The sequence below is a fragment of the Uloborus diversus genome, chromosome 2, assembly GCF_026930045.1.
Source record: "Uloborus diversus isolate 005 chromosome 2, Udiv.v.3.1, whole genome shotgun sequence".
NCBI classification, from domain to species: Eukaryota; Metazoa; Arthropoda; class Arachnida; order Araneae; family Uloboridae; genus Uloborus; species Uloborus diversus.
In genome coordinates, this window is record NC_072732.1 from 63,602,199 (window position 1) to 63,746,377 (window position 144,179).

At 33.5% G+C, this 144,179-nt stretch overlaps 1 protein-coding gene across 1 annotated transcript; it reads right to left on the minus strand.

The window, feature by feature from the left end:
• Positions 1-11,080: 11,080 nt before the first annotated feature.
• LOC129217084 (FMR1-interacting protein NUFIP1-like) lies at positions 11,081-73,140 on the minus strand. The gene is made up of 11 exons (XM_054851332.1): positions 72,413-73,140; positions 56,168-56,272; positions 55,123-55,185; positions 53,622-53,704; positions 46,692-46,784; positions 43,376-43,779; positions 27,817-27,915; positions 23,931-24,038; positions 22,775-22,861; positions 19,517-19,614; positions 11,081-11,255 (listed from the first exon to the last, which is right to left on the minus strand). The coding sequence occupies exons 1-11, from the start codon at positions 73,073-73,075 to the stop codon at positions 11,133-11,135; spliced, it is 1,926 nt and encodes a 641-aa protein (XP_054707307.1). The 5' UTR covers positions 73,076-73,140; the 3' UTR covers positions 11,081-11,132.
• Between the last annotated feature and the right edge of the window lie 71,039 nt (positions 73,141-144,179).

A 144,179-nucleotide genomic window follows, 5' to 3' on the forward strand; every position in this document is an offset into this window, starting at 1 on the left:
CAAATAATTTCAACTGTTCGAGAGTCTTTGAAAATAATTTAAGTTTTGGAAATTCCTTGAAAAGTTCTTCAATTTTGTATCTCATCAAGAAAATAAAGTGTGAATAGTCCAAATGGCCAGAATATTACTCTTCCGTTCTTATTTTCTGAATGTCTACACCATTTCTTTTAAACTATTTTGTACAATTTTCATACTGTAGGGCATTTAATGAAAAAAAATGGGGTAGGGGGAGTGATCAAAAACAAACTTCACTAAAAGCCGATATGAGCAGATGAGGAAGTGCTTCTCTTTTCTCCTCTCTCGTTTTTCCTCTCTGTCCATTAAGTTCCATGATTAGTCGAGCAAGCAGTTTTTATTTTGTTTGATTTTGATTTGTAAAAGAATGTATAACTTTTAAAAGACTTTGTTTGCCTATTTTTTTTTTTTTTTTTTTTTTCATATTTTTGTAAGTCACAATTACCTAATATAAGGCCTCAAAATACAGCTTTTTTTTTTTTTTTTTTTTGAAAATTTCTCGGGGGAAAACCCCCGACCCCCTAAAATTATGGATGTTCTACATCCGACTTAAAGGGACACTCTCCTGTTATCCTTACCACTACAAGGTGAATAAGAAAAATAATAAGAAATTAAAATAACAACAGTCCAAACAGTGGAATCATTAAAAATCGAGACAAAAAGTCTTCTATGTTAACATTTTTATGCGTTTGGTGTGTCTATATATACTATATGTGTGTGTTACGGCAATGTGCTAATCCGGGCCCCTCCCGAAAAAAATTTCTGGATACGGCCTTGGGTTGCTGCAAAAAACTATATCTTCATACAACATTTAACTGTAAAACAGCATTTATGGGCAATCTCTTCATGTAAAGTCAGTTTAAATTGTTTCCTAAATATATAAATATTCAAACAATAAATTCCTTTTGCCACCCATCTGGCTCACAGATAAGCTCCAGGTTGCCGAAAACATATCCCTGTAGGAGGGAGGAATTCACCAAGAAATATTATTACACGTTATGATAATTCTCTGTAATATTTCTTAATTCCGCTTTCTACGAAGCAAATTCTTCTTTTAGAATTTAAGTGGTATGTGTACTTTTCGAATTTTGAAGCACTTAAATAATGGAATGTCGAGTCTAGAACTAAGAAAGGCAAGAACTTCTTTAAAGAAACTCTGCAGTACGATTTCAAGTGCATGATGACAGCAATACAAATGCAATATATCACCTTTCAGCTTTTGCTCTAAAAAATTACATGCATTTATACGGCCGGTATTGTAAGCCGCTGTATAAAACACTACAGCTTGAACAGTTAGCAATAAAGAGCAATAATCTAAGATATAATATACAACTGAAGAAATATCTCAGAAATTCTGAGTAACTGTTCAACATTGGAACCTGAAGCTATCATGGTAAGCCTATCGGCGTTTTTTTCCAGTTACGTCTGGAAGTAGCTTTGTATCTCAGAGAATAACTAAAAAATCCAAATTTAAATTCATGAAATCTGATTTTACCTCTCGAAGATTTTCTCTTGCTCTCTTAAGGGATGTACGATTGATCATAAGGTTATTTGGATTTAAATTTACTGCATCTACATAGGCTGTTAATAAATGAGCAGCATCTTTGTCCCTAATATGGCATTTGTCTAACATTGATGAAATGCGAGCAGATCTCAATAGTTGTCAAACTTTCTTGCGTTGTGGTAGACCAGATATAGAAAAAAAGTTCAACAGGTTAGGATAGATACCCATTTTGGTTTCTAAATCTTGTGAATTGCAAGAGGAATTTGATGATAATAAAGGACTATGCACTGAAATAGAAGACAGTTTAAAGTATAGATTTTTACATTATTCCGCTCTGGAATTTTTTTATGTTTATATTTTAGATATGGAAAATAGAGTTTATTTTTATGGTAGGGTAATTGAGGATATTTCAAAATTTAAATTATAAGAATGCATAAACATTTAATTATATAACTAAGGAACAGCGAATTAAAATATAATTGTCATTACTTATATTTATAGCATGGAAACCTAGTGACCCTATTTGCCACACCTATTACATACACAGAAAATTTTCTAAATCAACACCCCCAAAGCCTGGATTTGTTGTTGTCAAAAATCATTCATTAATGGCCTAGGCCATTCATTAATGGCCTTTAGAATCTCCTGTGTCCATCTTGGTGGAAAGAAATGTTCCCCTGCCGCTTGGTTTGAAATGAGCGCGAATAGCGGTATGTCTGTCCCAAGGCCATTAGAGTACATGTACCCTATGTAATATGTAAAATTTTACAGAATGAAAGTGAGAGAATGGTTGGTCTGGAAGTAGCAACATCTATTGAGGTTCAAAATTACTTTAAATATGAAACCTAGGAATATTTTTACATAAAAATGAGAAAATCCACAATTTTTTCTTCGAAACTCAAAAAAGGGGGCCCTAGGGGCACATGTTAATATTCATGGATTAACTTAAAATTTTGCATGGATCATTTTTTTGTATAATGGAACAAATTGAGGGGGCGTCGTGTAAAATATCTACAACTTCAAAAATAAGGACCACCCTAATCCTTTACAATAAATCAATCTGATGCACAAGGAAAATTTTCATGAAAAGCAGTTTAACTGGCAAGTGACCACTCTTTCTTTTTTTTTTTTTTTTTTTGAAGTGCTGCTTGATAAGTAAATGCTGTGAGAATACTAACCATGATCTCGCAGCATCAATCACCTTCTAGATACTTCACAGTTATTGTTATTACTGCATACTGTACGCACAATACTGTATTTTATTTTTTGCTCTGATATTGGGCTATTCCACGAAAAAGCGGTCATTTTGTACCACACAACATCACATACATTTTTGTAAAAGGCAATAATTTTTTAAAATAACAAAATTTTCCCTCTTACAAAGCACATACATTTCTAATTTTTTAAGCAACAAGATTTTGTTCATTACCCTTTTAAATTATTATTGTTAGTGAAATATAAGAGCTATCAAGAGTGGGACAAAATGTCCTTTTTCACATGGAAGGGCCCAACTGATCATTTGGAATACTGCTTTTAAAAAAGCCCTATTTATTACTTTGCGAGCAAAATGATAATAGTTACGGGAGAGTTTAAAACAGTTTGAGGGGCATTCGGGGCAATTGTGAGTTAATGGAAAAATATCTCAAAGTTTTTGAGAGAAAATTGGGGGGGGGGGGGGTAAAACTAACATTCCTATTACTTAAACTAAAGATACATTCATCCATTAGTTGCTTTTGATGAGCATATGAAGCACATTTGTTACGTTTGAATAGTTAAAGCTAACACTTAGTGTAGAGGGGAGAGTGAGGACACATGATCCCTCAGGACACTAAATCTCCCGCTCAAATCTGGACACTACCATAACGTACAACTTTAATACTGGCAATATTATTTGGCAGCCATTGTAGGTTAACATCCCCAAGTGTCAAACTACTCATTTTGCGCATGTTTTTCAGGTTACGTATTATCAGTGGCGGCTCGTGCCTTAATTTAGCGGGTGGGCTCGCTGTATAAAGTTTTATCAATAATATTTATACAGATACAATGGAGAGGACTGCAGTTAGTAATGCTGAACAATATAAGATAATCTTTATTGCAGTTGTTTCATTTCTAACTTCTCTTCTACTTCAAAGTTGAAATTGTTTTAGAAAAATATCCACTTGAGCATTTTTTGAAAATTCAAGGTAAATAACCTAAATTTAATGACAAGACACCCACCCCATGCCAACTAGTAATAAACAACACACAGCATTAATTAAACTACTACATTACACTCTTGATGCCAACACGAGCACATGATCACGCAGAAGCTTTAACTTTCGTTTTAGCATGCTTCCTTATCTCAAATTACAAAATTGGTAACTATTTTTTTTTCCAGAAACACAGTTTCCTCAATCGCTAGTGCATTCTTCATACATCAAAATTAGAATTAATTATTTAATTTAATTAATTATTTTTATTGTGTGAAACTACATCACAATATCTAGAATTCACATCACATTCATAGCATTTTTGTAAAACATTTCAATAAAATATGTAATTCTTTGGAATCTTTGTATGCGCTTACTTATTAACCAATAATTATTTTTCATGCCCTTTCATAAAATCAAAACACTGAAGAATATATCAGTTTTTTAAAAGTTTAAATTTTGAGATCTTGAATTCAAAGTATGGTTTTCACTATCGCGAATTGCGATAGGAGGAATTTCTTTTTTCTACTAATGGCTTTTATCGTAACCATATTTTGAATTCCTGACGTCAAAATTCAAATGAATGCCTGGGTCTGGTTGCTGGATATTATGTGCTGGATACTTTTTTCGCGTAAAAAGGATTGTGTAAAGTCCAGAAGGTCGTTAATAAATAATTCGATTCCGAGGCACATGGATGCCTGCATTACTGTCAGCCCCACTTAATCGGGTAAAATCTCTAGGAACCAAATTTAAAGATGTAATGTTAGAGATCCCCGCTTAATCGAATAATTTCTTCGGAAAATCGAATAATAGTAATCGGCTTTCACATATATTTTTGCTGAAAATTTTTTTGAATACGTTAAAAATAAATTAAATAGGAGCAATTACTGACGTAAAAACTTAAAATAGCATTTTTCGGCAAACGACGGGCGGGAAAAACAACATTAATTTTCCATCAAAACATTTCCATTTAGCATGTTTTGGATAGTTTCTTCTATAGTTTCTTCTATAGTTACCAATGCCATTACCAACAGACAGTCGATAAATAAATTAAAAAACACAACAAAATATTAACATTGCAGAAAATAAGAAATTGACAATTATTGATTACGTAAAACGCGGTAATTGAATTTTGAAAACTGTTCACAAAACACATTGAGCAAGGAATCCACTATTATGGACTTTCTCCAAACAATATGAACTGAAAAAAGGTGTAGATTTAGTACCTCAAGTTGTAAGTTGCATATTAATAATTTTCATATGTACTTGTATTATATATACTTAGTTATTATACTATGTTGTTGATTACTTAGCTTATTTAAAACGCTTTTTAATCAAAAACATTTTTTTTCTATTACTTAGAATTAGATTTATTATTACGTTTTAAGCAAAAGTTGTCAACCAGGGAAGATAAATAAAATTTCCCAGCTTAATCGAATATTTCTTGAAACCGACGGTATTCGTTTAAGTGGGGCCAACAGTATAAGAATAGAAAAATAAAATCAAAGGCATACGTCATTCAACGGTCAAGTGAACACAATAAGCAATTCATGATTGCTCAAAAACAGTTCGAAATCAAGAAAAAGCGCACCTAGTGTGAGTGACCTAAAGTTAATAACTTTTTAAATAATTAAACTAAGCGTTGAAACTCTCTTCTTCATAAAGTTTGAAACAATCTGAAGTTTTAAAACAAACAATAAAAAAATCGAAAAGTTTGGTCATTTTTGAGGTTATGTGGCCCTACGCCTTTAAGGATTTAAAGCGATGTACCGGATCAAATTGAAATAATTCAGGTTTGTTCCGCCTTAGAGTACTACAGAATAGAAAACACATATCGATAAGACCTATTATACGATTAATACTTATTACTTTTGCCAAATATCAGAACAAAAAAGAAAATTGAATAGATCTCGCCCAATTGAAGTTTTTTTGTAAAAGTTTCGGACCAATTCAGAATTTTTCACACTCAAAACCAACTAGTATATTCGAAAACAAACTCTTCATTCAGAAATTCCGATCATATTAGTTCCAAACAGAAAAATAAATAAAAATACGCACGCATGCGATGCGGTAGAATCGGAGGGAACCCATAAAATGGTAAATGCCAGTTCCAAATACTAACAGAAATTTAAGATTAAAGACAAATACAAAAGAAGGACGGTGGAAAACGATAAGAGCACTTTCTTTCATTCAGTGGGCTTGTCATTTTTTGCCCATTTTCGAACTGTTGTTTCGTACAAGTGACGTGTGTCAAATCCTTCCCCAACTGCTATTGCCCTTCTACTGCTGTTGGGGGTAAAGCTATTTTTCCGAGGGCTAGGGAGCGGGAGCCCACACAGCAGAAATCGGAGTGACACGGACTTGCCGTTTTGGTGTCTGATTGAATCGTCGTGATTGGTTAGGTGCGGAGGTGTGGCAAGTCAATCGAGGGGCAAACCAGTCGCAGCCCCAAGAATCATTCTCAGAGCTTGCAAGCGAAACGCTAACATTTTAGAAGCGATATGCAAAGTGTTAGAGATTTAAAATGTGTTTCATGTCCCCAATTCGTTGTTTGTTTGTTGTTTTTTTTTTATTTTATTTTTTTTTTTTTTTAGCGAAATACTAAACGTTATTTTGACATGATCTATTTAGTGGTGTACAATTTTTCTGGGTGGGCCTTGCCCACCCGGCCCATAGTGACGAGCCGCCACTGCGTATTATTGTCAGTTTACATATTAGGGGCGAGATTTTTTTTCGGATTGTGAATTAAAAAGGTTGCTAGCTTTTTTTTTTTTTGAAGAAGTTAAGCTTTGTTTTTATGACCTGGTAGAATAATCAAAAAGGTGTTAAACATGTGAGAAATACCAATTTGTGAATCTTTTGCTGCACTTTTGAAATATATTTGAAAACTCTACTTGATCTTTTCGAGTCAAGGAGACTCAATATGGGATCAGCAGTCCTTGATTCTTATGTGTTTAGTTATATTAAAGGACATAGTCCTTTAATATGACTATGCACATAAGCATATGCTATTTATTGCACTTATTGTTTAACAGAAATGCCATTTCTTCACAAAAGAATGCCAACAGTTTAAGTAAACCTCTTATTATTGGCAAAAGCTTGAAAAAAAAAAACTGAATCGGGGGAAAAGTGTAACTTTATAAAAAAATTCCTACACCTTCTTTTAAGTCTACAATTAAGCTTGTCATTGCGGGATGCTTTACTTTTTTCAAACCATTCTTGAAATTTGAAATTAATATTTTTTTCTTTACTTGCAAAACAATAATTTCAGCTGACTATTGGTGTATATTAAAGTATTTTTTATAGTTTATGACGTTAAAACAATAATTATCATCATAATAAATAGTATAGACCTTAACGTTTAAATATCTTTTTTAATATTTATTTCTTAGTTTTCACTGAATACTTGAACAAGACTGAGGAAACAGCATCAGTTTCTTAAGTGATGTCATTTCGTTCTTATTACAGAGTTGGTATTATTTGTTCAATATTAGTTTAAATAGCTATTGTTCTTTGTTTTACTTCATTTTTTAAAATTTGACATGAACTTTTTTTTAAATGAGTAAATTATAACCAAGTCACAACAATTAATGTTTGACTTGTATTTAAAACACTTGTAACACAATTTCTCAAAAAAAGATTTTTTTGGTAGGAAATTTATTGAAAAGTGTTTTGGAAGCTAATTACCTTGTATTACCTTAACAGCAATATTATCCCAAATAAACACCAGTTTTCTCTTTTCAATGAGCTCCCAAAAAGAAATAGTTTCAAAATCAGTCACAAAGTTACTAAAGCTGTTACTTTGTGACTGATAACATAGCAGTAATGCATCAATAAGTTTAGGAATAGAAGCAGACTGTCCGCTAATCCTTTTTTCAAAATTTCTTTTCTTTTTTGGTTTAATATTAATATTTTCTGTTTTGGAAGAGTGAGCAGTTGCCTTCCTTCCACCCCCTGTATATACCCATGCTCCTCCCTAATTTTGTATTTCAGATGTCTAGACTAATTATCACATACACGCACATCAATGTCACTACAACAACACAGGCAGTAGCGGACTTGAAGGGAGGGGGGGCATCCTTTAAAAGGATAAATTAAGTATTTTGTTGATTACTTTCATTTGACTTCTCTATAACATAAAACTTTTTTTAGTTTTTTTAAAAGAACACAAAACACGCACAGCATATATTTTTAATAAAAGCATTTTTGTTTTCTAAAGAAGTAATACTGGAGTCAAAGGCAAGAGCTGAAAATACATTTAACTCACTGGTTTCAAATTCAAAGGAACGTAATATCGTGATCCGTCCATTAATTCTTAAATCAATTTATGGATCAATTTGTTTTAATCAATAATTAAAAGTAAAAAAAAAAAAATTTTTTTATGTGCAGACGTGCCTAAAAGAATCATTTTGATCCGAAACGCTATTTGCGAAATAATGCATTTCTTCTTCAGCTTATAAAAAATGCAAATTGAAAGAAATCACATGGTAGTTTTTTTTTGCAAAACCATGATATAAATGAAAACGTCATGTAGTATCAAAATCTCACCTCAACTGTATCATGACTTTAAAAACAAATCAGTAACTGCTTTGAAATTCGCAAAGAAATAATTTCTGAGTTCTTTAATAAAAGTTATGTGTTATGAACCTGTGATTTTCTTAATAACATAATATTTTATAGTTAAAATATAAATTATTTTTTAAAAACTTAAATGGGGTATGGGTTTATTCAATACCCTTGCCCTAGTGTCATTATGACAATGTTCCTAGTTAAAATCGCTCATTTTATAGCATTTCGGTGATATTATATTAGGTTTAGTATTTAATTCACTTGAAATGTTATATTATTTTACTTCCACATCCAAAGCATATTAATGCATGATATTTATGTACGGAAAAGTGGATTAATTGGCCTTAAGTGATCTTTAAAAAAACATTTAAGAACAAAAACATGAAAACTTTGGTATGAAGCATTGTATGCGGGGAGGGGGGGAGGAGCACTATTCAATCTCTGGGGTCCCTCCAAAAGTTATTTCTTTATCCGTCCCTGAACACAGGTTTGTCAAACAGTTCATAGCAAACCTAAAAAGCATTTCTCCAAATGTATCAGAGGTGCTGCTTGGAGACAGAAAAAAAATGGATGATGAAATTTGACAAGATGTCTTTTCACAATGATTTTGAATTTTGACAATTGTAGGAGGGCAATGCCATGGGTAACCGACTGACATTTTTGAAGCAAACCAATACGTATTTTGTTATTCAACGCAAAACATACATTGTAAAAACAATCTGTTCCTGTGGCATACTGTATTTTTTATGTTGGAACTCAGTGGTATAATTAACTTCTCTATTTTGGGAATTCAATTATACCATTAAATTTAACTTAAAAAATACAATATTTCAGGCCAAAAGATTGTTTACAGAACATATAAATTTGTGTTGAATGTAAACAAAATACATATCAACATTTTATTCCATTCTGTTAATATGATCATGTTTGAATGTAATTTTACAACATCAGCAAATGGGCAGTTCTCAAAAGGTGGGAACAAAAAGTTAACTTTGAGCAATTTCAAAAATTTTCAAGTTTGACATCAATTTTGCTTTTATTCTATAGTATGCATACCTAGAATACAATATATGAACATGAAAAGACAGCAAGTATTTGTAAAAATTGTTAATTAACAAAATAAATCAGCAATCTGCAGGTAGCAGATTTTGGACATTGTTGTCCTGTAGGTAACGGATTTTGGACATCATCATACTGTAAGTTTCACCATTTTTGACAATTGTTAATCTGATTTTTAACTTTTCCAATGAAAATTTTATTTACTACTTTTTGAATTTTACAATTTAATAATAAAGAGGATATTAATGAAGTACTTGAATGGCTATATATACTGCTCTTTACATATTATAAAGTTTTGGAATGATTTTGAAGAAGTTGATGAAAGGTAGAAAAAAGCTTCATGGAAATAACTATACAAACTCGTAGTTTGATTTATTGGGACAAATAAGGAATAAAAATGGAAACAAATAAATACGACATATACATTTTTAAAGGAAAAATAAACAAAATATGCTTTAAGAAAGAATGTAAAAAGTGACATCAGTTTTAATAATGAATATTTACTCTAATGTCATAAGAATTAAAACGATGTCTAAGAAAAATTATTGAAAAAAGAAATTCGTACTTCTATTTGGAGATGGTTAAATTATGTTTCCAAAAGAAAGAAGAGAAAAAAAAAATTCTAAAATAATTAAAGCGGGGGGGGGGGGGGGGGGGGGTGGAATGCTAGCGCAGGTGATAAAGCCGCCAAAACTGGTGCAGCTGAGGATTAACTACATTTGTCAAACTGGAATTCCCCTCTGGTAACCTTTAGCTTATCCTATACTGTGTTGTCGTCAACGAAGGTTTGCTTGGCGATTTTAGCGCAAAATGGCTTTCGTTACGATCAAAACCAGCCATGTTTCTACTGTAATTTATGTATTGTTCAATGTGTAACGTATTAATTATGCAAAATACCAATGACTTAAAGAAGATAACATCATAATAAACTATTTTTTTTTGAGGTTAGAAGACAGTGGAATATCAAAAATTATAAATAAACGGACAGAATTATCGGCGTCAAAATCGTAACGCCATTTGGACATGTCACATGCATGTTTAAGAAAAATTATTTTTCTTCTAAGATACTGCATAAAAGCTTATGAAAACACTTTTAAACAACTAAAAATTGATTCTGAGGATCGATAAATACCTTTAAAATGAAAACATCACATACTTAGTTCTCAAATAATAGCATTGTAAAGATCGTAATTTTTGGACATGCATCAAATTTCAAACTTACTTTTTTCTAAAATCGTTTACAAAGTAAATAATCTGTCTTTACTTTTGTTATTTGTGCAAAATATTAACAAAAAATTATTCAGTGTAAGATTCATACCTTTAATTTTTTTTTGAAACGTATGGAAATAATTAAAAAAAAATTTTTTTTTAATGGTACATTTGCTCAGTTAACGTTTTGGTATGTCCAAAATTGTGCCTTTTAGCAAAGAAAATATTTTTTAAGGGCATTTGAAGAGCATTTTTTCCATAATTTATGTCAAATCTTGTCTCTATACAGTATTATAATTTAACTCAAAAATTTTAGAGTTAATTAAAATGAAAGTTATTTGGTGTTGAAGCTTCAAAGTTGAGGTCTGTCTTTGCTCCCACCTTTTGAGAACTGCCCAAATATGTTAAACCAGGAGTTTTCCAGCTGTTATTTGCTATTGTCTTTAAAGTCTTTAGTTACTTAAGTCTTAGTTACTTAAAGAGTAAAAAGCATATGATTGAAAACATGATGCACAAACTTAGTTTTATACTGAAATTTATTGATAATATAAAAAAGGGAATTACAAAAAAATATGCATTGCACTTAACTATGACAATAAAAAATCAGATTTTATTTTCTGATTACCAATGCCAAAATAGTTTTTTCTAACAATATAATGAACACATTGCAAGATCACATTTCTTTCATGTCTGATCTCATCAGCCAGAAGCTAAAAGGAAGAAACGAAAATGTTAAACAATTGACACTTCATTAGCAGCAACATAAATAAATATACATACTGTTTTGAAATTTCATTAAGCAAAAACTTTTATAAAAAAGAAAGCATTCAAACTAGCTAAACTGCTGACATTTAAGAGACAAAGCTGCATTAAAATAAAGCAAACAGTATTTCAGCAATTTATATATTTTTATTTGCTTACTTTCTAGTAAAAGTTAAAGATACTTTAAAAATTGGGTATTCTTATTATAATTGCACTTCAAAGACATACAGTCAATTCGTAACAACTCGAAGTCTGATAACTCAAATATTACTATAACTCGAAGCTTTTATAAAGGACGGATCACTTTGTCTTTAATTCCAAGCAAATTATTCTCGAATTTAGCTTTCTTTAACTCAAAGGTTTCTCAAAGATGACTTGAAATTCATTTCAAAAGAATGAAAAAAAAAATTCAAGTGACTATATGAGAGAAAAATTCATTCATCTTTGCTAGCAATTTCTGCACAATAGACCACTAAAGCAAGGGGAACACCTATTGAGCCAACGATGATAAAGGAATTACATGTGGGGAAACGAGTATAGCTTGTTTTCTTTGGTTGTGTATTGTACTGTTTACACTTAGACATGTTGCTGGACTATCAGGGCCGTCCCAAGGGGGAGGCGAGCAGAGCAATCGCCCCGGGCGCCACGAAATGAGGGGGCACAGTACGGCGCCAATCGTTTCGACGAAACACGACAACATTCACACAAAAACGACAATTTTACAAGGGGCGCCTTGCGGCGCCCCTCATTGTATAAAATGCCCTGATAGCATAAAATTAGGGACGTCTTGCGGCGCCCCCTCATTTTGTGTATCATTGATAAACAATCATAGACACACAAAATAGAGAATCATTGCAATGATTCTCTATTTTTTCCTACGGCCCGGAAATATTCCTCTCTCTAAGTCTGCAAGGCATTCGTTTCCTTTGTATCATTGAAGCAGATACAATTGCTGAGAATTTAACTGTTTAGAATCAATCAAAAGGCACTTCTTTGTCTAGCTCTCACGAAATTTCCTTGAATTCTGCTCCTGCATGCAATGACGTAGCTATAAAAAAGTTTTAAGGGATGCAAGAAACAAAAAGAATTTTCTTTTTGATCGGATAGGAAAAAAGGTCAAAAGCTGACCGGTAAAAAGTGTGAAACTTTTAGTTTTAAAAACGCAATTTTAGCCATAAAAACATGATTATGGGTCATGTTTATTGATGTTACGGTAAGGGAGGGAGCTCAGAGGCTCTTTCCGATCGATTCTTTCTTTAAATACTCGTTCTTTCCTTCTCTCCCTGCGAGTTTTCGAAATTGTAGCTTCATAAATGCAATTTTAGACAAACTTTGAAGATTTTATGGATAAGATTATCTTTAGCATGTCCTAGGAAAATTGTTCAAAATTTGGTTCAAAAAAATTAAGCAATGTTTTACATTCAAGGGCTATTCAACTTAATTTTTTTGTAAGTGTCGTTTAAAAACCCCATTGCTTGTGATATTAAAGAAAGGCGACATGAGGACCCTTGCACAAATATTATCTTTAACTCAAGTCTTAAATTGCAATTTGTAAGGCCATGTTTTGTAATATTAGGGCCAGTAGATTTTTCGAAATTAGAGCTCCAGAAACGCTATCCTGAGCGATTTTTGATGTTATTGAGTATTTGTGGGCTTCTCCCTAAAACTTATAAGTATTTGATGCAAAAGAATAACATTTTTGTTTATAACATATATAAAAGCTGGTATTAGGTTGGAACAAGTAAAACCAAAGGAGGGGGGGGGGGATGAAACTTTCGCCCTGGGCGCCGTCAGCTCTTTGGACGGCCCTGTGGACTATTAATCTGCTTTTAAGCTGTCAAGTACCTTTATTCAAAGACCTAAGTTGAGATGCGTTCCCCTTCACTCTTGAGTTTTATCATTTGCAGATAAGTTTCTGAGAGAGAGAGACAGAGAGGTTTTCTTGACTATTAAAGGTGTCTAAGCGAAAGCTAAAAGTCTTGGATATAAAAAGTAAAGTATACCTTATTTATGACTTTGAAAGGAATCTAACAATCTAGTCCAGTCAATGAGTGCTCAAAACAGGGGTGTAGCGTGCATGGAATATGCGAAAATTTTTGACTTCAGAATATTGTTAGGGGTAGTTAGTAGGTAAACATACTGAAAGTCCCCGCCCCTAGGGGGTGAGCTAAAGGTGGGAGGGAGGGGGGGAAGAAAATTTTGGGTTTTTCGCAAAAATGTATGAAACATTGGAAAAAATGCGTTAAAAATAAAAATTCAAGCTAAACAAATTTACTATGAAGCTGTTTCTACACATGTGTCAAATTTCCAATAATTTTCCAGGTATACGTTATGAAAAATCGATTATTTTCGGAAAAATTCTCTCTTTTTGTCAAACATTTGCTCCTGGGGCTTCCCAGGATCAGTATATATGGAAATTGTCAATGACAAAGTTGTAGAACTTTACGTTTCCTTCAGTTTGATATGCTACTTTGCTATATTTTATTCAACCAATGAAAAGTTATAGAGCTTCAAACACGTACTTTCATGGCAAAAAATAGAACACTTGCCATTCACAAATTTCAAACTGACTCGAAAGGATCGCGCACTTCCTCTTTCTTCAATGAATTCGACAATCATGATGGACAATAAAGAAGTATTTATTGGATTACTACAAGACAAATGATGTTTAAGGTGTGTGTGGGGGGAGGGGAGGTCGTGAAATTGCCACTTTGTGTCAAGGGGAAGGAAAGAGTAAGAAGTGTAACATCAAGCATTTTTTAATACGAATATGTTTATAAAAATTAGTTTATGAAAAGTACTTTGTGACAAATGGGGAGCGGGTCAAGATGTTGAGAAAAAGTGTAACATCATTTATGGACAGCCCCTTACCAAGAAATCGGACGAAGATTTGCAGAACAACGTTTATGCAGTATGAATTAGCTCCATACCCATGGCATTATTTAACGAAAGTGAACTGAGGAAGTGCAGAAAGCCAGCACTTCCTCAATAATAAATTTGTTAGAAGCAATTAATAAGTAAATGTACTGAAAGTCCTTAACCCTAATGGGGAGGGAGTTAAAAGTGGGAAGGGGGAGCCAAATTTTGTGGTTTTCGATTCTATCTCGGAAACGGCAATAAAAATGTGTTCCAAATAAAAGTGAAAGTTAACTAAATTTATTGTGAAATTGTTTTCACACATATATGTCACACTTCCATTGGTTTTTTAGGTATGGCATTCTTGAAAACCAATACTTTTCGAAAAAAAAATCTTGTTCTTTTTTTCTCAGAGTGTCTGTGCCAAGCAGGCGCTCAAGGGATCTTGTGCAGCAATCATGTGACAAGGACCCTGACGGTTTTCTGTGTCTTGAAAATCCACCGGCTGAACTCTTGAACTGCAGATTCAAACCTGATGCCAAAAAAATACGAAGCCTATGCCCAATCAGAGTGACACCTAGCTGACAAGCAATCAAAAACAATGAAGTTCTAGCATGTACTCAATTTCGTTACTCTTATTGAAATGAATATGTGACGCTATAGCAGGATAATGAAAATTTTAATAATAGAAATAAGGTAAATGTAACTGCCCGGCAGCACCTTTTGTAATTACTTTCTATTACATTATTATTAATCATATTTTGAAAGTATTTATATGGAATATGGACTGACAGTAATTAGAAAATGAAAATATCATCTTTAAGGTGACATCTTGGTTCTATTCTGTGGCGGAAGGATCATGTCACCAGCAGTGGAAAAGTTATCCTTAGAAGTTGGTAATTATTGATGTCATCGTTGTCCTCTTCGTCCTGGATAAATATTTTGATTCCGTTGTTGCAACTGCCCTTGCAATGCAAGCTTACGACAGGGTAGTCTAACGATGATTTTCTACAAGTGACCTCCAGGTCACTTGTAGAAAAGCAATCTGTCAAAATCATCTTCCAGATTCCGTCAGGAGCAACATCCGATTCCGACAGTTTCAGCACGAATTAGTCATTCCTCCTTTCCCAAAACCCTAATCCGGTACTTCATCCTCCTTTCCCAAACCCCTAATCCGGTACTTCATCATTAAGTTCCTAGCTACAGGTTAACTTGGTGGTACGGAAGAGTTAGAGATCAGTCTTGATGTTTGATGCAGCTACTTTGATAAATGATCTGTAACGGGCCTCAATGGATTCAAGGGAAGAAGAACTGTTGATTAACCTTAGATACTTGTTGTACGATTTTAGATTTCTGGCAGAATGTTGTGATCAGTTGAGGATTTGGCTATCAAGAGGGCAACCAGGAGGACTTCCTCTCAAATGATAGCTGCCGAAGAATTTTGCCATCTGATGATAGCCGTCTTCGCAATATCAGCGTCAACTAAAGTTAGGAGTGTATTTGTCTCGTTTCTCAGCAGCTTCATCATTAGCGGATTTGTCAGCTGACTGTTATTATGAAACTTGGACAGAAACCTTCTTGTTTGACCGTCGTTTCAATTTTCTAACTGACCTTGATGTCCATATAGTTTATAGTCGTCTCTTTTTGCCTAACAGTTTTGTAGACTAGGTATACTCAATAACAACAAATTCAAATTTAATTAAATCAATGTCATTATCAATTTCCTTAAACAGTGTTTATAGTGCTGACTTTCTGCACGTCCTCAGTCCACCAATTCATACTGCATATAGGTAATTTTGCAAATCTTCGTCCGGTAAAGGGCTGTCCATAAATAATGTCGCACTTTTTTTTCAACATTTTTAACCCTCTACCCCCTCCCCCTTCCCTTTGTCACAAAGTTCGTTTTACAAGCTGATTTTCATAAACATATTCGTATTAAAAAGTGCTTGATGTCACACTTCTTACTCTTTCCTTCCCCAGTGTCACAAAGTCGCAATTTTACGATCCCACCCCCCAAACACACCTTAAACATCATTTGTGTTGTAGTAATCCACAAATGCTTCTTTATTGTCCATCAGGATTGTCGAATCCATTGAAGAAACAGGAAGTGCACGATCATTTCGAGTCCGTTTGAAATTTGTGAATGGCAAGTGTTCCCTTTTTTTGCCATGAAAGTGCATGTTTGGAATTCTGTAACTTTTCATTGGTTGAATAAAATATAGCAAAACAGCATATCAAATTGAAGGAAAGGTAAAGCTCTACAACTTTGTCATTAACAATTTCCATGTATACTGATCCTGGGAAGCCCCAGGAGCAAATGTTTGACAAAAAGAGAGAATTTTTCCGAAAATAATCGATTTTTCATAACGTATACCCGGAAAATTATTGGAAATTTGACACATATGTGTAGAAACAGCTTCCTAGTAAATTTATTTAGCTTGAATTTTTATTTTTAACGCATTTTTTCCACCGTTTCATTTTCTCGAAAAACCCAACATTTTCTTAACCCCTCCCTCCCACCTTTAGCTCACTCCCCAGGGTCGGGACTTTTAGTATTTTACTTACTTACTACCCCTAACAATATTCTGAAGTCAAAAATTATCGCATATTCCATGCACGCTACAATGTGGTCATTGACTGGAATAATCAGAAAGAAAGATATATTATATTGAAATGTGGAATGCCTCCAAATACTCTTTTAACAATATTAGAAGAAAAACAGAAACTTCAAAAACGATATGAACCCATGAATCTGAATTTGAAACGAATGAAGATGTGCACCTTTCCTGAAGTAGAATCAGCTCTATTCAAGTGGTTACAGCAGTATTGAAATCAAGACCATGCCATTCCTATAAGTGGGTCTTTGCTGCGTGAGAAAGCAACAAATTTTGTCATATTACTCAGCATAGAAAATTTCCACGCTATTGCTGGATGGCTGGAGAAGTTCAAGGCTAGACATAACTTTGTCTTCAGAACTCTTCACGGAGAAACTCTGCATATTCTGCTTAAAAACTTTTAAGTTCTGTAATTTTGTCTGTTATATGTGCAGAGTAATTAAAATATTCGGTGGTTTTTAGTATTCAAATGTCGAAAACCGAAACTAGCGGTAAGTCAAACTTATGATAAGTCAAAGTTTTTCGTAGGTCCTTTTAGATTCAAGTTATTGCAAATTGACTGCATATATTTAGAGTAATAACTGTTTGATGACAAACATTCATGAAATCTTAAAGATTGAATTCAAACTCGAATAAACCAGAAAATCAAACAGAAATTTGTGGGTTACAAACTTTTATGTATTAAATAATTCAAGTTATTTTTATTTAATTTTATTTATTTAATACTGTTCGTTCAATATTTCTTTTAAGAGATATATTTTGGACAAATTAGCTTTCATTCCTTTTGTTTCAATCCATTCCTCTTTTATAGCATTTTTTGGCAAATTAGACTATGAAAGTAAGCGACATATAAAAATCAAAGTAGAGATTTTTACTAGAAGACCTTTTGCGGGAAAAGTGACTTTCAGTGAGGGAATCCTACAATTATCGAAGACTCACGATTTGGAGCATACTGTGAAGCAGGCAACCACCTTTAGAAGAGCACATTTAAGTTAAATATAGCATAAATAAACAAGAAAAAAAGAAGAAGCTAAGGAAATCGAAGTTGCTACAGGGACTGTATTCTATGGAGCTGGAATTGATGCTTTTTAGCTTCTAAAACTTTAAAGGCATTTTTCTCAAAACCACTTTTTTGAAGTCTGTATTCACTCCCATTTTAAAACCAATTGACCGATTCATTTCAAATTTAGCACACACTTTCTGCATATAAAAAACCTCCTCCCCCCACATTGAGTTCAAGTTATTTTTTAAATGAGTTTTCTTACTAACAAAATAGCGGAATTATTTGTGCAAAATAGCAGTTTTAACTTCAAATGGTCTCCAAAATTTTAAAAGTAAAACGAAAAAAGATCTGAGTGAGAACTTAGAGGGGAGGATTAATTAATTCAAATGGAATTTGATTTCAGATAAAAGTCAGCTGAGATACAGTAAATACGGCAAATCATCTTTCTCCAAATGTGCTCTGGGAAAACTCTGTAACTGGCTTGTTCTGTGGATATTTATTGACCAAAAATTTATAGAATATTCTTAAAACCATACACAATAGTGTACAAAAGGTTTTAATAAATTTAATCAAACCATTTTCGAAAAAAAATCATAAGTGAATTTTTGAAGCTTAACAAGCCCCTCTCCCTACAAAACCCGAAACATCAGGAAATAATTAGGACTTCTTATTCGAGCAGATCAGAGAAAAATTAAAAAAAAAGCAACATTTTGATTTCTTCTAATCAACTTCTTCTAGCTACTGGTTAAAACAAACAAACAAAGCATGAGACGGTTACCAGCAATTTCATCACCAAAAAACCAACTTAGTGACCTAACAAGACAAAAGACTTCCAACCCTCTTCAGAAAACCCGAACAAACATGATACGCCTTTCAATATTTAATACATTTTTGCTTCACTATGAAAGAATTCCATTCCATCACAATATGCTGTAGCACATTTCATTATTTATATCACAATTCTTGAGCAGCAAACAATTGAATTATGTGATAATAAATTTCAAAACATACAGTTGGCTCTCTGTTTAACGACTTTCAAGGGGCCACAAAAAATCGTCCGTAATTAGAATGCTTTTAACACTATAGTGGACCAACTGGGACCGTGAAAAGCCGTCCTTAAATAGAGAAAGTCGTTAAACAGAGCGTCATTAAACAGAGAGCCAACTGTATGTAATGTGGTGAAATAGATACATATCGAAAATCGACCAAACCTATTAATTATTGTTTTATTGATAAATTCTTCAAAAGTGGCAGAGAGAAGCAAAGGGATGTAAGTGGACTTTTTAAAGTTTTGAGTAAAAATACATTTGAAGTTCAGATTCTATGCAGGCTTTCATTGATTTTTTTTCTTCTAAATCTTGCTGTATAGCAGCACCTACCAGTGGTACTATTAGTACCATCTCTTTTGTGTCATAACAGAGAAGAGGTTCTCCTAACATTTGCACTAGTTACCTCAAAATTTTTAGTTTTGGCACTTACATCCCTTTACTTCTCAATGTAAGAATTGCATTCCAATTTAATTGAACTTTTCGTATACTGCACAAAAACAGGTTTGAGTGTATAGAGCTAATGAAATTTATAATTTTGAGAACATTAATATTTTTAAAAACATATATCATGACATTTCAAAAAATATTCGAAGTTTTAAGCATTTCTTATTTCAACCTTTTGTTATTAAGTGATGCATATAAGAGCTTCAGGAAAAACTTATAAAGGGACTGAAAAAGAAGCATACCTTTTCTAATAAAGAACTTTTTCTGTGAAAGTTGTTCCTTTCATTATTAGGATCATCATATTGTTTCTCATATGATTTGCGGACTCTTTGATTGTTAACTATAAAGCGTAGAAAAGAAGCAAATTATTAAGCTTAAGGTTAGAACACAATTTGTAAAACAGCACATATAAAATGATCATTAATGTATTTGATAATCTTACAACATAGTAGTTTTATTCATAAATCATTGATTTATAATAAAACAAGATCTTTTATGAGATCAGCAGAAGACAATATGTTTTAGGGGTCATCCATGAATTACATGAGGATGATTTTGGTAATTTTTGACCCCCCCTCCCCCCATGTAAGGGTAAGTAAAATTTTTCAAACCCTTCCCTCTCCCTATTTTACGTAAGATTTCATTTCGTTTTTCAAAATACAGTCAAACCTTGATATCTCGAACCTTCTTATCTCGAAACCCTTGATGTCTCGAAACAAAAACTTTCCCCAGCATTTCCCATAAAAATCCCTATGTATTTTCCATAGTTATCTCGAAATTTATTTTTTGAAACCCTTGATATGGCGAAATTTTTGCACAGAAGCAAGTTTCAATCGTCGCTATGCTTTGGCAATTTTTGTAGTAAAACCAGTTCAGAGACAATTGCTTAACGTTTTTCATCCCTTTTATCGGAAATTTTGTGAATAGGGGATTGGGGCAAGATAATAGGGGAGTGTTGGTATGAAGGTTTGCTGTTTTTTCCCCAGAGTTTAGAGTCTTTGTTCATTTCTCCCGAATATGTTGTCCACTTTGAGGAAAGGGGTTAGTTTTTTCGTCCGTCAGTTTTCAAGCGAAAAAGGAAAATGCGTTCCTCATATTCATCATTCAGCTTTTTTCACTCCTACAAAATGGCTGCTGAGAACTTTTTGAATGTGAGGTTACTGGTTAAAGATAAAATTAGGATTTTTAAATTTTTAGGTGAAAAAACCAAGTTGAAATTGTTGTTCATATCAAAATCTCATCCTGTGCTCTTTGGACAATTATAAAAATATCAAATCTAATGAAATATTGAAGACTACTTTATTGATCGTAATTCGAAGTGGTCCCATAGTACATATATAAATGCATATAGCGTACGTGTGTGTAAATGTGAGAGTTACTAGCGCAATTTTTTAAAAACCTTGATAACTCAAAAACTCGATATCTCGAAATATTTTCCTGTCCCGAGAGATTCGAGATATCGAGGTTGTACTGTAATAAAATAACGAATCTTACATTACTGGAATTGTTATTAAAGTCACTATTATTAAACCTTTTTGTGTAAAGAAATATTTGCTAAAAAAAAGACTGAATTTTTTTTCAACATTTTTTTGCATATGATGCGATAGTACTAATTAAAAATATAACATACCATACATAGTGATATTCTTTTATTATATTTTACACTATTCATTCTTTGTAAAACAAGCAAAAAAAAAAGCTCATCCTAATATGTATTTTACCTTCCAGATGCAAATGAAATATGATCCCTGCCAACCCACTTTACCACAGGATTTCTAATGTAAAATATCGACTCGGAAAATATTATCTAAGAATGGGTTGGATCCCCCCCCCCTCGGGACCCTTACGTAATTAATGAATGGTCCGTTACAACAGTTTCAGAAATTATATTCATGAATAATATAGCTGGTAAAAGAAAGATCTTTACAATTCTAAACATTAATGATAAGAATACTAGCAGTTGAAATGAAACTCAGTGTGTTGTAAAAGAATTAAAAACACTGAAAGCTTTTTTGGTATTGATTGTCTGATATAGGTTATTTTAGTTGCTAGCCAATCAAGCTAAGAAAAGAAAATGGCAACTGCACAGGAGAAACCTTGGTGTGTATTGCGGTTAGCTGAAGCAAAATCACATTATCACATACCCAACTTGAAAAAATCTGAATGAGTGAAAAACTATTTTTTTTCACTGTTACAAACTGTCATCATTTTGACAAAAAATACTATAAAAGCACTTATTTTTGCGAGCTGCAATTTTTGCAGAAATGAAGAGATGGGAGACTTTGCAAATTTTATATGAACAAAAATAATTCAATAAATAAATAAATAAATAATATAAAAAAATATTTTGCGAGTCTTACATTTTCGCTATTTTTATGCGCTTGCCAAAAATGCTTTCACAGCATGCAGGTGACATATTTGCATGCTCACTTCATAAAAAACTTCTTTTTTCAAGTTTTATTGCAGTATTTGTTTAATTAATATTCCCATTTTTTTACAATTGCTAAAAAACATGTTGCCCAAAAAAGATTTAAAAACATTTTAGACTTACTATTAATAATAAAGTGATCAATATTTCATGATTTCAATAACTCATGTGGTTTTCAAAACTTTTAGAAATGCCAAAAATAATCCTTCTGTTTGGTTGCTCAAGTTTTCATGAGTTCTGTTAATTTTTTCTAGAAGAAAGGCTTCAGACATACATCTATTGCCTAGTTAGTTAGATAAAATTAATTTTATTAAAATCTTCATTAAATGTATCGTTGGTAAGCATTAAGCAAAATTTTAGGAATGGCCTTGACTTGAATTCACTTATGTGTAACTGGATAGAAATTTCTGAATAGGGTATCTAGCAAAAAGATGAAAGTGAAAGTCTCGGCAAAAAATAAATATATGATGGGTTGAAAATAATGGTCAAAACAAAGTTATTAATGTCTAAGCAGCACAATTACATAGTAGCATAGTGCACAAAAATGAATATAAAAATGTTACAGGAGTGGATGCAGTTGGATTTTGAACTGTGTAAAAAATCAGGACTAGCACAGAAAAGCGTAAAAGACTAAAACACGAAAATTTTACGCCAAACAAGTAAAAGTTGGCAGGTATATAACCATGCAAAGAAATTTTCAACTACAAAATTCACCATGTGTGACACTTGGTGGATCTTGATGGTACATCGGATGAAAATTTGAATTTCATCAAAGTACATTTATTTTAATGAAATGTTTATTTTTTTAAAATTCTTTATATATATATATATATATATATATATATATATATATATATATATATATATATATATATATATATATATATATAATCTTTTAATCTCTATCAATTTTTTACGATGATCATTTCTGAAATTGCATTTTTAATACCAAATGCAGGTAATCAGTATTAACATGTCATCACAATGCAGATTTTTTAATGTCTTAAACAAGCACATATTTTGTGATAATGGCAAAATAAAAACAAAACTAATGAAGAGGAAAAAAAATTACCTTTTCCAAGAGAATTTTTAGAACTATTGCATGAACTTTGTTTTAATGCCATATCTTCCATATTTTGTGGCTGCTCATTATGTGCATCTAAAAAAGTAACATATGTTGCATGAAGATAATAATTTGCTACTACTTATAAGAGCAAATACTTGTGTAAAACAAATAGAAAACTCAAATATAAAACAACTAAGTTTTAGCACAGTTATTTTTTCAATGTTGATGAATACAGACTTTTTTTTTTAAATCGGATTTTGCCAGGCAGAATTGTTTCAAAGGTGGGTGCAAGAAAAGTAAGGAGTGCCTTACTGAGTTTTTAACTGCAAACATGGATGGATAAGAGAAAATGAAAAATTAATATCTGCCAATCTTCTACGGTGCAAATTCTGAAGCATGGATGATTAAGGAAATGAGAGAAGACACTTAGGCGGCAGGTTTGAAATTTTTCCAAACAGAACAGGAACGCTGCATTGATAGGAGACAACTGTGCTCCTCACTGCACAGTTGATGGTAACATATTTGCATAAGAATTGGACTTATGCAATGTATGTAAAATATTAACATTACCAAAAATTATCTAGTTTAAAAAAAAGGAAAAATGGATCCTTTCCTTCGGGAATCAAAAATTTCCTTGACTATTCCAACTTTATCTAGGTTTTCTGGTGGATAGACACTATGTAGGAGTGATAGGTATTCATTATTTTTATATTTTTAAGTTTTTGAAGGAATTAAGGTAAATAACAAAGGCAAAAACTTAGATCCATTAACAAAGAGTTGTCTATGAGGAGGAGTTCACGGGGGAGGTTGCACCATAGTAGAAATTTTTAGGGATTATTTACAGAAGATTTTGATCTCATTTTGCGGCTCTTGTTCTGGATGGGTACCCTGTAGCATTTGAGGTAGTGTGCCATCACCTTTGGAGGGATGGGCACCTCTTATTAACATGTGCAAAAATGTAATGCAAAAAAATAGTAGTGTACATTAGTACTGTGTAAGTTGACCACTTTTGGTGCACTACTTTAGTGGTCACAGTTCTTTACTGTGTCATTCTTATATTGAGTGCAAGAAGCAATGAAGTTTCTGCTACAAGCACTGATTAATAATAAATAATATTTTGCTATTAATCTTTAATGTTAAAACCAATCTTTGTTTTGCTTACCATTTTCAGGCAAATAAGATTCTCCATTTAAAGATCCAGTAGAAACTACAATACCATTAGCCTTCTCTTTTATAATAGGAATTTCTATTGGCGAGTCATCATCAGAACCTATTAAATAACAAAACACAAGTAAAAATAAAATTAAAAATGCAGATCATATTAAAAAAAATATCCAAACATTTTTCCATAGTCATATTTCTTTCAATCACATCTTCATTGCTGTTCCATGAATGAATCGGATATTGTTTTAGTAAAAGTTTTACATTCAAATACTGACATAGTCGAAGGTTGTAATAGGCAGTAAAAGACGTTCTAATGCACACTTTATTCTAATGTTGTTTCTATTGTCTATTTGGAAAATACTGATTAAAAATGTCACTCAAATCTTATCTTTTTCATTTTTAAGTGACTAATTTGAGTAAAAAGAAAGAATGCAAGTTTAGTGGAACCCTTAAGTGAACTCCATGGAACCCTGGGATTCAGCAGAACACAATTTAAGAAATGCTGCTCTAGTTCAAAGATCGTAATGAGACTTTTCTCAAAAGTCTAAAAAAGACAAAACATCTTAAAATTAAAATAAGAAAAAACAACGGCATTACAGGGAATGCCTTTTTCAATGTAAAAAGGAATGAGCTCATGGATGATGAAAAGACATCCGACAAAAGCTTTTGTCATTTGCGCAGGTTATCGCGATGTTTTTAATTTTGCCACTTAAATCCTTTTTCTTTTCACTGCCTCATACATCACATGACAGAAGTAGTTATCTTTTGGGAACAAATAGGATATTATTTGCATTAGAATTTAAATTTAGAAAACCAGTAATATTACAATGTGGTTATGAGTTCATGAAAAATCACCTGAAAGTTTCAAAAAGCAAAACGGGGGGGGGGGGGGGGGGAGCGTAATTTTTGAAACTAAGACCATTGTTACTTAAATATACATATGTACAACAAGTACTTTTGATATCATACAATGCATTTCTTGTGTTATTAGTCAAAATATGTGCATATAAACACAAATAGGATGACCAAGCAACAGGCACTGGGCCTAGCTAGGATGGTCCTAGTCAATTTATTAGACCCTAAGGAAAATAAATGACCCTCCTTAAGCTATCTATCCCCTTGCTGATTACAGCCTCTTCCGGTAAGCTCTTCCAAGTGCCCACAACCCAAATAAAGTAGTAATTTTGAACATTTGAGATAAAGGGGGAAAATCTGAGGTAGGGAAGTAAAAGCATAACAAACACTACTGGATTTCTAGTGAACAACCAAAACAGTCACCCCTGTTACATACCTTAATTATTTTAGCAGACATAAAGAAAATGATGCACTTAAAATTCATCTTTATAAAACTATATAATTCAACTTTATATTTAAAACAAACTTTTAAGTTTTAATGTTAGGTGCTCAATTGTTTAAAAAATCTGCAATAACCGAAAATTAGCAAATCATAATTAAAATCAAAATTGCCAAAATAAATTATTTTAATTAAACAAAACAAAAGTAATTGTAGCAAGTGTTAAAATCATTTCTAATTGCCAAAAATATAAAAATATTTAGAAGATGAAAGAGGACTGAAATCTCAAATAAGGGAAGCAAATTTTTGCTAACAAAGTACAATGTCAGGGTGTTTTTCATAGGATAAAATTTATTTATTGCTACAATTAAACATAAAATATGCTAATCTAAGATAGCAGGTGTAGAAATAACATCCAATCTGTCAAAATATTTAATTATTTGCAGGATGCAAAAAGATTGAAATTTCAAACACAACAGCAATTTTCCGCGAAATCCGAGTAAGTTCAATGTTGTGATGATTTCAAAAATAATTCCTTTGTTAATTATTGAGATTAAACAAAATTTAAGCTAATCTAAGGTAACATATGACAGAAAAAACTTCCGATTGTAAAAAACATCAAAACATTTACAAGATACAAAAAGATAGAAATTTCAAAAGAGCAGCAATTTTTCGCGATGTTGTATACCGAACATATGTTCAGAAAATTGTATTGGTGAACTATTTTCCAAAATTTTTTAAGCACACAATCGGATGATTTTTGAAAGAATTCAAGTTCTAAGAAACACTTTCAAGGTTATCAAGCACTTGAAAATGAACTTTTTTTTCCAAGCACATTTGAAGGTTTTTTAAGGGCGTACAAACCTTGGTTTTACATCATGATGGTTATCAAAACAATTCGAAACACACCAGAACTGTGTTGTCAGATTGGAGGAAATTTTGGGGAAATCTGGTGCTCTCTGGGGAAATTTTGGGGAAATGAGTTTTGAGGGGCATTCTTTGGGGAATTTTTTTTTCCTTGGGGAAAACCTGGGGAAGAAAAGAATTTTTTTTCGTATTTAGATTCTCGTCAAGAAGTAGTAGTTACATTGTTTGTATCAGACATTAATGTTCTACGTGAGTAACTAGTTGATACGTGAAACAGGTAAAAATAAGTGTGATGAAGAATGTTCTTGGATAAATATATACAAAAATCATAGTCTAAATGTACATATAGAAGCAGAGTAGTAAATGCAAGTAGAAAAAAAAACATTTGGTTATTTCTTATCTTTTGGTCAGGCGCTTGTATTTATGACTAGTGGCACTTGCAAGGCTTTGCCCGTAGTAGAAAATTAAAAGGTCTTTTGGCTTCCCTGTATATTTACAAATAATGCATGATGAATTTCTCGCCAATTGGCTTTATTGTCCACGTTATGATAGCTTGGAAGTTTACTCGTCCATCTTATGATAATTTTGCTCGGGAAAATGTTCTTAAAATTGGATTAGAAAAAGAACAAAATCGAATTTTCCAAATATCGCTTAAAGGTGCATACCTCCATGCTACAAACTAATTCTTTGCCAAATTTCATGAAAATAGGCCGAACGGTCTAGGCGCTATGCGCGTCACAGAGATCCTGACAGACAGAGAGACTTTCAGCTTTATTATTATTAAAGATAAAGATAAAGACAAAAAAAAAAAAGCGAAAATGGAAAAAATAAAGTTGGGGAATTTTATAAGAAAATTTGGCTATTTGGGGGAAATTTTTTTTTTTCAAGAGACGAAAATATTAGAGGATGTCGATTTATTTTATGAAAATATTAGTGGAAAAATAATTTTTGAATTTGGGGAATTTTGATAGAAAACATCGCTTTTTGGGGAAAAGTTGGAAGGGAATTGGGGAAATCTGGATTTGATCATCTGGCAACACTGCACCAGAATTGTGGATGGTAGCATTGCTATCTTAAAACATAGTTGTTCATTAAGGAACAAAAGTTTAGATGAAAGGAAAAACCTAATCTACCTGAAAACTTCTCAATAGTGATCAACGTTTCTTTATACATGCCCACAAGTGAACCTAAACGCACCACGATAAGTCAATCCAGTCTGCCAAAAAGGAACTTTTCCAATGATTCCAAGCATACCACACAATTTGCTTGAAGCAATCAGAATAAAATGCTTTCATGGGAATTTGCTAAATACAGCTGTTGTCTAAAATATTGTGAACACACATTAGATCAAATAACTCATTGACATTGCTGTCTTATCAAACTTTACGGTGTAAACTCTGTAACACAGATATCACTTGAAAAACTTGAATGAAACAAAAAATAATAAAAGAATGTTTTAATTTCATGTTTTAGCTTCAAAACATTTTAGTTTAAAAACGCTTATATTTTTCCAAATCTTTTGTATCAAATTTGTAAGATAAGTTTTGTTGATGTGATAATAAAATAAAAAGCTAATTTTGTACAAAAACTTCTTTGATTGTTGAATGTTAAAAAGTCATTAATCTTGCATTAACAATGTAAAGAACAAAAACATAAGCACAAAATTACAAAAATTAAAAGTTGGGGGGGAGGGGAGAGAAAATAGCTTTTAAAAGCAACTGACCTTCAATTTGAATAGGATCACTCTCAAAACCAGAGCTCAATCTTTTTATTGAAGTAATACATATTTCTGGCTCGTTGTCTGTATCGATAATCTGGATTTCTAAAAGGAAAACAAAAATAATAACAAACAAGGAAAATAAAAATAAATATGCAGGATCATCATGGTAAAAGAGCAACTTTACAAACCTTTACTTGGCAAACTTAAGGAATCACCTGTAAGTGTTGACTGTTTCATAGGGGTGACCACAGGGGGGAGGGGTATCACGGTGCCATAAAAAAATTTTTTTTTTTGGGGGGGGGGGGATTTTTTTCCCAGAAGTTTTTTTTTTCTTAGAACATGAAATTTTTGATTTTTGGGAAGGAAAATAATTTTTAACTCATTTAACATTAAATACATGCATAAATAATACCTTTTTGAGGTACTAATTCCAAAATTTATAAGCCATGTATTTTTTTTAATAAAGGGATCAAAGACGGGATTCGTACAATTCAGGATCAGTGGATTCAATTTTTAAAATTAATTTTAAAAAAGCTACATTACCCGGCTTTGCACGATTTACCTCGAAAATAAAAGTTATATCAAGTGATGTGTATTTAACAATCCGGCGTGAACAAAAAAAAAAAAAGAAAGTATCTAAAATTTACCGACAGGTCCCAGAAAAAAAACTAGAAAGGAAAAATTTTGAATCTCCCGATTACAGGAAAACCTCAAAACAAAAGCAAGAATTTTATTTGTTCACAGTCGAGAAAAAAAAAAAAACGGCAACAGATCTTTCTTCTCAATGATTTTATTGACAATAATTAAAACTGAGCTCGCAGTAGACGATAAATTTTCGATTTGATATTAATGTTCCTTTACTTGCATATAACTTTTCTCCTGTTGATTTTACAGCCTTGTTGATGGTTTTGAAATCCAAGGAAAATAAATCTACTTCAGGGGTATTTTTGTGGACTTTCTAATGAGACTAAAATTAAACCAATTGGATGATTATTTCGGGTAGAAAGAGCCTTTTAATGCCATTACGGTCCTAAAACTAAAATTCAAATAGTTCAGTACTTCGCCGCTTGAAACTCCCATTATGTTCCTTCTCGGGTGCCCAAGTATCTCCCTGTCAAATTTGGTCGAGATCCGACATAAACTAGATTTGTGTAGGGAACATGCATGCATATATGCACATATATTCTTTGTTTTACTTATACAGATTTTCTGGAAGTAGTACAGTTCTGTATGAGGAATACGTGTAACAGTGATGGAGAGAGAAATCAAAATTGGCTACAATAAAAAGTTTTTTAATTTTTTATTTTCCCCTGCTATTTATTTATTGTTTGTAAGAATTTTGACCACTATGATCTAGCCTCTCATGGATTCATTTGCCCATCACTTGAAAATTAATATATTTTCTTTATAAATTAGCTTAAGTTTATGTAAAATTTTTCATTTCATATTACTCTTGTTTTTTCTACCATTTTTAAATGCCTGTTCTTTCAATTTATCATTAGATGATTTGTATAAAACTTTGAATGATGTTAGGTTCTACTCTTGGAAGTAGAAGAATTTGTTCTTAAAGTATTTTAATTATTTTTCTTAAGTCATTTTTATTTTCTTCTGTATCTGATACATTTGTATAGAGAAAGAAGAATTAAATTTGTGAAAATTTTCCAAGTTCTGAATTTTGATGTGTGCTGAATAGCTGAATCAATTTTGGGGATTTCCGAAAAATATCCGTCATAGTGAACTTGTGTGTGACCTATCTTTTTTGGATATGCAACTTCAATTTCGGTTAACTTCCAGGAGAGCTCCTCTACTGTAACGTCCTCTTTGTCATCTAAAACTGAGTTTCCAAGACCGTAATTTCGAAAAACTTATGAGAGCTCCTGAATCTTCCCTCTTCTTAACACAATCAAAGACTATCTGCAACTGCCTTTTTAGAGTTTCAACCAGAAAGGTGAATCCACTCTCTGTATTTTTTCATATATACCTTTGAACAAAAAAAATCTCTAAACTTTTTTACTCAAGGGCTATATTGTAAGTTTTGAAAGGTGATATGTGTCAACAACCTAACAATATTTCCATGGGCGGATTTATGGGGGGTCAGAGGGGGGCAATGCCCCCCCCCCAGTTTTGGGCGGACTTTATGTAGCAACAACACATCTTCCAAAAATTTTTTTAAAAAAATCATTATTTTTTTGCTTTTGAGTAGTTTAGAAGAGCATGGGTGGATTTATAGGGGGGGGGGGACGAAGGGGACAATGCCTCCCAATTTTGCGAGGAGTTTATATAGTAACAACTTATCTTCCAAAATCTGTATAACAAAAAAAAATCATGATTTTTTCTTTTTTGAATAGGAAATTAAAGTTTATTTTTTCTTTTAAACTTAAAATAGCCGTTTCTTACAAAGTTTGAACAATACTGTACAACTGTATAATCTACTACTCAATTTCAGAGACTGGAAAGTGCAAATTATTGATAGGTTCTAAAATCCCTGATAAGAATTGGCTCTTAAGCCAAAACCCCAATCTAACCAACCAAACCTTGAAAATTATTAGACAAGTCTTTGAAACTCCTAAGCAGAGTGCTTCAATTTTATTTCTTATCAAGTGTATAAATTAAGAATTATTCAAATGGGTAGTATGTTACTCTCTTGATACCTATTCTCTTAATCTGTGCACCATTTCTTTAAAGTATTAACTTGCATCACAAAGCACTTTTAAAGCGTAATACTTAAAAAAAAAAAATTATTTGCCTATTATTTCCAATTAACCCTTATAAGACTTCAAAATGCAGAATTTTATATCCATTTTAGATAATTTCCTCCGGGGGAGTAACCCCCGGGCCCCCCTAAAACTGGAGATATTCTATATCCCACTTAAAAGAGAGCACTATGTCACTCTCTTAATACCAGCCCCCTCTCTTTTAAGGTCAATTTAAAAAGGACAGCATGGTTACACACAGTAATGAAAACGACACATAAAAAAGTAAAGAATGGCCTTACGCATCACAGAAAACAGGCAAAAACATCGGAGGGGGAGGGCAATTAAAAATCTTGTTCAAAAAAAAAAAAAAAAAAAAAAAATCCTGCCCCCCCCAGGAATTCAGTCCTAAATCCGCCTATGAATATTTCGGATCAGATGGCAGTAGTTAGCGTTACCCCCCTCCCCGTTAATTTGTTTAGGAATTAGAAACTCTAAAAAGTGTTACCTTTAATCTTATTTGAAAGCAAGAAAATTTAAGGGGGGGGGGGGATTTGCGCCATTGAGCTTGGGGGGGATGGGCACCCCTGCTGCTTTATGACATGAAAGGGTTAAACGTTGTAAGTAACTAATGTCTCAATCAATGAAAACCAAAAGTAGAGGGAATGAAATTATATAACGATTGCCAGGTAAAGTTTTTAAGGCATAGAGTAATAATTTGGCAAGAATGGCATATATAACGGGAGCAAGAGAAGTAACACTTTGGGTTACAAGTTCTACTAGTAGAAAGCTTCATTGTACCCAAATTCAATAAAGGATCATCACACAGCCAAATTGTAGTAGTGATGATGAGAGAGTAAAAAAACTTTGCACCACCAAGTTTGGCACAATAACATTAAATGATTGAAATGAATAAATTTATGAGATTTCAGAAATCTTGACTTTTAGCATGAAATGATGATCAACAAAAAATTCCTAAGAAATAGGGTGAAGATAACCATTTATCCCGCATACATGTACATCAACTGATAGCAAGAAGACTGTGAGGAAAAGCAATATTAAAGCAAAGAAATACAACTAAGGCAACATACTTCTTTTCTCTTGGATAGTTTCCCTTTATCTAGAAAATGTTAAGGTTAGATTGATAACTGTTAAGTAATATTTTTGCAGTTCTTTTGAACATGAGCTGCAAAGTATCATTCCAAAAATATTTCATGATGTGTTCTGTTAAGTTCTGTTTTATTGATTTTTACAGCACATATTTAGTTAGTTTTTATTTTTATTTTTTTAATTAATTTCTTGCAAAATGGTTGGTACAGTACTCCAAAATGCTATTATAAGCCTTGTTCAATTCACAATATATCACTATAGTGACTCGTGATTGATACAGAAAATCAATAATCAATCAAAATCTTATAGATGAAAGATTAATTTTAAAATGTCAATAATCCTATTTCTAACTCAAATGATAAAATTTATTTAAAGGTAAGATGGACAGGGAAAATATTACCTTTTTTAGGTGATGATGATCTGACAAATGAGGAACACAACAGCAGTACAGTGGAATAATAGCAGATTAAAAAATAAAGGTAAATAAAAAAGTATTTAGGATATTTTAATGAAAATGCATGATCAACAATAACCCTTTAAGGACCGTTATAAATCAAATATGTTCCTTAAATTCAAAATTTATTTCATAATTTTTGAATGCAAATAATTTATAAATTATATTTCTTTCATGTTGAGACAGCACAATTTTAATATTATCAAAAACAGTTAGAAACTTTTGTTACATATTTCCTCACTGCAAACCTATATACTCTACCTGCAAAGCTTATGGTCCTCAAAGGGTTAAAAAAGCATTTTAAACTTGAAAGGCGCTACAATTAAATTTACTACTATCAGGGTTGGCTTTCTGCCCGCAGAAACTAGTTTTTGCCGTGCCAGTGGCAGAAACTGGTTATAACCGGTTAAAACCGGCAGAAACTGGCAAAAACTTAAAATCGTCTTAAAAAACTAAAGAAATTACTAAATGATATTTGTTTAGGTAAACAAAAAAAATTTAATTTCATTTCAAAAATAAAAAATAAAATGTTATGCTAGTGCCCTTGATTTAGTTCAGAAAGGGGACTTTTCAATTGCTGATGCTCGTAATATTTGGATTAATCTAACATAGGACAAAAATCCTATGGGTTCTTAGGATAGAGGAGTGACATACAAAATTAAACTGGCATTACTGTTTGTAATTTGCTCGACTGTTTGTAATTTGCACACAAATAAGCTTCATCTAAATTGCTTGTGATTGAAATTATCATGTGCTTCCAGAAGAAAGTGTCAAATTTTACTTGCCAATATTAATCTAGATTTTGTACCTAATATCACAGCTTTGCAAGACAAATTGGCCCCACTTCTCAAAACTCATTTTTCCAGTCGAATTTTTACCACTACCCTAGTTACTACATGATGGACCAGTTTAATAAAATATATACAGTTTGAAAGTTTTATGAATATTGCTTGTTCCTTGATGCATTGCCTGCTAGCTCTTTTGTTGCAAGAATATTCTAAAGTTTCTCATTCGCGCACATTAAATTGAGAAACTATTTAGATTTTTGGAACCACCTTTTCCATGAAGCAATTGAAGGGTCCAAACAATGTAACATTTCATTCAGAATTGTGATAATATTGTAAATTAAACTGCGCTTCGGTTAACAATTATTTTTTCCATGCATTTTCTACTGTCTGTCAATATTTTTTTTTTTTTTTTTTTGTCATTTTGAGAGTTTTTGCCAGTCTCTGCCGAAAATGTATCAAAAAGTGGTTTTTGCCATGCCGGTTTTAACCGGTTTCTACCAGTGGTTTTAACCGCCCCGGCAGAAACTTGCCAGCCCTGACTACTATGCATGCAAGGTTAAAAAAATTCATTAAAAAAATTATATTAATAAGAAAAAACAAAAAATATATTTACAGGGCTAAAAGCATTAACAAATAATATTCTTGTTTAAAAAATATTTTGGAGTAATTAGACATATTTTAAGATTAAAATAAAATTCTCTTTCAGTTTAAAAAAAATCAATTTATGTTTCCCAACCATTGCATCTCAAAAATCCAAAGTCATAAATTTGATAAGTAATAAATATCTTGACAAATGTTTTGACTTAAATGTCAAGCATGAGTGGAACATACAACTAGCAGCTATTAGTGTTTAATTTTCAGTCCCAAGCAAGATGAGAAGAAATAATAAAATAATAATAATTAAAACAAAAATGAATGTTTTAAGTTTAAAATGAATTTTAGAACTCATTGCTTTTAAGGAGGCATAATTATGATAAAAATAATGACAAAAGAAGAGGAAGGAAGAATTAACAAGAAGGCAATCAAAAAAAAAAAAAAAATCATTGAAATGTTTTTTTTTCAAAGCTTACTGCCAAGAGAGCAAACTTTGTGCCAAAAAGTTCTGTAAGTCTCTAGGGCTGTGTAGCAGCAGTCAAAGTCTAAATACAGCTTTAGAAAAATTTTACAGTGGAAGATCATGAGCCTTTCAGCCACACACAGAACAATAAATGAAAAGTACTATTACCACTCAAGACCTGAAAGTTGGCAAATTTTTGAATGGAAATTATATAACCATGTAAATTAATATAATTTCATAACATTTCTGTACTTCAAGCGTAGAGTTTAAAATGCTACAGATTCTCAGAAACATAAGAGAATCATTTTACAAAATGTCTAATAATACAGTAAACATAATACAGTCAAACCTCTCTTAATGGAAACTCCCAGATAGGGGACACTCCCCGTTAGCGGATAGTTTCTGATTCCCCAGACCCTCGAGATAGGCGTATAATGTATTTTACTCCTTCTTAGCGGACAGTAAATCAGCCGAGTTTCGTTTTATTTTTCTGTGTCTGGTAAGCTTTTGCTCAGCACTGCTTTTGTGGCAAGCATTTTTTCTACTCCTTTAAGATGTTCTGGGGTTAACCAGTATCGATATAAGAGGGTTAACACCCCCTTTTTCTCCGAAAACAGGAGCCATTCAAGTCAAACTTTTTAGCCGAAGCTTCTGGAAGTTTTGTTTTCATTTCATGCACGAAATTACAGTAAAAAACAGAAGAAAAAAAATCTTTCTCCTTTTACACAGTACTTTGCTTTATTAGTTTGCATGAGAGAGAAAACATATTTTCGTGCAGCTTAACGTCCCCCCCCCCCCCTCCTACTAGATTTTGGGAGATGAGCGTTGGCACTGCATCCTTTCCCTCCAGACACTGATGAGGAATCGGCACAGTATTGCCAGGTTACGTGAAAAGTAGCCGATTGCTCTACATTTTGCTACGATCTAAAACAAAAAAAGTGCTGAAAATCAGTGACATTGATTCCATTTGCTTGATTGGTTTTGTTCAGCTAGAGGAAGCAATTTACAAATGAATTCCCATTTTATTTTCCTGAAAGATTCAGCGGATTATTTACTTATTAGTTAAGTTCACTTATAAAAGCAATACTCATTAATTTAATTTAGAACTGTGCACTGTATGTGTAGGTTTAAAATACAAAATTAAAATGCCATTGTAAATTCAGACTGCCCAATAGCGGACACGCCCCGTTAACAGACAAAATCTTTGGTCATGATGGTGTCTGCTATTGAGAGGTTTGACTGTATCTCCAAAGATTGGGTAAACACGGCTTAATATTAAGATATTATGTAAAAATTCAAAATTAATAAAATAAAATTAAAACATTTAAGTGTAAAAAAAGTTATATACAATAAGTTTATAAAAGACTTACATTATGACGTTGAAATATGAGCGACTTCACCAGGTATGGTAAAATCCTTCAATTCCAGCCATGTCACAAAATTATAGACACCTGCCCCTTTTGTTTACTTACAGGAAATACTAAGTGAGTTTGTGTTTATATGATGAAGATATTATAAGAAAGAATAGTTGCTGTGAGTACTAAAAACTATAGTTATTAATAAAAAGGAGAGATACACATTATTTTTTGTTTGAAGGGATGGGATGAATAAAATTACCGTATTTTCGGGAATAAGCGCCACGCCGCATACAAGAAAAGAAGTTAAAAAACTGCCGGTGCGGCGGATATAGTGTTTTTTTATATTTAAGTTAAAAAATAAAAAAAAAGTTTAAAATGCTACTAATTCTTTTCACTTTGTGAAATTCTTCAACCTTGGGCAACAAGGGAGGAAAGGGAAGAGGAGTCAGCGATTGTACATGGTGTTTCATTGAGAGGAGAAACGCTGTTCTACGTGGGCGAGCAAGCCTTATCGCTTCAGAGCGAAGGGGTCATGAAATCCTTCGACCAAAGCAAAGAGGGGGGGGAGGGAAGGTGAGTCAGGGACTGCACGTGTTTCACTGAGGAGAGAAACGCTGATCCACGTGGGCAAGCAAGCCTTATCGCCTCGGAGTAAAGGGGTCAGGGAGAGGAAGCAGCAACAATACTAGTAAGAGGGGGATAGATGTTTAGTTTTGTAAAGGGAATTTACCAAGTCCTCACTAGGGACGTGCCGAGTACTCAATAAATACTCCGTACTCAGCCAAATTTTGATCAGATACTTGGCCAATACCAAGTAGTTGTAAAAAATTCAATACTGTTCAAGGCAGATTTTACAATTAACTAAACAGTGCGAGCATGTAATATACTGCAATCATTTACAATTCAAATTTACAAATCAAATTTAAATTTTAAGAATAATGAATTTTGTTATGCTTCAATGGAGTAAATCTTTATTTTAATGCTCCAAAGTAAATGAAAATTATTTATTAAAAATGGGACAAAAAGGTAAGTACAGAAAATATGAAATTTCTATATTATTAAATAGATTTTTGCTACAAACAAAATTTATAAGAAACATAAAAATGCCTTTGCTTAAAAAATGAAAGTAAATAAAACAACGTTAAAAGCAGAAAAATGTACAGGAACACTGCAGACGCATATTTTGATGTTACAAGGTTTTTTTCAATGCACATAATGTGAGCTAATGGATTTTAAGTCATCCGACAAAAGTCGGATTTTTTTACATTCATTAGTTCACATTTTATGCACTGAAAAAGACGTTCCTTGTTACACAGAAACACATGTCTGCAGTGTTCCTGCACATTTGTGCTTTTAACATTGTTTTATATGCTTTTAAAAATTATTTACATTAGGCGGACTACAAGTAATTGATATAATTTGTTTTAATTCCAACTTGATTAATCATACCTTTTATTTGTTTGTTTATAATTTTAAAAGTAACTTTTTTGTAAAATTTTTGACAAATTTTTTTAAATAATGCGTAATTAAATTTCAGCTGGAAAATTAAAAAGTGTTGAAACACTATTGTATGGTTATGGACATGGAGGTCTGTACTACTATTTGAATGAGTTCAAAATTCATCATGTGTGTGTCAGTGGTTCTTCTTAAAACATAATTGGTACTCGGCTAAAGTGCTCCTCGGTATATCTCTACCAGTCACAAAAGTATGTTGCTCGGTCAAGCAACCTAATTGGAAACTTGTCTCTTAGCTCTAATTTTATTATTCACTCACATCGTCGCGTTGCATACTTTTGCTGTCGTTCAAGCATTCTTGGCTTATCTTTTTTTACGGAATTTTTTCAGAGTTGCTTTTGAAATGGCTCCTAAGCGATTGAAAAGTTATACTGCAGCCTTTAAGTTTAAGGTAATGAAAGCCGAAGCAATTGAAAATCGTCTGGCTGCCAGAAAGTTTGGCATTGACGAGAGATGCGTTTGCCGTTGGAAATCGGATAAATTAACCATCGAAAGTGATAGTCTATCGAGTGATGCTGAAGGCAAAAAGTGCAAAATGGGGATTCTTAAAAATATTTCATTATTGTTAATTAAAAATACTAATGAGAAATAAAAAAAAATTTTCATTTACATTTAATCCAGCTTTCTTTACTACTGATTGTGCTTTTAAGTTGTTTTCTGTTGAGTGAATGCTTATGGAAGGTGCGACGCATACATTAAAACTTTTTTCTTTGAGAATATATTACGATGCGGCACTTACACTGGGTGCAGCGCTTATTCCCGAAAATACGGTAATCACAAGATGAAGAATTTCAAATATTAACTTTAAAAAAAAAAGCTTATTATGATCCGTTTAAGTCATTAGCAATATTTTCTGCATAAGGCCAGCAGCAACAGATTTTGAAACATTTCACGAGCAGTGGAAAAGTTGTAATCGAGTAGAATTTATAAACCAGTGCATTTGATGGAAGCACTCACTAATCAGAAAGTCATTAAGGATAACATTTATTAAAAAATAATAAATTTCCAACTATCGAATTTCACTGTGGAGAAATTGTGAGGTTGAGAAACCCTTTTTATAAAAAAAGGAAGTGCTTTTGACAAATTGTTATTACATTTATTTGTATTTTTTAATATGAAAATAGTTGAGTAACATAAGGTCAGAATATTAGTTATTTTCATGGGTGCCACTCTAAAAATTGGCCAGGACTGAAAAGCGCGTGGCTCCATTCCGCGACACCAAAATGTTAGCGCTTAGTTTGTTTGATGTTTTAGACATATATAATGCTAATTTTTGATTCTGTAACTATATAGTAAAACCAAATTGTAAGATTAAGTAAACATTAAAACCTAAATAAAAAATAACATAACATTGTCCCAGATTTTTAATAAAATACAATAAAAAAACTTACTATTTGCTACTGCAGAAAAAAAGCTTCAGATTTTATAGTTCATGTTATATAAATAGTTCATATTTCATACAAAAAAATAGTAATTAAAAAAAAATTCACGTATGAGATTCTTGGCTATAAGATGCATTGTGATAAAAACTTCAATAAAATTTTCCAGATTAAGATAAGAATGGTTGAAATCAACAGATTGAGTGACTTAATTCTTTTTTGGGGAAAAAAATAGCTCATCATTTTAACTTTAGCAGATGGGGCAGTTTTTTGTCCTCAGAAGAATAAGACCTTTTTTGAGAGTGAGAGATTCAAAAGTAAAGATTTGTTTCATCTATAAAAATCATTTTGAACATGGAAAAAAAAAATTTGATGGCCGAAATTTTTGAAAAGATGGAATTCTGTCCCTTGGACGGAAGTGTGGCAACCATGGTTATTTTTAAAACACTTTAAGTGGCAAAACTTGGTTGTTTACAAATAAGGAATTTTTACAATTAATGTATGTTTGAATTTCTCAATGTTTGTTTAAAAAAATTATGTTTTTGCTATATTAGTTGTTGTCGTTTTACTTCATCGATGTCATAATATGCAACGCTTAAATTCTGTAGTAAGTGTCCCTTTTAGTTTATTGCCACCTTATATAGGGCAGTTGGCATTTTAAAAGAATCGTGGAATGAATTCTTGTTTAACGGATACTCCATGCCTTGATTAAGAATTAGTAAGGAATGTTCACAATCAATGTTCATTTGTAATTTGCATTGTTTGTTTATAATCTTTTTTTTTTATGTTAGTTCTTGTTCTACTTTGGAACACTTTAGTTCTTCATTCAATTTAACTTTAGTTTATTATCCCCTTATAGTAAGTAAGGACAATGCAAAAAGTTCTTCACATACGAAGTTTATTGATCTCAATGCTTTAAAATTTGCTCTCACATTTAAATTTAATATCAACAATAATAAATGATGGAGTAAAATTTCATAGAAACTATAATTATTCAAATAAGTAGTTATTATTAATGTACTAAAAGAGAAAACAGACAAATAATAGTCTAAAAAATTTACAAAACTAATTTTAAACCATTCATTTTAAGAATGTAAAATCAAATCCAACAAATTTCCTTATTTGCTGCTATTATCACCACAGTTAAGAAATGAAATATGATTTTTTTTTAATTTTTAGGGATAACCAAAACAAAATATTTTTACTTGAACCCCTTACCTGCCAAGGTAAAAATAGAAGATTCACTCCTTGGTGCCACCATTTTTTTTTTTTTTTTTTTTTTAAACACAGGCAGTAATAGTTACAGGTATGTGCAAGAAGGGAAAGATTGCAAGTTTTGCTATCTGAAAACCATTTGCTTTTACAAAATAAAGAATTAGATAAAAAATTTCAGTTCCAAGAAAAATTATATACTAAAAAAAAATCAAAACATATTTGCCATGATATATGGCTGGAAACATGGTTGTACACATAAAGCCAAAATTACATACAGTGCACTAATTGCTCCAAAGCTTTGGAAATAATTTTACTGGCAGCAGTGCAATGAAAATGATAGCATTTTGGATGAGTGTATAACATGGTGGCAGCAGTTAACGCATTGGCCAAGCAAGGCGAATACATATATATGCCCAACAGCAGTTAAAGGGTTTATAGAGTTTTTAATCAAGAAACCAAAAAATTTTATTGATAAAAAACATGCAAGATTTGAAATAAAATATCGAAATTACTTAAAATATAAATAGAACAAAACTAGCATATAAGATAATCTATAGAATAGAAAAAGAAAAAATCATATAAAAATGTATTGTGAATGCAAAACACACAATTTAGTACCCTTTTCATTCATAACTAATTACATCTATGAAACAAAATATAATATTTCAATCCGTAATGGGATGTGCGGCGTCACACACCACTCAAAAAAGTTTGGCCCACCACCCCAATTTCATATTTAGTTCAACTGAATGGTTTTACAGGGTTCATACTCAATTTGGATGAAAAAATTCCATGACTTTTCCAAGATTTTTTCATGACTTCATAAAAATTTTCATGACCTCGATAAATGAAGAGAATGGTACTACTTAATGTCAAACCTACCAATTTTCGTAAGTAGGCATTAGAAAAACTTTTATATGAATGTTACTACCTCATCAAAGCACTTACTTGACTAAAAAAATATCAGTGCACAAGGAAGAGACTAATAAACTATAATTTGTCTGTCATATAAACTTAAGTTACGTAAAAATATAGTGAATGCAATATACTGATGTTTAAATGTCTAATAATTATTTAATAAATAGGGCAAAATAGTAATGAATGGGACAAAAGTTGAATGAGCTACTACTAAGTTTCCGATCGCAAATTTACTTTTTAAAAAAATATTGCCATTTGGTGTCAACAGTGCTTCTAATCACCCATGTAACTTGACAGTATTTTCATTCATTGAAGTAAAGTCATGTTTGTCAGTAAATTCATTTTTCTAAACCAGCGGCCACATGGTTCAATTTTGCAAGCGGCATGAAGGGCACTACTGTTTGACGATTAGAATTCCCTCATTTATATGTTCTATTGCCTGGCTAAAGTCTTCATTTTCTAAAGCTTTCACAAATTAAGATAAACTGACAATTACAAGTGGTTGAAGTAAACACAGATGCAATTAAATTACACTTTTTTAGTGGGCGGTAAAATCAAGAACATGCTAAGCAGACTACTACAGAATATAACATAAAACAAGTTCTTAAAATAACGGTGAATTCAAAATTAGGGATATCCTTCCTAGCAGTAAAATCACATTACAAATAAAGGCTGGCGAGTGTTACAGAAGCGGATGCAATAGGATTCTTAAACTCAGATTTGTATTTGAGATCTTTCAATTTTCGAGTATTATTAGTTTTTAAATGCAATAATACGGTTAAATCATTCTAAATTTTAATTCTCTACTGCTCTTTACTACTGCCCAAGACATTTTCCCATGACTTTAAATAAATTTCCATGACTTTTAATGAAAATATTAATTTTCCATGACTTTTCCAGGTCTGAAATTTGTTATTTTTTTCCCCATGACTTTCCAGGATTTCCATAACCCGTACGAACCCTGGTTTTACCCAATAGCTTTTTTGTTTTGTGACCTTAACACCCCCCTTTCTTATCAGTACCTTTTGGCAAGTGCATTTGGTTCAAATTTCAATGCATTCTTTAGGAGCAGTTTGTGAGACCTCACCTCCTCCCCTTCAGTGTTACAATTTTTGTCAGTAGTACATATGAGCTAGTGAGAAGCAAAGGGATGCAAGTGGCAAAATTAAAAATTTAGAGATAACCAGTACCAATGGTAGGTGAACCCTTCCTCTGTCTTGGGGCAAGAGATAGTAGTAGTAGCCCTGGTAGGTGCTGCTGTATAGTATGATTTAGAAAAAAAATTCAATGAAAACCTACCTAGGACGTAATCTTTATATGCGTTTTACTCTAAACTTGAAAATGTCCACTTACATCATTTTGCTTCTCACTGCCTCGTATGGCATACGTTAGGAACACAGAGATGCAAAATATTCTAGATGAGGTTGAGAGTTAGTTGTTTGAAATGTTTAAAAAGTTATGCAAATAATGTTCCGGGGACAATGAGGGCTGAATTATTTCTGGAAATACGACGTGTTATACTAATAGTAAAGGTGTTGTCAATATTTTTCTGTGATGTATTATAATCAATTTTCTTGTATTAGAATTTTCTATATATATTAAATAACTAGAATAAAATCTCTAATAAATGATAAATGCATTTTTATTACGAGCAGTAAATTATTGACGGCAGTATGTGATTTTTCCAAAAAATCTATAGGTTCTAGTAAAATTTCCTCAGTAAAGATATATTTCAATAAATTCTCAAAAATATTTTTTTTTCCTGAGCAAATAAAAGTGCATAGAATATCTAAGGGAAATCGCGGGAATGTATCTTTATAACAAGATGAAAAAAAAAAACAGGTCTTTTTAGATCCCTTGTTACGGGTTAAGGAAACTTCACAAAATATTTTTTTAAACCTTTGTTGTAAAAAAGCACATTTTCAATTAAAAGAGCAATTTTTGTTGACAAAAAAAAAAAAAAAACATGCAATGATCGAGATAGCCTTTTATGTGATATACACAGCGAACAAAACCATAATTGATGAACTTCTGATATGTGGCACCAAATTTAGCACAATTAACAAATAACATTTAATGAATGAAAGAAATCACCAATAATAAATGAACATTAAAAAAAATGCATCAGAGGTATTCGCAGCTAAAATTTGTAGGGGCATTAGGCTGCTATACAATAAAGCGTTCATCAATAGAATTCCAAACGCCTGGTGCAAAACATACCAGAATTTTAAGGTTTTGACAAAGCCAACATTCCTGCATGATGTGCAAAAAATTATAAAATTTTAATACGCTTGATTAAATGAAGAGATATTATTGAAAATTGGACAAACTAATTTTAAATGAATAAATCAGTTTGAAACATTAGAGTGAGCAAAAAAAAAAAAAGTTTCATTTTCTCATAAAATTGCATATTGGCAAAAACAAGAGAATGGAGAGAAATGTACACCAGAATATTTTGATTTAAAAAGGAACAATTTTCTGATTTCTCTTTGACCAGGCATATACTATGATAATGTTTATTAATTATTATTATTAAGTTCCCAAAAAACATTTCATAGCTTGTCAAATCAATCAATAACATTACTTTTCTAGATTAAATATAGGGGGAAATCTTCTGACAAATTCAATGTGCTGCTTTTTCAAGGCTTTATATTTTATGACTTGCACCAATACAATTCTTAGATACAGTATAACTTCGATTTAATGTTATCCTCAATTTAATGATACATTTCACTGGTCCGGATTTGACTACATCGAATGTTTGTGTTCCTGGATTTAACGATTAGTTTTTCCAGTCTCTTGACAATTGTTTAATCGGGGGTTATAGTGTATATTTAAATACATTCTGCTTCAGACTATACATTTTTAACAGATAACATTGTCCTGTTATAACTTTTATTTCTAATATAATACTAACTTTAAAGTTAAAAAAATAGCACATTAGCAAAATTCAAAATAAATTTATCGATATCACTGCTTTATATAATTCAAGAAAAAACCATTTTTGAATGAAACAAAGCAAGAGTAATGGAGTGAGTAAAAAATGTCCTGAAAGAAGTAATGAAGTGTTCTTACCGGATGATTTTTCATGGCCAGAGTTTAATGATGAACGACAATCTTTTAAACCTTTTCTTACGGGACTATCACCCAGATTGTAGGGAATTTCAACACTCTCATCCTGAGAAATAACATCCTGTTTAACAAGCAGGGAAGCATTTTCTTCACCAACTGAATTATCGGAAAGTGCATTTTTCCCATCATCTGTGCTATTACTTAACAATGATGACATGCCGGAAAATTTCTTCAGGTGAATATGAGAGTCGGTGTCAGAGTCAGTGTCTGAGTCCAAAAGTTTTGAAAAGTTTGTGAAGTTCCTTCTAGATCTTCCCTTATTGAAATAGTTTCTACCTCGTCTTCCACCACGATGAAATCTTCCTCCTCTCACATTGCTTCGCTCAAAATTTTGTCTCTTGAACTTCCTAGGCAAAAAAAAATTAGTTATGCACCAAGAAAAACTAAGCCAGGAGTGTCTTACTTTTTCAAACTTCAAGTACAATTAAATTCAAGTAGATACACTAAATAACACCAATATTGTTGTACAATATTTTATTCTAACATGAATGAAATTATTAATAATAATTTCTTTAAATAATTAATTATACATAGACATTAGTCTAGTACAGTGTTTCTCAACCATTTTTGACCTGCGGACCAGTAAAACTTTTTTTAAAAAATTTGCGGACTGGTGAGTTTTTTAAAAAAAACTTTTTACTTGCTGACAAAATGTCCCGAAAAAACTTTGGACCAGTGAGGTTTTCCCCCTTTTTTACAAAAAAAAAAAAAGATTTGCATACTATTAAAAACTTGAAAAAAAAAAAAATTTCGAACCAGTGAGGATTTTTCTACAAAAACAAATAAAACCTTTTATGGTGTTAAAGCACTGTCACAAAAAAAAAGTAATTATTGTAACAACCATACAAGTAAATAACATTTTAGAAAAATTGGAGAAAATTACAAAAAATACCCACAAAATGTTTGTCAAAAATGTTGTGAAAGATATTAACATCACGTTTTTTAAAATTTTTTACATAGACAAGAAATTTCACTGAGGACCAGTGGCGTAGCTAGGGAGGGGCGGAGGGGGCGGTCTGCCCCGGGCGGCACTTTTTGGGGGCGGCAATTTCACACTTTTGATGCGAAAAAATTTAACGCGTTTTCCCAATAAGGAAATCATGCCTTTGATCCATAACTGGAGGCAAAAAAAAAAAAAGGTCTTCGAATTATAAGGTTTTTGGTACAACTATGATAATTAAATTACTCTAATACAAACATGTGTTTTTCTTGTGGACATCTCAGCACTATTACTTGTTTTTCTCTTCCTTCATCTGAAGCTACAGCCTGAGAGAGGTGGTAGTGTAAAGTCAAGGGACCATGTTTTTTTTTTCTTTTTACTGTTAAGGTTCACTATTGCGAAAGAAACAATACATTTCATAACGTTTCGTTATATGATGAAGCTATCACTTTATTTTAAGAAAGTTCCTTGGAAACCACCTTATTTTTTAAAAAAAATCATTTTTTTTAAGGAAAGTGACAACAAGAGTAAAAGGAGAGAGATAACAAATGGTGGGTGATTTCTTGCTTTTTTGAAGATAGCATTATCTGTTTCAAAAATTGCTTTGATTGGTCATGATTACAAAATTTTCACTAAGACAGAATGAATTTTATGTTCATTTTATAAAAATCATTTATTCACAACTCAAATAATAACTGCTTGTGTTACTGTTTTATATGAGCAAAATACTTTAAACAAATGAGTTAAATGAGTTTCAGTGAGAAACTCATTTAGTCATTCATTTCAAGAAAAGGTTTTTAATCAGTAAAATATTCTCGAGGCAAAGGCTTTCATATTTACATCAAAAGTATCGTCCTCCATCAGTGAAAAATAGAAACATCCAAATTAGTCTCGAAACATTTCCAAAGGATAACGCCCACCCCATCCCTTCCCACCTCATCTTTTAGCCTATTATTGAGTTTTGAAAACTTCAATACCAACAAATTCCTGAGGACGGTCAAGCTCTGACGCTTCCTGTAACGTGATTAAAGATAGTCTAAAATGTGTATTTAGGACATCAATTTCGAACTTTAAAATCCCCAGATCATCCTACAACTCCAAAAATAGCTTAAAGTTGGGCTTTTGAAACTTAAATTAACACTTCAATTTCGGAAAATTTCCTTGAGAAGTCCCGAACCCCTAACCTCATCAGAGAAGCATAACACTAACTTTAACTTTGAAAAAAAAAATCTGGAGGGAGCTCCAAGCCTCTTTTTTTATAAGCATTGCTTAAAATTTCGAATTTCGACTTTTGGAATTTTTCAGTGGGGATCTGAATTCCTTTTTTTTTCTGCAGGAAAAATACGAAGGAAAAAAGATAAGTTTCTTTTCTTCTTTTTTAAAATTTTATTCAATACTTTTGACTTTTTAATGTATTAACTATTTCCCATCAAAAGGGCGGCAGAAAGTGTAGCTACGCCACTGCTGAGGACCAGTCAAATTTTTCAGCCGACTGCTGTCGGTCCGCCGGTTGAGAATTATTGGTATAGTGCTCAGCTAGGTGTGAAGCTTGATGACTGTAAAATGCACGAAAGTAAGAAGCTCCATCAACATTCAAATAATTAATAGGTTATCAAACCCTAATTAAGGAGCATTTCCAAAAAAAAAAAAAAATCCTACATTTTCTCTAACAAAGATTAACTTTTTGATAGTTTCTGAATGTCTAAGCTGATATGTATCAGATTACAAAACATGGTTTATTCAAATACGAACATTTCTTTTTAGAAATAAATTAGCTGTTTCATAAGTAAACCAAGATCAATCAGGAAAGCAGATATTATCCTCCTTTTTAAAAAGGCATATTTCCATTTGAAATTTGTTACATTTTATTTACATTAAATGTTTATAATTAATTAAACACTTTGTTACTAAAATTTTATTGAAACAAGTGTTTACAGTCACCCATCATATTCAAGTGACTGAAACGTGCATGAAATTTTAGCTTTCAGATTTTTAACACATCAAAAGCAAATTTGAACAAAATAATATTGTAGAAACTATTGATTTTGGCATAGCACAGATAATATTGATCGATTTTTGAGCAGTTTAAATAAGCTGACTTTTAAACATATATTAAAATAAGCAATGGAACCTAAGTGAATTTTATTGCTTATTTTAAAATATCCTTAAAATGCTATTTTTTGAAAACATGTGTCATTTAAAATAAATTTCACATTTCTAAATTCTCATTTAACAGCAACAACTCATTCTTTAAAAGTATTAAAATCGGTCAAAAAAGGGGGGGGGGGGCAAAGTTCAAAAATTTAATAAATGGACAACCCAAATTCTTTTGTTTCCAACACTTCTCCACGAGCTTCTTTCTCAGCTTGTTCAGCTTTCTTTTTTTGTATATTTTCGGCAGTAGGGAATCGTCTAGAAATGAAATAAAATGGAATTATAAGTTGCATAATAAATACTTTTTGCATGAAACATGAAAGAAACAACCTTTTTTTAACAAGCTTAAAATGAAGCAAACTGAAATTAAAAATTATTTAGAGCATAATTTTAAAAAATTCCATCATTGGATAAAAATGCATTAAACTTGTTTTACATTAAAGATTCAAGTACATGTTATAATAAACCAGAAAAAAGAAGGGGAAAAAAAAGAAAAAAGTTCAAACTTCAGTCCAACACATTTTGCCTGAGCTCCTTACTTTATAATTTATTAATCATCATCATGAAACATAATATTTTGAAAAGTAGAATTTACTTCTAAAAATCAAATTAGAAACTCTTAAAATACTTACAGGTACACAGACAAGAAATTAAAAATGTTCAATTCCTTACTGATAAGTGCAATTATACTAATTTCAGCTTTTGCAATTTTGACTGTTATGAAAGGTTATATACCCTGATTGTAAGACGCTTTTTTGAAACACATTTTTGTAAAAAAGCTTCATTTTTGCAATCATGATCAATGATGCAAAATGGGGTTTTCTTCTTTTTTTTTCAAATCTAAATTTTTTTTAAATGTTTTGAGACCACAAAAAAACTCCCCCTAAAACAGACAAGAAAGTGCTATACATGCAAAAAGCAAACCTTCAGAACACATGTAGTTCATACCATTTTCAGAAACAACTCATTCTTAATGATGTGCATATGCACTGAAAATAAGGTTAAATTACATTAAAAGACAAACACAGTGGTAGAACCTCATTTTAAGCGGATTTGATTAGGCACTGTTTAAGATTTAACATCTTTAATTGGTTTTACATTGATGTGACATAGCAAATAGATTTTACCCTCCCTTAAATCCAAACTTTTGAGATGACAGATAACATGCAACAAACTGCAGTTTAATAAGATAAGGAGCATTAATAAGAGATTGAGAGGTTTTTGGCTTATGATTTCAGAGCTCTTCCCAGAAGTAGTTATTAAGCTCACGATTCAGAGCTCACCAGAAGATGAGCTTTCAGAAGTGACAAAGGAGGGCAGAACCAACAAGGATACCAACATTAATGATCCAAAATGAAAGAATGTCACATTGAAAATATTGATCCATTCCTTGACAATGGGAAATGATCTTTCTGATTTGTTAGTGAAGAAACATCCCGATATAGAAGTGATTATGGATATGTTAATTCCCTACAAAGAGCTACAGATAAATATCTATTTATTATAATTGAATTGATTATTTCAAAAAGGGCATAAGTCCCCTTTTTTTTTGCAAAATTGAGTTAGCTGTGGTTTTACCATATTTTTAAGTGGAGGAACAGATTAGTGTAGAAGGAAAACTACAACTGTACAACTTAGAGGACCACAATTTTCATTTAGTGCAGAAAGGGCATAAAATCTGAACTTGTGCCGTTTTTTTCTCAAGGCAAATGAAGGAATAGTAAGACCCAGTATGTATATGGTATGACACAAAATGGTTCCACGTCATGATAATTTCGTAATTTTTTCGCCCATCTTATGATAATTTTGCTTCGGAAATTTCTTAAAATTGAAATAAAAAAGAACAAAATCGAATTTTCGAAAAATTGCATCGAGGTGCACACCCCCATGCTACAAACTAACTTTGTACCAAATTTCATGAAAATCGGCCGAACGGTCTAGGCGCTGTGCGCGTCACAGAGATCCAGACAGAGAGACTTTCAGCTTTATTATTAGTAGAGAAATAAGAGATGCGCAATTATTGAATACTTAGGGGCCTTTCATTAATTATGTAAGGATGATTTTGGCAATTTTTGACCCCCCTCCTCCCATGTAAGGGTACGTAAGATTTTTCACCCCCCCCCCATTCTTACGTAAGATTCCATTTTGTTTTTCAGAATGATAAAATAACAAATCTTGGAATCGTTACAACACTGGAATCGTTATTAAATTCACATTATTAAATTAAACCTTTTGCATAAAGAAATAGTTACTGAAAAGTTAGAATCTAAACTGAATGTTTTTGACATTTTTTTTTGTTTTGATGTAATATTAATTACAAATAAAACATGCCATACACAATGCGACTCTTTTATTATATTTTACACTATAAATTCTTTGTAAAAACAAATAAAAAAACATCCTATTCTAACACGTTTCTTACCTTCCATCAGACGGAAATGGAACATAATGTCTGCCAAATCACTTGACCGCGCAATTTCTAATGTGAAATACCGACTTGGAAAATATTACGTAAGAATGAGTTTGCCCCCCCCCCCCCCCCCAAGTAAGGGTACGTAGAGACTTTTTCCCCGTCGATCGGCACACTACTCTTTCTAGGCACTATAGTTTCGGTCATAAAGAGAAACAGATCCCAAGAGGTTCAATTTTGCAATCTCCATTCAAAGAAGTTTTTTTTTCTAGAATCAGCAAATTAATATTAAAAAAAAAAAAAAAAAACTTTCATTAGTGCTTTTAACTTTTATGGGAAGAAACCAAAATAACCAAGTTCAATGGCATTGCCAGAGAGGTGTTCTTGAAGTCACCCCCCCCCCCCCCCCCTCAGTTTCAACATTTATTTCCAATATTAATACGGTGGTTTAGTACAATATAAGGACGGTTAAGACAAAAACATTACCCAGAAAGTAATTTCAGGTTGTACTATTAAGTTCTAAAATACTAGAGATTCGCAAATCATTTTTAAGTATGCAAATCAATTATTCGTATTAGTAGTTCAGCCAATAAGGCATTTCAACTATCCTCGAGTAAATTTAAAAATTATTAAATAAGAAAAGTTTATGAAAGTCCAAGTCCAGTCTCCACACCTCAAAATATACAAAAGCTGCTTAAGAAGTGATAAATACTCTGAATGTAAACTTGAGCCTATTCAGCTTTCACTGAATAACTTGTAATAGTCAATAAATGTGCAAGTTCAGATTCATAGAGCTGTATTTCGAAATTGAAAAGATTCATAAGAAGTTGACATATATTATGACAAGAGTAATTTTATTTTGGGAACAAATGGGTTATTATTGAAATTAGAATTTAAATTTAGAAAGGCAATAATATTCAGGTATGATTGTGATTTATGAGTTCCTAAAAAAATTACCTGAAAGCTTCAAAGAACAAATTAGAACGAGGGGGGGGAGTAATTTTTAAAACTAAGAACCCTATCACTTGAATATACATATGTACAACAATAACTTTTGATATGCATACAATTCATTTTTTATGTTAAAATAGTTTATTTAGTCAAAATTATCAATATCAGTCAGTTCAGAAAATTGCATTGGTGAAATACAGTAAAACTTGTAAAGTTGACCACCCTTGTAAGTTGACCACCTGTCTATGTTGACCGCTTTTGTCAGGAACGGAATTAGCCCTATCTCATTTTATGAAGGAAAACCTCTGTAACTTGACCACCTCTTTATCTTGACCACCTGTCTATCTTGACCACTAATGTACGTCAAATTTGGTCTGGAGTATTGTAAAAATCCATTTGTAAGTTGACCACTTGGTTTATTTTTTTAAACTTTCTTCAGCATTTTATTTTATTTTATTATTTATTTATTTATTATAATTTTTTTTTTTTTTTTTTTGATAGCTTTCAAAGAATGTTTTTAATGCTCTGATGCCATACTAGCATTTTACTAACTAAACCGCAACATAAAGCTTATGCTGCTCTTTATTCTCCAAACTTGTTTTTCATTTGTTGTTCTATTTGAGATAGTTTTTTGTACTGTGTTCAATGAAAATAGGTGTCAGTAGAAACGTTCAAAGTCTTTTCTTTCGGTTGCAATGTGTTTTGGCAACACAGGAATTCTGCTAAAAAGAGCAGGCCCAGATCTATAAATTTTGGGCCCCCCTGCAACAAAATATGTAGGGCCCCCTCTCTAGTGGCCAGCAGTGTCTATTTGTAAAGTGAATAAGCCTTAGTGCTAGGTTTTTTTTTTCTATTTTTTCAATTTCTAGGGCAGTTAGCTCCTTTAAGGACGTGGGCCCCTCGCACTGCGGGTACGCAGATCTAGGCCTGCTTATGTAATGAGTAAAATTACATGTTTCTGGCACAAGGGATTAAGAGATAGGACATTTTAATTTTGCCTTTATGAACTGGGAGAGTCGAGCTTGTTGCTTTTTGGGCTATAAGTTTTACATAAAAATGCTTCAAAAAGAAAGTTAGTGGAACTTGAGATTAATAAAAAGTATGAAATATTAAAAGTAATTGAAAAGGAAGAAAGCCAGAGAAAATTAGCTGAAACATATGAAATTTCTAAAACTACAGTGTTAATATAGTTAAAAACAAGGGAAAAATAAGAAAAGTATTTGAATAGTATTTTTAATTATTTTTTCACTTTCAATAATGTTAAACAATGAAAGTGGAATTGAAAAGAAAGAGTAAGGGTGAATTTCTCAAAAAATATGAATACATGGTGCAAAAAATGACAAAAAAAAAACACCCTCTATAAGTTGACCACCTGTCTAAATTGACCGCCAAAGTACTGCACTGCGAGTGGTCAACTTACACAGGTTTCACGGTACTTTTAAAACTTTTAAGCACAATCCGATGATTTTTGAGAGAATTTAAGCACTAAGAAACTTTTTCAAGCAGTTGAAAATGAACTTCTTCTATCAAGCACTTTTCAAGGTTTTACGAACCCTGAAGAAAAAATATTTGATTAGTTAGGAATTGAGTATTGTGTCCAACAACTTTGGCAATATAGAGAACGCTTCTCAAATTCAAAATTGTGACTATTAATACCACTAAAAAAAACTTTTTATGATTTACAATACCGGGGAAAAAAAACAGGAGTGCAAGAAGTGTTGCGGAGGGAATTTTTTATAATTTATTACTTTTTATATAATTGATTAAAATCTGTAATAGTCTGACTGTTTAAAACAATTTTTAAAAAAACTTTTTATTTAGAAGGAATTAAAAATGTCAGTTTTTGCACAAGATTCATAAACAGTTAAAAACTGTATATACATGCTTAAAATAGTAGAACAATGTAAAAAAAAAAGCTATCTGGAGTGCAAATAAGTTTTAAAGGATTTGCAAGAGATGGCGTCATTGGTATAAATAAAAATGAACAATGTTGCAACAAACTTCATTTTATAATCTCATCGTTAGACTTTCATTTTCAGTATGTGACATTTCCCTGAAGTGGAAACAACATAGTTTTGGTGTGCTCTGAATATGTCAACTTTGTGCCAAAAAAGACAATTTGCGGGAAAGTTTACTTTTCTTGCCAAAATATTAGACATTTATTAATTTTTCTTGACTTTCCGGTGCTTGGGAAATGATATTAACTATACTTACTGATTTTTATGTGAGAGGGTTCTCCATCCCTTGACGCTACACTAAAAATATGCGGTTCCAAAACTTTCGTTTATTTCTAACAAACGTGGTGAAAAATGTAAACAAACTGCACGGTTCAATCACAGTTGAACTCACAGTGAAAAGAATTTTTTTCATTAAAGAAACAGTTTTAACGAATTTAACTGTTGCTAATAATGTTTTTGGAGTTTCTTCAAAGAATTGCATCGAACAGTCTAATGAGAATATGCTAATTGAATGGAATGTCTGTGAGGATGCATTTAAGCGGTGGATATCCGTTCATCGGTCTCTTGCTCTCGCTCCCTCCACATTGAAGCCTCCTGTATAAGTTCCTGAAGTGGGCTAGCTGCCCAGGTTTTGACGCTGATGCTCGATTGACCGCTTGATCCATTTGCTGAAGGCGAAAGTTAGGCTGGCCGGCCTTACGTGATCTGTTCCAGTTTCGAATCACAAATTACCCGAGTCAAGATCTTTCAATACTACAGGACTATTCATTAAGATGGAGTTTTATGGAGCGCCTGTGGTATAAACTTTTCAATTACCTTAGAATTTTTCTGCAATATTTTTATTGCTGGATTTAGGATTCTACAGGAATATTCTACACAAATTCTAATTAGAAGTTTTAAAAAGTTTAACATGTTGTATTTTTACTGAACTAATAAATGTTAATGACTTACTTAAATATGCTTCCTAATTTGACTCAACAAAGACACATTTGTGAGGTTCACTAAAAACTTTAAATAGCTTTTCTTCTAACATTTCTGCTTAAATTTGAAGAAAAATGTGGCTGTAGGTCATCAAATGCTGCAGGATGCTTACGGGGAACATGCTTCATCGATTTCCACATGTGAGTTTTGGTATAAACATTTTAAAAGTGGTGATTTTGATACCAATGACAAAGAGCACAATGGACGGCCACAAAATTTTGAAGATGCCGAATCGGAGGCTATATTGGACACAAACTGGTGCCAAAAAACTTTATTGAACTCAACTGATGCTTTTGAGCCAAGCACTGTGGGAAAAAACAGCCACAATATAAGAAAACATTCTACAAGGTAATTTTGCAACATGATAACGCTTGGCCACATGTTGCTCCGCAGGTCAAAACATACCTGGATACTATGAAATGGACAATCCTACCCCATCCACTATACAGCCCACACATTGCAGCTTCTGACTACTAGTTGTTTTCGTTGATGACGCATGCTCTTAAGTATCAGCACTTCTGCTCTTCTGAAGTCCAAAATTGAATCAATTCGTAGATTGCATCAAAAGACATATCGTTTTTTCAAAGAGGCATCCGAAAGTTGCCAGAAAGATGGGAAAAGGTAATAGCCAACTATGGACAATACTTTGAAAACTGAACATGAAACCATTTTCTCATAACAATGTGTCAAACTTGGAAAAAAAAAAATCCCTCAAAATTTATTTGTACACAGATAGATTACAATATTAAATTACTATTAGGTACTTCTTTATTTTTGCATATAAAAGTTGATTACCTTTTCCTTTCAGCTCTCCATTTCTGTATTTCTTCTGCACTCTGCAATTTATTTATTGCTGCAGCATAGCCAGTGTCATGTTGCTGAAAAATATTTCACAATATTTAGGCATTTCTCTGTCTTTTTAAGTGAAAACTAAAGTATTGGATGTTTCACTTTGATGCAGCGAATCAGAAGTGATTTAAGTTCGATTTTACATTTGGCGTATGAGAGAAACATCTTCAGATTGGTACATAAGCCCGATAAAACTCATTAAGCAATTGTTTTTAATTCTAAGCATTTGGTTAAACAAAATGAATTAAATTAATATAAATAAAACATAATAAAGGATGGAATAAGTTATGAAAAATGCAGTTACTTATTTTTGCAGACAAAACTAAGAGCACTTTGAGTAACATTTGATGCCAGATGGTACCCACTTACATCTTTCTGTCTCAATGTTTTTTTTTCAATTGCATGCACTAATGAAACCATGAACTTCTTGATTTAAAGGCAAATATGGTTTGGAATGAATGTACGAAATTTGGAACATCTTTTTTTAGATATGAAAATGAAAATCAGTAGATTGAAATTCGTTTTTGGAGTACAACTTCTGTAATATTCCGGACTTTGTGCCGAATTCGTACAATCCATAATCATTCACCTTCATTATCACAACATTTCAATTTCTGAACGGGTTCTTTGAAAAGTTTTGGAATCTGTAACTGTGTCTTGACCAACACTAACGGGAGAATATTTAGCATTACCGACTTTTATCAGGCTTATTTATTTCCGTGAAAGTGCTTTGCCCATACGCCTAATGTAAAATCAAACTTGGGACACTACTGATTTTCTGCATTGCCAATTGATCAAATTCCAAATGCCCTCAACTTTAAAATAATTCATCATTTCAAACTGTGTTTTTATCAGTGATCCAACCGTGATGTAACGAATTTTTCAAGCATTGTCCGATTTAGCAGTTGGGTTCCAACACAAAGAAAAAATGTTATTTACTTTAGTTTCACCTTTAGCTTCTTATTTTTTGCAATCAGATGGAATTCTAAATGTGAAACACTACAGACTGCTTCCAGCCAGACTGTAGAAAACAAACAAAAAACTTGGGAAGACAAACAAATGTGTTGCATTTTTGTTCGTAGGGATAACATCACAGAAATTTTTAGTGGATTCTGTTTTTATTTAGCCATTAGAGTAGATGATAGTGGCATATAGACTCATTCATGAAGAAATTTTTTATTGAAAATCAGGAAAAGGCTACAATGGCCCCAACAGTCATTCTAAGTTAACTTCAAATTTCAGTCTTTCCAGTGTGAAAGAATAAATATTTTTACTGAGCAGTCATTGCGAAAAGCAACGACAAATGAGCAAAAATTTTATTTTGCATTTTTGCAGTAATTTGAGAGTATATAGGCTTAAAGTTTTTAAATATGTTATTTGGGCTAACAAATACTATTAAAACCACAATTTAGAAACTATATAAAAGAAATGTTCAAAACATAATTACCATTTTTTTGTGAAGTGCTACAATTTTTGGATGAGCTTCAAAATTACAACCACCAGCATTGCACTAAAAAAAAAACATACAAGGATTTAGAAATGATATATTACAGATTGAAATTTAAGGCTTCTCAAAGCTCAAAATATTACCAAATTTTGAAAAATTCTATCACAGTTGGGGATAGTTAAAATGAGTTCAAAGATGAGTCTTACAAAATTTACCAAAAATTTGCAAAGGCTGTAGTCGTTTTTCTATGTTAAATCTGCCCTTGTGGCCTTTTCGACTTGCACTTGAAGGATCATTTAGGTGTAGAATAAAAATAATTTAGCCAAATTTTCAGCTTTTTATCTCAAACCATATTCGAGTTTTTTCAAAAAAAAGTTTTTTCAATTTTAATATTCTAATTTTGTTTCTAAAATAATTTCTTTGTTAATTATTGAAATTAAACAAAAAAAAATTAGTTAATCTACGGTAACAAATGAAAATAACTTCCAGTTGTAAAAAATTTCAAAATATTTACAAGATGCAAAAGGATTGAAATCTCAAACATGGAAGCAATTTTTCACGATGTTGCATATTGAGCACATATTCAGAAAATATCATATGTGAAGTTTTTTTTAAAGCACAGTTCGATGATTTTTGAAAGAATTCAAGCACTAAAAAACTTTTTCAGGGATTTAAAAACTTTTTCAAGGTTTTCAAGCACTTGAAAATGAAATGTTTTTTCCAAAGCACTTTTCAAGATTTTTCAAGGGTGTATGAACCCTGTAACCAACAATGAAAGCGACATAGTTCAACACTGCAGTGAAATCTCATCACCAGGAAAGCCAATACAAAGAAATATCTGTTTCAACGAAATACATTTTCAGTTCTGATTTAACTGCCATTATATTGCTTTAATTCCAATACAAATAATAAAATTTGTAATCCGTTGAACTTAGTTGTAATCACACTAACAGTAGCTCATTTATAAAAATGAGCACCTGAATGAGAAGCAATCCTATTTGCATTATTGCATTATACATGCTTAAAATCTAATTTTTGAAATTACCCTAGTGTGTTCTGCAAGATGTTCACTTAATTCATTTTCCAGAGCAAATGCACGATCACAAGTGTCACAATAAAAAGGCTTCGCAACTTTGTCATCAGACGCCTCCTGAAAAAAGAAAACAAAAAATATTTTTAGAATAATTTTTAAAATTATTTTCGAAATCAGTTGTCACATGAAACAAGTCTACCCTTAGCCAATGAACTGCATTTTGGCAGAAAGCAGAAAAAATAAAAACAAAAAATTAATTTACGTTCTATACCAATTTTACTACCCACATCTAATATATTTATTTATTTTCAATTCAATAATAAATCCAACAGTAATAAAATGCATCTAAAAATGCATTTTGACCTTACAATAGAGAATGTAAATTCCAATCACAGACTTGACTGAATTTCGATTTAAAAAATCTAATTCGAAATCAAAGAAAAATAATGAATACTGAATGTAAAAGTAAGGTTTTTTTTCCCTCAAGTATATTCAGACAGGATCAGAGTAAAATAAAAACATGAAGTGCATGTAACTCGAAACTATCTGCAAGTATGAAAAACGATATTCAGTGTATAAATAATATTTTTAGAAAAATAACCTCTTTTGCTTTCAATCATGTATCAGTGAAAGCACAGTGTGAACTTTTCCCACAAACTTATCTGCAAACTTTGAATATAATTGATATAATCTATATATATAAAACGCTTATGCGTGGCGCAAAACAAGCCTTTATTTCTTTCTCTTCGTTGGCAACGATCCGCTTTGTTTACGTACGATCGGTTGTTTACAAGTGCTGCAGATTCGCTTCTAGCGTTAGATGTCTAGCGTTAGAATTTAGATTTTTGAAGGAGTGTTTTCGATCACTTGAATATAATTTACAAAGAAAAGAGCAGTGTGCTTGGGAGTCTTTAGATGAAAGATTTAAACGCTGATCGGTAAGAAATGCTGCCGATAGGATTAGGCGCGCAAACGCACGCCGTGAACCTGCGAATTGCAAATCGAGTGAAGTCTGTAAGTGTTTTCAAACTTATTTCCGGTATAATCATGCACTTTACTGGAGAAAAGAGTTGAACTAACAGTGATAGTAATAAAACTGGAGAAAAATATTATTTTATTTTTAAAAAAATGCTAATAATCACACTGATACTTATCCACGAATACCACTTATTTTATCCGATAGTAACGTGCCTTTTAAATTCAAACGCGAACAATTTCCTGTTAAATTAGCCTTCCTAATGACTGTAAATAACGCACAGGGTCAAACTTTTGATAAAATTTGTTTAGCTTTGACAGAACCACTTTTCAGTCAAAGACATGTCATATGTAAGGCATTCAAGAGTCATATCATTTGATTATGTCTCTGATACAATTTTCTATCGTGTATGCAGAGAAAGTATTATGATTTTCTTTTTTTTTAATCCTTTGCAAAGTTAATGTTGATGTCAAAAGGTTTTTCCCTTAACCATAGTGCTTACAAAAAATAAAGTTCCCTACTTACCAGGACTGCAGAGTCGGAAGAAAAAAGTCTTGCCCTGACTACATGCTTTTTTGAGACTCCGACTCCTTTACCCAAAATTAGTCTGACTCCGCAAATATTGGCAGAGCTGCGAATTTTGAGAGAAAATTACCGACTCAGTCTCTTGAAATTTTAAAACTTCGACTCCGACTCCTTTACCATAAAACCAGTTCGACTCCACAGCCCTCCTGTAGCTTACCATCAAAAGAAGGTGGATGACCTTAATGCAAAAAAAAATCATTTGTAATAGGTTGTTTGTTATTATTTTGGAATAGATAGGATTAGCGTGACCATGCCTCTTACTATTTGGTGCTTTCTGGAAGATTCTACCTATTACAAATGATGCAAATGATGTTTCCCTTCAAGGTCATCTGCCTTCTTTTCGTGGTCAAGCTTTACTAACTGCAACCTGTAAATACTGAAGTTTTTTTTTCCAACCACATTTTTGTATATACAATGAAGCAACGCTTATACGTTTTTGAAGGGACTACGAAAAAAGCGTACAAATGAAAAAATTTATAATTGGTAAAGATTAATGTATATTAGACTATCCAGTGACAATTTTAAAAACCTATAATTGATAAAAACGTATTGAAGAGAAACGTATAAACCATGCTTCACTGTATTATGTTATTCCGCATAGACTAAATGAATTTATTGGACAATGCAAAACATGTCACTTAGTTTTGCAATGCATTGAAGTTAAGAACTGAACAACAATGACGAAGTAAAGCAACAAATTGAATCATGAAGACCTGAAGAGCGAAACATTTCACATACTTTTGCAATGGCATTGATGTTAAGAACTGAACCACAGTGACAAAGTAAAGCAACAAATTGAATCGTGAAACCTGATTTTACTGCTAATATGTTTTCACAAAATCATTTTTGACCCTCTGCTTTATTTATAGTCATTAGGAAGACTAATCTAATGGGAAATTGTTTACGTTTGAATTTAAAAGGCACATTGCTATCGGATGAAATAAATGGTATCCGACGTATGACAAATATTAGAGTTATATAATAATCAATAGTTTTTTTTTGCTACAATAATATTTTTCTCCAGTTTTATAATTATCAGTGTCTTAAGTCAACTCTTTCTCCAGTAAGGTGCATGATTAATCCGTAAATGTGTTCGGAAAACATTTGCGGAATTCTCTCGATTTGAAGACTGTGTGCATTTGTACACCTTCGCCTATCGGTAGCATTTCTGACTAATCTGTGTTCAGATCTTTCATCTAAAGACTCCGTAGCCCACTGCTCTCTTCTTCGTAAATTATATTCAAGTGCTCTGAAGCCCAGAGGCTCAGTGGTAGCCCTTCCACGCTGCAGGTTTAGGTTTGATCTTCGGGTTGGGCATGATTGATTCAGCTGTTCATTCCTTCAGTGGGTTGATAAAATGAGTACCAAGTATGCTTGGGAACTAAACCCTGGGGGTTCCGTTTTAGGCTGACCTCTTAACCGGAACATCTGCCCAGCACCCCAGAGCCCTTGGTCTGAAGAAGTGAGATGGGTACAGTAGGCCTTCGCCCTCATAAGCTGTCGTGCCACTGGATTTGATTTCTTGACTCTTAAAACACTCATTCTAAAATTTTTTTTACTAAATCGCTGCTTTCAGAGAATGTCAGAAGTTGCTTGCTCTTTGTAACTGTTAGACATTCTAAAACATATATACACACATAGTTTGACACTGAACATAGTATAGTTAATGACCATGAAATGTTTTTAAGTGCGTTAACATTGTATGGTTTTTTTCACTGCAATTTCTTTTGCATTAAGTAAATGTAGGAAACAAAGATTATATTATGTTTGTAATTTTAGTACAAGAATGTTCCTTTGCATACTTCTCTCAAAAGATAATGGAATGGAAAAGTTTTGCTTTATAATAATCCCGTGCACGAGTTGCATCTCAAAGTAATTGTCCCCTTTAAATGTATGAAAACCATAAGTGTTATGATGTTCAAATAAAAAAAAAACATTACCCTTTCTTTAATACAGATAAAGCTAGACTAATATTTAGTGACCGGTGAGCGAGCGTAGCGAGCTCGGATCGCGAAGAGATCCGAAGGAACTGCGTAAGCAGTTCCGGGGGTTGGCGAGCGTTAGCGAGCAGGGGGCGATAGCCCCCTAGTATGATATAATAGTGCTTACTGGATGACGTACATATTTGCACAGCAGTAAATATATCTGCACACAGTGTGAGTATGTGTATCTGTATGATCTAGCTATGGATATGCTACTGGTCATATAAGAAATAAGTGGATTTTTTGTGCAACATGAGAATTGAGTATACATATTAAATATTGTACGATGCGTAAAAGATCATTGTAAATATTGCACAGAAATGGATAATTTGCACAAAAAATTTAAATCTATTTTTGTAGAAAAATGGCAAATCTCTTATTGGCCTACAATAGAAGAGAATGCAGAGGGTGGACGGAGAGATCATTTATTGTACTTCCCAGAAAGTAAATCTGGCCTAAATACATGTACAGTCAAAGAGATCGCAATCCTCAAAGTGAAGGCATCAAAAGTTTGAAAATGGCTTGTAAAATAAATATTTTTGATAAAATTATTTTAGAATTGCATTTTAGAGTTAGTCCTTTGATAAACATATCATTAATATCTGGACACAGTTTAAGCAAATAAAATAAAATAAAAAATAAACCATCGATTCATCATTTTAATTGTCGACTTATAAAAGAAAATGGAATTCCGCTTTTAAAAACTTGAAATAAGCATTGTTACAAAAATAAAATACAGAGACTTTTCATATATTTGCATCCTAATGAAGCAAAGTTAGCATGAAAAAAAAATAAATGTGCTTCTCATATCGGATGTAAAAAGATAGCGTTTTTCAAAATGTAGGCATTCAAAGAAAAAAATGCAGGGGTCTGTCCAGGATTTTTCACAGGGTCCGTTTTTTTGTGAAAAATCAAATAATTTTGTGAAAAATGAATTAATTTTGTGAAAAATCAAATAATTTCGCCAAAAAAAAAAAAAAAAAAAATTGTTAAAACGAAATTTTAGAATTTAGAGATGGCACAGACTGCATCAATTAAATTTAAAGTTGAGTGTTTTACTCTTCTATGTCGAAAAAATCATTCTGGAGTGTTTATCTGATATCTGGCGGGGGGGGGGGGGGGGCATCGCTCTCTTAAGTATCAATATTTATCTACCATTCTACATTATGTTAAATTATACTAGAAATATTTCTGTACAGTATTTAAAATAACTGTAACAAAAAAAATAAATAAAATAAAATTCAGAATAGGGTTCAGCATTTAACTTTTTGACCCAAGACACTCTTAAAAAGCACAGAATTTCGTTTAAAACTTATAAATTCCGTGATTTTAACAAAAATAAAAAGATATTTTAATTGTTTACCTCTTAACAAAGCGTAATAAGCATTAAAAATGCGAAAAATCGGATTCCCATAGCGGATGCAAAGAGATCGTAATTCTCAAAGTGAAGGCATCAAAAGTATAAAAAACGGCTTGTAAAAGAAATATTTTTGATAAAATTATTTTAAAATTGCATTTTAGGGTCCTATGATAAACATTTCATTAATATCTGTGGACACAGTTGACGCAAAAAAAAAAAAAAAAAAATCTATTCAGCATTTTAATTTTTGACTCATAACAGAAAATGGAATTTTGCTTTAAAAACTTGAAATGAGAGTTCCAACAAAAATAGACTTTTCATTTATTTGCATCCTAATAAAGCGAAAGTTAGCTTGAAAAAAGAACAAAATATGATTCTCATATCGGATGTTAAAAGATTGCATTTTTCAAAATGCAGACATCTAAAGAAAAAAAAAACGGTAATTAAGAGTTTATTTAAAGTTAATCATCCTTGTTAACATCGAAAAATCAAAAACGCCATACCATTTTCTTCCAAAATAACAATTAAACATCTCACCGCACTGCAAAAACGCAAATATTGACAAGCTGGTAAAATGATAAGAATATTTTCTAATCAAGTCATTATAAAGGTTTAAGGCCAGACGCTGCTAAGTGGTGATAATTTTTGAAGTTGGGTAACCCTATCTGAAGAGATCATATTTTTTTTCCCCACCCTTTATCTATCCCTTTGCAGTTCTAAGTTCATTTCGCAGATATATATTATTATTGTTTATTAAATCATGAGCGGGGGGGGGGGGGGGGGAGAAAAGTGCTTACCAATGCCTTTTCAGAAAAGTTTACAACAACACAGCTGCTAATTAGCTGTGATAAAACAAACAACCATTATATTTATTTGGCGAGTAGCAATTACTTATCACTTGCAGGAACATCGCAAGAGTGCCGATTTTTTTTTTTTTTTTTTCTCAAAATTAGCCGATTTAGTATAAAGCTGATCCTTCTAATTTGACTTCAAAAAAGGCTCCAAAAATTATCGGTTTATACACAGAAATATGCGTTATTTTGTTTTTTGCTCTTGCAATAAACAATTTGTGAAAGATCCGATCTTGTTTATCAGGAATTTTGTGAAGGGTTTCTTTTTGTTGTTGATCTGGATTTCGGGATTTTGTGAAGAGATCCGTTTTGGTTGATCGGATTTTTGTGAAGGGTCCGTTAACGGACCCAAATATCCTCTGGCCAGACCCCTGAAATGGTAAATAAAAGAGTTTATTTAAAATTAATTGTCCTTTTTAGCATCAAAAAAAGCAAACCCATATAATTTTCTCAATATATAATGACAAAATAATGCAATATGTAATAAGCAAAATAATCAGTTAAAATTTTTTCGAAAAGATTATAGCATTAGTTACCAGGAAAAAAAAATTTTTCATAAGCAACAACATCTCAGTTTGAGTGTCTCAAAAATGACCAAAAATGCAAAATCGCCAAATTTTAAAAGGCGCATCAGAACGCATTGATATTGAAATAAAAAAAATTAGGGGGGTACCTTGTAACCATAAAGGGATGAAGCACACCAAGTTTGATCAAATTCCCGAGACAGTCCGTGTTAAAATCCCATTTTTGTGGTTGATTTGATGTGGAAATCACCCTTATGCGTTTTTATGAAGTTTATATTGGCTAGGTTTGTATTGCATATTATTCCATTTATACAGTACAACCTCGATATCTCAAATCTCTCGGGACAGGGAAAAATTTACAAGCCATTTTCAAACTTTTGATGCCTTCACTTTGAGGATTTGCGATCTCTTTGCATCCGCTTATAGGAATCTATTTTTTCGAATTTTCGATGTTTAGTACATTTTTTTAAAGAAGCAAATAAATAAAATATATTTTTTTTTGTAAAAATCAGAGTTTATAAGTTTCCAGTGAAGTTTCTGAGCTCTTTAACAGTGTCTTGGTTCAAAAAGTTAAATGCTGAACTCTGTACCCTTGCCTGAATTTCTTTGGTACAATTGTTTTAAATACTATAACACTTCTGGTATAATTTAGCATAATGTTGAATGGTAAATAAATATTGATACTTGAGGAATGCCCATCTCTCCAGAGAGTGATCCCCCCCCCCCCCCCCCGAATACTCGGAAAAACACCGAAGAATGATATTCTCAACAGAAAAGAGGGGAAAACACTCTACTTTAAGTGTCAATACTTTGCGCCGACTCAAAATTCTAAAACTTCATTTTTACAAAAAAAAAAATTCCCCGCAAAATCATTTCATTTTACACGAAAATGTTTTTTTTTTTACAAAATTATTTGATTTTTCACAAGAAACGTACCTTGTGAAAAATCCTGGACAGACCCCTGGTTTACCAATTGTCAAACGTTTAAGTTTGTTTACTATTCGGTTGTCTTGAATAGTATAAAGTATTTGGCCGAACTGAAGATTCGGCTTGTCTACCAAATATTCGGTTCAGTGCATCTGTAATTACAAAGTGGGCAGTTTTACCGACACCAACAAATTTTTGCAAGTCAGAATTTAAAAGTTAGCTTAAAAGGGAGAACATGCTGAACCAATCTACTAAATTATTTTTATGTCCATAATTCAGGTTCAATCAAGTCTATGATTAAAAATAAAAGATAGAAACTTGAAAAAAAAAAAAAAAAAAACATTAACTAAGTTCTTTCTTGGTTCTTAAGGCAATGTACAAATGCAATAAGGATTTAGTGCACAAATCCAAACACTGTACAGCATTACGTACAAACCTCTTTCATTTTTCTGGTGAGGATACCAGCTTTAATTTTTGCATCTTTGATCATCGAGCTCACGCGATTCCTCTGAAGCCTGAACTCTTGCCACAACTCAGGATCATCCGAAGCTTTTGCTTTGGAATAAAGTTTGTTCTTTTTTAGAACTTCTGCCAAAAGCTCATCAGTCATCCAAGACTGTAAAAGGCAACACAACTAATGAAAATCACTGTTTTCTGTTCAAAACAGTTCATTAGAAGATGTGCTTTGACCTATACATGAAAGCAATTCTTTAGCACAGTGGTGCCCAACCTTTTCAACCCGTGGGCCAAACCTCATACAGTGGACGCTGGATAATTGAATCAGTGGTTTATTGAATCAACTGCTTTAATGAATCAAATTGTCAAAAACAAAAAAAATCCAGCTTTAATGAATTAGCCACTTTAATGAATCGGTCACTTTATGGAATCAAAACTGTTTAAAACAAACGTGATTCATATGGGCAGTGGCCACTGTATTAAGATTAATCTAGTGGGCCAGAATACAAATAAAATCTAAATGTTTTTTCTAGATAACACAAGAAAACGAAAAAAATTAAAAAGCAAGAATTATATTTTACCATTACTATCTGCAATGTTTATTTCTTTAATATGAAGGTTCTACAGGTATTTTTAGAAAATCATACTAGACTATTTAGTTTCTAGTTTATAACAATCCTTTTTAATATCTAATGAAGATGATAGGTTGTTTTGAAAGGCTTCAGAACCTAATTTTCGGTTTGTAACTTTGAACATAACAAAGGGCCACATGGATTAGCTGAGAGAGCCTCATATGGCCTGAGGGCTTCAGGTTGGGCATCACTGCTTTTAACACCTTGACTGCTTAACAGTACTAAAAATGAAAATGATGATCAGGATGTCATCAGCTGATGATACGGAACATGAAGTATCCACCCCCCCCCCCCCCTGTCTGGATGTTGGATAAATTTGCCTGCAAATTTATTAAGGAACGTTTGGAACCTTTATTTCAGGCAGTCAATATGTTAACAGAAACTTTCAAGTTCTGTAAAAAAATTTACTGTAAAAAAATTCTGTAAAAGAAACAAAAATTTTAAAATGTTGTGAAAGGAATAAATACAGTGAAGCACAGATTAGAGTTTATACATTTCTCTTTTATAAGTTTTTTATCAATTTTACGTTTCTTAAATTGGTCCCTGCAGAGTCTAATACACACTAATAAATACCTATTATATGTTTACCATTTATACGCTTTTTTCATACAGTCCCTTCGAAAACGTATAAACGGTGCTTCACTGTAAATGAAAAAAAGTAGCATCTTAAATGGGCAGTTTGCATAAGTAAAATAATTTCAACAAACAAGGTTAATTCTTAGGTCAGAATGCCTCCGCAGTTCATCCATTATATTGTGATGTTTTGTCAGCTTTATATCACAACTAGAGGACCCGACAGACGTTGTTCTGTTCAAACTTTGTAAATTGAAAAGTTAAAAAAATTAAATAAACTATCAAGTGATTGAACCGTTTTGTTGAAAAAAAATAAGTAAAAAGTGTGATGTATTTATCCTTTGAGATGGAGTGGGCATGTGTGTATTTACACATAGCAGAGGCGAGGCATAATTTAATACGGCACAATACTTTTATTACACATTATTCACATCACAAACACAAACTTCACGCACAAAGATAACAGTTACGGTTACCGCTAACCGGTTACATATCGATATATGACAAAAAGAAAATGGTTTAAGCTGCTTGGTGTCAGAATACGTATATTTATTATAACTTGATTTATCTAATGCACACTGAGCAGTTTTTTTATTAACTATTTTTTCACCCGTACTTGATAGTTTATTTTTTACAAACAGGAAATAACGCTGCAACATCCCCCATATGAAAAAGAATAAAACAACAAAAAGGATATCATTTAAAAAAATTATAAAGGTAAAAACAGTTTTCCGAATTCGTGAAAATCACTCATCCCTCCCTCCCGATATAAAATAAACACATTCTCCAACTAAAATGACTAAAAGCTCTCTAAAAACAAAAAACAATTATTTGCAATTCGAAATATTTTGCCAAATAAACAAAAAATACAATAAATTACATTAACAGTGTAACTTTAAAATGTAAATAAATGATCACACAACTCTATTGTTTATAGCCAAAGTCGCCAAGACACCACGTTACTGTAATAATCCAGTCGATCAGTGAGCGAAGCCAACTCTGACCGGTTAGCAGTCTGATCTTTTGAATGAAAACTTTTAAAACTTCATATATATTGCCTAATTTGTTCTTTCCACCAAAGACCCCTGTTGTAATTTATCAGGACGAAAATAAAATTTGTTTCGTCTTTAAATTCCATCATCTTTTCCTTTAATAATGTACTGATTAGTTAGATAATCCTTAAAGTATTCTTGACACTGGTGCTGAAACTCAGATGGATTTCAGCTGAGAAACAAAATGTTGCTAGGTACGGTACTTTCTGATCATTTGGTTAGGAAAACCTAAAACACCGATCCGGTCACATGGTTCAACTACGACGACAAAATACGCGTTTTGTGTGAACCTTCCAGTACTTTACTTTAAAATATACCACAGACCAGTTTTTCATGGCCGCTCTACAGCAAAAACTATCGCATGAAATCGAACAAAATTTAGTATGTGTTGCTATGTGAACTTGGGCCCATTGGTTTTTGGCGAGAATTCCTCCCAGGGGGTTGGAGCAATGGGACGTTTCTTGAGTTATGTGCGCCTGCTATTCCCCAGGAAGTAACAGGCGGAATCAAACAAAATTTGATCCATATGTTGCCCTTAACAGGTACAGGTGCTGAGCAATAGAACGTTTTTGTCCTCAATTGTAACTGCTGTATCTCAAGAAATAATGAACGGAATCAAACAAACATTTATTGACAAGTAGCCCTTAGAGGGTACAAGAGCCGATTCTATTTTGGCGTCAACAGCTGAAAAGGGGGTGGCGTAATCGAACGTTCTTTTTCTCCATTGTAAGTGCCATATCTCAAGAAGTAATGCTACGTTCTGGATGAAATTTGGAATAAATGTGAACCCATATGTAAACAGGCGTTGGTTCATTTTCGGCGCCAATTGCTCCGTGGTGAGCTGATTTTTTTTTTTTTTTTTGAGCATTCACGATTGCTTATTGTTCTCATTTGACTGTCCTTGACGTTATGCTGATTTTATTCCCTCCACCCCCCCCCCCGCCTCCATCTGTAGCACCACCGTCAAAAGGCCCCTCTCGATACTGCTCCTCTAGCGAAAAACGTTTCCAGCTTGCGTTCATATGCAACAAACACAAGCATACACACACCTACACACACACTCATGCCTGCACACAGACACGAACACCCATGCATACATACACACACTCATGCTTCGACACAAACACAAATGAATACATACACACACACTCGTGATAGCGAAAAGCATAATTTGAATTCAAAAATTCCACTGCAAAAATTCAAACAGTGTAGCCTGCACGATGGCCACCACTGACTTCAGAATTAAATATAGTGATATTATCCAGAGTCACTTTTCTGAAGAAAAGGGTTCGCTTGGCTAAGCACATTTTCCCCACTCCCTGAGGAGCATTTAGCTAATGCTGAAATCTGGCTTTTGGGTGTTTTTCAACATTATTTTGTGTTATTGACTACTTATTCCGTAAGAGTAAAAACTCTAGGCATTTCAAAATCCTTTGAATTGCAATGTAAGGAGAACAGAATTTAATTACGGATCCCCCTTCCTAGATAAAAAAAAATTCCTTCTAGTCTGCATTATACCATGAAATATTTTAGTAGACATCAAGTTCATGATGAATGTAAATTAAACTTTTAAAAAATATTGCATTTCAAGCCAAACATTAAATTAACATACTGTGTGCTCATTTGTTTAAATTTAGTATTTTTTTGCAAAAAATCAGTGATAACCAATGAGGAAATAATTATTAAAATCCTATTTGCAATAACTAATAGACAAGACTAAAAACAAAAACAATTAATTTTTCGGTATTGAAAATGAAAACCAATACATGCTAATTAAAGTCGCACATGTTAAAATATACATTCCAATTGTTAAAAAAACTGAAAGTTTTACAAGATGCATTTGCATCTTGTATTGACATCTCAAACACTGAAAGTAATTTTTAGCGAAGCATCCCAAAAATAGTGATATGATTTATTGAAATAAAACATAAAATAAGCTAATTTTGGGTTGCATATGTCAAAACAACTTCCGACTGTCAAATATATTACAATATTTACAAGATGGAAAAGGATTGAAATCTCAAAGATGAGAAGCGCGTTTCCGCTAAATGCGAGATCAATGTTGGCATGGTTTCAAAAATAAAATACTTTTTAAAAATAAAACATAAAATGCGCTAATATAAGTCAGCATGTGTCAAAATCATTTCCGACTGTCAAAAGCATTAAAATATTTACAAGATGCAAAAGGATTGACATCTCAAGCGCAGTGGACGATTTTGTGCGATGCACGTTTTAAGATTTCTTTTATTGTGAGTTTATTAAGCAGTTTCTTTTATTGATACATGTTAATAAAATTGCATTGATGAAATGTTTAAAAAAATATATACACAATTCAACGAATGCCTAAAGAATTCAAGCACTAGATAAGCTTTCATAACTTTTTCAATTACTTAAAAATGAACTTTTTTCCTAAGCCCTTTTCAAGTTTTATCAAGAGCATACCAACCCTTCTTTTGTTCTATTTTGCAGAAGAAAAAATGCCTGAAACATCACTAATCTTCATATTTTATCTGCTGGCATATATATTCTTTTCTACCAACTCTTTAAATTTGTTTTTAGCAGAAGGTACGTGTCGTTTGCGTCTCACTCAGACTTTTTCCAACTACCCCTTCTACTTTTCCTGGAATCCCCTGATCCTGCAGCAGAAAATACTATGAAATGTTTACTGTCATTGTTGATTCTCAGATCAAAGTTGGGGCTTGAATGAAACAATCTCCCCCCCCCCTTCACAGATGACTGGACCCCTTCCCACACCCTTTTAAGCCCCCCCCTGGGAAGAAGGAAGAACTTGCTTTTGTACCCAACTGATAAGCCTGTCTGAATTCTGAGAATCTCATTTACTCTCTTTGCCTAGGTGTTTGCTCCTCCTTTTATTTATGGGGCTGTGAATTCTGGGTGAAATTCTGGGGACAAGGACAATACTTGGACGTTTTTGTGAATCGCTGGACAAATGAAATTGCTGGATATCATGGGGTTCGATAAGATGCTTGTGATATCTTTTTAAAAACACAAGGAGCAATTCTTTATTTTTGAAAAGGGCAGGGCGCATTTTGGGCACTAAATGAAGGGCAGGGCGCATTCTGCCGATATGGAAAAGGGCAGGGCGCTGCGCCCTTCAAAAACGGCCTAGCGGGAACACTAAAGATATTATGACACAGTAATAAAAATTCCCCCCAAATTTTTTTTGAAATAGAATTCAAAACAGCCACAAGCATATCAAACTCAAAAAAGTGCAAATTTAATTTAAAATAATTTGTTTTTTAAACTGCATATTTTTACTACCCATTTTACCCTACCTGAGCATAGGTAAGAATTGTTATCGCTTTTTGTGCAATTTTAAACTCAATTATTTGTTTGACTTATATAGCACAAAGGCAAGCATATTATTTAAAAATTCAGAATGCCTTGTTGCACCTTTTCCATTTCATAAATTTAATTTACTTACATCTCAACTAAAAATGCATTATTACTATTTGAAAAGGTTTTAACTTTCTTCAAATGTTTGCATATGAGTGCCATGAACCTTTCATTTTATAATTGTTGAAGCACTTATTTTCGCGAGGCTTTAATTTTGACGAGCACGTCATGATTGTGAAAAATTAAGTCTAGTAATATATTTTGACTTTTCGTAAACTTTGGTTTCTACTCATCAGGCTTGGAGTTGATTACGAGAAAATGTAATCGATTACAATTATGATTACCAGCTCGAAAAATAGGAGATTACAATTACGATTACGATTATAATCCTCTGCCAAAACGTAATTACGATTACAGCAAGGATTAGATTATGTCAAAAATGTAATAGATTACAATTACGATGTGCAAATTACGATTTTGATTACGATTACAGACTCGTGAGAGGAAAATACATGCACACATATACTATATTATTCTCATTATTATTTTGCGGCAACAATGTCATAGTTAATGGGTATACATGAATATTGGATCCCTAGTATTCTAAGGGATCAATATTATGCCCATTTGGTGCGCTAGTTTCATATGTATTTATTTCGCTTTCGATTTTCTCCTCTATTAAGGAATTATTATTTTTGTAAGTGCTGGTTGGTTTTTCTAAAAATGCGAACAATTTCCCTTTTTTTGCAGGCTGTTTTGGTGACACATCTTATGTGTCCTTGGTTTCTGATTCAATGCAAATGTTATGACAGTCTTTGTTAGACTTTATTTCTTCCTTGATAATTTATTTTATTTTTTTTTCTTTTTTTGTGCATGAATCGTACCAGTTGCATTTGAACCTTGGGTCAAAATTGAAGCTACTTGAAATACTTCCGATTCTTCATAGTGACTCATTCTAGAAGTTAATGATCCCAAAGTCCGGATCCCAGTGCCTTGTCAGTGTGTGTGGGGAGAAGGAGGGAGGGGGGTCTATACAGACTCAATCCTTATTAAAAAGATTTTACACAAAGAATTTAACAAAATTAGATGAGACAAAGGAAAAACTTTTAAATCCGGACATTTTGTCTAGCCTGCTCAGAAAACTGGACGTTATGTCCTAGCTGTCCAAAAATGTGGACGTTCTGTCCTTGGACCCTGTGTCTGTTGGACGTTATGTCCGTTGGACATTATGTCCGCTCCACGTTCTGTCCCTCGGATGTTTCGTTCGTTGGACGTTTTGGTCATGGATGTTATGTCCGTGGACGTTTTGGATTTGGACGTTTTGTCCGGATTCCAGTGCTAACAGCTTTGTTGTATTCGAGTATTGCAAATTTTTGGTCAGGAGGTCCTCAAGATGGTACTTGAACACTCTTAAAGCAATACAATTGGCACTTTAAAAAGTAAAAATGAGTATAATAAGTTTTGCTATGATTTCCAGGCATTATTTTTTTCCCCACATGCATAAGCATTTTATAATAATATTTTTGTATCTCAGTTTTTAAAGAACACTGAAGTGCTTTTATTTCCTCAAAAAACATGAATGTAAAACAAACTAAAATGCAAAAGGCTTATATTGACAATATTCTAAGCACAAAACGATAATTAACATTTAAAAATAATTCATACACGTTAAAACAAATGTTTTTAAAATCTTTAAATGCAAACTTTTTTCTCTTATGTACCTATTAAAAATTATCAGCATTAAAATATAAAGCATAAATTTAAGATTAAATTAGATGTGAAAATATTTTGAAAAATCATTTACCAGAGTGATGTCATCACAAAAATCAAAGAACCGCTAAGATAGTGCGCGTCAATGAGCACTGAAGTGCAAATCCAAATTCGCTCTCCTTTTGACAAAATTCCTCCTCTTCCGCTAATGAAAGTAAAAAAAAAAAAAAAAACACCAAAGGCATATAACTGTTTTTTAGAACTTTCTCGAAACGAAAACGTGTTCGTACAGCACTGTTGATATTGTTCTCTTTCCGAGGCGGTAGCTCCGCTTGTTTGTTTGTCATTCACAGATGAAAAGGAAAATTGATGACCAATCCAACTTGGGGACGCGTTCCTGTCAATGACACCTACAGGGTACAAAATCCACAAACTACTTAAGATGCGGCTTGTTTATGACCCTTCGCTAACAAGCACTTAACAGCAGGGCCTAAAGGCCTTGCTGTCTAATCCTTTGTACTTTTCTATTGAAGTCTTATCTTTTCCTCAGTCCAGATCCCATCGTCTGCATAGCCTTGTAGAGACGCAACTTGAAAGTTTTCACTTTCAGCAAGTCGGGATTACACGATTATGAAACAAAATTACGATTATCTAAACTTAGATTACCATTACGATTATGCAAGAAACACTTGATTAAAATTACGATTACAAGATTACGAGTGTCCCATTGACAGATTATGATTATGATTACAATTACCCAAAAATGTAATCGATTACGCAGATTACGATTACGTAATCGGCGATTACTTCAAGCCTGCTACTCATATTAAATTTCTGAAAATTACAGCTCATCAGAATACATGCTTTTACAGTTTAAATGCAATATATGGATGTTGGTTATAACCCAATGACATATGGCATATTGCATATAGCTTTTAAATTCTTCTGCAAATCTCTCAAAAAATTTCAAACATAATCAATATTTGCATAATCAATTCTACAGCTACAGAAAGCAAATAATTGTTTGAATTAACAGTAAAATATATGGTATTCTTTTATAATATAGAAACAAAGCTAGTATGAAATAAACTCTACTAACTTCACAAGTGGATGGAATTTGTTAAATAAACAAAGAGAAAATTGAAAATTTAAAAGTGTTAAAATGAAGAAAACACAAACTGTTAGCATAAGAGTGAAACTTATTTTTTTGGTGAACACTTTGAACATGTTATAAAATCTTATTAAAGACCAATTTTACTAACACAAAATTACCTTTATTTTTCGCCCATCTCTTTCTTTAAACTTTTTGTTGGTGTTGTTAAAAGGAACTGTATTTTTTCTTTTGGGTGGCACTCCAGACCTTCCCCTCATGCCGTATGAAGATGATTGACGTGTAAATGAAGGGCTTCTATTTCTAGGGGGAAACCGGTGTTGAAAAGGTGCTCTTGCAAACGGTGCTGAAAATCTTGGCTCCATTTGAACTGAAGATACATTAGGATGCAAATGTGGAACACTTTCACGGAAAAGAGGTCTTACTTGAGGATTAACTGCTCTTGGTAGAGGATGACGATAGTCGGGTCTTGGACTGAAATGATTATTTTCACCAGCACTAGGAAACATTGGAAAATTTTGTCTGCATGGTGGAGGACGATCAATCATTGGACGAAATGAAGGTGCATTCACATTGTTTGGAAAAGCAAATCGGGGAACTTCCTGTCTAGGAGGTGGCACATTACTGCCCATAAATTTAAAAGGTGGAGAGTTCATAGATTCACTTACTGCGCGAGGTCTGGGATCGCCAAAATGTGGAAATGGAGGTCGGTTTTGAAACGTAGGAGGAGGACATTCTATAATTGGAGGAGAGAAATTGGAAACTGTTGCAGATAAATTCGGTTGAAACGGTGGTCGTAACTGTTGTTGCATTCCAGGATTCATTGGATAATTGGTAGAAGAAAATGCTAGATTTCCTGGTATGATGAATGGTCTCGGTGCTCCGTACGAAGCCATGTTGTTTTGATTTGGCAGTTACAGTTCAAATTTTAAACGCATGGCCGAAACTGAGAGACAAGGAAAGTGGAGTGCCATCTGAGCGTTCCATTTTCTTCTTATGTAACAAACAAAAAGAAAAGAATTAAAACGTAATGAAGAATTAAAAGTTTTTAATAAAAACTGTGCATAAGTTTTAATCTCAATTCATTCTCATATGTTCCAAATCCACATTGTGTAGATATTTGTACTCAAAATTCAGTGTTGATGATCGCTTTGCAGCATTAGAGTCCCTATATAGGGACTCTATGCAGCATTAATGGATGGATTTTGCATGCATTCTGATTTAGTGCAGTCTTCATTTAGATCACGTGCTTCAATCAACCAATCAACAGCTTAAAACGTTAACCGGAGCGGTAACCGGTAGCATTTACTTGTTTCCCAAATGGTGAAGGTAGAGCCCGCATCAGCAGGGCCGATCCTATCAGCAGGTGTGCAGGGTGTGCACCGCACAAGGGCGGCCAAAGCAAGGGGCGGTCGCAGGCCGCATCATATAGTTCTTATAATCAAGCAAAATTCCTCAAGAATTTCTCACAAGATAACTTAAAATAAGTCGAATAAATATGCTGAATTTTAAATGTTCAATTATCAAAGTACGTAAGTGTCGATTTCCCGACAACATGACATAGTTTAAGAAAAATAGAATGTTAGGGAACATTTTGTTGGTTCATTGTCCATTAATATCTACTCTTTACACACATGCTTCATTTGGTTGCAAAATTTGTGACAGAACCGTTAAATCAGGCATGGATAAAGGAGAGGAGAAATGAGGGAAATGGTCCCCCTCCTGAAGCATGAAAGGGTGCCTTCTAAAAGGAGCACCGAGGGCGGCCACTAATGTTTACCCTTCAAACTTTTATAGAACTAAACAAAGAAGACATATTTTATTTATATAAAAAAAGAAGCGATACTGATTAGATACTCTCGCAAGCATTTCAAACAACAAATTCGATGTTCAACTCGGTAGATGCGTGGAGAGAAAGTGGAAAATTGCGACTCCCCTGGGAGTCAAACATATTTGAATGACAAACTAAAATTTTGTAATTTCCCCCCTTTACGGCAATTTTATCTAATTAAGATCCCGAATAAACTGCCCCGTTTCTGATCAGGTATTAGGACAGGTCTCTTGCTCCGGGAAGCAAATTTATATGTGACTCCAAAACGAAGATACGAAAGGATGCCATGACCTCCTTGACGAGACTAAAAAAGACTTAAAAATCCGTTTCTAGGACTTAAATTTCGGAAAATTTCGCTGGTTGAACCACCGATCTTAAGGACCCAATTAAGTCTCTGATTCACCCCTTACACCTTAACTTAATCAAACATAGCCTAGAAGTGTTGACTCTAAAATCCAAAATGTGTTTTCAAAGGACAGCTTTTCCTAATGTCATCAAAAATTGCTTAATGACATTTTTCGGATTTCTTTTTCGAAATTTTTGCGATGGAGGGCCTCGAAATCCATTACTAAACATTACTACCATAGACCGTCTCAATTAACGTCTTTCGAGAGACCTCTAATCCCATCCCCTCTCACTTAACGTATTGAAAAACAAACTAAAATTCCGTTTTTCAAACATCAGTTTCAAGAACTTTCAGAGAAGGACCCCGGATCACCCTTTTCTCCAACCCTATCACTATATACCTCAAAGTTTCGTTTTTAGACGGTTCCGTGGAGCCACAGAACCTTTCCTGCCTAAACTAGCCTGAAATTGACTTCAGTTTCAAAAAACAGTTCGTGAGGGCACACTGAAACCCCGCCCGCTCTTAGTCTCATCGTTCTCAAACAATGCCTAAAATATGATTTTGGGACTTCAATTTCTAAGAAATTGCGGATTAGAACTGCCTGACTTATGCAACTTTTTACGGCGCTGGGGCATACCCATCAATGGTCGAGGTGAGGTAGACAAAAGTCAATAGTTGTATTTTTTAGATATTAATATCGAAAAATATCCGAAAGATCCACCGAAGCTTCCCAGTTTCGTTAACGTCACCAAAGATAATATATAATTGCGCTTTTAGAAATATCCGTTTTGGAGCCCCAAATCCCTTCCTTCCCCAAAAAAAAGCCCATAATGGATTTTATTTCCGAAAAATATTTCGGTTCAGAACATTTTCATGTTACTCCTATCGTTTTCAAATATAGCCAAAAATGGATTTTTAAAACAATAGTGCCGAGAAACACCCGGAGGAAGGCCGCCTCATCCCCTACCGTAAGCAAAGACAGCCTAAATTTGCGTTTTAAACTTCAATTTCGAAAACTTTCGATGGGAGACGATTGATTCTCCCTCCCTCTAGCAACATCAACAAAGGTGCGTGTTTAAAACTTCAGTTTCGGAATATTTTCGGGAAGAGCGCGATCCTTCCTAAGCTACGCTCACCAACAATAACTTCAAGTTGATTTCAATTTTGAAAGAATTTTAGGAAAGAGCTCCAACATTTCTATCCCCTGAAGTCTCGAAAAAGTTCCTAAAATTGCGATATTTGACGTCAATTTTGAAAATTTCTCCATGCACCTTGAATATACCCGACTCTTTTGTCCTTGCAACCAAACACAATCAAAGATGAACTAAAACTATTTTTTATACGCCAATTTCGATAATCTTCTCGGAGCACCCTCCTACCCCCCCCCCCCTTCTCCGTCCTTCCTCTGATGTCACCGAAGACAGACTATAAAATGCGTTTTTACAACAAATAAATTTTAGCATCTATTTTACTTTCTTCAAAGATATAAATTGTACCTAAAGAGTTTCTTACAATAAAACTTTTCTGCCTTCTTGAAAGTTCATCATTCTTCTATTTTCTTTTTTCTTTTTTTTTAAATTAGAACTTGGTATATAAAATTGAAGAAGGAGTTATATGGACGTTAAAGGTTAGTCAAAATATGCAAATTACTCTTGAGGGGCGGCACATTAGGTTTTTGTACGCTGGCGGCCGACACCCTAGGATCGGCCCTGCGCATCAGCTTCAGTTTAGCCATTTTGGATCGGATTTTTCGTTGCTGCGGAGCTAAGGTTACCACAGCAAAGTTTCGTATTTCACCAAATTTGCCGTAAATAATATTTTATTTAATAAACAATTCACGTGCGTGTGCAGCTAATAATCGCTCGCAGTGAATAATCACCAAACGCGATAACTTGCCAGAAAAGCCAACCACTCAAATCCGCTCCTTAATAATATGAAAGTAAATATCTAGTGTGAACTTGATTGCGCCATTAATTTCTTTACCTTATTTGTCTCTAGCGATTTAATTATTGGAAATTAGTACTATTCAATTGCTGTTACATTGTTATTAATTGCAATTGCAGCAGTGAAATTACGCGTATTTTCACTTATTCATTACAGTTTGCTTTTTTGTTTTTCATTTCTGCGTTTGTTAACTAATATATATAAATCAAATAATTTAAAAAAAAAATCTCGGGCACTATGAATATTTTTCACACCGAAAAATGTTTACACGTGACAGTCCGTTTTCATTTGCTCTTATCTTTTCGTTTATTAACTGACTTATTTTTACCGGTATACCAGTAAAAAGGACTTGTATTTCTACAGCCTACAGCAATTTTCGAAGAATATATATCAACAGATGTAGTTTTTTCAAAGAAATGTTTTTTCCCTTATAATTTACATGATTATTGTTTCTTACGCTTCTGATTCTTTAATTAAATCAATAAGAAATTTATTACGTCATGAAAATATGATAAAAAAAAGAAAATCCTCTCCCCCCACCCCCTCTTTTTTTAAAAATTGTATGCGCATAGTTTTCGATTGTTAAAATAGTAAACATTCTCCATTTGCTGAGTGTACATTTCATATGATCCCCCTTCCCTCCCCCTTTTTTAACACGCTTTTATTAGCTTCACCTGTCTGTATGTATGTATGTATATATGTATGTATGTATGTATGTATGTATCTTGTAACGGAATCTTGCAGCTCAAATGTCGCCCACTTCCTGCGATCGCATTCTTTTGAAATTTGGCACGCGACCCTCAGACCCGATGACAATGCAATATTCTATAATCAAATTAATTAATTAACTCTTTTAATTGTTAGTTTCCTCCAATTTTAATCAATATTTTGGCATAAATCCAACTATGTGAAAAAGGAAATTTTTTTAAAAAATACATTAAAAAATGCTCGCAAAAATTATTTAAAAATATCTATAAAAACCTTTAATTTTTCTGCATCAGACAAAATTTGTTCCAATGTTCCAAGGTAATTAGAACATGAAATATAATTGTTTTCAACTAATTTCATGCCAAAATTTAGGTGAGCCTTCAATTGGAAATTCATTGCTGATCAGACCATTGTTGAACAAAACTTTTATTCAAATGCATCTCAAATTTTCAAAGTAATATAAATATGATTTCCACAAACATACATCGATGACTCACAGTAGCTTCCCATCGGGGTGCCCTTGTCTTAACTTTAAGATATTACCTCGCACTCGTTTTATAAATAGTTTCGTCAATTCTAAATAAATATTTCAATTGTAGGACTAAAAAACAGAAAAATAATAGTTTAAAAAACTAAAAAAACACGCTTTCGTATCAAAATGAACTAAAAAGTGAAAAATAATCTTTGAATGATAGTAGTTGACCAATCACTTAATTTTAATGTAATATAAAAAAGCGTGGGGGGCTTCTTATCAGTTGTCTTGAATTTCTTCCATTTGTTGTTCAAGCAAAAATGTAAATAGACAGCACCCCACGCTTTTTTGTATTACATTAAAATTAAGTGATGGGTCAACTACTATCATTCAAAGATTATTTTTCACTTTTTAGTTCATTTTGCTACGAAAGCGTGTTTTTTTTAGTTTCTTAAACTATTATTTTTTTTTGTAAAGTTCAATACCATGTTATGATTGTATGCTTCAAATTAGGTTTTAACTCTTTGTGACTATTTAATATTTTAATTTATTTCTCTTTATCCAAAATTTCAATTTGATCCCATTGCCTGCACTTTGAACGGTATTGTCAAACCTAAGATCAAATTATTTGCAATCAATTATAGTATAAAAGTCAAAACGGACGAAAAAGAATTGGAAAAATGATAAAAATTCTCAACTAAAAAAAACTTTTCTTTTCCTTCCAATTTTGTTGAAATTTTGGTGCTCTTAGGTTTGAACTTTAGTCAAGTAAATTTAAATGTGAGTTAATGTCACCAATTCGAAAGTTATCCCTTGTCTTACATAAGTGGTTAAATTATAAAAAATACTTTTATTCTAAATTTAATATACTTGAATTCAACCTCCTCAAATACAACTTACTTTACCATGTTGTCAGTGTCGGTGAATGTTAACAAGGAACACCGAGAGTTAAGGAGGATCTCTTGTCAGTTTGGTCACCCCCCTCCTAACAAAACTTATAAAATTTACTTTACTCCGAATCCCCTTGCCCCCTAAGAGTAGGGTCCTAGATTCCGACTAGGCCAGGGGCGCCCCCCCCCTTAATATTGCATAGACCCCTCAAAAATAAAAAAAATACCCCTCAAAACACCCCTCAAAAAAAAAAAAATAAATAAATAAATAAATTCAGTGGCGCAATCTGCGCCATAACCCCCCTGAGTGGACACCCCTGGACTAGGCTGACATGGTCTCTCGTCGACCCTGAATGTTGATGTGTCAAACATTAGAGTTAGAGTAAGGGTATGGTTCAATAAAACTAATTTCTGAGTTTAACTGCGCAATATAAATTTCAATTCGTTTTTGAGACACAAATTAAGTTCAGTTATGGAACCTCTGTGGCTCTGAGGAAAAAGCTGCTCTCGTTACCGGAAGTGGCGGGTTTGATTCCCACACGTGCCCTAGGTGCTATTTCCTCTCTTTGTGCTGCAAAATTCTCGTATTGTCTTGTGTATGAAATAAATATAAAAGTCCAAACTCTGGAGGCAAAAGCACCATAGGTATGTGCATACGGGTCGTCAGCCCCATAGTGGTACCACCCTATTGGCAAATAATGCAAAATTGACTAAATTTTCATGTTTTCATGTAGGGGCGGAAACTCTTCGATATAAATTCTTGAGCATCAAAGGCTCTCTGTGCCAAATTTGCCAAAGATTTGACATAACCTGCGGATTTGTACAAGAAAAAACCCTCTAAAAGGTGGAGGGTCCCCCCCCCCCCCCGGAGGAGGTAAACACTCCTCAATGTGAATTCCTGAGCATCTAAAGCTCTCTGTGTCAAATTTGATAAAGATCTGACGAATACTTAATTTGTACAAGAAAAAACCTTCTACGGGGAGAGGGGGTCACCCCCATAAGGGGCGAAAACTCTTCGATATGAATTCTTAAACATAAAAGGCTCTCTGTGCCAAATTTGATAAATATCTGACACATACTTAATTTGTATAAGAGGAAGCCTTCTATGGGGGAAGGGGGTCATCCCATAAGGGGAGAAAACTCTTCGATATGAATTCTTGAGCATCAAAGGCTCTCTGTGCCAAATTTGACGAAGCTCCGACACATATTGTGAATTTGTACAAGATGAAGCCTGCTATGGGGGAGGGGCCACTCCCCTATGGGGCATAAACTCTTCAATATGAATTCTTGAGCATCAAAGACTCTCTGCCAAATTTGACAAAGCTTCGACACATACTGTGAATTTGTACAAGATGAAGCCCGCTATATGGAGAGAGGGGGGAAGGGCAAGTGGGGGCTCAAGTTCCCCCACCCCCTTGAAATTAGAACTTCTTTGCTTTTAGTATTTTTTCTTTGCAAAAATGTAAAAATATTTCTTCTCCAGCAATTAATGAATAAGTTTTTAAAAATGTCAAATTTCAATAACTCGAATCTGTATTGAAATCGGTTTCTATGGGGAAAACATCCTGCCAAACCATGGGTGAAATATCAGAGTCCCCCCCCCCCCCCCGCCTTAAAATTTTGCATATGGGAGCCCTTGTACACTCGCCATATACTGAACGTATATCTATTTAGCGGAATAATAAAGAGCAAAAAAATCAAGTTAATCCTGCAGAATCTTTATCAATTATTTCTTTTACTAGGAATGTTTTTATTTCCTCTTCATTAAGAAAACTAAGTAAGTAATTTTCCGGCAATATTCCATTCATTTTATCGTAAAGATTTTTTTTTTTTAATTAAGAGGAAAAGCTGTTCTTTGCTTCGTGTTAGGCGTGGTTAGGCGTGGCCATCCTTTTTTTTTCGTTTTTCTCCCTTTCTTTTTTTCTTTTTATTTTCCGTCCCTGGGGATAACCTTACACAATGAACACACACAGCACCATTTTACATCCTCAAGTTCATTTATCCATTCTTCCTTTTCTGAAGATTATATAGCTCATAGAAGCATAATTTTCAATGCAAAAGAACGGATTATTGTAGTACAGGGGCGAGCTGGCCCGTCGGCACATCGCATCGACCCGCTGGCCGCTGCGTCCTCCAGCCTGCGCCCCTTCCAACACCCAATGTGCGCCTTGTTTCGCGTTTTATTTATTGTTTTGTTTTCGCTTTTTTGTGACCTCAAACCTGTGAAACTTTGTTTTTTTTTTTTTTTTTTTTTGGTGCGGACTTGAATCTGTGCACCGTCATGTTTTTTTTTTTTTTTCTTGCACCCTTAAACTTTTCTAGTTTATTTTATTTGCACCTTCGTTTTGTTCTTTATTTCTTTCTCTCTCTCTCTCTTTCTTTCTTTCTTTCTTTCTTTTTTTTTTTTTTTTTTTTTTTTTTGAGCTTACTTCTGTGTGTTTTCGTTTTTTTGCTCCCTTGAATCTCAGCCGATTCGTTTTTTAAAATTAAATTTTTGCTTTTTATTTTGTGCCATCGAACCTGAGCGACTTTTTTTTTTTCACTCTTAAACGTGTGTGCCTTTGCTTCTTATTGCGCCCGCCCTCGAACCTGTGCGCTTTTGTTTCTCATTGCGCCCTCTTTGTTTTGCTGCTCCCTCAAACATGCGTGCCTTCAGTGTTTTTTTTTTTTTTTTTTCCTTGTTTATCCTGTGCCCTCAAACTTGTGGAGCAATTTTTTTTTATTTTGCGCTTCAAAAACAAATCTTTGTCGCCATGGTTACTATCACCATAGCATTCAATCATCCAAGGCTTAAGCATAAAACTAAACTCTGCGAACTCCACTGTCCACCGGCCTCCGCGGGCGAGACCAAACCTGAGTGGAATCTCATCTATGCCCTACACATGCACATACACACACATGCCTACACACATATGCACGCCTACAGACACAGTCGTGATTGCAAAAAACAGTTTGAATTCAAGATGCCAAAACTTCTTTACTTTATTCGCTTCCTCAAAAGTGTGCGCCTTTGTTTCTTTTCACTTTTTTTCTTACGTCCTCAAACCTCCCCCCCCCCCATTTTTTGCGCCCTCAATCCTGTGCACGTTCGTTCTATCTTCTTGCCTTTCAATCAAAATCTCCCAACATTTTGTGTTTTGGTAAAGGAGGTGAGAATTTATTGTGTGACGTTATTCCTCATCCTACAAAAACAAACTAAAACACAACATTAAAAAATTAAATATACTTAAGCAATTAGTATTTGAGACAGTTGTGAAAGAAATAATAAATAAATAAATACTTTTAATTAAACAAATTATAAGGTAGCATCAGGCCCGCGCCAAGCCTGATCAGCGCCGTCGTGCAAATGTCTTTTGAACGCCTTTATGCAGTCGCGTTTGAGGAAAAAATTCAGTTAACGCCTGAAGTGAGGTTTTGTAGACAAATATAAAATCGGAAAAAATACGTTCGGCATTTAATTTATTAAAAAACAATGCATTAATATTTAGTTTTGGAATAGAGTGTATGTTTTTTCTTCATGTCTCGAAGTGATTTTGAGTTCAATAGCGCCTCTAATTTGCTAATGCGTTTTGTAAAAAGGAAATATTTTAAATATCAAAGGTAAATATCTCATAAAACTTTATCTCTAAAGTCTAGGATAATTAATCAAACTTTTATGCCTATAATTAATGAAAAGGCGGGGGGGGGGATCTAATAATTATGGTCATGTCCAGTGCCGGATGAACTTTGATTTACGCCTATTACGATCCACCTCACATTTCTGAACTCAATCGAAATCGTATCCCACCCCCCACCCCCCGTTAGGTAAGGGGTTCCTTTTTATTTTCTCCGATGATGTTCGAAAGAGTTGGGGGCTGCTTGCCAGGAAAAATTTTCCGAAATTGAAGCTTTAAAAATGCAATTTTAGGCGACCTAAGGCGATTTCACGGGAATTAATGGGATTTGGAACTCGACCGGAAAGACTGAAGTCCTACAAACGCATTTGTAGGTCATATTTGATGATGTTAAAGGAAAGGGTGAGTTCAGAGATTCTCGCTCCGCCCACCTTGAAATTGAAGACTATCTTTAATGATTTTGGTGGAGGGCGTAAGTCAGGAGCCCTCTACCCGCAATTTTTTCGAAATTTGAAATCCTAAAGCGCAACTTAAGAGTATCATTTTTTGTCGGGTGAGGGGGGGGGGGGAGGAATCGGTGACTATAGCGCGGAAATTTTTCGGAATTGAAAACTAAAAAACTGTAGGACACCTTTTATCACGCTATGGAAATGAATAGGTTTAATCATTACTCCCCAGAAAATTTTCCAAATCGCATATCTAAATATGCAATTGGAAACTATCTTTAATGACACAAGGAGAAGGGATGGGATTCGGTAACTCTCTTCCGTAAATGTTTCCAAGTTGAAGCCTAAAATCAGAATTTTAGATGATTTTTATAATGTTGGAGGAGGGTTGAATGGTTCTCTGCGGGAAAAGTTTCAAAATTGAGTTCCTAAAAACGAAATCTTAGACGATTTTTAATGAGATGGGAGCAGGGCTGAAGTCAGGGTCCACCCTGTGAATGCTTTGAACTCACAAGTAAATAAGATAAAAATGTTCTTATCGTGTATATATATATATATATATATATATATATATATATATATATATATATATTCTTTTTTTTTTTTAATGTATGATAACATGCGTGTAATAAATTTTAACGTTTTTTTTTTTTTTTTTTTTTTTGCATGTGTAATAAACTTTTACGCTTTTTTTGCATGTGTAATAAATTTTTACGCTTTTGGAAATGTATGTTTAGACACAACAAGGCAATAATATTTCCTTTAATATACACAGCGAGACGGATTATTTGTCTCAATGAGCAGTATAATTTCCTCACCATCACCACCATTAGATATAACAAAAGTTCAAATTTTTCGTTTGGAGATTTTTTTTCTCTCATTTGGAGCATTTTCGATTGGTAGAGCTCGGCTCCTTTTTGACTCTGGCGCCGTCGTGCGTCGCACGACCTTGCACATAGTGACGGCGCGGCCCTGGGTAGCATAAACAGTCACACCAGGTGTGTGACATGCCACGGAGGTGAGAATTCACGGGCTGTGAACCAAAAATATATATTTCTAAAAATTATCATTAAAAAAATATTGGTAGGTTTAAATAGATATATTTTTGATGAAATTATAAAACATTGTTTATGAAATGTTTCTAAAAGTTTTTACTGTATAAAAGGTGTGTGACCGAAAAGTTACACTTTTTGACCAATTTGTACATAATGTTTATGACACTTTCCCATACACATCGCCCGACTAGGACATTTGAGGATACTGGACACTAATTTTATTTGGTGCCCCCTCCCTCCCATAACTTATAGTATAGATAGGGTGTTTCGTTTTAACCTGCAAAACCTCTATTTTCGCAACCGTTAGTTCTAGATGCATACTTCTAATCGCAAAAATGTTCAAAATCAGATGCAGGGTTAAGATATTGTAAGTTTGAAGCAAAAATAAAAATGGGTCAAAAAATACAAAATTTAACTTTTTATACGAGCTCTAGGTCCGTAACTTTTATTCAGGAAAAGAATCTCCTTTGAAAAATAATTCCAACACAAAAAGTTTGACATTAGTATGACCAATATTCACTGAGATATGAAACGCAGCGTTTTGTGACTTACACCACTTTACACTCGCCGTCAATAACACCTTTTAGGGGAAATATAGCAGGTAACAAGGGTTCAAAATAATATAGAGTGTGGTTTTTCAAATTTATTGAGGTTTTATAGCGTGATTTTGCGTATCATGGAATAACATTTGCATTTATTTTTGAATAGCAATGAAAAATATAAATACTTTTTTTATTTCGACCACCTGTCATTCTTCTGAAAGGCCGATAAGTTCCAATCTCTTCTTCTGTATGGTCCCTTAAAACTTTAAACTCGAATATCTCCTTGAGTTTTGGTTGCACAGATGTAAAACTTTTTGTGTTAGTAACATCTTTCAATGGATAATATTTCCCTAAGTATGTTAGGGGATCTCGGGTCCGTGCAAAAAGTTAAATTTTGTATTTTTTGACTCATTTGTATATGGCATTTAAACTGTACCGGAAACGTGGGCTACTTTGGCCTTAGGGTCCTTCTTTGACAGAATTTGAAAAAAAAAAAAGTTTTCTGTAAATCTTCAAGAAGTAATTTTGAAACTTATTTTGACAGAATCCGTTAGAGAGCAGCCTCAAGGACTCAGTAATGTATACCAAGCAGTTTGATAGTTTTCCACAAGGAGCAACACTACTGGTTTTGTGTTCCTTGTGCTAACATGTGTCTTTATAACTTCTCAGACTTTTACCTGTAGAAGCAGTTCTATAGCAGCTAAGAATTTGTGAAGTACATATTTAGGAACACTATTCGATACTTTAAGTAGTGGCATAGTTGTACTTCTCATTTCACTTAGGGTTTTTATTTTAAAAAAAATTACAACAACATATCTCCTAGTATAAAAATAACGACCTACTTTGGCCCAGCATAAAAACTTGAAAAAAATCCATCAGAGCGATTTGCGAAAGAGAAGAAAAGCAAAAACTAAAACTCCAAACAGGAAAAACGCAATAAAAAAAACAGGAATTTTTAGCGATTAGACTCAAATCCTCAGGGCTCAGTTACATGGCTTTTATTACGGAAGATGAAGAGGAACTAAAAGTTGCTGAAAGTTTAGAAAACGTTGATTCACACACACCAACAGTTGCATCTAATTCTTACAAATTTTGTTAAATGTTTAATTTGTTGGAAAGTTTACGGATATTTGTTGTTGTGGAGTGGGATGAGCTCGGGTTCACAGGGATAGCTGTTCATGCGTGAGAAGAAGGAACTAATGTTCAGAGCATGGAACGCAACAAAAAGTTTTGGAAGTTACCGAAAATTTAGGAACCTTTGTTTTACGAATGGTGTTATCTTAACAAAATTATTCAATATTCAACCTCCGAAACTGTTGAAAAGATGGTTGTTCTCCGTCGCTAATGTCTGACACAATAATTATGCATGTATAACACTAGCGCAGTCAGAAATACCTTCTGGAGGGGTTTTTTGATTAAAAATTTTTCTAAAGGTTTTTTTTTTTTTTTAAATCAAAACAGCCCTTTTATAAATATAGAGGAAGGTTGCCGTCAATGAACCGGTTCCATGACTAGACCGCGAAGGTATTTCCCGTAACATAGTTTGTGCAAACGCGTAATTAGTTTTAGTATTTTCCTTTGTCTGAAAGCAATTTACTGCAGAATCGTTAAGTAGCTAAAATTACTTTATCATATTGTTAATTGGTCAGGTAAGATTTCTATCATTATCTTACTAATTATTGATATTTTCATTTAGTTATAACATGCTTTGAATGTTGCTGATCACTTAAACGTGAACATTGACTTAAAATAGTGCCTTTTCAAGTACAATTCCCCAAACTTCATGTTTCATCGTGATTCGTCACAGCAGTAACACCTATAAGAATATTAAAAATGACGCAGTTGCTATTCTTGGACCGTTATGTGTTTTTACGAATGGACCACCTGACAGAGTGGTTCATTCGTGGAAAATTGCAACTACTGTTGTATCTTCAGCTCAATAACCTTTGAAAATTTCTAAATCGTTTTAAAATGAATATTATAATAATGAAAAAATGTTTCTCAGTAATTCATAAAAACTCATTTACTTTATTATTATTTTACGTCAATTTTTTTTATAAAATTGATAAAAATTTAAAGCATAATAATACAGTTTCAAATACTTTTGCCGTTCCAGAAAAATGCAAAAATTAGTAAAATAATGCTAGTGCACAGGTGAGAGCATGTAACGTGCTATAGTAGCTAACAGAAATGGTGGCGAAATCTGCCAAAAATCTAGAGTTCTGAAAGTAACTTTAAACAGTCACAAGGAAGATGAAAGTCGGTTTGTTGTTACCTTAGTCACTTATTAGAAATTTAGGAGATAAGTCCTCCGAAATAGGCATAAATAGGAATATAAATAGTGAATCATATTTTGAAACTATAGAGAAGAAGTTTTTGGAATTACTTCCGAAAAATTGGGGGAATTGACTTTTTTAGAATCTAGGAAAAAAACATGTCCCACAGATTTAATTAAGACAAAAAGTATGCTAGTACTATATTCTCTGGTAGTTTGAGACTTAAGCCTCAAGTTTCAGTAATAGAATGGTCACTAACTTCTTTGATATTTTAGAGAGCAAGTACAATCTTGCGTAGAACGAAAGTTTTCAAAATGTATTTAACAAAACTCCTAACAGTTCTAAAGAGGTTGCAAAGGTATTACCATAAAACGGTGTTGCAACAGGTTGGGAAAAATTCAAGTGGTGAAAAAAAGGTGTGATGATAACAGCTGTAAGTTGTGTCAGTGCTTTTTTTTTTATATATATATGTTCCTCTTATCCGAAAATAAAACAGTTTAGAAAATAAATATATTTTCTATAACTTATTGTTATTTGTAGTGTTTATTGTTTGCCTGTTATAATTATTCGTAAGTTACGAATTGATTTTTTAATCTGAGAATGTGGTCCATCGATAGAAACTCGATGGTCCATCCATAGCAACCGGTTGCCATGAATGACGCATGTTAAAATATTTGTTTTTAATTTTCATTCTTTACTACGTATATTTATCATAGAAGTGAATATTATTATTATGAGAAAAATATACTGAGAAATTGTTCCTATAATTAACGGGAAATTTGGGTTGGATTTCCTTATTAAAAAAATCGAAAACTGTTGTGTAGTTCATTGACGCCAACCTTCCCCTATACTGCTGTATTATAACTTTCATTTATGTTAAAACCAAGGCCTCTGCAGGGTGTTTTCACCCCTAAAATCCCCCCTCCTTCGCTGCGCCACTGATGCACACACATTTTTTAAAAAATAATTTTCCTTAAAACAAAAATGTGACTCAAACTTGCCAAAAAAAAAAGTGTTTTTCTTTAAAATAAGCAGTTTTTCCTGTGAACACAGGTCTTTCTTTGGCTCTAGTTAGTTCTACAATGATTTTAAATAGAGAAAACCACTTTGGGCCAAAGTAACCCAAACGTAAGAGTAACATTGACCCAAATTAAAAACAAAAGGGAAGTTTTCGATTTTTCAATTTTATTTTTATATGATAGAGTAACATGTATGAACATCATAGGTGAAAAAAATTTTGCGATACGGTAAGTAGTTTTTTTTTTAAATTAATTTTTAAAGTTCAAGCTCTTGTGACGTCAAATGGCATAGGAAGTGACGTCACGCGCTCTTCCGATAGGGGAGAAGCTGAAGGACGTGCATATTCGACTTCGAAGACGAAACGTAAAAGGCTTATCTCCTCGCATTTAACTCCTCGCGTTTCTGGAACATTAAACCTCTCATCCTCTCGGAAATATTCGAATATCATCATTGATGTTAATTGAGGAAGATTATTTAGATTGTACTTTAACGAATCCGGCCTCCATAGTGTGTTCACAAGAATTATTGAATTTCTAAAAAATAAAAATATCAGCTCGCTCAAAATGTCCCCAGCGAAAACAAGGGATCTTCGGCGGAAGGCTGCCCATTAGCGCCCTGTGACGTAGGCTCGTGACGTTTCAGAAGAGCGCACTTTTGCGCGTGGATTTTTAAAAATTCATTAAAAATCAATCACGGTGTTTTAAAATTCGGCGATGGTGGATTTGTTAGTTTTGTGGGTCAATTAACAATATCCAATAGCCAAAATATGAACATTTAATAGGTTGCAACTTCCCTATTATAGAGGGTGATAATATTCTGAACCACAAAGTGATAAGTATTTGAAAATTAAATTAAGAGAACTCTAGCTGTGAAATAGTTACAAAATTACTGAGAATAAGATGAGAAAAGTTATAAAATATGAGCCAAAGTAGCCCGCATTTGCGTAACAAATTATAATACGTATATAATGCCGGGATTGGTTTTAGGATCTGTGTAAGAGGTTATAATTTTAAATAGAATTTTTTTTATAGACTTAATATTTATTTTTGCTATGGTGCGATTTTAATTTGCTTCATGAAAAAAAAAAAAACTTTAGCTACAGATTTGGTACCCCCCCCCCCCCCCCCAAATGTTGGCGCCCTGGACCAGTGGACATGCTTTAATCTCGCCCTGCATAAAAATACGGTAAACATAGAAAATGGGCATTTCTAATTTAAGAAAATTTGGTGTCTTTACTTGCATCTGAGATCTGAAATGGAAATATCAGAAACTAAATGGAACTTCTAAGATAAGCAAAAACACTTTAGCGCCTTAAAATGAGCAGGAAAACATTTTAAATACTTACACACTTAGTTTGTTGCCTACCAATGCTGAAAAGAACGCTTTAAAGCGATTCATATTATGGAACCGACGGTTTTAACGTTAATTCTACAGGAAGCTCTCTAAATATCGCTCGAACTGACACTGGATTTGGCATTTCATTTTTCTCCAAAGTTTGACTCCTTTTTTTTTTTTTTTTTTTTTGACAACATAAACAGAACATGCATGCTATGCTTCCTCACTGACATTTCTCGAATTAGTGTTTTAATTAGTAGATGGTATTGCTGTTCTTATTTGTGCGATTTGGTTTCACGAATAATGCCAAACGATTTTAGCAATTTATCGGGTAATTGGTAAACATTGTTTTTTCTGTACTCACAAACCATAAAAATTACAAGTAAGTGGAAATTTCCATTTTTCAAAATGAGTTTTGAGCTAACTTATCTAGAATTTCATTGCATTACTTTGAAGTTAAACCTTGAAACTTAAATTTGTCGTCTGAGAAAACCTCGCGACCAAAGACCCATTCGAAATGACTTACAAATACAACAATCCGAGGAGAGCGCCGAAAACTTTTCAGAACTTTCAAAATTCATTCTTCAGTACTAAGTGCGCTCTCGAATGCAGTATAAGTGCTCAAAAAGGGGAAAAGCGAGCCTGGGATCTTCTCAAAAGCTGCCGCATCGTCGCTGGTGTTAATTGCCAGACCACCCGCGGTGGCAGGTCTCGAAAAGCATTACTGGCATTCAATTAACTGCCGACCGCAGGGACGCGATCCAAAGCTAAAGCTAGTTGCTATGGTGACCGTCGAAAGGAGTGATTGCTAAAAGAGCCGCTGGGCTTGACAAGTGAGAAATTTTGGACGCGGCCAAAAATAAAAAGGCAGATTTGCATGTGACAGGGACTGAACTGATTTTTGGGGATGAAAGTTTCCAAGGGTTGGATTGTGTATGATAAATAGATGCGAAGAATAAAACTCGAAAAATATTGGAATGAGTATAAAACTCATGGAGATGAATCACTAAACTTTACTGCTTCGATATCGTCAATATATTTTTTGCATTTGCAGCATTTGTGGCTTGAGAAATGTTTTAGAAGACTGTTGTAGCTTAAATAAATGAAATGAATGAAGAAATTAATTTCTTATTCGGTCCTTATTTCTTCACACACAAGCAATTTAAGTTGTATACATAAAAAGTAGTCGAAAACTTTGTACTGCATAGTGAATAAAATGTGACAACGTATATAAAGTGCAAATTGAGAATGGAAAAAGGTTGAAAAACCAGCAAACAGCTGTTTCGGCACTCTAAAATACAAGTGACATCATCAGTGCATTAAAAACGAAGACACTGCTCTCATATCTTTTACAACTCGTCTCTCATTCCATTGTTCGCCTCGACTGTGTTTTAGTCGGGTGAACCTGTCTTCGTTTTTAATGCACTGATGATGTCACTTGTATTTTAGAGTGCCGAAACAGCTGTTTGCTTGTTTTTTAACATTTTTCCATTCTCAATTTGTACTTTATATACGTTGTCATATTTTATTCTCAATTTAAGTTGTGTTACCCCACCAGGAATAAATATAATTAGGTTGTAGTTTCTATTTTCTTAAAAAAAAAAAATTCCCCAAAAATCCATTCTGCCATTTTCGTGAATCATGCTTGCCAGTTAATTAGCCTCTTTTGAATTTTTTTTTTTGGATTTCTTCAGCTCTTGGCTATCAACGCTAATGTTTATTTTGAAGTTTCAACGAAGTCTATTAGTCGTATTAGAAATCTAATAACATACTCATTTCTTCTTAAAAAATATTCACTTCATCTTCTTCAAGGACATGGCAATTCTAATGATATAAGCTAAATGCTAGGTTGTGGAGACGAAAAGTACTCTGCATATACCATGAAAACTAGGGCCGCGAAGTCGGCAGGAGTATATATTGCGATATATATATTTAACAGTACAATCAATTAGTTTTGTTTTTAATAACGGGAAATCGATATTCATGTTCTTTTTAAGAAAAGAAACCTATGAAAAGAATATATTCCAATCTGACAATGTTTTTTTTCCCCTCTGTGAACTGATTTTTGGAGAAAGAAAATAAAGTAAAATGAAAAGATGGCAAGGGAAAAAAATGTTTTCTCTGTACTGAAACTTTGCTCGCAGAAAAACAACTTTTACGGAATTAATATATTGGAGAATTTGCATTGGAGAGAAATAACATACAGTAAAACCTGTAAGGTTGACCACCATTGTAAGTTGACCACCTGTCTAAGTCGACATATTCTTTTTAAGAAAAGGAAGCCTATGGAAAAATATATTCCAATTTGATTTTTAAAAAAAATCCCTCTGCGAACTGAACTTAGGAAAAGGAAAATAAAGTATAATGAAAAGATGGCAAGGGAAAAAATGTTTTCCCTGTACTGACATTTTGCTCGCAGAAAAACAACTTTTACGGAATTAATATATTGAGAATTTGTATTGGAGAGAAATATCCTAGTAAAACCTGTAAAGTTGACCACTCTTGTAAGTTGACCACCTGCGTAAGTTGACTGCTATTTTCAAGCACAGAATTAATCTAATCATATAAATCAACCTCTATAAGTTGACCACCTGTTTAAGTTGATCACTAAAGTAGTGCACTGCAAGTGGTCAACTTACACAGGTTTCACTGAATTGTATTATATATATATATATATATATATATTAGTAATATAATTAAAATGGGCGTCAAAATTCATATTTTTTTCAGTGAAATTCATGAAAAATTATATTACAATTTAATATTTACTTTGTTGTAAATTTTAAAAAGGAAATTTGCAAAAATGACAATAAAGGGAAAATATTTTCCCGGTACTGACACTTAACTAGACGAGAAATAACTTTTAGATTTAATTTGTTTTATAAATTTTTAATATATTACAATTAACTAATTTTATTTTGAATAATTAGAAATCAATGTTCCTATCTTTTTAAGAAAATGAAACCAATAAGCAATTATATTACAATCTGATGCTAATATTTATTATTAACTTCCCAGTAAATGTTAGAAAAGGAAAATAAAGTAACATTAAAAGATGCCCCCCCCCCCCCCCCAAAAAAAAAAATAATAATAAAAATAAAAAATCGAAAAAAAAAAGGTTTTCCCTAAACTGATACTTTGCTGGCAGATAAATAATTTTCACGGAATTAATATATTGAGAATTTTCATTGGAGAAAAATTACTTATTGAACTGTATATTTTTTTAATAATACAATTAGCTTAAATCAAAATCGAAATTTATATATTCCTTAAGAAAATGAAATTTAATAAAAATTACACCACAATCTGAGTCAGACGCATCTTTCTTTCTTGTGAATTTTGGAAATAGGAAATGAAGTAAAATGCTAAGATGGCAATACAGGAAAATGTTTTCCCTGCGCTGACACTTTACTGGCAAAGAAACAACTTTTACAGAATTGCTTCGTGGAGAATGCATTCGAGAAAAATATGGCATTATATATTTTTAGTAGTGCAATTTATTTTGTTTTGAATAATTGGAAATCGATATTTATGCTCTTTTTAAGAAAATGAAACCTATGAAGAATTATATTTCAATCACACAACTTTGGAAAAGGAAAACAAAGTAAAATGAAAAGATGGCAAGGAAAAAGTGCATTCTCTGGTCCGATACTTTGCTGGCTGAGAAACAACTTATACGGAATAAATTTATTAAGAAATTTCATTCTAGAGAAATTACATATTATATTACATATTTTTTAATAGTACAATTAATGAAAGTAGAATTTAAAAAAAAAATGAAATTTATGAAAAATTACATTACAATCTGGCACTAATATATTTTTCTTGCTTGCAAATTTTGGAAAAAGAAAATAAAGTAAAATACAAAGATGGTAATAATAAAAAAAAAAAAATATGTTTTCCCTGCACTGACACTTAACTGGGGGATTAATTACTTTTACAGAATTGATTTATTGAGAATTACATTCGAGGAAAACATATATTATAAATTTTTAATAGTACAATTAATTCAATTTGTTTTGATTAATTGGAAATCGATATTCTTATTTGCTTGAGAAAACTAAACCCATGAGCAACTATACTACAACCTGAGACTAATACTTATTATTTTTTTCCCAGTGAATTTTAGAAAAGGAAAATAAAGTAATGATAAAAGATACCACTCCTCCCCCCCCCCCCCCCCAAAAAAAAAGGAGGAAAATTGTTTTTCCTGACATATTGATGGCAGAAAAATAAATTTTTGTAAATTAATTTATTGAGAATTTGCATTCGCGAGAAATATACAATATACATATTGTATTACATATTTTTTAATAATACAATTAGTTGAAATAGAAATCGAAATTTGTATATTTTTTAAGAAAAGGAAATTTATGACAGATTTACTACAATCTGGCTCTAATATGTCTTCCTTTCTTGTAAATTTTGGGAAAAGGAAATAAAGTAAAATTCAAAGATGGCAATACAGGAAAATGTTTTCCCTTAACTCACACTGAATTAGAAAAGAAACAACTTTTACAGAATTGTTTTATTGAGAATTGCATTCCAGAGAAATGTTATTGTATTTCACATTTTTAATAGTTCTATCATTAATTTTATTTGACATAACTGGGAATCGATATTCATGTTTTCTTTTTTTTTAAATAAAACAGAATTCCATGAAGAATAATATTACAATCTGACACTAAAAATTATTTATTTTTCCCCCAGAGAATTTTGGAAAAGCAAAATAAAGTAAAATTAAAAGTTGCCGAAAAATGAAAGGAAAAAAAGAAAGTATGTTCCCTGAAATTACACTTTGTTGGCAGAAAAACAGAATTTACTGAATAATTTTATGAGGATTTTCAATCGTGAGAAATTGCATATTGTAGTATATATTTTTTAATAATACAATTAATTAAATTATAAATCAAAGTTTATATTAAAAAAATGAAATTTACAAATACTTTTTATTACAATCTGACAGTAATATATTTTTCTTTCTTGAAAATTTTAGAAAAAGAAATCAAGTAAAATGCAAAGATGGTGGTACTAAAGGAAAATATTTTCCTTGCACTGACACTTACGTGGCAGAGAAACAACTGTTACATCATTAGTTTGCTGAGAATTGCATTCGAAAGAAATATGTATTGCATTGTATATTTTTTCATAGTATGTACAATTGATTAGTTTTGTTTTGTAAAACTGGAAATCGATATTCTTATCCTTTTTGAGAAAATGAAACCTATGAAAAAATTATGTTCCAATCTGACATTGTTATTTATGTTTTTTTCCCTCTATGAACTTTGGAAAAGAAATATAAAATAAAATGAAAAGATGGCAAGGAAAAAAAGAGCCTATGAACCCTGAACAGATACTTTGATGGCTGAGAAACGACATTTACGGAATTTATTTATTGGGAATTTTTACATCAGAGAAGTATAAGTATGTATGCATATACATATGTATGTATATATGTATGTATGTAGGTATGTATGTATGTATGTATATGCATGTATATATATATATATATATATATATATATATATATATATATATATTATATATATATATATATATATATATATATATATATATATATATAGATAGAGAGAGAGAGAGAGAGAGAGAGAGAGAGAGAGATTTTTGAGTTAATTTTGTTTTCCACTACCCTGGAAATGAAAGTCATAAAGTTTCTTTTTTTTTTTTCAATCAAATGAAATTCAAGGGGAATTATATTTCAATCGGATGCAGATAATTTTTCGTTTTGAAAATTTTGGAAAAGGAAAATAAGGTGAAATATAAAACGGCACCAAAAAGAGGAAATGTTTTTTGTTGAACTGTTATTTGGTTGACAGAGGAACAACATTTACCGGATTCATTTATTGAGAATTTTCAGACAAAAGAAATACTTATCCTCACCTCAAAACATAAGTAGGATATCTTACTATTATTTCTCGGATTAGATGTCTTATGTTGCTCTGAAGCGACGAATTACTTACATTATGGTTTTTTTAAATGGTTTATTAATTTTGTGTTGGACATTTGGAAATCAAAATTGATTATTTATTGAATGAAAAGATATCAAAGAATTTTTTTTCTGAACTGGCACTTTGCTGGCGTGAAAACAACTTTTACAGAATTAATTTATTGATAATTCGCTTAAAAGAAAAATACGTTTTTTTTTTAAATTTTTTTTTCAAAGAAAAATAAAATTTATGAAGAAAAAATAATAAAAATATATTGCAGTCAGACAGGAGGATAAAGTACGGACTGTAATGGGGTGCACTAATTCGTCCCACTCTAGAATAAACTCTGCTTATGTTTCTACATGCACATTTACATTGTGAAACTGTTTAATATATCTACATCCTGGGTTCAGATTGCGTTCACAGCAGCCATTTTACATTATCGCAAACTATGACGTGTACGGTCTACTCCATAATTTCACTGCCCCATAAAAATTAAAGAATTTTTTTTTTCCGGGGGAAAAAAATTTAGGGCGAGATTTTCGAAATCCTGTCCTTGAAACTAGCCCGTTTTTGGGATTCCCATCTGCAGACGATTCGAAAAAATTTCGTGAAAGCGAGGAAGTTTTTTTTTTTTTTTTTTTTTTTTTTTTTTTTTACTTGCGGAAAAAGTTACCGATATTATTAAGAAACAAATTTTCGGATATGAGGGGACCACATATTGATATCGATGATCGATACTGCATATATCTAAAGTAAAAAAATCTCGTTTTCCACCTTTAACGATTTTGTTTTTCACTTTCACGTTGTTAACCTTAATTTCTAAATGGAAATGCGCATTTTTGGTACACTCAAACCTGTTTTTTGCGCGATATTTTTTTTTTTGGCGGCCTTTTTTTTTTTTTTTTGTGCGATTTTTTTTTTTTTTTTTGTGCGGTACATGAAAAAATTTCAATTAGATTGGGACTCAATTGGCAAAATTATTAATGAAAACAAGTGCGAGGTTTTATCTTCAAGTGACGACAGGGTCACCCCCGACGGTAAGTCACTGTGACCCTCCCAATCCTTATTCGGGAAATGTTGTTGACGATTCGGCAAAATTATCACCACTTGGCTTAATCTGACTTCCTTTAAAGAAGCAATTCCTAGTTATTTCGTAAGTTTTTGGGTTATTTTCTACGAGAGACTTTTTAATGCGGTTCTTATCCACCGCATTAAAAAAACATTTTTTAACTGTGTTACGAAAACTATTTTTCATAGCTATTAGTGAAGTTTCGAACAATTTTTTTTGTGCGATTTTTTTATGCGGAACACGAAACAGGTTTGGGTGTTTTTTTAATTTTAATTTTCAGTCTTTTTTTCTGTGCGTTGAAATTAACAAAAACGATACAATTTTTAGTGTTCTCAGTTTATATTATTTTTTAAAGTAGAATTTGTATTCGATTATAATTAAAAACGTTTATTGAAATCTTGGAGTATTTCTGTTCATTTAGGGAAAAGGAAACATTTTTCAAAAAATATATAATTTGAGTATGAATATAGGAAAATTTTCTCTCTCACCCCGAAAATTCGTAATCTTCTCCGCACATAAAACTTAAAAAAGAATCTCCCCTACCATCACAATTTGCCTTTTTCTACTTGTATGTGTGTATTTTGAGTAAAAAGATTATAGTCCAGTTGCATACTTAGGGTAAAAAGACCCTCCGTGGGAAATTTCGTGAGGAAATTGTGAGACCAATTCTAATGCATTCCTTATGGCCTATATAACTATGCCTCACCGGGTGTTTTGCTTGAATTCGTGTCAGACGGCCTGTGTGACGTCATTAATCCAAGATGGCGGCTGCACTAGATATTGATAAAAATTTTCGGTTTTGACTCATTTTTTAAGGCATATTATGAAATATTTTCAACTTTTATTATATATTTAATATTTTAATACTATTATATTTCAAATTTAAAAACAAATTATGTGTATAAAATAAATTATTTATTTTGTTATTTTTAATTTTCGATACAGATTTAATGAACTTTTTTAGTAAACAATAGCAGTTAAAAAATATTTTGGAAAGCTTGTACGATAAAAATCAAATTTATTATTCCAAAAAAACCTGTAAAATTATTTGCATACACGTGTTTTTGGGGTTATAAGAAGCATTTTTTTTTAATGTAGAAAAAATTTACAACTTCCGTTACTTAATATCGGAAGCAATGACAATTTTATTATTCCCCTTTTTTTTGCTCTAAGTAATGAATAAATTATTTAAACTCTGATTTTTAATTCAAAAATATGGATTTAAAAGTAAACAAACAGGTCTTACTTAAAGTGTCATCAATATCGCTTCGTTGGCTGTGCTTTTCACATAAGTCCTTATCACCTCCACACATACAAAGTTCAGTGCATGCAATGTTTTAAGATTTGCATTTGCATGAAACAATGCATTTGCCCCTTTACGCACGCTGCATCGAACTAATTTTCAAGATGGATTTAGATGCACAAGGAAGTACACATAACTGAAGCATAGAAGTTGTTTTTCTTTTCTCATCCGAAGTCTAATGGTGATGGTGAATTCGGGTGCTGCTGGTCAGCAAGATGCCACTCTAATACCTGATAATGCGCTCTTAAAATATATGAGGACAAAGATGCTCTTGTAAGAGGCAAAATTTCATTTTGAGCCTACTGCTTCGAAAACATGAACCAACGAAGTTCTCCAATACCTGAAATCTTGGTCAGCGGCATATACAAGGAGCAAATAAATCCTTTAATAGCAACTTTATCATTTGCATTAAATTTTTCGGTTGAGCCCAGATGACTCAGAGTATCAAGAGTATTTTTGTCTGCCGTCTTATAAATTTTTCAAAAAGATGGTTTCCCTTCTTAGAAAGCGAACCTGTTGTATCACATCCTGATAGAGCATGGAGTCCTAATATTCCTTGAGTTTTTTCTGGTCCTAATGCTGTCATAATGCCTTTAATATCTCTCTTTATGTTTTCTTATCTTTTAATGCTTCCCCATATATGCTGAACATTTGGGCTTACTTGTCTTTTCGCTTTTATAGGACGTTATTTCAGTCAGGGACTGAGGTAATGTCGAAAGGGAACGGGATGCTGAAGGTATGGTAAGAGAAGAGAGAATTTGTTTATCCGAGTCTTTTTTTTTTTTTTTGATAAAGCACCATTACAATGTTATGCAAAGTACCCTAACCATAAGATGTGTCTTCAAGGAAATCAATGTTATCTGCAGCACAAAATAAAAATCTTGCCTTTTTCAAATCAGGAGGAGCATACATCCCGTCACTATCATCCATGCGCCTTTTTAACCCATTTGCTATCTATGTTTCCAAACGTAGAACTTTAAGCATAATCAATCGAAACACTTAGTTTATGTAAAACATCAATTATATATTTGCTTCCGGTAACAGAGTACATAGTAAGACCAACACCAACTTGCAAAGGCATATCTGGGGCATGTCGATGAACATGATTCGTTTCTTTCGATGCTTGGTACGGAGACAGCATTTTATACATGAATATGTGTGATAGTCTTTTAGCTTTATTCAGCACGATATTGTCCTGCACCTCAGAAATAGAATTAATTTCGAATTTTCCGTTGCAGCTCCGTAAAAAACTGATCAACTTCGATTGGAACGGCATCAACTATCTGATTCTGTTCAAGAGATCCTGTAAATGTCCATTTCTGATCAGATGAAACTGATTTGCGTAAAATGTTTGCAGCTTCAAAGATAGTTCTCATGTTTTTTTCCAATGTCTGTAAAATCATCTTCTGCATTAGATAGGGTAATATCTGCAGTTTCCTTTAAAGATACGCGTTGCGACTCATTTACACTTTTTGGATTACTAAATATAGCGTCACCAATTTCTTCTTGAATGAGATTTTTAATTTCTTTTCGCGTTTTATTTTTTCCTAAATTTTTATTTGCTATTGATTGATAATTCATTTCAAGGTCTGCTATTGTAGTAACATTTCCCTGAACAAGAAAATCATTTTATGCACACAGGAATTCTACGTCTGTTGCTTTATTAGAAATAATATCTTGTGACTTTGTTACTACATCAGGATCGCATCATTTTTTTTCGGAAAACATTAAATACATGTTTTGCCCAGCAATATTTATGGTGTAAAATGTTCTTTGCATGAGTGTCTCCTGGATCTGTACAGTCACTGAGTTTAATTTTGAAAGTTTCATTTTTGGAAATTTCAATGGCTTTTTTTAATTGCTGACCTGCAGAATCTGTTTTTATCGCCACCAATGGTTTTCTTACACCGCCTTTTCCGAGGCAGAAAAACCACTTATTTTTGTCACCAACGACAATTTTGGATCTCGTTGTGTGTAGCCTACAGCATTGTCTTCGTGAATGGTAGTAGAATAATATAGTTTATTCTTATCCATTTCGTGAAATCTCTTACTTCTGTCCATGCTTGCTTTATGAGTGCACTTCTCTTAGCATCCTGCATGCCATGATGCATCCTGCATTTCATTTTTCAATTCTTCTACGGTCACATTCGTTAATCGTTCAGTAAGTAATGTATATACTCTTTGTCATACCATGCTACTCTCTTCTTGATACATTCTAACACTTTATCATAACCAATGAGTTTAACTAATGGGAACTTCTTATTAATCTAACAAAAAGTACATAGTTCATAATTAATTTGTAGCCTTGCTTTTTTCGAAGATGGAGGCAAAAAATCTTGTATATGAGATTCTGGAGAGAAGACATCGTGAATAAAATAGCAGTGATAAGTTAAGGAAAAAATAACCGTACTGGAAGATTTACAGACTATTCACCAACGAACCGAGAAACTACTTTCTCTACGCAGAAACTTTCTCTTCTCCTCTCCTTATAAACTCCTTAAGAGCACCCCCAATGTACGATATTCATATCCGGTCAAAGAGTTTAGGGGGTCAGAGGGTATACAGGTTATTAGAATTCTGCCAAACGATTATACAGTCAAACCTCGTTAAAACGAGTTCGCTTTAGCAAGTAGTTCGTTATAATCGTGTTCGAATTAACGAGGGTCGACTGTACTAATTTTTAGTGATCTTAGCCTGAAAATTAAAAGTATTTTTAACTGCGAAAGTTCACCCGAGGTACATTTAAAACATATAATTCCGAGAGCCAAAGTGAAAAAAGAAGATTTATCAGATTTTTTTAAAAAAGGAGTTAATAAACAAAAAAATTAAATATTTTGCTTTTAATTTATAATAAGAAGATGAATAGAGTATTAATCAAGTGAATTCACCAGAAAATTATCACAAAATACCCAAAAATTAACTCATAATTGCAAAAACTCATCAAAGCCGCCATCTTGGAATGATGACGTCATACAGGCCTGTCAGGAAAAGTCCATGATGAAGAATCTCTTCACTTTCAGTAACTGATAATTTTTTGATGACACACGGAAGAGAAACCATCTAGAAAATGTTCTTATTCCAAAAATGCAAATGTAGCGAAAATAACTTTTCCCTCCTCTTCTTTATAAATCAAATGGTTGCCAAAAAAACTAAAATAATGTTTTTCAAAGGCAAATAACCTTTTAAATCGAAAATTAGCATTTCCAAAGCAAAAAAGGAAAAGGAAAAGAAAAAAAAAAAACCCTCGACTAGTTTGCAGATTCTCAAAAAGCAATGGAAGGAATGTCAAATGTCTTGGAAAACTTTTCGTTGGTGTAGATGATTAAACATCGAAGCGCAATTTAGAATACGAAATCGTGTTTCGCAATAATTAACATGTATAATTCTCCTCTAGCGATGCTTCCGTTCACTAATGAGATTCGAATGGTACTAGGTATCATCCATCTAAAACTGGTTACACACATATTTTACAGGAACGAGATCCGCAACGGCAATTTGTTGTTGCCAGATCCCAACAGTTGTGGAAGTTCGTAGAAATTGCACCGAGTGCTCGGCAAATATATTACGGAAGCTCAACTTCCGAAAACCCAGAAGGAAATAAAAGCGAAGGAAAAAAAGTGCCAAACGATCCGGAGAATAACTCCCACGTTGAAGCGAACCTAGCAACATAAGAAGATTAAAGGGGGGAAAACTAAGCTGGGCTCTTTCACTGAAAGGCGAAGCGGGGCGCTGCGGTCTTCTGTGATGACGTCAAACGAGGGCGCGCTCTGGTTTCGGGAGCATCAAAGCGGGTAAAACCGATAAAACCAGATGTGGCTTGAAGCAAAGAGAGAGCCCGGAATTACAGGCCCCTTCATAAATATTAATTTTCGGTTCCGCGCACTTACGGTTCTTGTACAAGGCTGCCACAAACAGGGTTGTCGCTTGGTTGTGGTGAATTTATTTCGGCAGACCATAGCACCACGGTGCGTTGATGTGTTTTTCCCCCTCCTTTTTCTGCACAGCAGAAATTCTGGCACATTTCACTCTGCGTCAGAAAAATAATTTTACCCTCCTTGAGCAATTTTTATGTTAGGATAACATCTCAAAATCATGATGCTGGCTCAAATCTAGATTTTTTTTTTAAATCGGGGGAAATTTTTTCCCCCCTTTTATATAGATTTTCTACTTCTCTTTTTTTTTCCATCTAGCACTATTATGCTGCAATATGAGCAACCGAGAGATTCCTATAAACAATTATATTACAATCGGACACTAATATATATATATATATATATATATATATACTAGCAAAAATACCCGGCGTTGCCTGGATCAGAAATAAATGTAAGAAACAATCGCTACTTCCTTTCGTTTTCTGTTTTAACTGTAAGAACTCAAAACATATCACTTTGACGTGATTAAAAATCGAGCTTCTTCCTTACCCATTAAAGTAAAATAGTAATAAGTATAAAGAATTAACGAATATTCATTTAGAAACGAAAGTACGAATTTAAGCATATAAAAATTTGAAGAATTTCCAAAATATGAACTAACAAAAACAAAGATCACTGAAAAAACCGTGAGCTTTATTTAATTAAATAGCACACACTCAAAAGAAAAAAAAAGCTCACTACTATAATTCTTTAAGGATGCAAAAAGTAGAGTTTCCATATGTTTAAACGACTTTAAACTCATGTTTGCTCCGGAGAAGCCTTGATTCAAAAATTTCATTATGATTACTTTTATTATTGCTGTTGTTAGGCAACGAATTTTTGTAACAATGGGTTTTATATTCGCAACTTCAAAGCTCGAATACGCTACCTTGCGGTGATTACCAATGCTAAAGAAAAAGGTAAAACATTCCATTCCACGAATTTTCTTTAGGGTAAATTTCCGGCTTCAAGCAGTTTGTGGTATAATGTAATTTCAGAAGAATAAAAAAGAAAGCTTCGCACAAATACGATGAAAAAGTACTGTCATTCACTAAACGTCAAAGCAAGTTATAAGTTATGGCATTTGTTAGTTTCACCTTTTTTTATCCGCCATTAGACAGTGGCTGCTGCACCCCCTATAATTTATTGGAGTTGCGAATTTAATTATTTAATGGGGAAATGATATGAAATTTACTGTTTTCCACTATAACTTTTTACAACTAAGTTTTTAAGGAATAAATTACAGCCTAAGTTGCTCCCTCATAATGTATCTATCTATGGTGAAAAAATGGTTAAAATCCCTCGAGTAGTTTTGAAGTTTACCCCGGACCTCCGGACAGAGATTAGCCCTTTATGTATAAAGATGAGGATGCAATTCCTAAGATAGCAATGTCATGCTTGCTCCAGAGAGGCCTTGATTCAAAATTTACATTCTGATTAACTTTAATATTGCTGTGTTTAGGTAACGCATTTTCGAAACAATGGGTTTAATCTTTAATCATTTGATGTGGAAATTACATGACACTTACTGTTTTCGATCACGACGTTTTTAGACTAAGTTTTTTAGCGATAAATTACAGCCTAAGTTGTTCCCCGATTATGTAGCTATCTGTGGTGAAAAAATAGTTAAAATCCCTCCAGTAGTTTTGAAGTTTACCCCGGACATTCGGACAGAGATTAGCCCTTTATGTATAAAGATATATATATATATATATATATATATATATATATATATATATATATATATATATATATATATATATATATATATATATATATATATATATATATATATATATATATATACATATATATATATATATATATATACATATATATATATATATATACATATATACATATATATATATATACATATATACATATACATATATATATATATATATATATATATATATATATATATATATATATATATATATATATATATATATATATATATATATATATATATATATATATATATATATATATATATATATATATATATATATATATATATATAGATATCTATAACAAACACAAAAAAAAGAGGAAATATTTCCCCTGAACTGACACTTTGCAGTCAGAAAAATAACTTTTACGGAATTAATTTATTGAGAATTTGAAATCGAGAGAAAGATTGTAATGAAGAGCAAGATGTGTATACTTTTTAATAATACAATTAATTAAAATAGAAATCAAAATTCATGAATGAAATTTATGAAAACATACTTTTTAATCTGATACTAATCTATTCTTCTTTCTTGTAAATTTTGGAATAACGAAGTAAATAAAATGTAAAGATGGCAATAAAGGAAATTGTTTTCCCTGCACTAACATTTAACTGGCAGAGAAACAGCTTTTACAGAATTCATTTATTGAGAATTGTATTCGAGAGAGATATATATTGTATTATATATTTTTAATAGTACAATTAATTAATTTTGTTTTGAATAACTGGGGTTCATGTTCTTGGAGAGAGAGAGAGTTGTTAAGATGCACTGTACTTCGCAGGTATACGATTTTTTAGCTATCAATCATTATTATTATTTACTTATTTTGATTTAAAATTCCTTAGGATGTACAGAGCAAAATTCAGAATTGATCACAAGTTTAGCAATGAAGTGAAAATTCAGATTTGAATCTAAAAGTTTTACCTACCCATTTTAAAATGTTAAAGAAGTACTTGAAGCACAAAATGATTGTAACTTAAGAGCGCTTATTAGATTTGGGCCAAGACTGATTTTATGATAAATGTATTTCAACTCTTATGATAAATACTCCTTTCTTGGGAGAGAGTGATAAGCAGTTTAGTACTTTTCCATCCTAACCCTATAGGGGAATATGGTGCAAGGTGAAATAGTAGATTACTTATTTTTTTCAAAATGAACAAATTGGAAATTTAAAATTACGGTGCATAAAGAAAGAACAATATATTTAAAATTAAAACTTGCATTGAAACATTATTTTATTTTTTATTTTTAACAAAAATTTGCACCTTCAAAAAAAAAAAAAAAAAGAAAAGTGGAAATCCCCCCCCTCTTTTTTTTATTAGGCAAAGTAAAAAAAAATAATATTTTTTTTCTAATGAAATATTTTTTATTCGATTATTAAAGATATTTTTGATCAAATGAATGAGTGAATAAAAGAATGCATGAATAAATGAAAATAAAATGAAATAATAAACGAATAAACAAATAGATAAATAAGTTAATATGTGAGAAAATTAAATAAATGAATAAAATAGTGAATGAATAAGAAAATATATAAGTGAATGAATGAATAAATAAGGGAATTTTTAAATGAAAGAATGAATGAAACAACTAATTAAGGAATACGTAAATGAGTTTATACGTAAAGATTGAATAAGAAAATGAAATGGACTATTTCACTTTGCCCCGCATGCACTTCCCTAACTGTACAAAGCATTTGAAATACAAATACGTTTAACATTCAACAAATAAGCACTGCACCGAATATTAGTAGGTTTCAATCTCAATTAATATTTAAAAATGTTAATTTATAAAAACTTTATCATTTAATAATAACAAACTTTTTTTTTTTTTTTGACTTACAACAAAATATTGCAATATGAGTATCCATTTTTGAAAATTGATTGTATTATCATATTCTTTGACTTTCAGAGGTAATTTTTGCTTGACTGGAATATACTACATGTATTACTGCATAGTTAAAATATTACTAGGCAGGTGGCACTAAAAGCAGAGTAAATATTTCACCATTTCACTTTGCCCAGCTATTTCACTTTGCTCTACATTCATCTACTATAACAGTTGCTCAATTTAAAAGTGCATGTGCACAGAAAAATACCTAAAATGATTCAATAAGAAAAAAAAACATTCAAATTAAACTTTTAATATTGATGAAACATAGGAGTAAAAAATGAAAACTATATGGAATGTACTAAACTCTTAAAGTAATAACACAGATGCTTTGTTACCATCGTCAACTAATGAAAATACATGGATTCACAACGCATACACATATAGAAGTCAAGTGTAGATAAGTAAATAAAATATATAGCGACTCTAAGAGTAGTTTTTTCACATCAATTGAGAAAAACAAGATTAGAAATTTATTCACGATTACTTTAATTCCAAAACAGAAAACAGTGTCATTGTGTTAAAGAATAAAAGATTGAATGCATTCTATTGTAGTTTTCAAGATTGAATTTGAAATGTTTTATCATCCAATATGAAAATTACAAAAATATAAATTATATGGAAAAAACTTGGTATTTGTTGCCCTAAAAATGTCTTAAAATTTTATCAAAATTGTGTCCTAAAATTTTTGGAATCACTACTCCGACCCCTGTGTTAGTGTGTTGGACCTACTCTAAAGCTATGAACTAAACTAATAAAAGTCTAATGCACAACTTCGATCAGGTAAAAAAATTCAAGCGTTTTAACATTCACGATTCCGCTAAATTGTGATTTTGCCCTAGTTATCAAAAAACTGAATTTGTCCTGTTTTTAATAAGAGTGGCTTTAGAGTCAACTCTGAAAAAATCTATGGGGAATTTTCTGAATGAGAGGAATCGCTATACAAAATCAGTGATTTTCGATCCTTCATTATTATTTGTTAGTACTAAACATACGCTTGCCAAACGTCACGGTTTCAGACAAAATCCCGCATCCCGGTGTCCCCACCGGTTTACTTCAAGTCCCGATAAAAGATAAAATTGACTATAAATGAGCAAAAAAGTCTTAAAATAATGAACTGTGAAGGTAACACAATTATTTTGTTATTTGTAACGTTGACATGTGAAATTAGACTCGGATAAGTTTATGAATCTTTTTACAGCAGGATTAAGACCAAAAAAAGACCTTCTAAATATCGTACTAGCCAATCTATGAAAATATCGTTCAAATTTTTACTCTACATTCAAAGTTTTTCTTCTTAAGTAACTTATAAATATGTACACAAAAGAAATTAAAATATTTAAATAAATCTGCTTAGGTCATTTATTGTTGTTATTAGAGTGAACGTTCGTAACATAACCGCTTGCAGCATTTCTGGTAAAAGATAAAACTCACGTTGATAAACAACGTATAAGAAGTCATTTTCACAAAAAACAGTTTTTACAACACTGACAGATGAAATAGTTTTCGGTTGAAGGAAGTGGACAGAGCACGAAAAAGGTGATAGTCAGTGTTCGCGAGATCAACAAGAGAATAAGAGTGGAAGCGTAAAATCTTCCAGCCAAAACACAAACTTATTTTGTGATTATTTTGACATAAAAAACATAAAGCTTAAATGTCCTTTTACTAAAATTGATGATTTACAGGTTTTCACAATTACATATCTTTTTTTTACTTGTAAAATTAGTGCTTATTACTTTATTTATCAGAACAATGAGTGTGCCAACTTTTACTTTTCTTAAACTTTGATTCGGTTTGTTAACAAGCAGTTCAAGTTTCAAACAAAAACTGAAGCTACTCCAACGGTCATAAAACAATTTGGACATCCTGAGCTAGCGAAAATATTTCTACCTTTCGGAATATTCCTAATAAATATTTTATAATTTCCCACGAATCTCGCTGGGAAACAATAGCATCTGAAATAGAAACAAATATATTTTCTCAGATTTCCCATTCTTGTTCTTAAAATTGATTCCAGATGATACAAAAATAACCAAGAAACGTTCTCCTGAGAGATTACGACAAATCCCGATTACCGTTCCATTTCTTAGACTTGACCGAAGGTACGTTGTTGGAGAATTGATTTAGGTTTAAGATGCTGATAACAAGTTGGGAAGATTTTTTTCCTTTTCCACTCTCTCTCTCTCTCTCTCCTCCGTTTCGAGCGGGGAGCTACTAGGTGTTCTAAAATTAAACTACATGTTTGAAAAAGTGTTGCGGCGAAAGTTGTCCATCAGAAAGTTAAAAACTGTGGGGAGCATCATGAGGAGATAATGAAGACTTTTTTTTATTTGTTTAATTACTCATTATATGCAAAAAGAATGCTTTTCTCTCCCGACAGAAATGAACTGGTAGTTTAAAAAAGGAATTTTTCTCGGACTTGAGTCAATAAATAATAATCATACTGGCTTTGTCCTGTAGTCAATGCACGATTGTTGCTAACTGGTTTATCGCATTGCGTTATTCCTTAAATTTACGAAATACTTAAATGAGGACAGTAAGTATAGGACACACCTTAAAACGGGAATTAAAATTTTAAATGTTACCTGCGGAATATTCTCTGAGCAGAAAATTATCACGTTCAATTATTATCTGTTTAATTCATTAAAAAGTTGAATGAATCACTAAATAGATAAATAGAGCAAAAAAGGGGGTGGGGAGGGAGACGAGTTCTTTTGTACCCCCCCCCCCCTTTGTCGCATCAGCCGCCTATCGTTCATTACAATATGCGGTGCAATATTTTTTTAGGACTCATGGGTCTGTTGGTCATAGGTTATGCTAAGACTCATGGCTTTCATCGAGGCCGATGGCCCCATGGGTTTTTATTAGCGCCATTTCAGAATTGAACGCGCATGAGCTGAGTGACATTCTATATTTTGTGCTGTTCTATTAAAAGTGCTGGTTTGTAGAAACTGGAGTGGGAAAATGTGTATAATCCATATTTGGCTTGGCACACATTTACATGTTTTGGAAATGCACTTTTTGCTTTAAATAAAACACTAAATTGTTCACGTCGCAGAACTATCCACGATTATTCTATCGTATAAATTTTGAAACTATAAATTAACACCTATACTTTGTAAAAATTCTTTATTAATGTCAAAGAAAAGTCATGTTTTTTACTATTTTTTTCAACTTATGAGACAAAAATAACGCAGTGTGAATATTTTAATTTTTTTTCCATAATTATGCCTAATTTTTCTTCTTGTTTTTCTTTTTCTCTACAGTCACATTGTTTTTCAAAATCAGAAACTAGGAAAGAAAGAAAAATTTTTTTGACTTTAGTTCTGAAACTATTTTCCTTCTTAGCATTATGATATTTTTTTCCGCTTACTTAACAGAGATATGAACGTTTCTTGGGAAAAATATCCCTTTATCTTCATTCACCACCATTAAGATCCGGCCACATGCTTAATACACGGGGTGGACAATTGCTAAGGACGGATGGCAATAGCAGCGTTAGCAACCACAAAATGGAAGGCAAGGAAATATGGAAATTAGCATAAGTTCGGGACACAGTAAGACGTGTTGTAAGTATGCAAATTTTAGACTCACGACGTTGCTGGTCACGTGATAGCACTGATAAGCGATATAAAGGATTGGGCGCGTGATGACCATCATTGTTCACAAGCAAAGTTTGACGGAAAGAATCAATTGATGAACTTACATTCTTCGGTATGTCTTCCCGACATCCCTTAGATGACTTCATGGGTATTCGTGTGGTTGACAACATCGAAGAAGAGCAGCCAGGGAGTTCGACATCAGTCACAGAGTTGTTTCTAGAGTTTGGAAATCATTTCAAACAAATAGAATATGTAGCAAATGTTACGGGGGCGACGTCAGCAGAAGATTGGTGCTTAGTGCTAGCAACGAAAAGGAACCAACGCAGCACAGCTACTGAGGTAGCAAAGCAGTTTCCTGCTGCTACTAGCAAGCAAATATCCCGAAAAACTGTAGCCAGACGTTTGCATGCAGTAAGACTGTACGAACGTCAGCTTGTTTTGTGCATCCCATTGTCTACAAGTCAGTATTTTGCTCATTTGTAATGACGTCATCAGCATCGCAATTGGAGAGAAGTCGACTGAGCTTGTGTACTATTAGATGAAAGCAGGGTCAATTTGTCCTCTAATTGTGGACGATAACTCACTTGGCATGAGAGTAGTACAACATAAAAGCTGGCAAGCATAAAAGAAAAGGACTAGTCCTAAAAGTTGTGGCATGGCATGAATAGGATTATGATCAATGGCCGTACGTCACTCATCTGCTTCCAAACAAGATTATGACGGCTAGCGATGCATTCATGTTGTTCTGTTGCCTCATGTTCACGTGTTCCGTGTTGCTGTGACTGATTAATTCGTTTTCTTGGATGGCAATGCAGTATTTCATCTAACAATCGCTGTCCAGGAGAGCCTAGCTCATTCAAAATATTCAACCCATCGGACGTCCAGCACGTTTTATATATCTGAATCGTAATGAAAGTATTTGTGATGCTTTGGGGAGCAGTCTTGCTGGTCGACAACGCATTCCAATAAGCAAGGACACCCTTATCCGTGACTGACAAAAGAATGGGATAAATTACCCCAACAGCTGCTGGATAATGTTGTGTAAAGCATCACATGACGTGTAGAAGCTTGCATCGCTCTCCATGGTAGCCATTCATTCCCATATTAACATCTTACGCCGAAACGCCTGTGAGCGGTAACTACATTTTTTCACTTTTACATAGTCAGCCCAAAATGACCGTTTTGTCTTCTGAACACTTTTCAACGCTTTTTGGATTTCAGAGCACAATAAGTTATCGTCATTGCAATGTTATAGAGTTCTGGCATTAATTTATTTCACTTGGCATCGAATAACACTTACTTTTTTACGCGCTTCATAACAAATTGGGTTTCGTCCTTAGCAATTGTCCACAGTGTATCTCTGTGACAAATCATTTAGTGATTTTCTCTTCGATCGTATTACGTTTCAATCAAAACACTCCGCAGCAGGGGCGTGGCGTAGGGGGGGGGCAAAGGGGGCAACCGCCCCGGGCGGCACTTCGCTAGGGGCGGCAAATTCTGTAACACTACATTAACATCAAAAAGGCTTTTTTGTTTATTAAGACTGCGCTTTGCTACGGATGTATCACCAAATCAACATCAAAATGTTTTTTTTTTTTTAACTCTTTAGGTCTATCTTGTCCCAAGAAATATTTTTCGTTGGAGCACGAACACAAAATACTGGATACTGATAGGCATGCGGACCATTATCACTGGCGCTGACATAGAAAGACGAGAAGAGAGAGGACAATCTCGTTGGAGAGGATTTTAATCACGAAGATCGACAAGCAGGCAGGGGCGAACTGGGTCCCCCAAGAGGGCGTCAACTTTAACTACCAAAGGGCACGAAAGAACTGAGGTTCAAGAGCGCAAAGGTTTTAAAGGTGCAAAAATAAATGAAAGCGCACCGGTTTGAGGGCGTGAAAAAGCGACGGCGCACAAGTTCAAGGGTGCCACGAATAAATAAATGAAGTATACGAAATCGCACAGGTTAGAGGGAGCCAGAAAAAAAACACGAAGGCACACAGAGGACTTTCGAGGGCGCATCAGCCTGCAGGTAAGTTCGCCCCTGCAAACAATCACTGCCTTAACTAACGTGATTGTGCCTTCACGTGTTTCCCTTGACGGCACTAAAAAACCTTACGCGCCCTCGCTATTTTTTTTCCTCCCTTGTTCCTGAGCTCCCCCCCCCTTTTTTCACGCTCTATTTGTGTCCTTAAACATGTGCGTCTTCTTCTCTCTCTCTTTTTTTTTTTTTTTTTTTTTTTTTGCGCTCTGGAATCTTTTTTTTTTTTTTAAGTTTTATTTCCTTTGTGCCCTCGAACGTGTGCGCCTTCGTTTTCTTTTCTTTGTACTCTCCTCTAGAACCTGTGAGCATATTTCTTTTTGCTCCCTCAAACCTGTGCGACTTTTTTACATTTTTATCTTTTGAACTTGTGCGCTTCTGGAATTTTTTTTCTTTATACCGCTTTGAGAGTCAAGATTGGCGCCCTTTTAGGGGACCTAGTCCGGCCCTGGTAGAAAGATCCATTTTTATGTCCAAAACGTAAATTTCGAATTAAAAAAAAAAAAAACTATTCTTCGAAATTTTTTCGAAAATGTCTATAAACCTTCCTAGCATTAACCTAGATAAACTGAAAATTTCAACGAAATCGATCCGGTAGTTTCTGAATTTACCCCGTACATATACAATGCTAAATTATAGACACAATTAATTTCATTCGTAATCTTCAGTGTGATCGTAACTTCAATAAATATACATAATGCGGGAAGGTTTATGACTGAAGATCTGTGATGCGACTTTTATGCAACATGTGGTGCTTCAAGATTTATTATTTTTTTAATTAATATTTATTTCATTTAAGTTATTTATTTATTTATTTTTAGTATATATTTATTTTCAACCTGAACTTTTTTTCAGACATGGGGCTCATAGAAGTGAAGTCGATACTTGAATTTTACATCAAAAAGTAAATGATTAAACATCAAAAAGTACAATCGAAAACAAACTGTGGAAAAAAAGAAAAAACAGTTTTGATGATTTTTTAAATATTATGGGGGGGGGGAGGAATACCACTCTGGAGGGTCCCTCCTTGCTACAAATGCTCATCTTTTTAAACTTTTCCTTTCTCTAGTCACTCAGAAGAATGTTAACGATTAATATAATGCTGCCTCCCATTCCAAACAAAAATATTGGCTTAGAAAAAATTGGGAGTGGGAGGAGGTTGATTTCCAGAACTCCAAAACGGGGTGGGTAATAGGAGCAAACATTGGTCAAAATTGCAGGTCCGGATCTATAAATACAGGAACCCCTGCAACTAAGCCCCTCCCAGGGGCCAGCAGTGTATATTTGCAACGTTAATAAGTCTTAGTGCTAGTTGTTTTCATTTTTTTCCTCAATTTCTTGGGCCGTCGGGCCTTTTAAGGCCGTAGCCCCCCCCCCCCCCGCACTGCGGGGTCTGCGGGTACGCAGATGGGGACGCATTTAAGCATACGGTACTCGAGTTTGGACATGTGAATAACACGCGTTCTTCATTGGTCGAATCGTCTGTCAATCAATTGCCTTTCGCGCCGCCGCCGCTGAAACGCGCGCCATGTTGTTCTGAGATGGCCGATATGGATTCGCTCTCGTTCTCCATGAAAATGAAAAGCGAACAACTACCTGCTAAGTTTCACAATATTATTGTAGAAAATGATGAAAATATCTTAAATAGGAAGTAACGTAACGTCCACGGTGGACATAGATACTTTGGTCCAAGAATTTGGAAAGAAAACAAATACTAAGTGGAACACGAGAAATTCATGCCCATCAGGTCAAAAGTTCGTTTGCTGGTAAGTTAATTTTTTTCCTTCGTCCTTTTTTAAAAATACTTAATTGAACTTTGAATACCTTTTTTTTTTCAAAGATTTTTTTAAACATGTTATGAACGTATAAATTAAATTGTGCAGCTATGTTTTCTATAGATTTGTAGTGTTAATAAATGATTAAAAAACAATTATTTATGGCTAATTTATGTATATATTTATATTTCAAAGTAAATTTTGATTAATTGAACTGTTAAACTACAGAGTGATGTATTCCAGGATTTATTAGTACAAAACTTGCCATTGGTGTTAAAATATTTTAAATTATTGTTGAATCAATCAATTGCAAAATGTTTTAATTGACAAAGGGAAACACAGCTAAACATCAAAATTATATATAACATTTCTTATAAAATGCAATTAAAACAGAAAAAGAAGTTATTTTTTATATTTAAGCAATTATGGTTATTTTTTGCTTATGCTTGACTGAAAAAAAATGTTCCTATGAAAATAATTACTATGATAATAATAATAACTGTAACTTGATGTTTTAAATCAGCGTTAAAGTATGTGACAGCGTAGAACAGAAATTAAATATACTATAAAGGATATGTTTGTCCAGCAAACTATTCCACATAACTTTTCTGAGCTATTTTGCTGGCCTTTAAATCATCGTCTTTTTAATGTCTCTTTTAAGTTTGCTTCTAGTTATTGCATCACTCGAGTTTCAGTTGGTATAACGATTCATAGTAACTTTGGAAAAAATTTATTATAAGATTATTTTGTAGCAAACTTCACCTTAGTAATGATCGAACAATAAGATAAAAGTGAGTATTCTTAATGATCCAATCCATGCGTAAAACAAAACGCCACTTATGCATAAAATTCATTAAAGAAAAAGGTAATAAAGAAGCATACTCGAATCGCAAGCAACAGAAATCCACAATGTAAACAACAAAATAGTAGCCGCTCAAACATAACCTTCTTTTTGAAATCAGAGCAAAATTGCGGCCACTATGCTTTCGAGAAACATAAAAAGATAGCAAAACAATTTATATCTCAACAAAACAATTTATTTCTCAAATATACAACTCAATAAACAGCTTATAACACGATGTTTACATTCGAACCTAACGTTCTCAGTTCACTTCCAACGAAAGGCGATTGATTGACAGACGATTCGACCAATGAAGAGCGAGTGTTATTCACATGTCCAAATTCGAGTACCGTATGCTTAAATGCATCCGGGACTGTATATTTGGATTCAGGGAGTCATTTTTAAAAAAAAACGACATTTTATACAACATTTTACAGAAACGACTGATACAAACGATATTGATAGTGTTGTTAAAGAATTTCCGTTATTTCCGTTGATGAAAAGTAGAAAATTAAAATTTCAGCTTAAGAAGAAAAATTCTTTTCAAGTACAAAAAAAAAAAAAAAAAAAAAAAATGTATCGATCAGGTAATTTATAATCATATTTTTTTCTTCTTCTTTTTTAGATCATGTTTTAAATGTTTTTATCCAGAGAAAATATTATTTCTCATAATGCAATAATTTTTGAAAAATATTATTGGAATTTTTCTATTAAAGTATTTCGTGTTGAGGTAAGATTATATTAAAATGTAAAACTTGTTTCAAATAATAAAATCTTGTTTTTTTTTTCTGTAAAATATTAAGCATGTCGTTTTTTTTGGGGGGGGGGAGGGGGCATATAGCAGGACAATGTAAGAGGGGCGGCAGAAACCTACGCTACGCCGCTGCTCCGCAGAAACAATTTCATTATTTATTATTAAAATGATAATATATTCATGTTGTATGCCGCCAATAGATGGCGTTCTATACCCGATATATCTTGCTTTTCCAGCAGTCGTGTCAAACAAGGATAAAAAAGGAAAAGATTGACAGCAACTATTCGCAGGTGGGTTTCGGTTTACAAGCAGGCAGGTAAGGTGGTTTTGAGCACAAGCAGCACGTGTTGCGGAGGTCACGAACAGCGAAGAATTCCTACTGCTGTGTCCTCCGTCCATTATTGTTTTCATAATTTCTGATGGTCGTGAGTGAAATAGGTAGAGACGATGTTTGTATTCGAAATTCGTATGGGGAGTTTTTAAAGCAAGGAAGTAGCGAACTGTCACAAAGAAATTAATAAGTGAGTAGAAATTTTGGAAGTACGAAATCAAGTTTGAATAATCCTGAATGCATTGATAGTCATTTATTGTTGACAAATCAGCTTTCAAATAAATTGCGTGAAGAGTTATTAACCAGTTCTAAGGAAGGTCGTGCTATTCTTTAATTTTGACCTCTAGTAAAATTCTTACAAACAAGACATCACATTCCTACGTCAAAGCAAAACTTCACTAAGCAGCAAATAGTTTTCTTCGTTAGCTACTAGACAAAGCTGAGAATTTTCCGTCAGGTTCTCATCATCTTGATGACCTCGCAATGCAATGTTTTATTTACAACGTATTATTATCGTTTAATTGCGTCCGCTGGAACATGTCAAAGAACTAACCCAGCGGTCCCTTTGAATTGTGGAAAGGGCCTAAAAGAGATACCTAACAGAACTAAGAAAAAAGTGATTAACATTGATTACCTGCAGTAATTTTTCAGAGCTACAAATTGACGCTTAGCAATAATAATCATAACTAAATAGAAAAAAATAAGGTTTCTCATCACAGGAGGGGGGCCACTTGACCCTTTGACCCTCCCCTGAATCCCTCCTTGACTGTAGCACATGGTACATGACATTAAAAATATATTTATTCATATGTTTAATTATAAAAAGAAAAAAACTGTAAGAACGTTTATAGCTCTGTTTCAGGTTTTTGGGGAGATTTAAATGAAAAGTGACGCTGCGAACCAGTAAACGAATTTATCTAATTAGTGGACAACACAAATTTTCTAGACTTTTTGTTTTGGAATTATAAAAGAAAGTTACTGTCACAAATTTATCTAAGAAAACAGTTTTGAAGCCTGATGATTATTTCTTTAAAAGTACAAATTGTTCCCTGGTCGAACCACCCTCATGACTTTTGCAAGAAAGTGGTTTAATACATAAAAAAATTCACCCCAGGAAATTTTGTCAGGTTACACGTCACAACGTTACATTTTCCGAAAGTACGAAATTTTGTTTTCTAACACTAAGAGTGGATTAATTTGACGTCTCATAGTGCCATGGCGCAAATTATAGTTGCTGGGCATTTTTATTTTATTTCATTTTTATACTTTCCAGGTGAGTTTGACATTATCTCGTAGATTAGACGTTATTTTAACAAGAAGGTAAAATAGAGACGAGAAGTTCATCAGATAAAAAAAAAAAACTTTTTGCAGTAAAACCATAAATTTAGACTCTTAAAAAAAATCAGTTTCCAATAACTACGCAATGACATAATGTCACGCAATTTATGAAAATGGCTATTTCTTTTTGCATTACAAACAAAAAGATTCTGTTGTTATTTTTTAAATAGTGATTTTATGCTTCATGTATGAACATTTATAGCTATATACGACTCCCTATTTAGGAAAAAAAATCATCATTTTATTATCTCCTTACAATGTCCGGCGCATTGAATCGTCCTTGGCTCAAACAATATTCTTTAATCTGTACCCTCAAAATACTTCAACAACCGTTACAATTCCAGTCTCCTGTTTCATTAAATACTTAAGTTTTGTTACTGTAAGAAAAAAAAAAAGAAGTAAACTTAAGTGCAGAAGAAGTTCGAAAAGATCTCTCATCCGCATTCGCAATTCGTCTGCTGCCTAATCCTGAAGAAGCCACCTCGATTTAATTGAATCCGTACGGCAAAGTCGAATTGGGGAAATAAGAAGGGATCATTTCGTGCATTTATTTCAAGCAAACGGACCTACGATCAGTATTTTCCAGAAAATGTTCAGCAACCCAGTGAAAAAGGAAGGAAAGGGGGAAAAAAAAAACCTTGGGAGGCACACTTCTCACTATTTCTGCTCATAAGAAAACGGCGAGATCCTGCATTTTTCTCCTTTTCCTTAGACCTTTTTTCTTTTTTTTTTTCCCCCGTATTTTTTTTTTTTTTTTTTTTTGGTTCCTCACTCGTTCTTTCGGAATGGCTGCTTTGCTTCGGATGGAATGTACCAGGGGGCATCCGCAAATTTGGAAGCTTCGGACAAATGAAGACCTTGGTGCAATAGACGGACAGATCCAGTTTTTAAAAGCTTTCAGGAACCACAAAAGTAACGTTTTAAAAATTCATTTTGAAAGATGTTTGCCTATACGAGACCAATTTCAATGATATTTTAACAAAATATATTGTTACCTAGTTGTTACGTATTGGAGCAGTTCTGTTCTCGCTTCAAATAGATATGAGGCAGTGAGAAGCAAAGGGATGTAAGTGGACATTCTCAAGATTGAGTAAAACGCGTTTGAAGTTTCTGCCCTAGGTAGGTTTTCATTCAAATTTTTCCTAAATCATGCTATATAGCATCAACCACCAGGGATACTAGTGCTATCTCTTGCCCCAAAATATAGCAGAGTTTCATCTGCCATTTGTACTTATTATTGTGCGTTCATGAGGAGAAGAGACTTCGGAACGCCTTCCCGAAAGCAAAGCTAAGTTTAGCGCGGGGGTGATCGCTGCCGCTTTCAATTGAGACAACCCTAAATTTGGCGGGCATTTAAATTTGCAAAAATGTCTTTGTGTTCTTTCCTTTCATTTCTAGCTTCGCGTAATTGTCGCCTACGGGGAATCTATACTTTTTAAACTGAAAATTTCAGAACAAAAATATTGTATTTACAAAAAAAAGTAAGGTATTTTGTTCTCCGAATGAAACATTTCTATTAAGGATAGACTTTCTGAATTTTGAACGATATCCTTTTAAACACTAACGTTCTATATTCGAAATTGCAAGTGCGCTGATGAAAAAAAAGGGGGGGGGGGACAGGAAAACTTCATTGCCACACAAACTGTGGCATTGAAATGATTAAGGGTTGCGTTCGTTTTGAAGACTGAATATCTCTCTCCATTTCCCTCTCCCTTTTCTTGAAGGGGGGGGGGGTGACTCAGTAGCTCTTACGGGTTGGGTCTTTTTGATGCATCTATATGGATTGTACAAAATTTCAGATCATATAGAGCGGATATACAGTCAGTAGATCTACAGTAGCAGTTATTTTTGAAAAATGATGAAAACATTATTTGAACAAAAGTTGCCCCCCCTCCCCCCCCAAAAAAAAAAAACTTGGTTGAACCAAAGGCGGGGACTGGGCAATTGTTCCAGAAAGGATTTACATGTGAGAAATAAAAGTAAATGAGAAAACAATAAAAAATCAATCTGAAATATTTAAAGCAATTGACTATTAAAATCAAGGCTATTTCTCTAAGTATTGCATGAATATTAATGTTTAGAAATATGTAATATTTTGCAATGCGTTATAAAAAGTGTCTTTGGTTTTAATCCTGTGTTAAAATTATAGGTTCATCGGTTGGGCCGGCTTAAGAGATGACGACTACCCCCAGGACGAGTATTTTCAAGGCGGGGGTGGGGGGGAGATAACCAACTTGGTTTTTGGGGGGGGCAGAAACGAAGTTAGTTATAACACTTCAGTACACAGTAGCCTAACGTAAACACGGATTGTCCATAAAGGACGTTACACTTCACCTTAGCCTCTCCCCTCGTAACATCTCACGCAATGTTCGATGAACATATTGCTATAACGAACGCTTTTATTTGGACCAAAATATGTGAAGTCATATTTCTTATAATCCCCTCCTTCCCCCTTGAGACTAACTGTCCGAAGTTCATGAACCCCGAACCCTCTCTCCCTACCCCTTTCAAGCGTGACATCATTTGTGAACGACGCCTTAGGTTTGCTCTAAGTCACCAAAATCGCAGTAACAAGTGTTTTAAGGGAAAAGACCGGCTCCCCCCCCCCCCTCCTTCCTGGATAGCTCTAGTCACAGTTTGTTTATGATCATGTATGTTTTTAATAAAGAATCATATCGCACTCCGGCAAGGAAAGTGACACAATTCAAAATCTGGGAAAACCGTACCGGCTATTGATTTAAAATCTAAATTTAGTGCTTTTTCTCGACACAAAAACCGCAAAGTTAGCTCACCTAAATGGTGCGGGGGGGGGGGGGGGAGGGGGGGGCGTAGAAACGATTTCATCAATAATGACACATCATTAAAATTTCATAATTTGGAAGAATATTTTTCGAGCTTAAAGTATGCATTATATGTATCTATACTTCAAAAACTAATTAATAAACATCACATAATAAGTTGACTGCGCATATTGTAATGTTTGAGACTAAATCACTTAAAATTACTATTGCGTCAAACCTTAATTTTCTCCATTGCTGTTTTTTTTTCTTGTGGTTGAGTCAATTTCCTTGCCAGTGTGGAATATGTTGAACAACTGAATAGGTTGACTATAGCAACGTTTCTTGATAAAAATAACGCACTTTACATTCAGAGCCAAGGACGGATCCAGAAACTATTCAAGGAGGGGGCGATTGATTTCACACCCTTACCTTTTATAAATTCGCAAACCTCCCCCCCCCCCCCCCCAATCCAAACACCATGAAAGATCGTCTCATATCAGTTATTTTAGGAAGGGGAGGGACTTCCTTTTCTACAAAATTGCGGAGGAGTGTACCAAACCCCATCCCTTACCTTAACGCCATCAAAGGTGTCCCATTAAAGTTCCTCTTTTTTTGGGGGGGGGGGACTTCAATTTTCCAAACTTTCTTGAGAAGAGCCCTTGAACCCTAGAACCCTATTTAATATCATCTAAAATCTTCTAAAATTGAGTTTTTGGAACTTTGAAATACTTCCTATACAAAGTTCAGATCTCTATCAGTAATGTGTTAAGAATAAGATATGTGCTACACTTTCATTTTCCAGACAGCAAGAGCTTCGTCAAACTATTGAAGATAGGCTAAAACAATTTTCAACTTCAGTATCAAAGACATGCCGTGGAAGAGTTCTGCATCTTGACTCAAGGAAGGGGCGGTCGCCCCATCGCCCCTCCCTTGTTCGGATCTGTATTAGAATACGAGCAACAAACTTTTGCCTATTTTATGATCCCCACACGTAACGCTGTTCTGTAAAAGTACTGGAAGAACTGAATTACTTTTAGAGTAATCGAAAAAACTTGAATAAAAAAAGCATGTATATTTTTTCGTATTTACAAAAATAAATAGGTTAAAACAGTGACATAAAACGTTGTTTCAGGCACTTATTCAATTATTCTGTAGATAACCATATTGGCATGTGAAAAGCTTTAATTTTTGTTTTTTCCTTTTTCATTTCTGAAGAATAAAAGCCATATTGGAAAAAAAAAATAGTACTAAAGCATTGAAATGTGTCACACAGAGTGCAACTTACCTACTGAGGCTTCCAAAATTGTTCGTTGTCTTTAAATGTGTATGGTTAACAATGAAGTGCCTAGAAATCGAAATAGTAGTTCAATACTTTTTCATAAGTAGGTCAATACTTTTTCATACTGTCTCTACATAATTACATCAATTCAACATTTTTTTAAACAAAATATTGACTGTTTGAAATGGGCCAAAAATGAGGTGACAGAGAAATATTTTCAGAAAAATTCGAAATTAAAGTTATCGTCTGTCGTTTTCTTTCTTTTTGAGCAATCACGATTGCTTATTGTTCTCACTTGACCGTTTTTGGCGTCCGTGCCTTTTTCAGCTTGGACCAGGCCTGCAGCACCACCGTCCACCGGCGGCGGCGCGGCTGGTCCTGAGCACTGTCCCCCGAAATCCACTTTTGCTGAGCGGTGGCGTCCATGTCCCACACACACGAACGCCTACACAGACACACACACACACACGAACGCCTACACACACACGAACGCCTACACACACACGAACACCTACACGCACACGCACGTACACAACACTCACACGCACGAACGCCTACACACACACACACGAACGCCTACACACACACGAACCCCTACACAGACACACACACGAACGCCTACACACACACACACACACACGAACACCTACACGCACACGCACGTACACAACACTCACTCACACACATGCATACATACACTTACGCACCCACACACATGCGCCTACACAAACACACACGCTCGTGATTGCGAAAAACATAATTTAATGTGATAACGAAAAAATTCAAATTATTATTATTATTATTATTATTATTTTTTTTTTTTGTTATTTTTTCAATGCGGTGGTAGTTAAAAAATCTTTTGGCATTAATTTTTGCTTGTTCACTTTACAAATCTACGTATTATTTTAAAAATGACTCGTATTCGCAAAGTAACAACAAACAAAATTCGAAAACGCATTAATTCTTCATTATATTCGAAGTAAAACAGTTCGAAATATCGGAAAAGTAGTTCATTTATCCCTAAGCACTGTGTAATATTTAATAAACGCTTTAAAGAAGAAAATCGGATCGAAAATAAGGTGAGAAATTGTTGACCAGCAAAGTTAACAATATGCGATTGGAGATTTATAATTAGAATACCTACACTGTAAAAAATCTCGGAAAACTCTCTGAATATATAAAAAAGTTTTCCGTAATACACAGATTCGTACGCCCTCCGCAGTTTTCTGAAATAATCAAAAACGTTTCCCGTATAGCAAGAAAGTAAGAGTCGACGCATGCGCAGCTCACAATTTTATAGTCCAGCAGAAAATCTAAACTGAAACTTTCGAAAGCACGCAATGAAAACAAGTGCTGACTCATGTATGCGAAGTAACACTCATCAAGGGGATTAGTAGAAGTTTTGTTCCTCGCATGAATTCACTGAAGATAATTCTAAAGTCTTATATTTTCTTGCATATGTATCGTCATAAGATTGAATTTGAAGCTATGTCACTTATTTTTAAGTACGAAGTGCAAATTCTCGACGCATGCTCGCGGAAGGAATACAAACTGAAATTGAAAACCAAATAACTACCGAGAGGACGCCATGTAAATTCATTGCGTCGCATAACTTGTGTAGGTAATTTACTTTTTTCTTGGATACTTTTCTTCTTTCTACCAAATGGGTAATTTTTGTTGGCAGAATTTTATTCTGTCATAAAAATCACCTTTTTGGTGACCAAAGCCTGCAAAAGACCACCACCGACGAATAGGTAAGTCGCTTTGCAACTCTATTACTTTAAAGAGATTTAGTTCATATAAATCTCGTTAAAAAAAAACTATTTTCTTCAGTATTATTTTTTCGTTGTGAACTATTGCAATTTGAAAATATTTTACATTACATAGAACACATATTTAAAGTGCAAGTGTGTCTAGTTTTATTCTGTAAAATTTATGAATTGAAGATTATAAAAAAATTTAAATATGTGTTATTGTGTACTTTGTTTTTATGTGTCAATCTCAGTTAATATTTGGCTATGTATCAAGCATTATGAATTAAATGTTATAATATGCAGATTGTCAGGTTTGATAGTTCGTCTTTAAGGTTGCATGTTTTCATTCTCTTGTAAACAGTGTAGCTAGATTGTATGAAGTAAAAAAAAAAAAAAACTATCTCTTGTAATTAGGAACATAGTGCTTCAGTATTATCTAAATGACGATATCTCTTTAAATATTTGCATTAGCGAAACGCTTTAAATTAGTTAAATGTGTATTAATTTATTTAACAAATAGATACATATATGTATTTAAAAGTGTCTTCATTTTTTTCGTTTTACGAGCCTCAATTTTACCAAAAGCAAAAAAAAAAAAAGAAAAAAAAAGACTTAATAAAATAATTTTGTATTTTTACACCATATTAAAGTATTTGACTTATAATTTATATGATACTTTGATTTATAATGTATGTGATACTTTGATTTATAATGTATATGATGTTGCGTTTTCAAGGGGGGGGGGGCGCTTCATAGCATTTTATGGGTGCACCATCACTTTTATGGTGGGGGAGGGGTTATTCTCGTATATATGAAATGGAATAATCATGTAATAGAGTTCAATGTTTTAATAAATAAAATATATAATGCATTTTGCGCACACAATAAAATAAAATCAGTAACCTATTTTGAATAAGTATTTATATTTGTGATGAGCTGGAAAAGGGCAAGAACAGAAGAATCAACCCGAATGGTTCCAGCAGAGGGACTTGGTGTCATATTTAAATTCATCAATTTCTCTGTTGGTACTTTTCGGTACACTTTGTTCGTCAGAGAAATTGACTTGAGGTGAACGAATTCCGGAACGCGAAGGGTAGGTAAGTCCTGTCAAATTTTATCCAAAGATAAAAGCTATCAAGTTTGATACAAGATATGTTTTTAAATTCTGCATTAAAAATACAATATATTGATAGTTTTGTCTTGAAAATATTGAGAGAAAAACTGAAGTTTAAGATTGTTTAACAAACAATCCCCACTTTTCAGAAGGTACCCCCACTCCAATTCCCCGACGATTTTGTGATTAGGAATGAAACTAGTAGATTATTTCATAATTTTTCAAAAATTTATAACTGTGCATATGTTATGCTGTTAACCATGCTATTTGTCATTAGAAATTCCAAAAAAAAAAAAAATCAACGAATGATTCTAAAATTGCTTGTATTATTGCTCTTAGATATGAAAGAATTGAAACTGATATGGTATGCAATACTATAATAAAGAATTATATTTTAGAAAAAATCACGGAAAAAGGATTCCGAAATTCTCGGAAACGCTTTTGAAAATTGTTTGGAGAATTCCGAAATACTCGGAAACGTTTTCGAAACTTTCATGAACCACAGCTGCACAGAATACTCAGAAACATTTCTGGAAATTACGGAAAGAGGATTCCGAAATACTCAGAAACGTTTCTGAAAATTACGGAAAGAGGATTCCGAAATACTCAGACACGTTTCTGGACATTACAGAAAGAGGATTCCGAAATACTCAGACACGTTTCCGGACATTACAGAAAGAGAATTCCGAAATACTCAGAAACGTTTTCGAAAATTTCATGAACCGCAGCTGCACGATATACTCAGAAACGTTTCCGAATTTTTTTTACAGTGTATGAAAAACCCACGTTTGAGAGCTGTGAAAGTTTCAGCAGAATAGAAGGAAAAACTTTCCTTCCAATTTCACCTGCAACCGTTCACCGTGTTTTCAGAAAATGTTTACTTAGCGTGAAAGACAGAAAGTTTTGGATTTCCTTCGCAAAATCAATGATAAATTAACCCAAAACGTATAGAAATACACTGCAAATCTTAAAATACTTTTAAGTCGAACAAATGTCTTAGTAGCACACCTTTTTTTCGGGAAAGAAGGTGGGAGGTAATTTCTTAGAAAATTAAAGAACACTTGTCTTCTTACAGCGCGATAACGATGGCCAATTGCAACCTTTCTCAGTGTTGGTCTGAAGCCTCATCCCCAAAAGACGCATTTAGAATCTTCCGATACCACGTGTTGGGGGCGTGGCCAAGTCTCAACTAGTGAAAAACGGACAATACCTCCAAAATTTTAATTTTGGCACTTACATCCTTTTGCTGCCGCCCGCTCTGTCTAGTGGTCAGAGGTGTCTGACTGTGATGAGGAGGTCCCGGGCTTGAACACCGACTCGAGCATGGATGTTCATTCTCTCTCCAGTCCGTTTAACTTCCTTTTACAAAAAGGAAGTATTGTATTCGCGAAAAAATTTTCACTCAAAAATCGGTCTTAATTTCCATTTTGCTCACCCCCGAATGAATGTTGAGTTTATTTTTCAACCCGACCACAAGTGGATATATGCCTAGGAACGTACAGACACCCGAAATATCCATTTTGACGATCTCCGAGTTAATTACAACGAGTTTTCTTGTGACGCCAGTATGTACATATGTATGTGTGTATGTATGTCACATAACTCAAGAACGGAATGTCCTAAAAAGTTGAAATTTGGTACTTAGACTCCTAGTGGGGTCTAGTTGTGCACCTTCCCTTTTGGTTGCATTCGGGTGTTTCTAAAGGGGTCTTTTGCGCCTTTTTGGGGGGAAATCATCGTTAATTTCGATTTAAACTCAAGTGGTGTTATAATTTGGCGGATACTTGGCGATTTATCGCCAATATTGATACTTGGCGACAAATTTTTTTCTTTTTAAATTTTTTTTTTAAATCTGGTTTTAATTTGGCCACTGTTGGTTATATTTAGAGAGTAAACTATTGAATCACATTAAAACTGCCAATAATGAGAAAATGACATTAAATTGGAGTAAAAGGAAGTCATGTGATGCACACATCAGCTCGTTTTGCGTGAATGTGTTGTGTTATGAATGGTTGCCTACCCTGTAAACAGGTTCTTATGGCATGTGTGTGATGTCGGACAACACACCAAATTACGGTACAGTTGGAAAAGTGAAGCAGGGCACTCCAAATTGACGACAACAACAACATTCTTTTGCTTCTCACTGCCTCATATAATAATACAAAAAGAAAAAAAGAGATTTTTCATAAAAATTCAAATAATATTTGATTTTAATAAGAAAATAATACTAATTGTGTAGAAAAAAAGACTTCAAAATAATACTTTAAATTTTCAAATAATACTTATTAAATATTTTCAATGAGTTACCGCACCATAGCCAGAGCTAAGGCAGAAATACTTTAAATAGTTGAGAAGCTGTAACGTTCTTCTCCTGAAGCGTAGCCTGTTACACATTTTTCGCGTAATAGCCGAAAAATTTTGATTGGTGATGTCGCGTTCTTGTATAGAGAGAAAGATGGTACATATTTTCACTCTAAAACTCAAAACCTGCAAAAAGTAGAGCTGTCCCTTCCTTGCATCGAGGTCTTCAGATAAGCTACTATCACGTTTTGATTTTCTGATCCCAATGAAATCTCCCATTTCTATTTCCTGCTATTAAACAATTAAATATTTGTATTTATTTTACCAAAGGGCTTGCGAAGAGTAGGGAAGAGGAGTGAACTTAAAGCCTCAGAACTCTTGAAAAAAATATCTATATAGGGCAAACTGCAGAAATTTTTAAGAAACCTGATTTTTTTTTCACATCTTTAATTGTTTCCTTTTTACACCGGTTTTAATTATGGTAAGTACATTTAGGTCGATGCATTTCGTCCAGAACAACATATCTTACTTTGCTTTTTGCGTCAAAAGCGTAGTTTTCCCCCAAAACTTTTCTAATAATGTATTTTTACATGTTATAAATACATATTTACTTATTTTATTTCAACATTTTAATTAGAATAGATTAACTTAATTACAATGAAATCAGAAAGCTAAAAGTTCAATTTTCATCCTAACAACATTTTATTCTAGAGGAGTAAACATTCATCAGTAGATTACAAATTTGTGCATTGCATTTTCATTAGATTATTTTGCACTTCAGGAAATACACTTCTTTTTTCATTCATATACACCATTTACGTATTATTCCTTTTTCTGGCGAATCCTCCCCCCCCCCCGACTTTCCACACATCTATGGATGTTCGTTGAACAAAGTACTACTACAGCTGTGGTTTAATTTAAGCATTTTGTCCCTTATTGCTCTCCGGTAAGAAAACACGTTTACGCCCAATTTCGCCGACAGTTAAAATTTCCTTCCCCACTTAGTGTTCCAAAAAAGGTATGATTGAAATTGAAAAATAGGAGACAAAGAAATTTCGTGTCGACGAAATTGGGGGGGGGGGGGCACCAGAAAACATGTAGCGCTGCAACACTTAGTAACGCTGACAGACTGTGGCACATCACGTCGATGGGAGAGATCGCCAGCAAGAGAAGTTATAAAAAAAAAAAAAACCCTCAATTATGAGCAGGCATGGAAAAGCAATAAGCATTCTCCCAATCTCAAAACCGAAACAAGAAAAGAAGTGGAAAAAGTTGCAGCTAACGATCGACCGTGGGTCTGCCATCACTCATCGCTCGGCGAGCGAATGTCACGGGGCGGAGCACCCCTCCTCTCGCACGCGTGTCACGCACCGAACTTTTCGGACCGCAAGAGACGGTCACGCAAAAAGGGTAGCGACCCTTTATACTGAGAGATGCGACACAGGTGTACTGCGCGCTGATTGGTCACTGGCAAAAACCGTCCAACGCTCAAGTTCCCGTCCATAGGATTTGCATTGCGCGCAACACGCGCTTAAAGAAAAAAGGTGGATTCCTTTTAAAATACGGAAAACTATGCAATTTAATTTTTGGTTTTACATTCCTTGACGTGTTGGTTACCTATATCTTGCCTTCACTAAGGAGAAAATTTTCCCAGGAATTTGTGAAAAATTGTTTTGTTTTGCCAGGCTTACGTTCAAGGTTTTGTTTCTTGTAACCTAAGCGATATTTTCGACTTTGATGGCAAACCGATACATTTAGGATATACTTTAATGTGTTAACTTACTTTCTTTCGAAATTCACAGTGTTTTCTTTCCTGTAATATTAGTTTTAATGCTGGATTTTCCGATTCATGAAAGAAGCATGCTTTGGCGACATTCGGGATTTAAACACGCGCCAATCAGGTTACTGTACTCAATGTTAAAAAGTTTGTATTTACAAACAAACAAAGCTGGATAATTGAAGGATTCTCTTTTACGTGATTTATATAATAAAGTTGTTGCTTTAAAACCATTAGCAAGTGTACGTTTGACCTTTTTTTTTTTTAAATTTTTTAAATCTGATAGCTTGAACTTTTGAATCAATTGGCTTCTACATTCTAAAAACATTTTAGTTCTTTTTATTTCCTCCTGTTTTCGCAATGTTTGCTGCTATATTAGTACATATAAATCCGACGTTTATTTTAAAATTATCATGATGTCTGATAATTTCAATATTTATTTTTGGAAACACGATGCTTGCAGTATCGTATATGAACATTACTTAGTTCCTCAGTTTTCGAGGCTATGTAGCATGGTGGATAAGGGACGCGCTTAGGGGTAGAGAGGGCGTCGGTTCGATTCCCGATGGAAGCAAAACGTTTTCGTCAGCGCATTTTAAACTTTTAGTATTATCACTGCCACAATTAGTTTTATCACCAATTAAAATCCTATAATAATTTTTTACTAAATAAAAATAAATTTATAAAAAAAAAAAGATTTTTTTTTAAGTAGAAATTTTTTGAAATGACTTGCACAAATAATGCGCTCAATTATTCTTTTACAGAATTTAATTTTAATTCAGCGAAGAAACGATTTTCGTTGTAATTCAGTTCGACGGGGTTTTTTTTTTTTTTAAATAGAAATTTTTTTAAATGACTTGCACAAATAATGCACTCAATTATTCTTTTACAGAATGAAATTTTAATTGAGCGAAGAAACGATTTTCGTTGTAATTCAGTTCTACGGATTTCTTCCTCATACGATATTAAAAGCTAATGTGCTTGAATTCAAAATGCTCCTGTAAAAAAAAAAAAAAAAAAAGTTGAAACTTAAGTAGTTGAAACTTAATTCATCACTGAAATTTATTTAAAATATCATATATTGATATTAATGAATTTTTAATATGTTAAATGTGTTTAATACGTGTATAAAAAGTTCTATGGTTGGGGTCGTAAACATAACCTCGCAACATTGTGAAGGCTACGCAGCGCTGCCGTGTTAGGTTTGCCTCAATATTATTATTAAATTTTTTTATAAACCTTTAACAAGATTTGATTTGCGTAGTGTTTAAAATATATTCATTCATTAGTTTGTATCAAAGCAAAATGTATGGCAAAAAAAATTCAAAATTCAGCTGTTTTAGATTTAACTACTCTCTTAACTAAATTTATTGAGCAGATTGCTTGTTTATTGTAATTAAATGCCTTAGGTACTGGCTTTTCAAGTACTTTTCAATTTTTTAAGGAACGAATCATGCAATTTATTGGGAGTCGGGAGTAAGGGGCCCCAACAAAACGGGGGGGGGGACTAAGCTATAGCTTGTTTAGCTTATAGGTAAATCCGGCCCAGCCGAAGATTTATTTCGAAGGACTAAAGAGCAATATTGTGAAATACCACTTGTCCCAAATATATCAATCCTTGAAAATAAATAAAAAACACGATATGATACATAAACGGCAAAATTAAGCGTGGAATATTCATTTTTGACCGCGTGAAACTGGCTGCTCTGCGCCAAACAAGCGATAACGCTCCAGGCGCGGATGCCCTCGCCAATTCGAGTTGGACGGTTTTTTCGACTCGGAAGTATGCGCAGAAACGCTATTTCAGCCTGTGTCGCATCTCTTAGTATAAAGGGTCGCTAAAAAAGGGTGGTCGCCTCTCGGGTAGATTCTTTTTTTTTTTTTTCGGTCTTTCATTGTCTCCTTCTATCTCTCCGTCCTTCCCTTTCCCAGGCCCTTCCCGAGGCAGGAATCGTCTGGTCTGTTTTGATATCTTCTCTTTCTCTCCGCCAGCAACAGCCTGAGTAAACAGGAGCTGCAGTCGACGTCGCTGTCAGTCTTTTTTTCTCTTTCGAAACTCATCCGGTCTCGATTTACGACGGAAGCTATGGGCGGTTTGTCCTATTTGGCACCTTATCGCTTAGGAAAGTTTACATCCCCCCCCTTGCATTAGTGATATTGAATTCTATCAAATGCGAGCGGATAATTTTGAATCTCTTTTCACTTTGCGGTTTCTCTCTCATCTCGCTTTCACTTCCTTGACGCTGTTAAATTTGGATTGAGCTCTGTGTAGAGCAGTGGTTCCTAACCTTTTTCACGTCGCAACACCGTTTTCACCAACTAAACAACCCGCGACCCCTTGTGTGCGATATTAACCCATATATATATATATATATATATATATATATATATATATATATATATATATATATATATATATATATATATATATATATATATATATATAAATGCGTTTGTGTGTGTGTGGTGCGTGTGTTTGTGACGTAGTGTGCGTATGTGCACACATTGCACATTTTTTACACAATAATTCAAGGTGCTTGAGGTATCTTATTTCAGCTTAATGTTTTTTTTTTTTAACCGGCTTCAAAAAAGGAGGTTATGATTTCGTCATGCGGCTTTTTATGTATGTTTTCGGATTATTCCCAAACTACTCATAGATCTTAAAATAGAATAGATGTGCCTTCTTCCCACTTTTCTCCTCAGAGCGCGCGTCAACATCCCCCATTGGACATCACGTGATCAAGGGACACCCTTCACAAGAAACTGTTTCCCTTTATCGAAGATAATATCACTCTGCGCCGCGATCATTTGCACAATTAAGAGAAATTAAAGCATTTAACCCATGGGTTAAATGCTTTAAACATGGGTTAAACCCCATGGGTTAACCCCCTCCCCCTTTTTAAGCATGGGTTAAATTAAAGCATTTAACCCATTATTAAAGAAAAAAGGGAACACTCTGTCCCTCACATAACACCTCATATTTTTCACTAAAAGTAATAATTTAAAAAAGTAACAATTTTTTTTTTCATTAAGAAATCGCAAATGTATTTGTTGTAGTTTTGCAAAAAAATGTTCTTTGTTACCTTTTTAAGTTATTATTTTTTAATGAAATGCGGGACAAAATGACAGCTTTTTCATGGAATGGTCCATTAGATATTTTCCCATCATAACTTTTGAAGCAGGCGCACAAGCTATTTAAACTTTTTTTCAAGTGCTTTAAATACTGTGTAGAAATATACGTCTTCAAAAATCTTAAACAGAAATTGAGCTTATGTTATTTTTATTTAAATCAAATTTTTCAAATACAGATAAATTTTTTCAATGCGTGCTTTTTCCCACAACTTTTGAAGCCAGTGCAACAATTTAACATAAAACCCTACCTAAAATCATAAACTAATTATAAATACAAATGTATAAATACTGCCGTGTGCAGGTAAAGGGCAGTAACTGCAAAATTTTCATTTTTCATTTTTTTGCATTTTTGCCATCTATTGTACGTTATCTTTATTGTACAAGCTCGTTTATTTGGTTTCCGCTGAAAAAAAAGGCGCGAAAAAAAACGTCTAATTCCAACATTTCCCTATTGTTAGTATTGAATCCAAATTGCATTTCTTCAAATATCTCGAAAACTCATTTCTGCAGATACTGCCGTTTACCTGCACACGGCAGAATAGTATCGAATATCAATTAACTGAATTAAATAATATTCTAATATTCGCATGCGTTTCGCACCAATACTATATTAGCCAAACAAATAACTTTGGTTTGTTCCTGATTTATAAGCAACTTCAGTGTATTTTTTTTTTTCTTCCAAGTACTCAGAAAATAATTCATTTGCAATTATAACCTACATAAATGGTCATTTAACTTCCGTCCCTTCCCCAATTTTTCTTTTTCTTTTTTTTTTCGTCTCACAGAATGATAATTTTGACAATTTAAAATCGAGGGTGAAGAAAACTAATGATTATTGTCCCTTACCAATATTAATTTTGTTACTTTTCTACTTATTGGTCTTTGTAAATTATTTTCATTGTTTGAATTGACTGCGCGATACATTCTAACGCTTAAATATTTAGTAACGATTAATTTTATAAACTTTTTAACGAGAAAATCTGTAAACTTAGAAAAAACGGAATTCGAAAATTTTCTCATAACTCTTGTGGTCTCATAAGTAACATTATATTTTTGTGTTTTACTCCCAAAACTTTTTCACATTTTCGCTCAGTTGTTCTTCACAAATGTACATATTTCAATGGTTACAATCTTGCAATAAGTTATCATACTTGAATGTGTCCCAAAATTCTTAAATTTTACTAGGCCAATTTTTCGGTTTGTTGTAGTTAAGATTGCGTTGCAGTCGTCGCAGTTTACAACAGAGTGCACTTGCCAGACAAAAAATCCAGCGTAGTCAGAAACATCATTAATATACTGCGTCATGTTAATTGAGTTGATTTCTGAATTTTCCAAACCGTCGTCAAAGGAATCGGAAGAAAAGGCTTTCTTTCAAAGCATTTTTGTTGCGCTTCAAATTTAATCTTAGCATTTGAAGGTTGTCAAAATCAGCGCAATTTGAAGAACTGGACTCTTTAATTTCCGCATGAATGAATAATCTTTTTTTCGCACTTCGAAATTGTCCGACGATTATTGTTGCATCCCCCCTCACAACCTGATCGCACTGAAAAAAGTTTCAAGGTGATCCTGAGTAAACTCAGCACGTAAGTCATTACGCAGTTTAGAACTGGAATTCGGGAACCTACATACTTTTCATATGTTCCCAGCACACTTTTCATAGAAATTAGGGAACCTAAAAATCCAGTTTTTCGCGGACATACTATAACTAATTTTCCATCGCTAGTTTTTAGTGATTTAATATAATGCTCGGCATCTACAGTAAATTACTTAAAATATTCTTAATTTCGATTCTGTATGGGGACTTTTTTTGCCTTTAGCAGAAAGAAAGATTTCTGCTACTCACTATGTCTTTATTTTTTAATAAAATTGGCACTAGCATAGCATTTATCAAACCCTCTTTCGCTAGAAAATCTCAGATTCACACATATAGAGATTTCTCACATAAGTATAATGAAAATCTTCAGACAATCCTAGACTTTTAATGACGTTTCGCATTGTTAGATCACTGCTGCCGAGAAGAGGGAGACACGATGTCCCTTGATCACGTGATTCTCGGAAGAATCATGATGACCCCACTTTCTCCGGGCGAAATACGCTGCGCTGTAGGAGAAAGGCCTATCTATCCCTTTTAAAGATCTATGAAACTACTGGACCGATTTGAAAAATTCTTTTTTTGTTTGGAAGGATATACTTCCCAGATGGTCCCATTGTAATTTGGTCTGGATCTGATAAAGGGTCGCGGAGAAATCCAAGGAACTTTGAATTTCACACCCTGTGGATACATCCAGCTTACGTCAGCGGGCGGATTACGTCACAGGTCACGTGGTTTTTCCATGACCGGTGTTATTCGTCTTGAACGGGAATCCTCGCGGTATATGGATGATTAATTTTCGCCGCCTGTTACGTTTTACTTATTGGTGTTACCAATGTTTCACTATGTAGCAAAGCAGTAAATTAAACATATTATGCTACTTTAATAGTTGAATCAATTACCTTAGTACTATTTTCAACTAAAATAACTTAATTTATTCACTAATATGTTTTTTTTTTTTTTTTTTTGATAATTCAGTTTTCAAACATATTTAGTGTTAAATCCAAAGGGAATTGAATACAGAACACCCCTGCCGCGATGATTTAACTTAAATTCTTTAATAATATTTTGTAACTGGTGCCTGATTTCTCAAGTTTGACCAGTATTCTAGATTTACTATTTCACAATGCTGCCAGTTTAATTTGAAATTAATGTTATTCTAATTAGCAGGCTTCAAAAAAAGGAGGAGATTCTGAACTCGTCAGATTAGTTTTTTCTTTGTACAATGTTCTATAAATACTCGAAGACGCCTGTGCACAGGGGGGGGGGGCGGGGTGAGAAGGAACACCTGTTGACCTGGGCCTGAGAATGAAGGGGCCCAATATTTTTAAAAATTGAGGTGAACTGTAGGAGTAAAAACAATATGGAGAGGGGCCCGGAAAGTCATTTGTGACTGGCCCCAAAATTGCTGCGCACGCCCCTGCCTGTACCGATTAGGATTTTTTTTTTTAAATGCTTGAAACGGTATAGTTCCTCGGCGGTCTAATGGTAATCAAGTTCGGGTTTGATGAAATTGAGGGAACTCTTCAAATATTATACTCAGATTCAAAGCGATTTGTACTTCATTAACTTTGTATATCGTCTCAGTGAACCGGTTTTTATGTTTTTTTTTGTTTTTTTTTGTTAATGGATAGGGGGTGGTCTAACTTTACTCTAAGGTTACAAATCTTTGATTTACCCTATTTGTTGTTTAGAGAGAAATGTTACGGGTAAAAAAACAATAAATTTCATGTAATTTCCCTCACGAAAGAGTAAATATAAAACCCATTGTTAAAAAAATGCCATAAAACAAAGGTATGTGTTTTCTTTACCCATAGTTAAAGAAAGTATTAAAAAACATTATTATTAGTAGTAATCATAATAAACATTTTGAATCAAGGATTCTCTGCAGCAAACGTAAAATTCATTCCAATGGAATTTTTTACCTTCATCTATAATGGGGGCATTTGAAGAACCATGCGACTTTTATCACGAGTTACATGACACGTAAACTTGAACATTTTTATGAAACATAAATTACAATTTTACAATTTACGATGTTACAATTTATAATTTACAATTTTACGAATTGCAATTTACAGTTTATTTGTAGCTTGGGACACCGTAAACATTTAAATGGTTCTAACTAAATACTGAATCCACAGTTTATATTTTTCATTAGAAATGAGATCTATCAATTGTTGCATTTCTGCTAATGCTCGTTCATCGTGAGGTTTAGTTAAAAGTTTAAAGGGTTCTAAATCAGATCGAGCTATCACTTCAAGTCTTGACTGTGCTGAGAGCTACGTATACTCGTCCTTTTGCAAAGTTCTATTTTCCTAAATCTATGACAGCTTTATCGAGGGTTGTGTGATACGTATTGTTGTGAAATATAATTTACAACTTTACAATTTTTAACTTAAAGTAATTTCTGTTGTTTTTTTTAGTGACTCGTGCATTTGCTTTCGGAAAGCAAACTTTGATAAAGTTGAACTAATTATGAAGACAACATTTTTTGTACATAGTTGCGCATTTGAAAAAGCCTTTCTTCACAGTCGTCGGAAGTCTCTGAGACGCTGTGGTCTATTTCTTCCTCTATCGTGCTCATCTTAGTTGTTTTCAGACTCATGTGTTCGACGTTTTCGTACTCGACTTGCGCGTAAGAAAGACCTCAGCGTCATGTACCACATAATCTATCCTACTAACTTATTTTATACTTACACCACTGAAAAGCAAAAAATAAATTACTTTTAAATTAAAAAAAAAACCGCCTTCAAAAAAAAAAAAAAAGCAAAAAAAAAAAAAAAACAAAGGAACTAAAAAGCAAAAAATAACCGATTACACTATTTAACATACTATTTCCTACCCACACCTAGAAATGAAATTTATTTTACAATTCCAGTACAAACATCAATTAAACTAATCACCCAATTATAAAATAAATACTGATTTTAGTTACTATACGATGAATTATTTTAAATACCTAACTAATTATATACGATCTCTTAATTTTTAATAACCTTTTGAAGTCGGGGCCTCCTATAAACTACTACCTAACGTATCTGAGTAGGTTTAGTTTTAAAGACTAATTTCGTGTTCAGTTAAATTAGTGTTTAATTCAGGATCAGTGGGTTGTCAGTTATGTTACGCCCCCCCCCCCCCCCAAAAAAAAGCGCAATTCGAATTCAGATAATATTTTCCCAAAACCCCGATTTGAATAAGAACAACAGTTCTGTAAAACCCTCATTATAGAGTTAACAGTCCTTATGAAAATTAGATCAAGGACTACGGTAATCGTAAAAGTCTACAATAAAGTTAAAACAAAATTGTAGTCTGCCTACTTCAGAAAAAACATTGAATCACGGAAAAAAAAGAATGATAAGAGAAAATGAAGAATTAAAGGAAAAATGACATTAAAAAAAACGTCAAGGACGTTTTTTTGGATCGTTTGTAAAATGAATTTCCAGCTATAAATCCTAAAGAATTAAAATTCGTTTTAAAACTTTCATGAATCCAGAATTCACGAAGAAGAATAAAAAAGAAAAATGAAAACCTTTTTTCATTTTAGCCTGCGAAAAAACAAAATTAGAGCTAATGGGCGCTACATTAGAATTTCAGCTATTTGTTCAGCTTTACAATTTACTCTTAGTTCAGAAAAAGAGGTTACAAACAAACACACTGACAAACAAACAGACAGACACAGACAGATGCCCACATTTTTAATAGGATACATTAACATATAAAAATAGCCAGAAAATGTGTTCCGCATTTTTTTTACTAAACAATGTCATTTTAAATAAAATATTCACTAAACAAACACACACACACACAAAAAAAAACAATAAATGAAAATCCCTATATAAAACAAAATGATGCATTTTTTCTATCACTAAATGAATACATTTCTATAAAATTGTGAATAGAGTTAATTCTGCTGAAAACTTTAAAAAGTCCTTTCTTCTATAAAACCGTCTATAGAGAGAGAGAGAATTCAAAAGAAAACTTTTCTAAGTCGACTGTATTGTTTTTACACACATGGTAATATTGTCACACATCTGAATGACAGTCATAAGGATCAAGTCCTGTCAAGACATTTCAGGCATGTTCTCAACGAAACAGGGAAGGGGTTGCACAGGGGGGGGGAGAACGGACACCTGTTGGCCCGGGCCCGAGCCTGAAGAGGACCAACTATTTTTTAAAAAGAGGGGTGAAATACAGGGGTAAACAATATGGAGAAGGACCACGTAAAAGTTATTTGTGACGGGCCCAAAATTTCTGTGCACGCCCCTGCAACGAAATTGTATATTTTAATGAGGAAAATAGACTATAAATTATGAGAACACTCAACAACATTCGAAATGCTTTGGTTATACACGCGTGTTTCAACGGATACTCTGTTGATAACCACCAGTCATACTCAGGGCCCGATAAAGTGTCCAAGGCCACAGAATTTTTGGGGCCCCCTGTATTCAAGCATTACCACTGGATAAAACAATTTTAGTCACTGAATAAAACATTTTTTACCATTTGGGGGTCCCTAAGTAGCGGGGGCCTTAGGTCACAGCTTAGTTCGTCTATTCAGTAACCGGGCCCTGCCTCAAAGCAGTACACGTAACCAACAACTACGTCACAACTACGTCTAACAACTACGTCACTTCCGTTACACAAAAGTTCGCCGATCAGGATCCTAAAGTCTTCGCATCAGGCCTGGATCTATACATTTTAGGCCCCCTGTCACAAAATCTGTATGACCCTTTCCCAGCGGCCAACAGTGAATATTTGCAACGTTTGCTATTCTTAGTGCTTTTTTTTTTAAACATTTTCTCGGGCCGTCAGGCCTTTCAAGGATGTGCACCCCTCCCCCCCCCCCACACTACGGGGTCAGCGGGTACGCGGATCCAGGTCTGCTTCGCATAAAAAGTTTAACTTCAAAAACATTATAGAAAATAAGGAAAATTACGGATATTTCGTTACGAAAGTGGGGGAGGGGGACACTTAAAAAGAAAAATTTCCTCTCTGTGCTGTTTGCCTTATTCGAAATTTGTCGTTGAACCTTATCATAATGGATCTCTTCAATTCGCAACGGTGATTATTTACGATTCAGCTAACAGCTAACAATTTTTGCTGACTTATTGATCAGCTGATACCGCTAATCATCGATCAATAAAAATATGTGCTCATCATGCTTAAGGTGACGATTTATTTATTTTTTCTCGAAACGGGACATTGACCAATTTTAGGCTTTTACACGTGTATGTTTAAAAAAATTGGCTTTAAAAAATAATTTATGACGGATCAAAAGAAAAATGAACAGACTCTTAAAAGAGAAGATTTATAAGGTAATTTTTAAATGTACAAATTTGTTGGGACATTTGGCGGTGGAATTAAAGAAAAATGAAATTAAAAAAAATTTCAACCAATTTACTTCTGAAATCAACACTGCTTTAAGAACTGAAATCACAACTGTGCTTTTTCACTAACCCACAAATTAGTCATAAGCGAAATATTTATTTTCTATGAGTGCATTATGCCTAGCAGACATAAAAATACATCAAATAATTCCGCATGATTTAATTTATTGGTATGAAAAGGATTAAACTGTTCCACCCAGTGACATTTGGTTGAGGCATAGAGTGTTCCGTTCTCTCTTCAGAAAACGGGACATTTCAGTATGTGCGGGGACAACGGCACAGCATACCTGAAAATAGGACTGTCCCTTTCAACACCGGACTTACGGTCGCTTTAAACATGCTGAATCTGGCCGAGCAAAACTTCACCGGTTACAAGACAAAAAATTTTCTAATCATTACTTCTTGCAATTTTCTTTTTGAAATTTTCTAATTATTGCTTACAAACTATTGACATTTGAATAACGGATTTATACAGAACTTTCTGATGTAAAAAATTGAAAAAACAAAACAATGTATGTTAATTCAAAGAGACTTCTTTCGTGACATAGGGTAAGGTCAACAGTAACAGATAAGGGTCCAGTAACAGTCATATAAGTTTGGATTTAAATAATAAGAATCTTAGGCGCGTAAAACTGATGTTGCTGTGGCCCATGAATATGATGCAGCCATATAGTGTCATCAGAATGGATTTTATGAGCCAGTGTATTTACAAGGCAGTGGTGGAAGGGTATGAACAGCCACTACGAGGTCAGCTGGTCTTTCATGGTCATTTGAATTTAATAAGGCTTTTGTTCTAAAAATAAAGAACTTTTGCACATTTTGAAGAGGAAAAAGGAATTTTGTCTATTACTCATCCTTTCCCTCAACCTGTCTATTGCTGGATGTCAATAGATTTTTCGGTGTCTGCCGTTGGGGATTGGACCCTTTCTCGAAATTGAGCAAACAATAACAGAACTATCTAATTCAGAAGATCCCGAAGCATCCAAACGTTACATGAGATGTTGTTGCATAAGAGAAAAATAGTTTAAAAAGTCTAAATACATCAAAAGGCTTAGAAAATGTAGCTAACCTGAGAGCGATGTTTTTAGCATGTCGGTGACTGGTGCCGTTACCCTAATGCTGAAATGTAATTCTTAACTGAGGAAAGAAAATATTCGCCGAAGGTGGCGCACACTTTTTATTATTGAGTAAGGATAAAGATTGAGGAAAGTGCGGGAAGGAGGGAGGAGGGAGGGGACTCGTTACATAAAAGTGCTGCTGGTAATATCGCATTTATATTTCCTTCTCCCCATTTAAAAGTCTTGACCGATTATTTTATTTCTAAACGTTCTTTAGTCGTTACATTTATCACTTCTTGTGAAGTGTTGTTGAAAGGAAGTCTTTGAATTGTACTAAATTTTTCTCGTTTGAAATTAAAATACTGCATTTCGTACTAACACGTGCACTAATAATCACTGTTTTGAAGAGTAGCTAATAATAAATTATAAAAACTTCATGAAACATTTCATTTGCATTAAATATGTACGCCAGAAAATGGTTTTACAATCGTAGAATATTTTAAATATTTCCACTCACGTATAAACGTAAATTAAGCGGAAAATCGTATTTCCAATTTTGCTACATACTATTCAATTTTCAAGTATAATTTTATGATAGCAAAGATTAATGTAAAGAGTAAATAAAAGTTTTTAAAAAATACGCAAAGATCAAGGAAAGCTCTAATAGTTCATGCACTTTGAAAAACGGTCGGGATTAAAACAAGAAGTAAAATGAGTGAAATTTATCCTGATTATGATTTAAAATTTAAGACTTAGAGCACTTTTTCCTGGTTTATGTAATATATATCTTTTGAAAAAAAAAAATCTGAATACGATGGATATTTTTCGAGCGTAGAATGCGTACTGAGCCGGTGAACGCCAAAATCGCGCCAAACACATTTCCTTTTTGCCACAAAAATCCTCCTGAGGCAACCCTAACGCCGTCCGCCGATCGTCGGGGAGATAGAAAGGAAGGCGTTAAATTGGCAGCGGAGGTTACGTGGCCGCAGCTGGGGCGCTCGTTAGGGAAGGGGAGAGCGGGGGAGAGTGTGGGGAGAGATCCTCCCCCCCCTCAAAATAAATCTCCCGGCGCTCGTGCCTCTCTCCACTTCCCTCTCCCGCGACGAAATCACTTCAAAACTTTGCCACGGGTGGTAGAGTGAGAGGGTGTGTGGAGGGAGGGAGATTTCGGTTTGGGGGTGGTCGGAGGGAGAGAGAGCAAATAGTTCGTCGTCGTCACGGGATGCGGGTTTCCGTGGATCGTTCCGCTGAATTGAAGTGGCACTTGGCCGCCCCCTCCCCTCCTCAAAATCGTTTCGTACGCGCCGGGCCGCACACGATCGCTTTTATGGAAATTTTTAGCGGTTCTCCGATCGGATTGGCAAGAGAGGGTAAAAATATACTTTCAGCGTGGAAATGGCAAATGTAGGGTTGTTTCCAACATGTGGGCTTAAGTGCCATTAGACCTATCGGGTGAAAGCATTTAATATTTCTCCCACTTTTTTTTTCAGCTCGTTTGCTCTTTTGCTTCGGAATCATTATGCCGCGGGTCGTCTCAATACTGCATTCCATCTGCAGATGACTTCTTTGAGTCGCGATTTACATTTCTCCTTCAAATTTGAACGATCTCTCCTTCTAAGATTTTAGTTTGAAGTTTGCGGTTTGCTCTAAAAAGCACTGTGTACCGTTTATCCCTTTCTTGCAGAGACCAGGCAGAAAGATGGTTTGATGCATGCGCAACTGTAGCATTAACTAAAAGACAAATATCCAAGGTTAAGGCTGAATTTAGCTCTGTGTCCCTCAAGGGTTTTCTTTCTCTCATCATACTTGCCTTAATACTTACGAGGATTTTATCTTTAACCCCACAGTCAAAATGTCATCCCCAGGGTTACATGGCACTGCGGGTCTTTCGTACCTCAGGCGAGAGAAAATTCGTGAGTATAGGATATAGGTACGCCCTGCCGAATTTGTCCTTATCCTTATCCTTCGAGCACCCTTGGCCCTTACCTTCCTACTTGATTTTTTTTTGTTAGAATATTAATGCGCAATTACAATTTTGCGGAAAGTTCGAGTGAGCTCGGGTGGAATTTTGAAAAGGGAAGAAATTGATGAGTCGGACTAGAGAGAGAGAGATGATCCATATTGAAAATTCCATCGTTTGAATATCCATTAATTACTTCAAAATATGTATGTAGCATTTTAGCTGTACTGTATATAACAGGAGTTACCAAAGAGGGTGCTATAGGAAGAGGTGAGGGGTGCTGCCAAGTGTCCGGTATCAATATGCGTACGCCTACGTAATAAAGATAGACTGAGGGTGCCGTGAGAAAATTCTATTTCTACAAAAAGTGCCGCGAGTCAGAAAAGTTTGGGAACCCCTGGTATATAATATACATTTTTACAGCAGTGTGTTGTATTTTGTTAAAATTACAAATACAAACTTGAACAAAATGTCATTTGTGGAAATTCCAGTCACTCGATCAACTATCCGAAGCATAATAGAAAACAGACTCTATATAGTGCGCACTTGCATTGTTGGCATTCAGTGGAAGAGTCAAAAAACATTAAACTCGCAATAAATGGAGGAAGCAATGAACACGATTGGCAAATCAAGACTTCCGCAATTAGCTCATTAACGAAGATTTCGGCGTGAGTTTAAGTTTAAAATAATTATTTCTCATTGTTAACAAATAACGGGATTTTTTCTCCCGAAGAGCTTGATTCCAGCAACTATTTTTTTTTCTTTTCAATCAATTTTGAAAATGGTCTCGTTCAAGGGGACGAAGGCCAACTATCCTGAGGTACATTGTATTTCCAGAAGATTATGTTGATGATAATACAGTCAAACTCGCTTATAACGAACCCTGATTTAACGAGAACCCGGATTTAGCGAGAAAATCAGAAATACTTAATTGGTGCAATGTTGAGTCTATGGGAGCATAGATTGCTTTTAATGATCAAACCCCGCTAAGAGCGAGCAATATTTTTGGGATTCATAAAATTTCTGTTGACTTCGAACTCAGCTTATCTTTTTTTAGTGAATTTTCTTTATCATTCCAAAATCAACCAAAGTTAGAGATAAATCATAAATGCCGAGAACAAGCGACGACGATACATTTTTTACTTTGTGGAGTAAAGATAGTTAAAAATTATATTTGTGTGTATATGTGTGTATTCCTCACGAACAATGACATAGGAAAGGGCATTCAGACAATTCAAAGCAAAGTAACCAACTTCTTTGTTTCTGCAGAGTGATTGAAAAAGAAGAAGAAAGAAAACCACTATGATAGATTTTTAGGGGTTTTTTTACGAATTTTTTACGAACTCTTTTTTTACGAGGACTCGGTTATAACGGGCAAGTATCGCTGTCCCTTTGCGCTCGTTCTAAGCAAGCTCGACTGCAATAGTGAACTTGCTTTGAATGATGTTGGAAATGCAAGAATTAATGCAACCTGCACTAAAGGAAAACTTGACAGATGTGGCAAAAATTTCAAGCAAAGTTGTACTTTGCGTAGGTGGACGAGCCTAACAAAGTTGACTAAAACCGACGTGACTCAAGGGCAGGAGGATAAAGCAGTGCTCGAGTTTTAGCATTAAGTTTTAGGTACATAAATTATGTTTCGATCGTGACTTGGAGTTCTAAGTGGGATGCTCAGGGTTCGTAATGGTGGCGGTGTAGTCGGCTATTTCGAGAAAGGGAAAAAGATTTATGCCGCGCTATTTTCGAATTATCTCGGCCCTCCGTTCCTTAGCTCAAGAGCTAAGCCTCCGTGAGCCGAATTCAAGGTGCATAGCAGTCTCGGACACGTCTCCAGCTTCTGCGTTGTTCGTTTCTGCGCGTCATCTCTTTCTTTCGATATCCATATGCAATTGTGAAATTTATTGTTATGTTGACCTCAAGAAACTTTCAAAAGAGTGGACCCCAATATTTGAACGAAAAAGTAACTAATATTGTTTAGAATATTTGTCATCACTTTCATTCGTACACCCTTTTTTCAGAGTCAAAATTCACTGTTAAAAATTTTCCATAAAATTTACGGTAATTGTTACTGGCATCCATGTTGCCAGTAACTATTACCGTAAAAATCAAATGTTACTGTAAAATTTTACGGTTTCCTCGGTAGGCCACAGCAACCAGTTGGCGCTGGGATCGCTTATTTCTCCGGTATAAATTACCGTAAAAATCAGCGATGCGTCGGCGATGCAATTTTACAGTAACAATTACCAGAAAATCTTCCTGAATTTTTAACAGTGTTCATTTGCAATTCTACAAATGGCAAATGATAAGATGCAATCCCGTTTTAGCGAAGTCCGTTACAGCAAACATCTCGTTTATGTTAAGACTTGATAAAAATAACTCTAAAGTTGATAATCTCTAACTCAAATTACTTAGGAACAAATTCACAGTTGAGGCAGTGAAAAGCAAAGGGATGTAAGTGGACTCTTCTTAAAATTTCGAGTAAATCGCGTTTAAAGTTCAAATCCTAGGTAGGCTTTCATTAAAAGTTTTTTCTTAATCATGCTTAGATTTTCTAAATCATTGATAGCACTAGCAGCACCTACCAGAGCTTCTAGAACTATCTCTTGCCCCAAGACCAAGACAGAGGAGGGGTTCACCTAGCATTTGTACTGGTTATCTCCAAATTTTTAGTTTTTCCACTTACATCCATTTGCTTTTCACTGCCTTATTTGTATGTCGTATGTCGGAATATAAAAATTTCGTAACAGCGAAATGATCTCGCTGGTCCATTGGACTTCATTAAAAGGGTATTCAATTGTCGTTCGCTTTTGAGAAAAAAAAAATTCAGTTACAGATCATTTTTTCTAGTTTTAAAATTCATTAAATATTATTCTATTCATTTCTTTTTTTTACTACATATCTCGAAATTTTCTGGAAATCAAGATAGAAATACAGAACTTGAAAAATTGGAGAACAGGCAAAGGGGGAGGGAGAACCATTTAAATGTCATTTCACAAGTGTCATTGATCAGGTTTGATCAACCAAGCATTTCATTTTTCGAATTTTATCGTTAATCCTTTAAATACCGTTATTTCCTACTACAGTAAACCCTGTGAAGTTGACCACCTATCTAAGTTGACCACTAAAGTAGTGCATCGCAAGTGGTCAACTTACACAGGTTTCACTGTATTTACACATTAAATCTTAATATTAACAAGAACAAAAAACAGTGACTGTTTAAATAATATTCTGAAATACTTTTTTGAAAGCACCGCAAACTTCATATTCAATGGCAAACCTTTACAGTCCTCTGGGAGTTATTTTTTCTCTAACCTACGTCATTCTTTGCTGTAAAGCAATTTTATTTATTTATTTATTTATTGACTAAACAGCTTCACATAGATAAGGGACTGCCATCACAGGAAAGATTTGCAGCACAAGAGAGGGAAATAACACCCAGGGCAATGACTGTAATCGAACACACGACCTCCGATTTGAAAGACGAAGCTTCTACCACAGAGCCACGGAGGTCCCAAAGCAAATTCAAAGAGTGCGAGATCTGCAAAAGTAGAATGAACAAAAATATAGATATCTCTTCCTTCTTCACTTTAAATACCATTGGCTAAGACAAGGGAGAGGAGGGGGGAGGGGTATAAGGCATTAGCTTTTGAGAACTTTTATTTATATCTTTCCTTAAAAATATAATGCAGTGATATAGCAGGGGTCTCCGTCCTTTTTTCTCCAAGGTCCATATTGCAAATTTTTAGTTGGAGGATTGAGGAGGGAGGATTTTTGTTAACGTCTGTTAGTTATCTAGATTCCTGCAGAGTGCGCTTTCCTGATTCGTCGAAAACTATATCTTGCGAACAAGAAAGGTATGGTTTATTTGTGTGTGTGTGTGTGAGTCTTCGAATTCTTCCCCACTGTTCGTTTTTTTCCCCCGCATTAAAAGTAGGTTTGAGACAATTTTCCTTTCTGGCCATGCACCATTACCACAATATCTTCACACATTTAACTTTTCTGATTTTAATTGCTCTTGCGGGGAATTAAGTTCTCCGGAACATTATTTTTTTCTGTCCATTAACATCGCATTTGCATATCGGACATAATCATAGTCTTTCACTCAATAAAAACATATTAATTGCCTTTTCACAACATCATACCCGCATCAGACTTAACTCGATTTTCAGTCTATTGGCTAATGAAGACTTCATGTTTCAAGGCGTTGTCTAATACACATATTTTTTCTTTTTTCAATAGTTAACCGTTTAAATTCCGTTTTTTTTTCTACACTTTAACACGTTATCTTCTGTAAAGCAACAACTCTCTAATGTCGTTTATGTTTAATTGTATCATTGTAAAGCTTTTATGCTTTGGTTTGGTCTACTTTATTACATATATTAATGTTAAATTACCAAAATGTTTGTCAAGAGCAAATCAAAATTGTAACAGATAATAATGTATTTTTTCTGTATTTTTATGTATTTAAATAAAGTTCTTCTCAGAGACCCACTTGCTCAGAATTATCTGAGCATTTAAAACCGATAAACCGAGCAATTGGTAGGTGCGGTTGATCTCTGAGGGTGTAAAGTGTCAAATGTGTGTGTGTGTAGTTTTTTGTGAAGTTCATATGTTCATATATGGTGGTCCGCCACTCAACTACTATGCATCTTCTTGCCTTTGTTTTTCACTCCAAAACAACAACGATCGTTTGGAGCTTGAGGCCGTAGATAATTTTCTAGACGCCGACTCTCGACAAAACAGACGTTGTCTGCCCAAAAGCTTT

Coding starts and splice junctions, on each gene's coding strand:
- LOC129217084 (XM_054851332.1), bottom strand. CDS start 73,075: ATGAATCCTGGAATGCAACAACAGTTACGACCACCGTTTCAACCGAAT. Junction 46,785..53,621: donor TGGAGAGCTGAAAGGAAAAG/GTAATCAACTTT, acceptor TTTCATTTCTAG/ACGATTCCCTACTGCCGAAA. Junction 24,039..27,816: donor TGATCCTATTCAAATTGAAG/GTCAGTTGCTTT, acceptor GTTATTTAATAG/GTTCTGATGATGACTCGCCA.